Below are 142,367 nucleotides of genomic sequence, written 5' to 3' on the forward strand. Positions count from 1 at the left end.
TGAAAATCTGCAAGTTTGTGGGCTCCACCCTCTGTCAGTTGTGGGAATAGCACGCTTGGTAATTGAGCACACCTGAGATGAATCAGGCATTTAGTACTGCTACATAAAGGGCCTGCTTGCGTGCACCAGTGTGGAATGGTTTTACTGGAATGCTGTTTTGTGTATGTCTTAATTTTGCGTTGCACAAAATATGCAAAATCCTGATCCAACAATATTATGCTAAAATTCCAATATTTTCCAATATCACTCACAAACCTCACATGGACAACTATGGTTTTAACTACAACTGGAATATATTTATGAAAGTATTTGAAATGATCTCATAAAATCAAATAACAAATATTTATAATATCTTAAAATGTATGAAACCTGCTCTGTGACTTGTTTTCTCCTTTTGCTGGTCAGGACTCTGTGAAGTTTATCTTTGTTTCTGCTGGATAAACACCTGTGACAATCTCACATACTAAGCATTACAATGAATGGCTAAACAGATACCTGAATTAGCTGTTAATTAAATTCCTGTGGGATTAATTAAGGGTCAACAGGCTTCCCAGCTGAGAACCAAGACAGATGAGGTAAACTTTACAAGGGAAAGATTCTGTAAATAAGCCACCTGTTTAATTGAATTAAAATCCACACAGAATTGCACAATGCCACAGAGACCAACCAGTGTCATCCTTCCTATAAAAACAAACTTGTACAGTATATGCGTAATGTATGGATACAGTGGATTGATACGGATTTTAAAAAGACAGCCTAGCAAACATATTAAAGTATAGAAGTATATACAGTGTAAAAGATGTGCATTTAGTAAATGTTCTGGTTTATTAAATAGATATTGCTCATTTCAGTACATGCTATATCCTCTTGTGACATTATGTCCTCCTCTGGTGATTGCTTTTTGTGATTCAGCTTTTTATTGACAAATCTGTCCAACTCAACCCGAGAATGGCAGTTCCCAAACTTGGTCCTGGGGGGACCCCTGTGTATAATTTCAATTATTCAAATTATTAGCTGTTAAATATTTTAATTAGGTACATCTCATGTTTAAGGAAGGATGATTTACCCACATTATGCCACATCATGTCAGAAACAGATATTCATGTTTTAAAGAATGAATATTCCACATTCATTTAAGGACTTTTAATAATCCAGATGAGCTCACAGACAAGTAATGATTTCTTGATTTATTTTTTTGGCAATGCTTTCTGGAAAATTATTCCCTTCGAAAGTGGTTACATTTTAAAATGTTTTATTGATTGACCTGCCCTTTAAATACAACATTATGGAACTTAAGCATTTTCAGTAACTTGACTTAAGCAAGAGAAACAGAACAGAATGCGTGGGAATTGCTCAGGGCCTGGTTTGTGAACCCTTGCCCAACAACAGATAAAAGGTAACCTACTTTGAGATGATTACATATTTTCTGCAAAGTCAGAAAAAGGGTTTTAATAAAACAGGGAACTTATTTGAAACAGGATACAGTGAGTCACTTGTTCCGTGGTACACTCTAAATTATTTGTGTGTCTGAAGGGCTGGATTATGTACTATTAAAGAGTTAAGATCAACAATTCACTTGAGTTTGGTTCTTTTTCTGAACTTACTCTAAATTAAGATTTAGAGGTGATTTAGAATATGCAGTCACTCGCTGGATGGGGCTGGCACTGAGGTCTGAAGGGACATGAGTGACAGTCACACACAGTCACTTTACACAGAGCCATAAGGCCACGGAGTCCACTACTCAGACCATCATCTACCTCTGAGGCTCCGAGGACAACGACATGCCTCAATTATGGTGAACCTCGGTCATTTTAGTCAGTTATACCACACATGTGTAACACTGCAGTTAGATATGACAAAAGACAATTCAAAGAAAATGTATTAACAACATTCAATGTAAAAAAAAAAAAACATTCTTTATTCATATTCATATTTATGTACAAGTGATTTTGAAAATCCTGTGGTGGGAATATATGCAGTGTCTGGATTTCACAATCTTCCTGAAAGCAAAACCGTATTCAATCAGAAGAGAGCAGGAGAAGCTGTCATGGAGTTGCACAAAAATGCCACCAGTAACAAATTTTGCTTCCACACCCATTTACAGTTCATCTTACTAGATGAGCATTTGAGCACAGCCCTGAAACTTAAAAAAGCCATCTGACTTCAGTGCCAGTAACCCCTTACAAACAGTATAAATTGGTGCCAACTGAGCACGATGCATAAATATTTTCACAAAACAAACATTGTTTCACAAACTTCCACACATACTGAAATTTATGATGACAAAAAATATACCAATGAGGTTTTCTTTGGTTGTTAAATCGCCTTGGTTTTCTTCACTGAATTCAATGGGCAACAAGTTCTTTTGCCCTCAGAATGCGCAGGAGAGGCTTCACCGCCCGGCCTCTCCTGCCCTCTCCAGTTCCTATGTACCCTCTGTGAGTTGTACAGGGCTTGCTTGGTATTGAAAGTGTGTAACCAATTTCAATATGTGTACAGTAATTTATCTATACATATTATGTTTGGTACAATGAACAATAACTAACAAGGCCTACAAGAATATACTGTGAGAATCTGTTTGTAGCATTAATTTCTAAGTAATCAATTTTGTTGTTTGAATGCACTGTCCCTATATATAATGAACACACATCCAGATGAATTTTGAGGAACAACTTCAGTGAAAAAAATTAGTGTATAGAATTTTTTTATTTTATTTATTTTAAAGATTGGCTGAGAGAAATCTTGGTAAACGGATTTGTTTACTGTCCGGTATATCCAACATTTATGTACATTTACTCTCTTCACGTGCAACAAACTGGAAACCACACTTTGTTGAATTATGACGGACGAGCAAAACAAGTTAGGGTTTCCTTACTGCCATTCAGGAGGACTGCAGACTTGAATAAATCAACCGTTATTTGACAAGCACAGTCACTACCTAAAATCCGGAGATATCAATCTCTGCTGATCAGCCTCGATTAGTAGTATGTTGTCTGCATCAATCGAACAACTTCCTCAATGTAAACGAAGACATTCAAATGTCCAAGTGTATCTCATTATTGTAATTTTTGTTCTGCTTTTGTTGTTTGCAAGAAGGAAATGCAAAAGTTAAGATTGCACACATTTTCCTTTTGTTGCGTTGTAGTTTCAAAAGGTGTCCACTAGGTGGTAGATTTGTTGGTGAGAGAGCATAGCAATGTTTAACAGCTCACATCTGAGGACAGATGTGGAAATAACCTTTGCAATTTTTTCACGCAGACACTTGCAGACAAATGTAGCATAGATTATGAGAGATATTCATAAAAACTATAATCCATAAAATCAGGTAGGAAATCTAACTATTACAGACTGTTCACCTCATACATAGTTGCATATAAAATTACAAATGCATGAATTACTAATAACTGGGTTTGTCTTCTTTGTCCAATCATTACAAAACGATCAATCAATGACAACACACAACAATGTGTCCAATAGGTTTATAAATATTGCCATGGACAGAGAGACAGAGAGAGAAGATCCACAGCACTTGGGAGAAACAATTCAGATCCACAAGCAGACTGGAGACCATCCTCACCCCTGGGTCCTCAGGCCATATGTAGCTCAGATTCTGCCCTGAGGCTCAGAGAGGTTGGAACGGGGCACAAAAACGAAAGAGACACACCATCCAGCGTGACCTGGCAACCTGAAAGCCCCAACAGGAGTAGCAACAAAACGGAATCCTCATTCAAGTCCGTTCCTTTCTATCATGTAAAAACATGATGCTTCTTTGGTGCACATTTGCATGCTGTCGCATTTTTCTCATCCCAGTTTTTGCAGTTTACCATTTGTATCTGCTCTCCTAGTGGAGAGCAATGTCAAAACTTTGAAGGCTGTTGTGGAGACTGAGCTCCAGTTCCTTGACTATGAGTGGGCCTTGCCAGATTGCAGTCCTGCAGCCTTTGTAGTTAGTGATCACAGACCGGTGGGGATTTAACCGGTTATCAGGAACACAATGCAGCATTCCATTTTCCCATATTTTTCCACTTTGTTTGGTATGGCAAAAAAAGATTGGCACCTCCCCATATGGATGCCGCCCTATATGACCGCCCATATCGTCTATACCTAGATCCAGCCATAATGGAGGGCTTGTGTATTTTGAAATGAGTTCTACTCTACTTGGTAAAATTTTAAATTATGTCAGTTGCATTGGATAAGGTCTGCCCAATGTATGAGACAATCTGTGTTCTAACCTATTGCAATAATTGAGAGTGTTCTTGTAGGTTGGAATGAGAATCTACGCCACAGTAGATCTCCAGGAACAGGGATGGAAGGCCCTGCCTTAGACAGTGGAGTCTACTATGGAAAGGAAAAATGTTTTACTTTGCGGAAGATGAAACGTGCATAAAGCCAGGAATGTAAATTAAAGTCAAAATATTAATTTACCAAATACAATCTGTGGAAAAGACACATCTTATTCAAGTTTTTTTTTTTTTTTGTTTCAAACTGATGGAAGAGAATCATCTATTCTGTAAGTCTGCTGTGTAGCACCTTGAGGGTTCATATGTAAGAACTTACACCAGGTTACATAGTCTGTCTCACTAGTGCTCCAGTACTGCATTGCGTCACTTGTTTGTCTGAGATTCAGTTCTTGGATTGCATCACTTACAAAAAAATATATTGTATGAACAGGGATGGGGGGTACCTGTCTGTCCCCTCCTTTTGGCCCCACCTCTGTTTTAGAGCATATCTAATTTTTACAAGACACAAACACACCCCTCAGGCCCAACCTCCTTTATAATGTTCCTCATCCACACCCACTCAACCGCAAATATCAACCAATGGTGACATGGTATTGTACAGTTTCCACAAGTGGCATGATGTGGGCAACAATTCATTGCCCCCTCAATGGACCTCCTGATTGGCTACAGCCCAAAAACATAAATTTAATTCACACTTCAGTACATTTATATATATTTACATGCACAAGAACTATAGAGAAAAACAGTAGCCTACTGGGCTGTCTGAACTTGAAGAAACTGTGTGGAGCCATTGCAGATTCTCAGGTGAGTTGCACTTCTTCAATCTGATTTTTCATGCTTTATGCCATATGAGGTCTGGATAGATTGTATCATATTATTAGTGAAAGACTACTGGTACTATAATGTGGTGGCCCTAATGGGCTACCTTTATCTTCTGGGAACATTGCCTCTGGTCTGGGAAAACTGCCTCTGCTTTGGGAAACCTGCCTCTGCCTTGTGAACATGAGCTTCTCGTTCAGAGAGTTGCCTCCATGCTGTGAAAACTCTGTTCACTGTGAGAGTTTCATCTGCCCTGGGAAACTGCCCCCAATTTAGGGAAAACTACTCCCACCCTGGGAAATGTCTTAGGAAAAGCTAGTTTTCTGTGGTTGCATGACGGAGGCAGTTTTTCTCCAACTGGAGGCAGTGTTCCCAGAAAACAAAGATTACCCTTTAGGGGCACCATGCTATAATATTGTGCCAGGCTCCATAGAAAAGAATAATTTCTTTAACTTGATTGTTTGAATTTGGACACATTATACTGAAATTCATTTCCATAATGCACCAAATTAGAAATGTTTAGTAATGAATAGGGGGGAAATGATAAACTATTGTAATCAGTAGAAATATAAGTATTATATCATTTAGCCATGAAGACATTTTAAGTGCTGAGGACACCTGTTAAGGTTGACAATGTCTCTAATTTTCCCTCTCCTCTGTAAGATCACATAAAGGGGGAACCATTAAGACTCAGTTCTGCTGGGTTAATTCAACCCAGAACCGTCATGAACACCTCTGTAATGAACTCCAGTCTACCACCCAACCTCCCGTCTTCTGGCTCCGGTCTCCCGCCCTGGTACCAGTATGACGAGTGCAAAGACGAGCCCGGTGGGTTTGCGTTCTACTACCTCGTCAAAGTCGTTAACCTGGTGGTGGGCTTTCCTGCCAACATCATGGTGATGTGGCAGGTGGCCAGGAAGAAGAGCGACTCCTCTACCTCTGATATCTTCATCTTCAACCTGGCCATCTCCGATGCCTACTTCTGCCTGATGACTATCATCTTTCTGGTGAACCGACTATTACTCAATGACAAGATGATGTGGTACTTCCAGCTCTTTGCCTACGGAATCAAGGACAGTACCCCGCTCTTCCTCACCTGCATTTGCCTGGACCGCTACATGGCTGTCGTCCACCCCATCGTGTTCACCGGCATCAGGGACAACAAGATCAGAGTGGCTTTATCCATACTAGTGTGGGGGCTAATGCTGGCCTACGCCCTCAGCAAGTCAGTTGTGGGGGAGGACAGCACGATCAACGCCTTCACCGGGCTGATCCTGTCCGCCTTCATCATCATGATCTTCTGCAACATCTCTGTCATCTGGAATCTGAGGAAGTCGGTCATGGGCAAAGAGAAAATGCACCCTATGAAGAAGAAAGCCTTCAGAACAGTGGTCATCACCCTGGCCATCATAGTTTTTAACTACCTGCCCCCAGTGGCTCTTTTTCCCTTTGCAGCATACTACAGCTTTGTGGAATTCAAGTGTTACATCAGCATGATTTCCTACTCCATCATGGACCTGAGCTCCAGCATCGAACCCCTGCTGTACATGTCCAAGATGGAACGGCTCACCAAACTCCCCTGCAGCTGCTGCCAAAGGTCTTCTGAAGAGTCACACAACGTAACCACATGAGCTGCATCTATTTGGTTTGTATGTATGCATCTGAATGGAGCCTTCCAATTATTAACAGTGAGTTCATTAACCAAAAAATAACATTCGAATGATGGGCACATTTTTTGGAAAAAACCTTTGAAAGAAAATATCAAAAATTTAGATTGTTTGAAAATTAATATGCGTTATTTATTTATTCAAAATTAACAAATCGAAAACACTTTGAATGTGAATGGTAGACAAAAATCGGCGTTTAATTTCACCATGCTGCCACGGTAGTTTTGCTAAATGAAATAGCCTACAGCAGCTTGTCAGGAGGTTCGCTTTTCACCAAAACAATCTGTGTTTAACGATTGTTAACTGCCGTGCGCGATGCTAAAATATCGCAAGCAAACTGCGTAATTAAATTCTTTTAGTAGATAAAAATGATAATGCACATCCAAACACAGTGGCAGACATATAAATTAACTTAAGTGAAACTCTTCGCAACGTACTGTATTTAAATCTGAAATTGATAAAACGTATTGGAATGCATTAAAGAGCTGCACGTCGACCTATATTATAGGACTGTATTTTTGTTTAGATTGCTGTCTGATTCATATTATTATTTTGCACCTATTAAGATAAAGTAAAATATTTACCAATTTTCAGTTGCTAATCACTCTGGGCCCTTTTAGATAAGCTACCTCTTTCCCAACTGTTTTGTAAGTGGTTATCTAAATATTCTGCATTAGAATATTTTACATTAGGCTACTTGGTTAAAAGCTGGTCAAAATGTATATGTTTATTTATGTGTAAACTGCGCGTTATTTTGTTGGAAAAAAAGATTAATCAGATTGTTGGATTGTTGTGAATTCCGTTAGGCCATTGTTAGGCCATTTTGTTAAAATTACTTATTACCATGCCCAAAATATTCACATTTTCATATATGTTTAAAATAAAAGACGTTTTAGAAATACATGTTTACTGACTGGTTTTTAAGTCATTGAAATATGTTTAAGGCTTCCAAGCTATTTCAATAATTATCGAGATAATGTCGTAGGCTATATCAAAATACTGGCCATGTTAATGGTACTGTGAAATTTCTCGGCACATGACGTGCCGAACCGAACTGTAACATCTATGTAACGTAGCGATCACTACAGAGTTGGGGAATAGTGTGTAAGTGAATAGGAAAAATGTAATTAATGGCACAAGCTTTATACCCGTGTTTTATAGACCAGTGTCAAATACACTAATCAAATAATTCTGCTTTAAAATATTTGTTTTGTATTTCAGTTATTTGAAAATAAACAGGGGAAGACTAATTGCTTTTATTTCAGGCATTTGTAAATTGTAGCTACTTGATAAATACAGCAAATACTTTCATATGAAATAACTGAAATAATGAAAATAATTGATTGAAATACTATTTTAAAGAATTTAACACAAAATGAAAATGTCAATTTCTTGTGCATTACTTCAGTTACTTTATAAATAATATTTCAAATGAAATGTGAAATGTATATAATGAAATAAGACAGTGTTTCCAAACAATCCATTAACTCCCAGTTTTTCTATATTTGTTGATCATCTGACTCCAAAACAACTCTTGAAAATCTGCAAGTTTGTGGGCTCCATCCTCTCTCAGTAGTGGGAATAGCACGCTTGGTAATTGAGCACACCTGAGATTAATCAGGCATTTAGTACTGCTACATAAAGGGCCTGCTTGCGTGCACCAGTGTGGAGTGGTCTTACTGGAATGCTGTCTTGTGTATTTGCCTTAATTTTGTCATGGCAAAAAATGTGAAAATTCATAATACAGCAATAAAATGCAGAAAACCTGAAAAAACTTCAATGACCCTGTGGATATTCCTAAAATGGTTGACATGACTGTTCAGTGACCCTGTGGATATGCCTAAAATGGTTGACATGACTGTTCAATGACCCTGTGGATATGCCTAAAATGGTTGACATGACTGCTCAATGACCAGAGGTGGGTAACCCGGCTTCAAAGAGTAAAAAGACTGACCATGCATTTGTTCCACCAACATGCACTAAACCAGCTGATCACAATAATTAGTTCTCCCATCATGCTGCAGAGTTATGTTAATTAGAATCAGCTGGTTTAGTGCATGGTGCTGGAGCAAATTCATGGTCAGTCTTCTTACTCTTTGAATCCGGGTTACCCACCTCTGTCAATGACCCTGTGGATATGCCTAAACTGGTTGTAACAGATACACAAGGATGTACCAGACACACCAGGAATTCAGAAAAACACAACAGTTTTTTTGTACACACGTTCAAGGTCAGTCAAGCACAGTAATGAGCCACACATCACATCACCTCGATCTCTGAATACAGAAGAGGTGAGTTCAGACAAGATTGCGGTGCTGTATTTAATATTTTCATAGTTTGAATCCAACCTTATTGTGGTTCATGCTTCATCTTTGTAGTCAGATGTAAATTGATACTTAAACCCCAGTAAATTGATACTTACATTACATTACATTTATTTGGCAGACACTTTTATCCAGTGACGTACAAAAAGTGCATTTCATGGTCATAGACAACTACAAAACACAGGTTCAAGAACACAGTTTAGTTCACACAGTGAACACTATTCTGACCTAAATACCACTACTTAAATACCAGTCCCAATCCCCCAACCAAAGACCCCAAGGTTGGGGATGAAAGTATCTGACATAACATCATAGTGAAATTCATACTTTTTCCAGTATCGTTTACAAGCCTCATATGGACAACGTGTCAAACTACAACTGGAATTTAACTGAAAATATTTGGAATGACATAAATAGATATCTTGCTTAAAATATTTGATATTTGGATGTTTTAAAATAAATAATCTGCAATAGAATTTTTTTAATGAGCAAAATAAATAATTTTATTTGTACATGTATTTTCCACATAAATAATGAAATAAATGTATTTCAATGCCTATGAAATATGTGAAATGATTATTTGACCCAGGTCTGGTGCTTTGATCACTGCTCTGTGACTTGTTTTCTCCTCTTGCTGGTCAGGTCAGGACAGTTTACCTTTGCTTCTCCTGGATAATCACCTGTGACAGTCTCACATACTGAGCATTACAATTAATGGCTAAACAGATACCTGAATTAGCTGTTAATTAAATTCATGTGGGATTAATTAAGGGTCAACAGGCTTCACAGCTGAGAACTGATACAGATGAGGTAAACTTTACAGTGGAAAAATTCTATTAATAAGCCACCTGTCTAATTGAATTAAGATCCATCCACAGATTGCACAATGCCACAGAGACCGACCAGCGTCATCTTTCCTATAAAAACAAACTTGTATATGCACAATGTATGGATACAGTGGACCGATTCTGATTAACAAATGAATTAAGGGTCAACAGGCTTCACAGCTGAGAACTGAAGAGGAAAGATGAGGTTCATTTTACAGCAGAAAAATTCTGTATATGTGTAATGCATGGATACAATGGACCGATTCTGATTAATAAAGGCACAGCTGAGCAAAAATATTAAAACAGTACAAAAGTATATAAAGTATATATGATGTGTATTTTGTCAATGTTCTGGTCTTATAAATAGATAATGCTAATTTCAGTACATTCTATAGCCTCTTGTGCGGTTATGTCCTCCTCTGGTGATTGCTTTTCATGATACAGCTTTTTCTTAACAAATCTGTACAACTCAAACCAAGAAACTTGGTCCGAGGAGACCTCTGTCTATAATTGCAATTCCTGAATTATAATGGGCTGTTAAATATTTTTCATTAGATACTTCTAAGGATTTACCAATTTTATGCCACATTTTGTCAGAAACAGATATTTGTGTTTTAAAGAATGAATGTTCTACATTCAGTTAAGGACTTTTAATCATCCTGATCCGTTCTCAGGCAAGTTATGTTTACATTTTTGATCATGTGGTCTACAAAATTATTCCTTTTCAAAGTGATTACATTTCAAAACGATTTATAGATCGACCTGCCATTTAAATACAAAATTGTGGAACTTAAACATTTTAAGTAACAATCAGAAACGTTACTCCATGAACCTCTGTAACTGTAACAAACATAGAAGGGAATCTACTTCAGATGATACATTGAATAGTTGTATATTCCTAACAAGTCGAGGTCGAATCCCGTGAACTGCCGTTACTTGCAGTACTAACCTGCTTGCTCTATATATCACGTTAAATGGATACAATGTAGTAAGTAAGTTGTAAGTCTCGATAAGCGTCTGCTAATGCTGTAATGAATTATGTAATATTTCCTGCAATGTCACAAAGGGTTTTAATAAAATAGGTAACTTATTTTAAGCATGATAGTGTGCCACATATTCTGTGGTACACCCTGAATTATTTGTTTGTCCGAAGGGCCGGACTGTGTACCAATAAGGAGTTAAGATCAACATTTCACTTGAGTTTGTTTATTATTCTGAACTTACTCTAAATTAACATTTAAAGGTGATTTAGAATAAGCTATCACTCACTTGATTAACAAACAGATTTTTTGTGAGCACTGTAGATCCAGGCTACAGTGCTCACAAATTCCTCAGTGTTTTCAATGATCCAATCATTTTTCTCCATAATTTTTTCATCAAAACGCAATTAAATGAGTTAAATCAACTTTTACAGAGTGCATACAGTCCCAACTGGACTTATGTACGCTGTTTGAGTTGAATTAACACAGGACATTCTACTATGTACAGGGCACATTCTAATCTTAACATGTGGTCTCATTTTTATCATAAAACATCCATATACTAATGAAAATGTCTAATGTCATTCATACACATTTATCTACAATAAATAAGGATGTGCAGTGCAAGAAGCATCACATTAAAGCGTTTAAACGAAAGAATGAAACAAGCCAAAAGTGTGCTGTTAATAAAAAAATGAGTCTACATACAGCCTGGATTCAGTGTTTTCCCACCATATAATAGGAGGTAACATGACCTTCACAGAAACAATAACTAGTTTAAATAAATGAGAAATCTACACAACCCCATGTTCATCGTCATTTGGCCCCTTTTATTGAAAATGAGGAATGCTGTTATTGCTTTTCCTTCAGATTAACATGAACATGTACACTCTGATTAACTTATATACCACGTACATAAATACGGAAATGCAAGACCGTTTGTATTAGTGGTTGGTAAAAATGTAAACAGGGAAACTAGTAGTAGCAGTAGTTAACAGCAGAACTTGTTCGTTTCAGTTGCTCCAGATCTAAGACTGCGTAATTCTGGTGTGAATTTCTGCAAGGCTCTCTGGGCTGGCAGCAGGCCCGTCAGCAGAAGTCACGTATCCAGGGTAGACGGTACTGAACTGGGGAGAATGACAGGTGGGGGGCTGCTCACCAGGCGGAGGGAGCAAGGGAATAAGCTTGGCGTGGGCGTAGTCAATCTCATAGCCTTCAAAGATGAGCGCCACGGCCCAGGCCCCCAGGCCTTTCTGCAGCAGCTGAGCCACTTGGCGACTGGCCAGGGCCAGGGCCCGGTAATCCTCCTCCTCCAGGCTGAAGATATCGCTGGACAGCGGCCGGCGCGGCACCACCACGGTCAAACCGGGCGAGTTGGGGAAGGGCGTGAGGAAGGCCACGTGGGCGTGGTCATCCCACAGCCGCCACTGCTCCTCCTCCCCCCGTACGATGCGCGAGAACAGGCCGTCGTGGGAGGGCTCCCCCAGGAAGACGTAGCTCGGGGGTGCGCTGGGGTCGGGGAGCTGGGCCCGGACCCTGGACCGGACCCCCTCCAGCTCCTCGCTCTGCCAGCGCGGCCCACTTTTGGAGCTGCAGTAGCCTGGGTCGTGAGGTTGGAAGTCCTCCTCCGGGGCCAGGTGGGGCCTCCAATTGGGCTCAAGCCCGTGCAGAGGCAGCACCCGTATGTGAGCTGGCTGGTCGCGGTGCGGCCTGTGCACTAGGGCGCAGCGGTGCACCCCCAGCCGCTCGCGCAGGAGGGCTGCCACCACCCGCGCCCCCAGCAGCAGGCCCAGGAAGTCCCGCTCGGCCAGCTGGAAGATGCTGTGGGCCCCACAAGAGGCCTTTGGAGTCACGATGGTGGCTCCAGGTGTCCAGGGGGAGGGATGCAGGTAGGCCACCAGCTCTTTAGTTTCCCAGATGACATGCTGTTGGTGGACAGCAGAATTCAGGGAAGCCATCCTGGAAGAGAAGCCTGTGTGATGCCTTTTGTAAGAACAATTATCATGGTTTTGTTCCATTATGTGAGCTAAACTTAATGTGGTGTGGGAGAAAAATAGTTTTGAATTAGGCTATGGGTTGATTTGAGTGGTAATACGAGTTCATGAGCAAGACCATGAAGGTTCGAGACCGGGATCAGAGAAACTTGATTACAGCTTGAGACAGAGACCATAGCATTGTAGTTTTCAAAGGATTACACCATATTCACCATATGAAATGTAAATGACAGCATTTATATAGGTGTGAAACTGTCATTTCTTAAACTGAACCAGATCCATCCCAATTTTGGGTAATTTGGGTTTTGTTTTAGCTATATTTTTACTATCTCCTTCTACTTCCCATTGCACTATTAAGTTGAAAAATGTTGGGTAACCATTAAATTAATATTTAGATGTAAACCCAAATAGCATGCATCCAGATATTGCAGGTCTGTAATATCTTTGTATGTTTTGAGGGTAAAATGAATAAATCTTATCAATCTTACCAATAACATAACATTGTAAATTGCTGAATAAGCATTTTGTTGCTAGTGGTGGATCTCATCCGGACACTAAGCCAAGCCAGGTTGTTAATTGCTGTTCCCCCCCCCCATCTCACTTTTTTGTTTATATCAAAATAGAACCTACCCAGTCATTGGCTGACACCTCGTGTACATAAGTTCTGCCAACCAACTCTTTGTTTTCACACAGATTCTTTATTAATTTGTGTTTATTGATACAGTGTAGATTACAGCCTACATGAAGTTGTTGCTCTAATGGTAACTTTAGGTAGGCAGACTAAACTAGCTTTTCAAAAAATAATAAAAATTAAGCATAATTACTTTTTAAGCGAAGTCTTTGTATTCTTGATAACACATAATATATAACATATACATTTATATGTATTATAATATAATATATAGATGAAATAATAAATAGATACAGGTTTTAAAATAGAAAAGATGGTGGCCACGTGTAAATTCTTTGAATACATAGTCGCCATGTTTGTAGTTCTTTCCTAAACGGATTTCTTTTATCCACCGATTTCCCGGTCTGCAAGAAACTACAAACATGACGGTAAATGTTTCGATGAGCTCTCAACATTTGATATACATGTACGCTACACGGTGTTTTTTTCCCAGTTAGATACCTTGTAAATATTTTCTTACATATATATTTTACGTGATCTCCATCGGAATTAATGCGAGTTTCACACTCCGAGACCGATTCCAAGACCACGGAAAATGACTCCGAATTCCAAGCGAACCCGAGATTTTCAGACATCATCCATACACCATCTTTGGTCTTGGTCATACTGAGACAAGAGAAAATACGAGAAAAATGGGGCGGATAGGCTGCCAAGCGATAGCATTGCTCGCGTATTAACTTACCGTCTTACAATTCTGGAAAACAACATGCACCAAGTTGCTTCCCTTTAAACGGAGGTACGGCCTCACAAACAGCCTTGAAATGAGAAGTCTAAACTGAAAGTACTTCGGCACTAAAGTTTCAGTCGCGTCACCTGCATTCAGACTAGATTGCACACAACCTATCTGTTTCTATCTGCGCAGACCTGGGACAGGCGTCCTGCAACGGCCAATTCTGTACGTCGTTTTTGCTAAATAAATTTCATATAATGTTTTTTTGTGAAAAATGTATTCGCGAATGAGAGGATATGTTAAGCCCGTGCAAAAAAATCTCTTAAATATCCTGTCCCGCGCGCAGAAATTTGTCACAAAAATGACTTTCAAAATTCCGGATAATCACAATCTGCGAGTCGTCAGACCGGAAGTCATGCGGAACTACTTACTGTCAATATACCTCCGTTTTTTGCATGCTACTTATATAGTTCTGAGAATGCTTTTGTTTCCATTAAATGCATTCTACGATTCAATAATGAGAAATGGAAAAAAAAATCGACAATTAAAAGATCATGATTTTACAATAGACATTGTACAGTGTAAAATTGTGTGTTTTATTTGGACAATATGTAAAATATTGTCTAAATAAAACAAGGACGTTAAACATAAATGTTCCTATCAATCTCATTATTTCATAAAAAAAAATTTATCTTCTAACTTTTTTTGTTTGTTAGTTTGTTTTTTTGCAACACAGACCTTCAGTTTTCAGTTCTTAGACATGGCCCCTTAAGTGACAACATGTTAAATTTATTTTTTAACTTTATCTTGTCATTAAGGGAATAAAATTCAGATCCACCCTTTCTTCTTGAAGTCCCAACAACTTATTTTTTGTTCCCTGTAGGAGACAGGAGTCCATTTATTCTACAATGCTAAAACATACTCTACAAAGCTCCTTCAACAAAATAAATAATATTTTTGAAAGTATTTTTGCTAAAACGTGTTTTTGTTACCCAGGGTTCTTGCATTATGTCAAACAAAAATATGTGGTCCAGTTCCAATTGCAGTTTGAATAATCTGTCTGAATTATTATGAGACAACAATCTTTTCCACATGTATCAATACTTTCTTTGAGTATATTCTAATCTTGAATTATTTCAATTTTTGTTATCTGTTTCTGCCACTAAATTGCCAGTTTTCTGTACTGAATACTAAAATATTCCCAATGACTACCGTAAGTCTGACTACCGTTGACTACCGTTGTCTACGATCATGAAAATGCACTTTTTTGTACGTCGCTTTGGATAAAAGCGTCTGCCAAATGAATGTAATGTAAATGTAATGTAATGTAAGAATTATATTCCTTGGCCTACAGCAACTCTCAGCTGAAATCATGTTGGTGGCCTCTTTTATTTTAAAGAAGTCATCTCACAATAATGGGTTGTTCAGCTTTTTTTCCTTTCTCTTGGGTTAACAAGATTGATTGATATGTAAATAATTTTATGTTCCATGAGTAGGCCTACCAAAGGCCCAATGTTACTTTCCAAAATAACAGTGTCGAATTGAACTGCGTTACGAGTACATGCCAGGGGTAATTCTAGTTTGGTGGTTCTACCACAAATATAGTGATGCAGGGTTAAAAAATAGGATCTATTTACATATGCAAACATTTTAAAGCTGTTATAACATTTTCTCCATGGAATACGAAATAAAAACACTCATTTTAAGCCATACAATCAGACTAGTAGATTAGAATTCATATTTAAATTTGGACATACCCTTATGTAATTAATCAATTAATAGAAATCAGCACTTAGTAGTGTGATTATGCATGGACTGAGTCTCTGCCTAATACTAATTCTTCTGTTCTGCAGCCTTATGGACACCCTACACCGCTGGTGCAGGTACACACTCACTCTAGAAATGCAAAAGGGTGTGCCGTTGGAATGTCACTGAACGCGGAAGTTGGCTCGCAAGTCATAATGCCGTTGGTAACGCAAACATGCATTTCCAGCTCAGACCAGTCTGAACTTGTTGGTTTCCTTGTTCATCCAGTTTTTAAAAAAAACAACAAAAAAAAAACACCAATCTTATCTTAAACGAGTGACCATTTGCCTTGCAATGCTCTCTTTAATCTTTGGTGCTAACCTAACCAGTGTATTGACTGAAGCACCCACCCTGAATATTATTTTTCTGGTTATACTTGGTGGGATTGAAAGGTGGTGCAGATCAAAAACAGTAAGAGTAACCAAAATGCTGCATGTTCACTCATGTTGCATGACAAAATACAGACAGGCCATACATGTTTCATGCAGGAGTCATTTGTTTCCACTTTGAAATGCAAAGGCTATGGAAAATTCAGCTGGGACAAAAGCCCAGTCGTTTACAGTCAAATGGCTTGTCAGAGATGTGCCTGACATAGAAAAAAAGAATTTTCTTATTGTATGTTTTATCGCATTACTATTTGGCATCCTCACACTACTTGTTACGGGGGATAATGTAGGGATGTAGCCATGTTCATTTCAAACTATTCTCACCCAGTGTGATTCAAAAATATTTGAAATAAAAGATGCAAGTGAATGTGAAGTTTAAAATTTAAAATACCAGTAGCACATACATTAATTCCTGGTGACACCCACATGACCTGAGCTAGTTAATTGCCTGACTTACTGTCTTTAGCAGTGGTGAGCTGATTACTGTAATTACAAGAGTATATTGCATGGCTTAAATTTTTTACTTGTTCCATCAGTACCAGAGACCCTCAATCCCAGGAATGTATGGTGGCCATCAAGAATCAGAGCTGAATTGCCCTCCAGTAGAGCAAGCAGACCTCGTTCCCATTGCACAGTACCAGCAAGGGCTCCCCTCAATCACTGACAGCCTGATATGTGGGGTTTACAGAATTAAAGGTATTACACACAGCCAGCCAACTGCACCTTCAGTCAGATTAACCGACAAATGTACTTATGAAGACAACAGACAAAAAAAAAGCCTGAAGATGCGTCCATAGGCCTGTTCTATTTAATGATCTGAATTCATGGAACACATTTTTTTTCCTCCCAGACCTGCCATGCCAGTCTTTTCTTCCACATGGGTGTGATAACCTGAACATGAGGTGTGGCCACTTTCATTTAATAATGTTCAGTAACTGTCTGAACAGGATAGTCAGGTTAGAATCATCAGTATGTAAAATGTAGCAGTTAAAAAGGCAAACTACTCCCATTTGAGGGCGGACATTTTATTGCACCGAAAAAGGTCACTTTACTTGGCTGCAACCCTCAACCAACCACATTATTTCTTCATTCCAGTCATTGCCAACTTCCCACACAGAAAAAAACCCCTGCTACCATTATTAGCAGGTCTGAATTTCTGCTTCTAGCTAGTTTCATTTCCCTTTCCTGCTTCTTTAGAATTTCTCCAGCAGATTCCACGTTAGACTGCAGCTGTTCAACCACTCTGGTGACGCAAATACTCCAACTTGTTTTAGATTTAAAGTGAGCAGCATTTGTTCCAAATGGTTCGACTTCATGCCTTTCAAGAACAATTCTCTTAACTTCAGACAGCACACGAACAGGTCACACTGCCAAGCTTAAGATATACAAAATGGACCACTGTAGGCATTTCCACTGATAAATGCACAAGCACATGTTTACCTAGTAAGCCAATGATTACTGTGCATTAGCCAAATTAGGCAAGGCAGCCTAGATACCAAATGATCTTGCCAGGGCCTCCCAGGTGAAAGCATTTTAACAAATAGTTCTGATGGGGATAATTCACGCATTTATAAATATGAATAGAGGAGTACTTATTCATAAAATTTGAAAAGGAACCTAACATACATTCAATCAACTAGTATCCAGGCGATATGGGAATTAAAACCGTAATGTAGTTTACCTTTCTGAAGCAAGCAATGCTAGCAATTGCAAAATATAGCCTAAACTAATACAAGGCCTGACATAATCTAGGTACTTTCTTGGATAATATTTCAAGAATAGCAAGGCACATCCATAAAAACTGAAGGAAGACACCAAACTACAAACATTAGTTTCACTACAGCTTTATTTGAAAACATAGAAAGCTTTTTTAGCAAGCCAATCTTACCAGTGGCACCTGACAGACTATATACAAAGATCAGAGGTTTTTGTAATAAATAAAATCCACATTGAGCACAAATGAGGCCGTTTTACAAAAACCACTTAAGTTGGGGGTAAAGAAAGTTGGATAAATTAATGTGACCCCTTAACTGGACTGAAGATGATAAAAGGGAATTTTAATACAAGCAGAGTAGACAAATGAAAGTGGGAGTAACAGACAAAGATGTGATTGTCGAGGAGCTGTGGGGTGGGGTGGAGTGGGGGAAGGGGGGGGGGATTAATTCCTTTTCCAAACTCAGACATGATCACAGATATCACCTAAAACACTGCATCTGTGGACGTGGTTAAAACATACTGAGCGGGATCTCTGGGGGGGGAACGCACAGCTTTTTGTTCACATTTTTTTCCCCGTCCCAGAGCGCCACTACAGTTGCTCTGGGCGGCTCTTCCTCTTGTTCTTGGCATTGCGCACCTCCTCGATGAGGTCCTTGAGGTACTGGATCTCCTTGCTGATGGAGTCGGCCTTCTCGGTCAGCTCCCGGTTCCTCTGCTCCAGCCTGCTGCACTCGTCGCTCAAGCTCTCCTGCTCCACCCTCTTCTTCTGCCGGTAGCGGGTGGCAGCGGTCTTGTTCTGCTCCATCTTCTTCAGCTTCTTCTCCACCACTACAGGAGCGCCCGAAGCAGACTTCACCTTCCCGGGTTTGGCCGCCGGTTCAGACTTGCTGACGATCGAGTACGGTTTGGACCTGGAGGCGGCTCGCGGGGTTGGGGGCAGGGCCGGGCCTGAGGGAGGCGGGGTGGAGCAGGAGCTGTGGCGGGGGGAACCGGAGTCCGACCCGATTCCGCTGTCGGTGTCAGACTGGTCGTCGGGGGAGACCACGGCCGCCTCTTCTTTTGGGGCCAGGAGGACGACGATGTGGGAAGCGGAGAGAGAGAGGACGATCCCGGGAGCTACGCCCTCGTTCTCCGCCACGTCCACTTCACTGCCCAGCTCCAGGGCGAAGGTGGGCAGGAGGGCCGGGAGGGGAGAAGGCGAAGGGGCCGGGGAGGCAGGCTCGGACTTGATCGCCACTTCCTGCTGGGGCTCTGGGGAATGCAGAGGGGAGGGGGGAGGAAGGTCAGGCTGTGGGACGGCCAGCTCCTCTAGTGGGGGGGCTATGGAGGTGGCGGGGGCGGTGAACTGCAGGGGATCCAGATCCAGATCCAGATCCATGTGAGACTCCAGGGAAGCTATGAGCTCCTCTGGGGAGCTGGGGGGCTCGTCTGATTCATAGGAGCCCATGAGGGAGTCCAGGTCAAACTCGCTCAGGTCTATGTCCTCTGCCATCCAGTCCATGCCCGAGAAGCCATCCTCTGAAGAGAGAGAAAAATGTTAGAGAAAACCCCCACACATTCCTGCTTACAGGTCAACTGCATTAGAAGACCCATGCAAGGCTTTATAATGGGCCGCAGGGGCTAATAGGCTATAATTATCAGTTGGGCCTGGTGGTAAATTTCAACATTTGATGATAATGTGAATTTTACTAAATGGATGTAACAAGCAGGCCTGGTGACAGAGCTGGCAAAGGCAGGGCTAAATGTGTGGTAGAGAGTCTGCAGGCCTCACCCTTGCCATCGGCTGGATTAATGGAGACGTCCAGCGCTGCGCTGTCACACAGCCAAGGGAGGGGCAGCAGCTCATCCCCAAGCTTGCATCCCAGGGCAGGAGGAGGGGAGGGAGGGGGGGAGAGGGAAAGGAGAGAAGTGGGAGAATCAGCAGAAGAGAAAGAGAGGGGAGAAGTGGTCCCCACTAAATATTCTTCATCTTCGTCCAGAAGGGGCCCCGGAGGGTCAGCCGTCAGAAACGAGGGGCCCAAGAGCAGGGCCCCCACGTCGCCCATGGCCGGGAGCGAGCTCAGAGACATGGCCGCTTGTCAGGTGGGTCTGCAGAACAGCTGCGTGCGGGAGGAGGAGGAGGGTCAAGTCTGCTGACGATGAGGAGTCGAGCGGTGCTTTTGTGCTGTCGACTGCAGCAGTGCTGAGAGTTGCCTTAGGAGACCTGAAGGGACAAGAGGAGGACAGCGGGGCTGAGTATTGTGACCAACAACTCAAAACACACCAGTGCCACCAATTCTTCCGGGTGTGGCCGATTTGATCGGTGAATTGTAAATCTTTTCAGTACAGAAGAGGAAGGTAAAGGCCTTTTTGCAGTAAGATTTTTTTTAGATATCTGTTGATATCTCTGTACATTGGATTCAGTTAGATACCATTCAAGGTACTAAAAAATCATACCTACAAAAGCAACACATAACTTGGATCCACGTCTCAATTTAATGGATTGAGTGAAATCTACAAACACACTGTTGTTATGAACACACAATAAGAAGTGAAACTTATAAATTAATAGTTATTCGTTAGTCACAGGGCCGTAGTTCTTTTCCTCTAGTATTTCTGTCTAGTATTGCCGTGAAATACCCGCCCCTCCGCTAGTAATAACATAGCCTGATATGGTTATGCTTTACCGGTAACTCCGCCCTGTCACACTGTTTCCATAACAATAGTCATGACGTTTAAGGAGGCAGAAGGGTGAAACTCCGATCCCCACTCCCTCAACAAAATAAAAGCCTCCCTTCACGACAGGGGGGAGGAACCGACACCCTCGGGGAGGTGGAGGAAGTCAACTGCCGCCATTTTAACACACTCAATTCCCATGCAGGAGGACAAACGCCATTTTATAAGCGCCACGTTGCCACACATATATATATTCTAGTTAGGAGACTCGGTACATTATCAACCACGTTTTGAACGTGCCTGTAAGAGAGGTGATACAGGCGTCCTGCTGGTTTACTCATATCAGACGTATATAGGTCCTTTGACAACGTTAGCTATATTAACGTTATCAAACCGAATACGTATACAACAGACGTTTAATAGCAGCTGGCTAGACGGAGTTACCGCCTGCTGACTGGTTAGAGAACAAGATATTGACTGCCACCGAGGTTAAGGTTAGTTATCGATGGATAACTTGGCCGCTTGCCTGCCTGCATATTAAGAATCGCATTCATACAACACCAAGCTTAAAACAGATATGTATACTTACGCCATTTTTGCAAAATATAAAGCCAGTGCACTTCGCTGAGGCACTGTTGGGATTGCCGCTGCTTTTGTGGCCGCTGCAGCCGTTATTCCGCCATGGTGGTGGAGAGCGCAATCGCTCGGAATGTTGAATATGACATTAACTACAGTACACCTTGGAAAGACCCGAAGGCTTGGTCACGCGGATATTTATGTGTATAACACACCACCACCAAATGTAACCATCCGCTCTTGTAAATGTTGTATCACTCCGCAAAACAGTCAGATTGGCTATAGTTTCCAAACATGACGTAGTCTAGCCAATCAGAGTCCGAAGGCATGGGACAATATTTATGGTCAGAAAACTTTCCGGTATGTAGGTCAAATAGATACGTAGGTTTCCACGATGGTACTAAATAATAATATTGACCAGGAAGTCATGCTTCCATCTAACACCCTATATTCTTTAAAAGTTAGTCTACTAGAGTCCAGAAAGTTGTGCATTTGGGAAAACAGTGTGACATGTTCAGTGGAAACAGGTCTAGATGTGATCCATATTTTACAAGCTAACTTCCTAGCTAGGTATATATATATATATATTCTTTACGAGTACTCGTCTGCGTACTTTCACGCGTAGATAATGGAACTGTTATCATTAAATGTATTTGTAAAGTGAAGCTCATTATTGGGTCTAAAAATCCATCAAGCTGACTGTAGTTTTTGGAATAGTTGCATATTCAGAAATTACAATAAGTTCTCGCAGTTACGGACCGACGATATTAAAAACCGACGATAAGTGATACAGTATTGTCAGTCTTGCTGTTACATTATACTTTCTCATGGCAGCAGATCTTATGCACGGAGACCTAAGCAAGTATACATTTTACCGTGTATTCATGCTGTTGAATAGATTGACTAAATAAAAGGAATTGCATTTGTTCAAGGGCATAGTTGCGATGGCCAGCCCAGGACAATCCCCATTTGAAATTCACTTCCACGACTACAAGGCGATATATTGACGCTATTACTCTCACTTAAAATAAAACAATAAAAATAATTTGTTGGTATATCGCTGATATAAACTTAGCTAATTATCTTTGATCGTTATTGATGTTAGTCTTTTGCTAAGTTATCTCAGAGTCTCGTAGAGTAATTTTTGTAACTTTTACATCCTGAACCTGCATTTCCAACCTCCGAAGTCAACGAAACACATCTTCACATTTGAAGCCATTGCAACAGCTTATGGACCTCGTTGACTATATTTTTTTCAGGTAATTACTATTGTGCTCAGCAGGCTAATTTATTTAACAGATGGAAACAGAGCGGGAATTTTATTTCCTGAGTTAATCGATGTTATGGGCATTTTAACTACTCACACAGAAACCTGTAAGCATGCAAAACCTTGCTCTCTGGTGGCCAGAAATTGTGTTGCATGTGAGATGGACGTGGGATGAAGGTGTGGCGAAGGTCTGGCTTCGCGTTGCCCAATAAAAATGCTTTCCACATTCCCAATGGCTTGAATCAGCTCGGCAGTTTTCCTGCGTTGTTGGCGCTGAGCCGTCGTTTGGGGCAGGGAAAATCTACTTGTGAATCCCGAGGGCTCTGCAGTTAAGTGTGAAGCAGCCCAGACAAGCAGAATACATTTACTCATTCCTGATAGCAAACAGCTGAAATTTTGCTGCCTTGGCTATCAATCGTAATTATTTGAAAACTAAGAAAACCAATGCTTAGTAAGCTATAATCAGTAATGTTATTAGCTGATTGCACCCAGTGCATATTCCAAATTAGGTTTGTGCATAATAAAAATCTTCAAATAAAAAACACAAACAGGAAAAAAAATCACTTATTTTACTTAATTACTGTAAATTAGTGAAACCTTTGCTAAGGCAATAGAATTATTTGCTTTTGCTTCACATTTCGAAAACACGATTTTCACTTCAACAGGATGGTACTCTCTAGAATGTATTCTATATTGCTTATGAATACCTGTGAAAACCGTGAATGTGTGAATAGTGGTTATGGATCTTGGCTTGTACCCGTGCCACCCTTTCACACGCATCACTCCTCTCAATTAATCTTTTCAGTCCAGAACTCCCATCTAATCAACTCTTTTCACCTCCAGCGTAACGCTGCGAAGAGCCTTTGATTGTTAATATTCTGAAAAGCAGTCTGAAGTGATGACTGCACACTGGCTAGACGTGCATGGTAATCAGTTAAATGTGGCTCACTGAACAGCTGACCTGCGTGCCATCAGTGACGTCAAAGCAGGCATTTTTTCCATTGACAGTCGAGGAAAAATACCTGTAGAGGCATCACTGATCGGGCGTGGCCCAGCAAGCTATCAGGTTAAAAATTTTGACTCGTAGAGAGAGTGTTGCAACAGCAGTTTCCTGCCCTGTGTTGACTTACTCTTAATAAGCACATGCAGTACTAAATGCTGTGGGTGCCACATCTGTTGATGGAGAATAATGAATGTAAGGACACAGTCTGGCTATAATGCACAGCAGCACCTTTAGTAAAGAGAATCTCCCTATGCAACATGTCTGCTAAACCAGATGGTTAAGAATTCAACAATGGAAACCAATGGAAGAACTAATCCCATTACACTAGCATGTCATTCCCAACCCCACAAGATCCCTAGTAACACAGAAAGTCACCTGTAAGGAGGTATTCTTTATTTGAACAAGGGTATGCCTGGTGTGTGTGGCTGTATATCAAACATAAATATTCTCTGATACTTCTTTGAGTTATATGGTACAAAAATATTTAGTGTTTACACACAAATATGCAGATCTTCGGCATTGCCCAAAACCTTGCTCCACCCACCGGTGAAGCATAGGCCCATATGTGAAGAACTCTCTTCCCCAGAATTAGAACATTACAGCATTTACGAGAAACTTTGGATGTTCCCTTTTTGAAAAAATGACTGAACCCTACCTTCTGTACGAGTCAGAAGGGTGTTGCCCAGTTACCACTTCATAATGCAACTAACTCTTACAAACGCTTCAAGTTAACAAGCAGAGCAATCATTCTTCCTTACAGTGCACAACTTAAAAGGTAGACTTGGCAAGGAGAGTAGGGCCAAGTGTGTGTAACTCAAAATTAAAAACATATGGCATGAATTAGCGACAAAAGACCAGCTCATACAGCACAACAGATGTGACCCCATAGCTATTCCTTAGCTCATCACACACCAGTGTTGGGTGCCGATACAGAACTCCACATGAGCACTGCACTGGAACCATTACATACACCCATCTGCTCTAGTGCCTAAGAGACCGTGACAGTCAGAGGACATGCCCGAGGTGGGGTTTTTCGGAATGTGGCTGCCCATAACATAAGAGAAAATGCACGCCAGAGTACCAAGAACCGAGTGAAAATCCGTTTTCACTTTGCCACGAAAAGCTAAACACTCAGTACGACATAGCCAAGTACACGTGGATTAGTCTACACGACCGCCACTGCTGTCTAAATTTTGGAACCAAGTGAGATACAAAGCTCTGTGGACATGACTCAGTTCTTTACGTAACATGGGAAAGGCCTATATTTATTCACAGATATTTTTGTTTTACGCCAAGTTTCGTCTCTGCTGTAAATCAGAATTTCCTTTCAGCAGAAACCAGCAGCGATACGCAATCCAACTGTACAAACAGTACTATCACAATTTAACACACTCAGAGCACGTACATACAACATATCCAGTAGGATTCTTTTTTACACATTTTCTAAAGCACTACCAAACAGTCAAATCATTCATTACGACTGGACATAAGCATGAACCATTCTTTCTCATGCCCGACTGTTACACAGCTTGCTGTTCTCTCTGCTTTATCAATACTTTTAAACACATATTTTTATTCTTCTCAATGCCAACAATTTTATTTTGTCCCTAATAACAGAATTCAATAAGAGAATTTATTTTGGTATGCAGTATCAGAGCACACACAGAAGTTAATGAATAAGCTCTTCAAACTTAGCTATGCATACACATGTGTATGGGGTGGAAGAGAAGAACCACCAAGATATTTCTTGCCCCTTGGCAGATAGCAGAATCGTGTGATTATGTGATACCAAAAGCCAATACTTTTAACAAGTTTCTTTTAGTGTGCACAGTTTAAAATGCTTCAGGGTTACCCGATTTTGGATGCAGCTGATTTTTAGGTGGGATATGGCGTGGAAATTCAGCAATATCCTTACTACACTTGTCCTGCATTACAGAAAAACCACAGGGGAATGGAGTTCAAAAATTGAGAAGGCACTGAGCTGAGCACAATGGCATGAGATGACATTCATATCACTGAAGTGGGAGGAGCTAGCCTGTCTGAGAGGGTCATGACTCACAGAAATGGGAGGAGCTAGCCTGTCAACATCTCTTCCTATTGGTCCCTGAGCACGCCGAGATGAGGAACTGGATCAGGCAATCCTCAGGAGGCCCTCGGGATTAGACAGAGCGCAGTAGAGGGTGTATCCCAGCTCGTCTACCTCCTCAGGGGTGAGCTCACAGAACAGGTCGATTTTGGGGTAGAGGGCGCAGGGTAGCCTCCCGGCCTCTAGGTGTCCCACCAAGGCGCGCAGCAGCTGCAGGAAGCGGTCGGCCAGCGCCTCCTGGGCCCAGTCCCCCTGGCTCTCGCTGAGCAGCAGCAGGGCGCTGGTCAGCTGGCCGGAGGACAGGCGCGCGAGGGCGGGGTCCAGCTTGCACACGGCCTTGGCCACCCTCAGGCACAGGCAGCGGCAGCCGCCGTCGCCCTGGTCCAGCGCCCGCAGCCGCGCCGTCTGCTCCGCGCGCACGCTCTGCCGCCACAGGCTCTCGTGGCGCTCGGCCCAGCGGTGGGGCTTGGCCACCAGCGAGACGCCGTCCTCCAGGGCGAGCAGCGGGAGGAAGTCCACGTACAGCCGGCGGTCGGCCTCGTACTGCACCTCCAGGGTGAGCGACTGCGAGGGCACCACCGGCCGGATCACGTAGTCCAGCACGCTCCCGATGGCCGGCCAGTTCATGGAGCCGGCCACCAGCTTCTCAAACAGCTCCAGCACGGCCTTCGCGGACAGGTACCCCCCCACCACGCAGCGGTCCCAGTAGCTGCTCCCCCGGGGGAAGTACTCCAGGTTCTCCCGGCGCACCAGCCAGAACCCCGGGGCCTTCATGATGGTGTCCTCCCCGGGCACCGGAGACCACAGGTTCTTCTCCAGGACCAGCGGCACCATCAGCTGGGCGTGGTCAGCCGTCACCACCTGACATACAGAGTGGGAGGGGAAGGAGAGAGATGGAGAGAGAGAGGGAAGGAGAGACAGAGCGAGACAAGGGCAAAGGTTGAAGTCAAATATCGCTCACTCACTCACTCACGCACGCACACTCGCTCGCTCGCTCACACACTCACTATCATTCGCTCTCTCGCTCGCTCGCTCACCTGCAGGTCGTCGTAGAGACTCCCGCTCAGGTACATCTCCCTCAGGGGCATGTCGGGCAGCTTGGCGTGCAGGAAGACCCGGAGCTCGGCGCAGATGTCCAGGGCGGCCCGGCGGGCGCTGGCCTGCTCCTCCCCCGGGATGCACACTCGCTGGCGGAAAAACGCCCACAGCTGCTCCTGCAGGGAGAGGCGCTTCCGCGCGCGACGCAGCTCCTCCTGCGCAACCACGCCACGCCCCTTTGCTCGCCGCATGCAGCCTGGGGAAAGGGGCGGGGCATGAACAAGGACCGCACCATACGACAACTGCTACTCTATTCTTTGCATTGAGGCATGCTGGGAAATAAGGAACAGTGCTTAAAGACATTACCAATATTACTGCTGTCATTTGTTCAAGGCCCTACCACCTTAGTGGCCTCTCAGGTGCAATTAATATTACATTATTACAATTTCTATTTCAAAATTGTTTTTGGTAGGAACATTTGGTAGGATTATTCATTGGTTAGACAATGCTCAGCAGACCAGGTTCCCTACAAATAATTCTAATAGTCCATATTCCACCCAAAAAATAAGCAAAAAATGGCACAAAATACACTAAAACAACTTTCCTAAAGTGCCAGCCCAAAATTTTATGTGAGGTCCAAGATGCAAATGTATTGTTTGGGGTCTGGGAGTCCTACTTATGCCGCCCTACTCCAGTCATGTGGTCAGGAGCCCAACTGTTGCCGAGGCAACGGAAGGACACCTCAGTCCGATCCACTTTTCTATGTAGGCTACTTCATTCTGCAGAGGCTCAGAGCAGGCAGGGCTGTATAAGAGGCTGGGGGAGTTTGAGGCCCTTCATCTGACCGTGCAGAGTTTTCCTCAGTTAAGACGAGCCACTAAAATGGCTTCCTTCCTTCCTTCTTTTAAACAGCACTGAATCACAGTACAAAGACATTCCAACAGCCAAATATTTGCACATCCAAAACAGATAAATCTGTGGACAGCCAGTGCAAGCTTATCAGTAACTTCCATCCCAGTTAATAAGCAGAGGGCATTGTTTTGAAGGCGAAAAAGAATAATTATGTTTTTTTAATTTTTTACAAATGGCTCACCATGACTGCAAGCTGGGTGCTATAATTTTGACTTGATATATTTCAGCTTTGTCTATGTCACTAGACAACGATGACTGCGAGTCTGCAGTCATGTGGCCTGTGATTAGCCTTGTTAAGCCAGGGGAAGTGCAGGCTAAAGTCGGTTCCTTGAACTACCAGGCCATTACTTCCTCCCTAAAATGGAACTGGCAGCCGCGGTGTCTCGTGGCGTAGCCTGTAGAGCACTGTCCACATGCTCATTACGAGCCGCGACGTCGGCGGTTCGAGTCCGACTGCGCGACCTTTGTCGCACGTCTCTCCCTCTCTCTTCCCCTGTTCTTCCTGTTTCTCTACACTGTCCTGTCCAATAAAGCTGAAAAGCCCAAAAAATATTTTAAAAAATTATAATAATGAAAATGACTCACCGTGGAAAAATTAAACAAGGAAAACTATGCAACAGCAAGGCAAAGGGAAGCTAATCAAACATGTTACGATGAGGACCGGCTCCCTCACAGAGGACTCTGGGATAGCTCACCTGGTTCTGAGGCGCCGGAGGAAGTGGGCAGGGACTGCAGAGACTGGCTCACTGTGGCCTTCATGTCAGCGCTCAGTAAGCGGGGAGAGGACCCCAGCCAGCTCGGCTCCTCCCAGCTCCTCTGCCCAGGCTGCTCCACTTTGGTTGGGCTGGTGGGGGCACTTAAGGCACGGTCGTACATCTAAAAATGGGATTGGACACCACAGAGCGCACCTCTCATTGACTGCGCTACCACAGCACCAACCACACGCAATACCCCCTCTCATTCAGAATGTCCACTCTCTTGACTGTGATTTCATATGGCTCAGAAATTCAGGAAATCAACACTCAGATCAATAGCCCACTAACACTAGAAATGTACCACAAGCACAAACACTACATACATACACACCTACACACAAACAGTGCACACATACATAAATATATGTATAAGGTCTGAATGTACAAATGTCTCGGTACATAATACAGAGACATGGCATTCCACCAAGTACCGGTATGAAATAACACTGAACACAAGCCTACTTCACAGCAATGCCTACTCACTCTTTTAACTGCCAGTGTGGCGATGCCTAGCATGGCTGCTCCTCCGACCCCCAGCACCACCTTGGCATTAGAAAGCACAAAGTCGATGGCGGTGCCGATCCCGCTTTCATCCCTCTTTCCCTTCCCGCCGCCGCCAACACCCGCCATTCTCTCAGTTCTGCATAGGAAATGAGACCAGAAATTACTAAAATGAGAATACCCACCACTGCACACTAAGAACAGAGCAATGACTGCCAACACAAACGTTAAGCACAACACTGAAACTTTTTGGGTAACTGGGTGCAAATGAAGTCAGTCTGTCTCACATCAGAACTAATGAAGAATGGTGGTGTTAGTGGCAGAAGCAGCACATACTGCATTGGGTTCTGTTCAGTTTCTGACCATGTGGCTCTCACACACTTCTCACCTTGCAAAAGACACGGCCCGTGAGGTTCATTCCGCAAAATGTAAGATTTAAATACCAGGAGAAAAGTTTTTTTTTTTTTTTTTTTTTTTTAAATCAAAAATCAAAAATATAATACTGAGGTTTTCCAAAAACTGGATTCAGATGGCTCAAAGGATAAGTTTAAACTACGGCATCAAGAAAAACAAAAACAAAAAAATAAATAAATACGCCCGGAGGTTAAATCTGTGAGGTATAACGAAGACTCCAGAATGTTCCCTGACGGCGGTCCTAGACCAGCCCCCCCAGGCGGCTGTTGAGGAAGTACTGGCCCCTCTTTAACGCGTCCTCCTTCGCCCGCGGCGCGTCCAGGGCCTGGCAGCGGCGGAACTCCTTGGTCACTGCGCGTCGGTAGTAGTTGCGGTCGGTGTACTGCAGGTGGCGCCCCGCCCGGAGCAGGGCTCGGTACAGCTGCAGTACTGCACCCTTTGACCAGCCGCCCATGAGGGACTGTGACCTGGGAGTGGACCGTGGGCAGGGGGGAGAGAAGGCAGTCCCCTGTAACACAAACAGACCCATACGGACATAGAGTCAGCCATAAAGAACATGCATAATAATAAGAATGATGGGCCATCTTGGCTCACCATTTACCTACAAATCAGACGGTATCCAGAACTGTGTCAAGACTGAACCTGAACACCCACAGGGTTTCTGCCTCGACTAATGAAGTGACCGACAACAAAAAAAAAGCTTAAAAATCGACTCATTTTCATCAGAATATGCCTTTATTTCAACTGATGTCACAACTGATGTCCATGGCTGGTATGACAAAAGTAAAATGCTAAAGGAAACCACAGCAGTGGCAAAATCAAAATCACTGCCAGAACAGGGACCTAGTCCAAAGTACTACATGCCCTCTTGAGTCCTAATGCAGAATTCAGGTAAACAGAAAAGCAGAAAAGAACATACTGTCACTTCACAGGCAAAAATACATATGCTTTTCCATTTTTGCAATCCAACACTGTCACTGTACAATGCACCTCACAAATTAATTAACAATACCCACCATACACTGATAAGCTTTGGTAGTTTCGGGCTTTGATCAAAATCCATCAACACCACAGTGATTATCAAACTCGGAGTGCCATTACAACCGTCTGAGAACGCGCCATCTTATAAAAACAAACAACTTAAAGATGTTCATGACAGCAATATTCTAATTATTTACAGCGGAACAATTAAATGAATACACGCTAAATTCCACACATAATTCAAGGTTTGGTCATCCTGACCACCTTCAGTGAATCTGACACTATCTATCTATACTGTAGACTACATCACGCGAATATCAGCTAACTATTATCTCTGGGAACCAAGTCATAAATGACAGTTTTGTATATAAAAATAGTAAAAACTTAATTAACAACATAATGCTTTGTTTTAACTTAGGGGTTTAGATTTCTGCTGTTGAAGAATCTAAGATAGCCAGTTCCAGCTTTCCAGAAAGCCCGAGTTTAAAGCCAGAATGTAGGACATTCCAGAGATATGTACCCATAGTCGAGCTAGATTACCAAAATGGCTCACACGAGTGAACGACCTAGATTATTAGACATTAACGTAAACCAGCTAGTTAACTAAATCATAGACAAACTGAGTCAACTAATTAGCTAGCTATACATAGCAGGGCTTAACTTCATGACTAGCCCTAACTCTCATAACTAAAATCAAAGTAGATAACTGTTAGCTAGCTAAGAGTTCTACCACTAAATTAGCTAGCCACCTTGAAAAGATTAGGCATCTGATAACACTAAACTAACCAGCAAGTGCTACCATATTAAACGTTAGTTGGCTAGGTTAGCTGGCAAGATGGTAGAAACGACCTTAGTCACACATTGAAGAAACTCGTGCCAATTTGAGGATAAGTATTCAAATTCATACAGTTAGCTATCTAGCTACTCTGAAAGAAAACTTACTCACGTCAGTGAGGCAACTGGTCAGTCCGCTATCCGTCAGCATGTACGCCTCGTAGCCTCGCTCGGGTCAAGCAGTTATAAACCGGAAAGCCATGGCTGCCAACCGTTATTCTGGAATACTACATCCGGTTTTTTCTTTTACCGTAATACTCCAATTTCTTCGATGAAGAAATTATATTGCCTTTTAAAAAGTGTTCTCGTAATGTTTGTACCCTATGCACTGAAACATCTATAGCAGCTGTCACTAGGGTCCTAAGTACTGAAAGTGTGGATAGGTGGTCACTGAGTTCAAAGACAAGGTAAATGATAACAGCGCTAACCTGAATTTAAAAGGCTGTTCCTCTCATGCCTGATCCTCCTTTTCAGCAGATCATAAGCCAAAGGCTGAAGGGTCCCTTTGTGCCAAAATGCTCCCCAGTGCCAAAAGATGTTATTGATACCAAAAAATGGTACATTTTGAGCCTAGTGCCTCTTCAACTTTGTCAGAAGTCTGGTGAAAAGCCACCAGGCTCCAAACGTTAGTGATTTTACCATGTTAATAAACGTATGGCACTGGGGACCATTCAGTGTGCGGACTCCTCCTTTTTATTTAGTCAACTGTCATGTTTGGCACCTTCCTGAGTTTTTGGGTGTATGTGCTTTTTCTGTTATCTAGTCAATGTACAATTTCCACAAATTACACATTTTCTCTGCTGGTAGCGTTATACATGATAGCGTTATACGTTATACATAAGAGGTGCAAAAAAGTATGGGGCACAGCAGGGATATCTTCAATATCAACCAGTCATATTTTATAATGAAACACACAACATCAAAGCATATTTTCCTATAGGAATTGAAAAATCAGAATACTCAGATTCACATTCAGAAAGACAGAACAATGTTTTTTTCTCTGTGCATTTTATCATAACATCCAGAGGGTCCCTCAGTAGAAAAATAAAACAGAAGATGAAAATTGAAGTCTAATACAGTATATGTCAAAACATAGCAAATACTATACTACTACAAATTCAAGGAAAATACAGAAAACCAGAGCAAGAAAACAACATATCGTTTCCCTCCTGTCGTCATAACTACCTTCAATTTTAGTCTTGAATGAACTTAACTGAAATGGAATTTTCACTTCAAAGTTAGTGATTTTAAAAATCCTTGTGGTGCCCATATTACTGTGCCCTGAAATTTAAAAATAATTTGCACCAAGAGACTTAGCATTTAGCCGTTTTATTTAATCAAAATGGCAAACTACACAACACCTCTAAAACATAAATGAATACTCCAAAATATATTTTAGATGTTTTACACTCATTGGCAAAAATAAACACTGAACTAGATCTTCGGAAATATCTTGACTTTGTCCTCAACAGCATTCGACAGTAACATCCAAGATCACAAAATGGCTCCCAGGCACTGATCAACTGCAGAATTTAGTGAAAGCCCACATGCTGCACTGAAACTCTGCATTTCCTTCTCCGATCATAAAAATTTCTTCAAGATAACCCACTTGAAGCACTGATCTTAGTACAACTTAAACTCAGCTCCACAGTCAAATCTTTAATTTGCAGTCCCCCGTTAACTCATTTTTAATTAAAATTAAAATGGAAAAAGGAACCGATGGGGGGTGATTTTAATCCAAAACCAGAGATGGTGCTTAATCCCAGCTCTTCTCACACCGGCTTCCTGACGGTCCGTGGGCCGTCATTTACTCCCACCTTCCACAGTTCTACCAAAATACTCCTTCTGGAACTGCTGGAACTCCTCCTCAGTGAACAGAGACCTCTGCTCCTTCTGCTTCTTAACGGGAGGGTCAGGGCGATTCCGCGACTGCCGGCCTTTATTCTGAAGCAGGATCTAGCATGAGGCACAGCAAAACCGTTTTCAATCATGGAGCGTGGGAGAGGATCAGATTTTTTTTCTTCTGCATTCCAAACACATCCTACACAGTTACCATTAATTTTTTTTTTTTTAAATGTACAATTACGCACAACAACACATTAAACTGAAAAACCTAGTACCACATTTTGGCAAGCATTCAGCCTAAACATAATATGGTCGTAGAAAAAACACACAAGCACATATTTATTTTGGGCAACTCACCTTTTGTGTGTCTGACTGCTCTGCTTTGTATCCCAGTCCCATGAAATAGCTCAGGTTTTTACTCAGCTGGCTTGATTTCTGTTTTTTCCTAAACTCGTCTGAAATAAAATAATGTGACAATATTTTTTGTAACACCAAGCCCAGGGGGTTACACTTTGGTAAAAAGCATACTATTAAAACAACAAATTTAATAACCATCCATATAGAAGATTATCAACTGATATGAAGGCATTCCCAGACATTTATTCGTGTGTAATTCCGATGCTAAGCCAAAACACTACATCCACATTACTGTCAGGTGGGGAAGCCAATGCCAGCAGTAAGGAACATGCGTGTGTTTTCAAAGCAGCCACATTAACATAAATGAAAACCTAAGCGTTACAGTGACGCCTCCAGGCTCGGCGCGGTTTGACATACCCACTGCACTCCTGATGCGCTTGTCTTTGACGGTAGCCTTGCTCTTGCCTGACCCTAGCCGCCCCTGCAGCCTGCGAACCTGCTTGGTGACGCCCTGCCTGTTGGAGCTGATCTGATCCATTACTCCTCCCCCTCCTCGTCCTCCAGCCTGGTTCACTGGCTGCTTCTTCCTGGCCTTCTGTTTTTTGTTCCCAGGTACGGCTACCACGCAAGAGGAAAACAGAAAAAATGATGTATAGAGGTGGTCAAGGGTTGACCGTGAGAAGCTGAAGGTGGTAAATGTAAAATGTCATTACAGGAGCAAAGGCATGGGAGGGATACGTTAGGTTAGACAGTTAAATCAGGGGTCTGTAACCCTGGTCCTAGAGACCAGGAGACAGTTCTCCAGGACCACGGTTTTAGACCTCCGAGATAGTTCACCAAGCAAAATCGGTCAATGGCATTAAATGTCTTTTTTAAAACAATAGCATCCAACTAGAGCAGCCTGTCCTTCCTTTGACACCCAAGGTAATTCAATTCTTAAATTAGCTCAGATATGCAAGTTCATCTGTATTTATGACATTAAGACTCTTGTCCTACGAGAGTCAAAGTGTGATGACAAACTAGATAACTATGTAAACTGCTTCAAGTAAGTGCCACTACAACCAAATCATGCTCTCCCTACAGCTTTCCAAGGGTAGGGGAGAGAACCAGGTTAGAAAATAGGTCAAGTGAGAGGGCTGCTATTTTGAATAAATCCAAGTAATAAGAAAAACCTAAACATCATGTGGTTATTCAAGGAAAACATGAAATACCACCGATCGATATATTACCTGGCAAACTATTAATATCATTTACACACAAGTAGAGAGCGATCAAGACGTACTTCTGTGTAATCCGAATTATATGACAACCTCAACGATTGAGGTAAACTGCCTAGCACGTTGGTGCAGCAGTGATAACATACACCAGTTTGAAAAAATATCATTAACATTCTACAATAACTACTCGCGAGATACGGCGTTCGTGCGTTTCACTTTTACCTTTTATATCATCACTTAACAGCTCCAGTCCCCTCCTTATCATTGAAGCCGACATATCTGAATTAATTTAGCTATGCTTGCATATCCAGTTGAAGTAAATCTTCTAAAATCACCACGCTAACTCACACTAGTTAGCCTGTACTGGAGCTATCTGCAATACACATGGACCGCACTTCCGTTTCGGTCGTAAATTTTTGTACATCGGTGCCTCCCTGTGTGACATTCACTACTATATATATTGTAAAGATAGTCGAGTCTTTAACTATATTGTGATGCTTGAGACATCCAGGTTATATACGCATCTACAAATCCCCTTAGACTGTTGCACCGGATTAGCCCATGGCATTTCGTATAACTATTGGTCCGTTTTTAACTTCCGGCCGTTCTGTATCTAATAGCTGTAGCCTACGTACTGATCTCACATCACATTCACACTCGCACACGAAGATATATATAAATATACCTGTGTGTGTTAACGTATGTTAACGGTACATGAAAGTGAAATTTGTTATTTTTGCTTTTTACTTGAGACATTTGAATTTGAGATCAAAAGACGAATATGAGACAAAAGTACAGACAGCAACCAGCTTTTATTTTATGGCTTTTACATGCTTATGTTTTACCATTTTACAGAAACAGCTATTTTTGTGTTGAGTCCCTCCACTTTCAGTTAAAAGTAGGTTAACAATGACAAACAGGGGTTAACTGTTGCTAAGGTGTTTCATTTTGCATGGATTGTTCACACATAAAAGGGCAGTGAGGGTCTAGTCTTGATTTTAGCCTTTGTTTTCATCGGTGGATATTGCATTTGGCATCAGAGGCACACATCATCATAAAGACCAGAGGACTAACTATGGATGAAAAACAACTAATCCATAAAATAAATAATTATTAATTAGGAATAAGAAGCATCATTTATAAAGGATAGCACATAAACTGGGTATATAACGTACAGAAGTTTGGAAAGTCTTGAAAAGGCAAGAACAGGCCAAACAGGCTGCCCATTGAAGCCAACTGCAGTTGATGATAGACAAATCCTAAGAGCTCTGAAGAAAAACCCTAAAACAACAGTCAAAAACATCACCAGTAGTTTCCAGAGGGCAGAAGTGAAAATATCACAAGTCCCTGTACGCAGAAGATTTTGAGAGTGGAATTATAGAGGCTATATTTCAAGATTCAAATACCTCTCATCAGCAGCAAGAATAGAAAGGTCATGTTAAAATTAATAAAAATAAAAATTCAGAAATGAGCCAGAGTTCTGGAACAAACTTTTATGGACAGATGACACCAAAATAAACGTTTACCAAAGTGATGGAAAGCTGAAAGTGTGGAGAAAAAAGAAACAGCCCATGATTCACTGTATCATGGCTTTAGCATATATAGCCTAGCTGCTTCTGAAACAGACTCACTCATCTTTATTGATAGCCTAATGTAATTGAGGATGGCAACATTCTGAATTTGGAGGTGTACATGAAGATTTTGTCTGGTTGTGTACAAAGAAATTTGTCCAGGCTCAAAGGCTTATCCTTCAGCAAGACAATGACCCAAAACACACTGCCTACACAACCATTCATCAATGGGACAAAGCGGAACATTTTGGACTGACCAAGTCAGTCATCTGATTTAAATCCAATTGAGCATAGATTTCACTTTCTTGAAGAGGAGACTAAAGACCGGAACCCCCCGAAACAATGCGTATGTGCATGAAAACCAACACACTAAAATTACGCATTTATCGTGTACGTTCCTGATGTTATTAAGATCCTGGGCGAATTTGCGCAGAACATACAGCGATGGCGTTTCACTTCAGCAACTTTGCTTTCTAGTGAACTTTCACAGGTTGAACGTGAGAAGCGTGAGAGTGAAGTTCAGTGGGAGTGTGCTTATTTTTGCCACATTACTGGCTCCGCTCCAGCTACCTGCTGTGCCCAGTCGGGAAGTCTGACATGGCGCTTCATACTCGGGCTCTCGTTGCAGCGAAGTGGCTGGCCGATGCCGTCAAATGTAATCGGGTAGGACCCAGCCTTCGTGTTCTAGATACGTCTTGGTACCTGCCGAAATTAAAGCGCAATGCCAAAAAAGAATTCAAGCAGAAACATATACCAGGTGCAGTATTTTTCGACATTGACCAGTGCTGTGATAAAACTTCGCCGCTTGATCACATGCTCCCTACAGAACGCGCGTTTGCGGATTATGTTGGCAATTTAGGGATTAGCAATGACACACACGTCGTGGTTTACGATGCCAGCGACTTCGGATCATTCTCATCTCCGCGAGTGTGGTGGATGTTCAGAGTGTTTGGCCACAGTTCTGTTTCTGTGCTAAATGGCGGGTTGAAGAATTGGGTTCACGAAGGCCACGAAGTCACTAACAAATACTCCAAACCCGACTCCGCTGATTTTCGAGCAAAACTCAACGACGCATGGGTGAAGACATACGAGGATATTCTGGACAATCTTGAATCGAAACAGTTCCAAGTTGTGGATGCTAGACCTGCCGGTAGATTCCAGGGAATACAACCTGAACCAAGAGACAGTACGTTGCTCAGCAGTGCATACACATTATGATTACTTTTCTATCAATTCTAATACAGTTTCCTTGATAAAAATTTCAGGTCGATTATATTGCTACATCAAAAAAAATTAAAATAAGATTAGCTTGACTAGGAAGCATAATAACGATATAAATATTGTTTGTTTTATGGGTGTTGTGTAAAGGGGGTGTGACGTGCTTGTATAATAATGGTAGGTGTGGAATTACATACAAAACTGTAAGTACAATACTATTGGGCTACACGGTACATGTAACGACTACTGCAATTTAGACAATTTTTTTCCTAAAGGAAATGGAACGTTCTTATCCTACAGCAAGGCAGTTCTCTCAGACAGCAATAACAGGAGCTGAGCGACTACTTTTATTGGCGTGGACTTCGCCTAGGGTACAAAATAGCTGAGTTTGATAGTGTTGGGGAGTCAAACAGAGACAGAGGTTCTAGGATTACACTTGATATTGCATGCAATAGAACAGGCTTCAAATTATAAAATATCATGAAATGCCTCTATTGCATGTACATTTTGTTTTCTTATTGATGTGCGTATGAAAGTGTCTGCATTCTCACCTCAGGCTGTGGCACTGCAGGTTTCAGGTAACTGTGAAAGCCTCTGATTCTTCCTTGTCCGTCCCTGATTTTGACATGACTTCCTCACTTTTTGCCCCTCCCTCTCCGACAGACACGGAGCCTGGACACATCCCAGGCTCCATCAACATGCCCTTCACGTCCTTCCTGGCCCCCTCGGGCCTGACGCTGCCTCGGGAAGAGCTGACGGGGCTGTTCCAGAGGGCCGGGGTGGACCTGGGGCGCCCGGTTTGCGCGTCCTGCGGCTCGGGGGTGACCGCCTGCCACGTTGCCCTGGCAGCTCACCTTTGCGGCCACCCAGGGGTGTCTGTTTATGACGGAGCCTGGTCGGAGTGGTACACCAGGGCCGTCCCTGAAAATGTCATCTCAGATGGGAGAGGGAAACATGTGTGACTAAGCTGTGATTGGTGATTGGTGATTGATTAACCTGCTTGCTAATGAACTGGGGAGCGTATGCTGATTGCTTGTAGAGAGCACAAGGGTCTGTCCTGATGTCTGCAGGGCAAGGTGGGAGTGGTAGGTAGCAGTGCTGTCACTGAGGTAGGAGACAGCCATTTACAAGGAATACACTGTGACAGAACGAAGGCTGGGGAAATATTTTAAAAAGGTTCCTGGATTTTGATATCAAATTAATTGGGTGACAGCTGAAAGATTTTTTATATATGTTGAGATAGGCATTTATTTGCATTAATGATGAAGAGATAAGGGAATTATTAGAATGTAACATGGATTTCCTGAAGGTACTGACTTTGATTTTGCTAGATGTAAGCGTTGGTATATCAGTGCTCTGTTTCAAATCTTGACTGTCAGTCAGCCAGATGTTCACCATCAGTGTATCCCTGAATGGTGATCAAGGATCTGAAGCCCTCCCCATTTACCACATTTTTCTATAATTGTGGGTAAATCTTACTACATTACATCCCTTTACATTACACATTTTGCAGGCACTCTTATCCAGGGGAACTTACAATATCGGAGAAACAGAAGTGCATTCAGCTGATTAAAATGAAAAATAGTGCCAGACTAGCAATCAACGATACAACATCCCTAAAGCCCTAATGCAAAATTGGCAATACTAAATAAGTATTAAACTACAGATTCTGAATGTATACAGAGTATACACTCAGATCTCCATCCCATCATGAAAGTGTGAGATGGCATATTTGGTAACCCAAGGATGAGGTCACATGATGCACTAATAATTTTAGTGTGTGTGTGTGTGTGAGTGTGCACGCGCTTGTGTGTAAATTCCAATGAAATTCCAATACAACGATCTGAGCAGCATGACTATTGGAAGTCCTTTAACTTGTTGCCCGTTTTTCCTTTTGAAGTAAGAGCCTTGGCTTTGTGCTGTTGTGGAAATGAAACGAACTTGCTATCTTTATTTGTAAGAGAAGCACACCCATGTTATGGTTTCAGAAGATAATATTGAGAGTCCCACCCCCCCAAACCCAGATGCGCACAGAAATGTCTTTAAATTCACAAGAACAATTATGGCTGACGGGTTGTGAAATATTTGGGAGTATGTGTGCATGTTTATGTACATGAGAGAAGACTATATCTAGTACAGTTGTATTACTGTTAGTTTTGTTTTGGTACAGCATGCTTGGTCTGTGCCCGTTAAGAATTATTTTATTTCCCACCCACAACTGCCCGTAATCAAATCTCCAAACTGCGCTGTTTTCTTCAAGTTCTTTATTAGTTTAACAACTTGCATGTATCTGAAGAATCTTGCATATGCATATTTTGGGCATTTCTGATTTTCGGACTTCATAGGGATCCTATAAAATTGCATTGTTCTAATGTGTCTAATGGTCTTATGCGTTCCTTTTGTATAAATCTGTCTTTGCTGGCTTGAAATTAGTTTTGTTTTTCCTAAATCAATGTCTAATATGACCGAATTAAATTATTTTGATACTCATAATCCTGTCTGATTTTTATTTATTTATTTTTGGTGTAAACTCTCTTCATAATACCATATGCATTTGGAGAACAGATCTGTCAAATAGAATGGAATAAAAAAATATGCATTGCCCACCAGATATATTGGAACTCTTGATACGTGCAAAAATATGTGGCATTCACTTTATTGTTTATTAAATGTTTTTTTTATCCTCAGCAATATGAGAAAATTATGAAGTTTTATTGTGATACGCTTGCTCAGAGGGGAAAATATTTTTATTCTTTAAAATATGTGCATTGCAAGTATTGGCAACTCTGCGTTTAGTTCTTTGTGCACCCTACCGTTGCGAAAATTACAGCACTGAGTGTTCTCTTATAATGCTCGATGAGATGGGAGACCACATTAAAAGGGATCTGAGACCATTCCTCCGTACAAAATCTCACCAGAGTCCTCGGTCCTCATGCTTGGCTTCTACTTGTCAACTCACCCCAAAGGATTTTGATCTCCTTTCTGCAAGACCATGCCTCTTTTTTACAGAAAATCCTCTGGTGTTTACTGCCAAAAATATATTTTTGTCTCGTCTGACCATAGAACCCAGTTACAGTCAATTTTCCAGTGATGTTTAGCAAACACCAGGTGCCTAGGTTAGTGCTTTGGTGACAGCAAAGGCTTTCTTCTGACAAGCCTATGAAATAGTTTGTTGGCATGGTTGGCTAATTGCAGTTTTGGTGACCCCAGGATACAACTAATTTCTGCAATTGTCCAATTTCAAAACCCTTGGGGGAAATATTGACTCTCAAACCGTCCCCCTCTCTGTGTGTGAGGGAAAAACAAACTTGTGCCCTCTTCCAGGAAGATTCATTACATCTCAAGGTGTTATAATTATTAGTTATTGCCGTAATGGTCGAGGTTGGTATTTTCAGACATTTAGCTTTTTTTATGTCACTGCCTGATTTATGAAGACCAACAACCTTTTGTTTCATTAAATTTCTTTATGCTCTTCCCTATGTTGATGGGTGACTTAAGGAGTTTGGCCTGCATGTGAGCTCATATTTATACCCCAGTGTAACAGGAAGTCATCGATGGCTCCTAAAGATTCACGTGTGCTTAAAAAAGCAAAGTATGAATGGGAATATGCGTTAGTTAGATGTTGTTCATGAGAATTTTTAGAGGCACCAGTATCTGTAGCAGAAGAAGCCTCTTAATTAGGTTGCTTAAACATGTGGAAATGTGTAGGTCACTTTGGATAAACATGTCTGCAATGTAATGTAAATATGCGGAGACTTGAAGGTGTGGGCTCTTGGTTTTCTCTTACCAGGAATGGGTGTGTGTGTCCATGCGTGCGTGCACCAGGTGTGCGGCTGGGCCTGCAGGTGCGTGCACACCTATGGTGCGTGGGGTGGGTTATGGGTGGGCGTCCTTTCAGTGCACCTATTCATGCATTCGGTGAGAATTACCCTCATGGTACAACTTCGTCTTCTATATTACTGTTGTCATCTGTAATTTTACGTGCGCTTTTTAGATTGTGTATACCTTTCATTTACTTAAAAAAATGTGTCTTTTCATCCTGTTGTATGAATTACTTTCTCTCCATGGACTTATAGTTTGGGGTTATACAAGGATGATATTCCGTGCAATTTTGAAAAATGTGTTCTGTGTTTACTCAGTTTTTCTTTGTCTAATAATACATTTTGTCTGAAGATCTGAAACCATTAAGTGTAACAAATATGCAATAATAGAGGAAATAAGGAAGGGGACAAATACTTTTTCACGGCACTGTGTGTGGAAAGAAAAAGCACAAAGATAATTACAGGTATAATGAATGCAACAGCTCTGCAACAGATCTCTTTGGTGTGGGGTGAATAATGATTGATTCCCTACTGAACCTACTTTTTAGCTTCAGGTGCTGAAATGTTCCAACATAATATTATTTGACAGTTCCAGCAATGATCAAATTCATGAAGTGTATGTGTAGAAAAAAAGTTCTGTGTATGCCATGTGGCCCTGATGGGGCACAGTGGCAAAGCTGACCTTCATTATTTACAATAGTCATGTGTACAGAGACCCCTATCTCAATCCCTCTGGGATCATACCCTCATTATTAGAAGTCAGTAACATGGGATTTGTGTGCAGCTAATACATAGCATAGCATAAGTATTTACACATACAATACTTGAATGGAACTGGATCCCCTCCTCCCAATGAGCAGCCACACACAGGCTCCATGACAAGCTAGAGATTTACTATCAAAGCAGGAATGATTCTCATGCTCAGTGAGTTTCCACAGGCACCAGAGCAATGCTACAGAGATGCACAATATTAAAGGCACATGGAGACATGCATCTCCCTGCAGGAGGGGGAAATCAGACCAAAGGATGTCAATTTCTTTATTTGCTATTCAGTGGAATGACTCTCGCATGAAGATTTAGGCACCAGAGCAATGCTACAGAGATGCACAATATTAAAGGCACTGATGTTTGGGAGGGGCAGACAAAGTGCAATCTTAGCACAGCTGCAGGAAGGAAGCAGGGAGCAGAGCAGCCAATTAGGAGCCAGAAAGGAATGTCTAGCCCCTCCTAGTTGGTCTTTATTTTGCTATTATGCTGTGGACCATGACATCTCCGACCAATGAAAGGTACTTGTAGTGGTCATCATGCAGTCGGTTGGGGAAATGTATCATTTTGCCATCATGGAGTTTAATGGAGAATTTGTCACTGGTGAAGGAGATGGTCATCTGGGGAAAAGAATGAGAGATCATAAGAATAATTTATGAAGGGAAAGATAAGTTATCAATGAAGAAAAATAACACACTATGGCTGCACTAAGAGTGAATGAAATAACAGACTCACAAGAGATCTGAGAATAGATTCATGCTAACATCAACATGATACAAGTCTTGCTCTACATTTCTGTTATCTACTGGTGCATCTCGTTACGCTTTTGTACATAATATACGAAAGAAATGTACAAAAGCGCGGTTATTCATTACTATGGAGTACATGCAATGGCGCCATTTCACCACTGGAGGTTCTCATAACCAAACACCACCCTGAATGATTCAGCTGGAGTATTTCCCATTAATCTCCACCGAGAGGGTACAGCATGTCTGCCCTCCTCCTTAAAAGGTCAATATATCTTACGTGCGTGTTTGGGAAGGGCAATTACCTATAGAATGCTGGCTAACAGTTCTTAGGTGAAGTGTCTCATCTTATAGAAGGGCTTTGTATTTAGCAGTTTCAGGCTGATCCATTTAACACAGGTGCAGAGGAGTGGATGAAGGCTCCGGTGAGGGCCTACAACTCAGTGTGTCCCTGTCCCAGGCCTCACCTCAAACTCCTGCCCTGCCTCAAAGGGGAAGTGTTTTTCTCTCTGCTCTTCTTTCCAGATGCCGCCCTCCAGGGAGTTTAAGACAATGGTGCGTTCTTCCCCTAAGTATTTGAAGCGGAAGTCAAAGTGCAGCCCTATCTCTTCCTCGGTGTGGCCCACGTCGATCGTGAAACTGGGAGAGAGACAGAGGTGAACCAGGGAGGGCAACCAATCAGAATGCAGGAAGAGAGTATGAAGACTGGAACAAGGTGATGACTGGAACTGGAGACAGAGCATAAACAGGCTTTACGGAGACAGAGGCACCAATGACTCACCGAATCGGATTGCATTTGGGGACCCCTTTGATATTCAGGTGCATTCCTGACTTGAAAGACATGTTTGCACCTTCACAGGCTGTTTAAAACAGAGGGGGGGGGGGAAACCCAGAAACGGTTATGGTCAAAGCATCATAAGGGCCGTCTATAGACGGCCCTTATGCACATTGCACATTGATGCATCTTTTGATTGCTTGAGATTATGCATAGCTCAAGAGGTAAGAGCGGTTGTCTGGCAGATAGTCAGAGGGTTGCCAGTTCAATCCCCTGCCCTGGGCGTGTTGAAGTGTCCCTGAGCAAGACACCTAACCCCTAATTGCTCCCAATGAGTTGATTGGTACCTTGTATGGCAGCCTTTCACCATTGGAGTGTGAATGGGTGAATGAGAGGCATCAATTGTAAAGCACTTTGGATAAAAGCGCTATATAAATGCTGTCTATTTACCATGCATAGCATGAAGATGAGCAGAATTTATCTGCACACACATTTATCATACACTGGCTCCTTCACTTCTCCTAGGTAGTAGACATTAGAAAGTCAACACTCTCATTAGTTAAATGTAAAGTAAAGCAGTTTTCTCAGCTGAGAAACAGAGCTGTGCAAACGCACTTCATCTACAAACACACAGGCAGAGCTGGGGTTAGTGAAACACAGCTTGGGGCTCTTTTGTGATTGATGAACTATCAAACAATTAGCCGAATAATCTACATTAGTCACCCTTCATTATAATGTATCTGTTCTGGAAGTCCCCTCCACATGTCATTTTAAGAGTATTTCAATGATAAAATGAAGATAATTTCCCCCCATTATCTGCCACTTATAGACCGGTGACTGGTTGTGACCAATCAAAATGTGTAGCACTCATGACAATTACAATTGGATGAAATCATGCTGTAAATGGTCCTGTGGTGGAGTTTATAGGTCTTGGATACTATTTTAAACTGTCAATCATGTAGTAATGTACAAAAAGTACACATCACCTGTGTGCTAATACATATATTATTTTTAAGGCAAAATTGTGAGTTCACTGCAATATGGAAAATAAATGTGAAATGGTCCATCTCATCATTTCTTTCTTGCAGCATCACTGACAAAAGCCCAAGTAAAGCACAGCAATATTCTACGTGCCTTTGATTGTGAGCTATTTATCTGAGCATTCATAATTGTCTATTAAATGTGACAAATTATTTTGAAAACGTCCCTGCATGCCTTCACTTATTTATCTTTCTTTTTTCCAACAATAAAAGAAAATCCTCTATGCTGACACTTACCTTGATGCTCCAGTTGCTGAATCCTCTCACCTGTACAGCTCTGGTTGCCACGCAAGTGAAATGTAAGACGTGATTCACGTATTTATGCAGTCGGACAAGTCACAAACCTTAGTTGAGGTCTAACCAATCAAATTCCTGGAAAAATCAAGAAATTACCCATGTAGCCTATTACCCTTGATATAACCAGAGGTAACATTAGATATTTATAGCTTGCCCCTCAATAGTGGGTGTGTTCCTGACTTGGGTTCAGCCAGGTTGGAAAGCTGTAGGGCATACTTATGCTTGTGTCATACCGCAAAGTACACCGTGTTCAATTCACATTTGAATGACAGCTTTGACAACAAAAGACAAATTTCCGTGATAGAATCTGATTTATGCCCAAGCTTGATTTATTTCAGAAGGCTGTTCAGTTAGCAATGAAGCAAAAAAAAAAAAAAAACAGATGTTGAGAAAGAGCAACACTCTGTGTCTACATTAAGTATATGTTCATACATAGGCCTACAGTGCCCTACAAAATAATGGTAGAATGAAATTAATTATTTTTGTTATATACTTTAGGTATTTGGATTTGCGATCCAAAAGTATTTGTAGCTTTTATTTTTATTAGATGCATGTACATGCATCTGTATTACCACTTTACAAAAAGAGCAGTTTTTATGTTTAGTCCCTCCAGTGTAAACTGAAAATACAAATACATACTTTTTTCATTTCAAATGTGCAGGACCCTTCTATGAATGATTAGTGTAGAACATATAAAGTTTAAAAACCTGTCGAACGAACTTTCCCCCTTAAAGAATATGAGGGTATTATCTTCTCAAAAATAAATAAATGCATTTATTGTAACTGATCCACAAATAAATGCAATTCATCCAAAAATAAATGCAGTTGATCCACAAATAAACATAACAGATCCTCAAATAAATGTAGCTGATCCACAAATAAATTCAGCTGGTACACATTTGTGCATCGCCTGTCGCTTGCATTCGTTTGTAGCTTCTTGAGACTATCCTCTCAGCATGATTTGAAAAAATGTGGTTTTTTTTCCCCACTGAAAATATCTTATTGCTAAAGGCCACATTACTCCGACCAATCGCAGCACCAACCACAGCACATATTCACTTCAGGATTTTATTGTGTAGTGCCAAAACAACCGCTCTATTGGGAAGATTGCTGTAATAGCTATCTCTTCGATCAAAGGATGGGGCCATCAAACCTTGAACAAAAGTGAAACCACATCATATTTTATTTGTACTCTCCCATTAGATTTGGAGAGGGACTGATGGAAAAAGCTTTAACTTATGATCAACATAGCCGCCAGTAAAGACTTTCAATACGACATGCATTGCATGCACTTCCAGTATATCCAATACTTGATGGTTCTGTTGCATGTATATATGTGATTGTAATCTAAAATGACTTTGTATTCAGGCTGTATTTGTTTTCTTCACCTAACACCATTTTGTGTCAGTTCAATACGTCTCCACTAAGAACATAATGAGTAATGGGATCAATCTGAGAGGAAAATGTTCAGTGGATCCACTTTAATTTAGTTGTCAGAGCAGTGAGTGGTCTCCTTTCAAGTCAATCAAAGTAGTGTGACAAATTAGACAGCACTGTAAGGTTTTAAAATGAGCCCTGGTCAGTGTTGATATGTTTAGTGCTTTGTATCTGATCAGCCAGCACATATGAGGGCCCAGCTGGCAGACATTTGGTTATTTAAATGTCTGGATTTAAAAGCTCCTGCAGTCCTTCTGAAAACAGCTTATTGTTGTCTTACAAAATAAAGTCTCTAAACTGATAATGGCGATTATGAAAATGTTTTTCACTGTGGCCAAGTTATTGAAAAGCAGAGCTGGACTGTACTTCAGGCCATAGACACAAGTGCCTAGGTTAGTGTTATTTATATTTATCATTTTTATTATTTATTATAGGGCGGCACGGTGGTGCAGTGGGCAGCACTGTTGGCTCACAGCAAGAAGGTCGTGGGATGGAATCAGGACTTGGGGCCTTTCTGTGTGGAGTTTGCATGTTCTCCCCATATCTGCGTGTTTCCTCCGGGTACTCCGGTTTCCTTCCACAGTCCAAAGACATGCAGGTAGGCTAATTTGAGACTCTAAATTGCCCATAGGTATGAGTGAATGGTGTGTGTGCCCTGCGATAGATTAGCGGCCTGTCCACGGTGTATTCCTGCCTCTCGCCCAATGCACGCTGGGATAGGCTCCAGCACGCCCCGCGACCCTGCCCAGGACAAGTGTGCATAGATAATTGTGTTAATTTTACTTCTTTTAAAAATATGCAAATTTCCATTAAATCGCCAAACATGTTGGAGATTGAATGTGTACAATAATTTTGCGGCTAACTGATGTGCATTTTCTGAAATAAATAGAAGAACAAGCAACTTATAAGACATTTTTTTCTCATTTCAATTTTTCATTTTTATGTATATTATGTGTAACATGAATACCTCCTCATATACTGTATAGGTAATGCACATGTGCCCTTCAAATACTGCCATCAACCATATCTCTCCTGTGTGTTGCCACAAATTTGTTGGCTTTATTTAATCGTTACACAAACCAGAATGAAATTGGTTTTTGAAGTGCTTGGAGGGATAGGGTTAACATTTCTGCTTCAGTTGCCGAAATGTCATAACACAAAATTATATGGCCGAGAAAAATCAACCCTCGAGGTAAGTCATCAAAGTGCAAAGCAAGTTGAATCGCATCACATATTTACATATTGCTGACTGATCTTTTTTTCATTCACTAAGACCAGGAAATGACAGATTAATTGCAAGCATGGCATTTAAATGCTGAATGATAACACCACAGCCAGTAACAGGGGTTCATTACCAAACATGGAGGAAAGCATGCATGAAAGAAATTGTTTTCTTTCATTCCAGAAAACAACTAAAGAATGTTTGTGGTTAGCTAGCTAACACAAGTTGTGTCATGTCTGTGCTTACATATTGCTTGCTGATGCACCTTTTCTCACTTTCCAGCCTGCTATAAATCTGGGATACAATAATATAATAATAATAAATATTGTAATGGAAACCAGACAACACAAACAACAATAAAACTGTTGTTGTTTGTGCCAAAAATGATCTATTAGATCACAATTACTGTAAGGTCATTAAAAATGACCCATTTAATTGCAGCTTAGAGACGTCATTCATATCAACACACAACAGACAGACACTGACTGAACATTCAAGTACAGATTCAAATATTTAAATGTCATCTCAATTTGGATAGCACTGATAAGAAGTTTGAATAATGGTCTCTTAACAGACTGAAAAAGCCTGAGCCACATTCAGAGGTTCACGGTTCAATTTTACTCTGCAGCAGTTGCCCTGTAATAAGTATCAGTGCCCTCTGGAATGATTGTGTTCACTTACAGACAGAAGCAACACAACAGTTTTTTTCTAAAACTAAATAACGTGCAAGAGTCAATACTCAGTCTCAGTATGCACAGAGCTAAATGAGTATGATCACTCTGATTCAGTCAGTCACAACTCCAGTCTAATTCCACACCTATCTTGAATCTGCCCATTCAACGGTTTGATTCAGTGAACTCTACAGGAAGATGCTACAGGAAGTCACTCTGCACAGCACACCGCTGTAGTAGCTAAATGAGTATAAAATAGACTTTAAATTCATGCATTTTTCACCCACAATTGGACCACATTTCTTTATAAATCTAGCTGTATTTTAAGCAGTACATACAAGCACCTGTTTGTCTTTCTGATCTGCTCCACTATTTATTATTATTATTATTATTATTATTATTATTATTATTATTATTTATTAATTTTTTTGTTTGTTTAATAGAACTATAAAACGGATTCATTTTGAGATGGAATATTTTCCAGTAAATATATTTGGTTATGTACCTTGCGCCTTTAAATAGGAACAGGAAATGTACTATCATTCTTACTTTGACAGAGTACCAAAAACAGTAAGCCTCCCGAAAGCCCCACATCAATCATGATCATTCATCATTTATCAGTCGTTCATGCTTTTGGATTAAAGCATCTGCTTTGTAATGCAATGTAAATGGCCTGTCCTATTCTATACCAGTCTAGTCGCCATTTTAAACCCTAAGCTGTTTCTGTCTGTTTCCTCGTGTCTTCTCTTCAGGCTTGCTAATGTTGTGCTTTGAGTTTTTCTTTGTTTCATTGTTGTGTGCATCATACCATTTGTGACCTTTAAATAAGTGCATACACACAATTTGTAGAAGGAACTGGAACCCCCTCCCCCAAATGAACAGCCACACACAGGTTCCATGACAAGCTAGCGATTTATTGTCAAAGCTGGAATGATTCTCATACTCAGTGAGTTTGTACAGACACCAGAGCAATGTTGCAGAGAAGCACAAGATTAAAGGCACTGAAGTTTGGGAGGGGCAGACCAAGTGCAAAGTGCAATCTTAGCATGGCTGCATCGCCAGTTTGCAGTTTGAAGGAAACAGAAAGCAGAGCGGCCAATCAGCTGCCAGAAAGTGGATATCTGGCCCCTCCTGGTTGGTCATTATTTTACTTGTATGCTGTTGACCATGACATCTCCATGCATTGACAGGTATTTGTAGTTGTTGTCACCCAGACGGTTGGGGAAAATGATCATTTTTCCATTATGTAGGTGAATGTAAAAATAGTCGTTGGTGAAGGAAATGTTCATCTGGGAGAAAGATGGAAAGATGGAAAATTAAAAAGGGGAGAGATAAGTTATCAGTGTAGAACCCAGATCAATTTGAATAGAATACACTATGCACTGAAAGTCAATTAAATAAAGGAATCAGAATAAATAAATACTAAAATCAACATGATCCAGGTCTTGCTCTACATTTCTGTTATCAACATGTTCATCTTTTGTTGTTAATACTTATCTACATTAATTTGTTATTGAATAAAGAACATAAGAAAAATGTACAAAAGTTTGATAATAATTATTGTGGAAAACATTCAATGATGCCATTTTACTATTGGAGGTTCTTCTAACTAAACACCAAGCTGAATGCTTCAAGTGGAATATTTCCCATGAAGCTTTACTGTGAGGGTACAGAATTTCTGCACTCCTCCTCAAAGGGTCAGTATCTCTTACATTTAAGATTGTGAATGTCAGTTACCCATAGAATGGTGACTAAAGATTTCTGGGTGAAGTGTCTCATCTTAACGTATTATGCAAGTGCTTTTCATTTACCAGTTGCAAACTGATCCATTTACCACAGGCAGAGAAGACAGGATGAAGGCTCCTGTTAGAACCTGCAACTCATTATCTCCCGGGTCCCAGGTGTGTTGGTAAAATTCAAAGTAAAGATATGCGTGTCATATGTCTACATTTTGGCTAGTGTATGTGTGCAAAAGAGGCCTGCAGCAGAGATGTGCTACAGGATGTGTCGACAATTCTAAGAAAAGGAAGCTCAAGAGACAGACAAGCTTCCGCACACATCTACCAAAATGTAAATTCTATGTATTGCTGGAAAATTAAAATGACTGAGTATGTGCATGTATCCTGTTTATCAGTTTTTAATGATAGCCTGTCGCTGGTTATGCTATAAAAAAAGGAAGTCTCTGGGCATTGCATCTCAGAGCACCAGGTAAGAGTGTTCTCAAGATAAATTGTTGTTTGACAACATTAAAGCTTGAATTGAATATTGTGCGTAAGTCTCTTGACTCTTTTCACCGCCAGTGGATGTAGATAGAATTTCCACCACACAGGCCTCACCTCAAACTCCTGCCCTGCCACAAAGGGGAAGTTTCTTTCTCTCTGCTCTTCTTTCCAGCAGCCATACTCGAAGGAGTTTAAGACAATGGTACGTTCCTCCCCAAAATAGTTGAAGCGGAAGTCAAAGTGCAGCGCAATCACGTCCTCGGAGTGGCCCAGGTCGATCGTGAAACTGGGAGAGAGACAGAGGTTAACCAGGGTGGGCAGCCAATCAGAATTGCAGGAAGTGAGTATGAAGACTGGAGCAAAATGATGACTGGAACTGGAGCAAGAGCATAAACAGGCCTTATGGAGACAGAGGCACCAATGACTCACCGAATCGGATTGGATTTGGGGACCCCTTTGACTTTCATTTCCATTCCTGACTCGAACGGCATATTTTCACCTTCACAACCAGTTTAAAACAGAGGGGAGAAACCAAGAAATCACTCAAAGCATCATTACAAGCTTATTTACAAACCACTTTCACATTGACATATACATTTCTCTTGTGATTATGGGTGGCAAACCCATAAAAAAAAATTGTATCTTTTATTTAACCTTTATTTTACCAGGTTAGTACCATTAAAATTAAAATCTCTTTTACAACAGAGACCTGGCCAGGAATAGCAACACATTTAGTTTTAGATATTGCACCATAAAATCATACAAAAAGAACATGGATAAGCAAAGTGTGCAAAAATACAATTTTTTTGCGCACAAGTGCAGAAGCAATCGAATTACAGCTAAAAACATTTGCAATTCCCAATAGAATCTGTTTCTAACGTCTTAACAAGAGCTTTAAATTTAGTACAAGTGAGCAAGCCCTGAAGTTGCAGCTCTTTCTGGGGGCTATTTTGGGCAGTTTGCAGAATACATAAAGGCCTTCTTCCCAAACTTAGTGTGAACTGCTATAACTAATTCAGACCTGCCAACCTGCACGCATTTTGTGTACCAACCACGCGATTCTTGGTCAAAATACGCAGGTACGAAATGCCAGCTGAAACTACGCAAAAATATATATTATTGTAATTTAATTACGGAAAACAATCAATTAATACAAAACAATACCGTACATGTATTCGTTATTTAAACTACATCCCTCGGATTGAACCAGACGCTACGACCTTGTGCTTGTGGTTCTGTAACCCCTCCCCGACCCACTCAACATCCACTGATACGCAGCGGTACTTTATTATCCACCGAAGCGTAACGCTGCATTGCTGAGGTAAAATGGGAAGTGGGATGTAATAATCAAGCACAAAAATGTGACCGTAATGTTAACATATAAAACGTGTTCGGTAACTTTACGAGATGATGCATTTCAAGGGGTATATCCTAATGAGATAAATGTGTGTATATATTTAGCCGTAGTAGTGGCCGCATACGATTTAGCCTCGTTAGGAGACGTGCGAATAACTGATAGATAACTGGAGTAATTTAGCTGCAGTAACTAAAACGCTACAGAGACTCCCTGTTCAAACTTTGAATCGCGCACGCTCTGTTGGAGCAAAGTGACCATTGCAAAGGTGTTTGACTATAGACTGCTAACGTAGCAAATAATTCCCATTATTGCAGCCAGTCACCCGACCAGCCTTGCAGTTAGAAAATAATCATGACGTCAGACGACGAGGATACTAACAAGAAGAGAGGGAGAGCAGCAGACCTATTAAAAAGAAGCGAGTCCATGCCCCCCAGAAGTTCCTCGCAAAATATCAGGAGCAATGGCCGTGCCTCCGCCCCTCAAAACATCCGTTTCGCACATTGTGCAATTATGATTTTGACAATAGCCACCAAGGAGCTTCAGGTAATAATTTAGCTAAACCTCTAGTTACAAAGGACGACATTCCTAGATAACATTTCAATTGAATACTTTTTTTCCATTAGGCCTATATGATGTGTGCCTATATAAGCTGATTCACTTATTTAATTATTAAATAAAAATGGAAATCATGAACAGAAACTTGGTTTTATTCATAATTGACAGTGTTTTACATCGCAACATATATATTTAAAAAAAAACATAAAACATAATTACAAAAGTTTCTGTAAATACTTGAAAATGAAAACATGTTACAATATACAAAATAAATTATTTCCATTTTTATTAAATAATTGAATGAAATTCACTTAACTGATGGTTTTAACTGATCATGATTTTAACTGTTTGTATAAGCACACATATCATATAATGAAATATTAATCATGAAAAAATTGTTTTAAGCAGGCGTACTCAAACTTTTGACTTGCAAGTGTATCATAATATAGCCCAGTGCAGTGCAAGTGATATTTTAGAATCAGGTGAAATTATACAATTTTTTTAATAGTATCTGGTGCTTACCCTTTAAATAAATGATTGCAAAGACTAGTTTAAAAAAGCTTGAGCCCATTGATGAATTAATTTAGACAGTGCCCTGCTGTTCCAACTGGGGCAGGCAATGTCATAATCACAGTAGCTTACGCACCTCTCCGAAGGTTACTGAATGATGTTCCACAGTAAGCCTTTTCGCAAGTTAGGTGTGTTGACAGTCTCAGTTTTAAGACATGTCCTGAACAACATCAGTTGAGCAGGGAGGGGTTTTAATACATCCGTGATCAGACAGAATAAATAGATCAGATAGATAAAAATTACAAATATTAAATCTCACAAACCTATCCAGACATATATGTTTGTTCCATTAATGTAGTGTACGTTTGTGGGTCACATAAAGTGTAGTCAAATAGGTGCAATAGTATAATTAATTTTACAATGTAAAATAATAACATTGTATTTGTGAACACAATTTTCTAAATAATAATAATAATTATAATATTATAATAATAATAATGCATTTCATTAATGCTGTGCTTTTCATACAACACCCAAAGCCCTGAATGTAGACAACTGTTCAAACATGTAGCGTACTCATTTTTACAATTTTTGGGTGTTACAGCTGAATTGCACATTATTTCCACTATAAATGATTGGCATTTCACTTTAATAAACTTTGACCACATTCATTTAATCTGGTAAAATGAAAAGAAACACAGGGCCAAGTTACATGAAATAATTTAGGCAACATTGGGTAGCATTGCTTTGGAATAGAGCTTAATTTATGATAGCCAATATTGTTTAGTAACTTCATTTTGACATCAATATTTCTAACGACAGACGTAGATTCTGCGAGTTTAAATTAATGGCTTATGGACAGCGCTTTGTATGCGTGAGTAACGTTTTTGTACGGTGAAACGTTTTTTTAATTATTATTGTTTTTATTTTTATTATTATTATTATTATTATTATTATTATTATTATTATTTGATAAAGTTACCTTCTAGGTAACCTAGTTACCTTCTTCAACGCACTGAGCGCAGTTACCCTGTGTCGGCTCAGTCAACGGTGACTCCGCACGCACCAATCAGAAGTCAACTACCCAAAATCGTTAGTTTCTATCCCATATTATATAATGTAATATCAGCCTAACATAATTTACAGCATTCCGTTATTTCGGGGTTTTTCCCCCAGCAAAATCGAAAGTCCTCGTTATTGACACTCACCTTAACACTTCAGTTGCTGGATTCTCAGTTGTACGGCTCTGGTCACTATGCGAAGCAAAATCTAAGGCGTCACGTATTTATGTGGCTGTCAGACAAGTCAGAAACATGGGTGTGGGTTACCCCTTGTTATTCTCGGACTGAAGATAACTGCGTTTGTGATCAATCCCTCTGAAATTCTCTAATAATCTAATATCTATATTTTTTAGAAAAGACATTGGCTTATATCTACAGTGCCGTGAAAAAGTATTTGCTCGCTTCCTGATTTCCTCTATTATTGCATTTTTGTCATGCTGAATGGTTTCAGATCTTTAGACTAAATGTAATATAATATTACATAAAGGGAATCTGAGTAAAGACAAAACACATTGTTAAAAATATAATTTCGTGTATTTAATGAAACAGTTTTATCAAACACTCATATCACCCATGTGAAAAAAGTAATTGTCCCCTTAAACTTAATAACTGGTTGCACCAACTGTAGCTGCAATAACCGAACGCTTCCTAAAATTTGTTATCAGTCTTTCTCATCGCTGTGGAGGACTTTTTGCGTTGTCTTCTTTGCAGTACTGCTTAAATTCAGACAAATTGGTAGGCTTTTGAGCATGAACAGCTTGTTTCAGATCTTGCAGCAGCATCTCTGCTGGGTTCAGGACGTGGACGCGGTCACTCCAAAACTTTAATTGCAGAGCAGAATTCATGGTGAATGAATAATGTCAAGCCATCCAGGCCCCAAAACAGCAAAGCATCCCCACACCATCACACTACCACCACCATATTTGACAGTTGGTACAGCATGATTAATGTGAAATACTGCATTTGCTTTATGGCAGACATAATGGGACCTGTCATCTAAGAAGTTTCACTTTTGACTTGTCTGTCCATAGAACACTATCATTATATTAGGTGTTGCCTAGTCTTTGCATGAAGGGAATAAGTCTTTGCCCAAAACTATAAATCCATCCTGCCCCACCAAAATGAAGCCAGCTGTATCCTGCTGCTGGGGGCTATCTGTCATGCTTGGCTGATGACACAACCCAAGATGTCTGAGCTACAGGGCCCAGCCTGTGCGTGTGGCAAGTGCTTTTACCAACAGCTAATTACAGGCAGGATGAATGATGAATGAGCCCCTCTGTGACAGATCACATTAGCGGGGCAGAATAATGATGACTTCCCCGCTGACCAATAATATTTCAGCTTTATTTACTGACATGTTCCAACACACATTATCTGTCAGAAAAAAACAACCCATGAGATAAGGCATCAATCATCATAAATGCATCTTCGAGCACACCTGTACCCGATAGTGATTGCTGGTGCACCTTTTTTCATTGATTATGGAAATCACAGATTAACTGTAATCACAACAATTAAATAATGACACCACAGCAGGTTTATTACAAATATTTATTCATGAAAGAAAGCAGCTGAACAATGTTTTTTTTTTTTTTTTTTTTTTGTTAAGGGCTGCATTAAATAAAAAATATGGATATGCACTATTTTAGTTAAAGAAAAAGCAACAACACAATGGAGACATAAACCCTGTCTAACATGTGAGACACGGGAAGAGCACTTTGGTCAAACTACCCTGTCTGTTAAGGCAATGCATCTGTACCCTGACCTGCCACAGTGGGGATAACAGTCTATTGAACGCTACATGCCACGCCTTAACCTTGGCACATGAAAGTTAATTATTATTATTATTATTATTTCTTAAGTGGTAGAGGAGAACAACAGCACGTGTTTTCCTAAAGCGTCAACTTGTTCACATGTCAAAAAAGTGCACTCCCAGAACCTGGAACACATTCTTGACACACAGAGTGCTAAAACTGAACGACATTTCCGTACTAGGAGCGACACACTGTACAACAGGAGACCTGGTGCTGACAGGACAACCACGTTTCTGGTCACCCATATGCAGGTGACCAGCTTCTGCTAATGCTAAGGAAGCAGTGGCCCAGGTGACCCTGGGTCCTCCTGAGAGGCAACACTCGTTTTTTGGACATGCGCTGAACAACGCTGAAACGTCAAGTTCCTGGCAAGCTGCAAGACTGAGACAACAAAAGAAGAAGTTGCTTTATGACCCGTCATAGCCAAGGATCCTGTTCATCTAGCTGGAAACGTGACATGTAGCCAGTGCAGAAAGAAGAAGCTTGGGTGCTTCTCATTTCAGTGCAGCTTTTGAACATCCCTGTGAGAGCGTGCTGTACTCTTTCTGCAAAAGTATCCAGCGTATCGCACAGTGTCTGCCCAGTCTTTGCATAAAGGGAATAATTCTCTGCCCAAAACTATAAATCCATCCTGTCCACACCAAAGTGAAGCCAGTTTTATCCTGCTGCGGGGGTGTATCTGTCACGGTTGGCTAATGACACAACCCAAGATGTCTGAGCTACAGCGTCCAGCCTGTGCTTGTGGCAAGTGCTTTTACCAACAGGAACACTTGGGAGCAACCCTGCGTCTTCATATTTGTGTGTTTCATAAAGGGGTGAACAAACCAAATCACACCTGTCTGTCAAAATCAGCAGTAAATCTATTGCGTCACGGTCACCTACATTCTTGATGCTTTAAAAACATTTTACTTCAAAAAAAAAAAAAAGTCACTGAAGTGCATATGGAAATAAATTGTCATGAGCAACACACTATGTTTGGACTGAACAGCAGGCTTCAGCCACTACAATAATGTTAACATGGACTACAACAATGCAATGGAAAAAACCCCGAACCAAAACAATATACGCATATCAGAAACCCCAAAAAAAGGAATGTAACACTTTCCTAGCAACTGAGATCAATTGAGTCAACACAAAATTTTGGTTTAAGCCAACAAGGAAATGAAATGTTAATATTTTTTAACAATGTATTGCTTTGAAATATGTTAATGAAAAACAGACAATACAAACCAAAAAGAAAATTAAGAGGCAAAAATGATCCGGCGATTAGTTGCAGCTTAGAAATATCATTCATATCAACACACAACACTGACTGAACATTCAAGTACAGATTCAAGTATTTAAAAGTCATCTCAATTTGGACAGCACTGATAAGAAGTTTGAATAATGACTACAAAAGCCTGAGCCACATTCAGAGGTTCACGGTTCAATTTTACTGTGTGCAGCAGTTGCCCTGCAATAAGTATCAGTGCCCTCTGGAATGATGGGGTGCCCTTACAGACAGAAACAACACTGAACAGTTTTTTTCTAAAACTAAATACTGTACAAGAATTTGCAAGACCAGGTACTCAGCCTCAACCCGCACAGAGCGTGATGTGAATGATCAGCGTTCCACTGCAGTAGCTAAATGGGTACAAAAATTCACACACAATTGGCCAGTCTTTTATAAATCTAGTTGCATTTTCAGCAGAACATACAAATACCTGTCAGTCTGTATGATCAACTCCACTGCTATTTTTTTATACCTTTTGTTCACCACTTTAATGTAATGAGTACTTTTCAAGACATTTTTTTTAAGGACAGGTCTTGCATTTCTAAAGGATGTTAATGTTGAAATATACCAACATGGTTATGTACCGTGCCTTCAGATATGAATAAAAATGTACAACTCTTCTTGCGTTGACAGAGTACCAAAAAATAGTAAGCCACAACGAAAGCCCCATATCATTCATAAATACAAAGCCAAATGCAAGTTCAAGTGCAAAGCCAAATATAAATTAACAAAAAGAAATAAACTCAAACAGCAATAATGGTACAATGATACATTGCCAATAGTGCAAAATGTCAAAATATACATCCAAATCCTTACTCTTTTTGCTCCAATACAGGAGGACATCAAATGTTCTAGCAATACGTGTACATTGTTGCATTTGTGTGAATGTGCATGTTTGTGTGTGTGTGTGTGTGTGGGTGTGCATGCGCATGTATGTGTGCATGCGGTGGGTGTGCACATGTGTGTTTGTGTGTGTGTGTGTGCTTCTGTTCAGTATGTGCCTGTCTGCACACAAGTGCATGAATGTGTGTCTTTCTCACTGCATAATCACATACACCAGGGCACAAAGGCATATGGAAGCTTTTGGTAGCTTTTGCAAAGTGTGCTCGAGGCAATTGGCACCGTGCTACAGCCAGTACAGAGCACAGCCCAGGAGAGACAGACAAACAGTGAGCGAAGAGAACCCTTTGCATCTGGTACAACGCAGTTTATACAATGTGCATGTTACCTTGTATTTGCACACCTTTACTAAACTAGGTTATAATTGACCTTATTTCTTTATTTTTATTTATTATTTTTGCATAGGAACAATAGCCGGCAGGCAAGCTGAGGCTCTCTCTAGAGCCTGTGTCACTCCTCTGTGGTCCAGGGCTGGCCGTGCACTCTAAAGCGATACACACAGGTGTACTCCAGGTGACCCCAGTTACTGAGAATTCTCAGCTCCACCATTCTATACACCCCCTCCAGGGAATCCTGAGAGAGAGAGATATTATACATTATTATTATTATAATAATAATACATTTTATTTATATAGCACCTTTCCAGAGCCCAAGGTTGCTTAAGAAAGTTAAAAGGATAAAAAGAAAGTACAGTAAATAAAGAAGGAAATACACATACATAGGACAGTTATACAGAACAGAAGGGAGTACAAGACAACGTATAGACACAAACAACAAACGTACGAAGCGAGTCAACAGAGAAGCTAAGGGAAACTTATGCTGAAGAGGTGGATCTTGAGTAAGAATTAAAAAAATTTCAACACTCCCTGCTTCCCTGATGTTCATTGGAAGAGCATTCCACAGAGAGGGAGCAGCCACAGAGAAAGCCCTGTTACCAAACGTACATAGATACTTTCAAATGCGTTGTTACAATGCTTCCTCTTGGTGAGATCATTTGAAAGTATGGTCTTGGATTTCCCTGTTTCTCAGACGATACCCGCATTTATGTTAGCACTTCTTCGAATCTCCCTCCTCCATTTCTGCTCATTTGGCTCAGAGACTTAAAGCCCCGGATGACTGCCAACTTCCTTCAGTTAAATAGCTACAAATCAGGAATTCTGCTCATTACAAATATCCAAAACCAACTCCACTTTGAACATTGACAGTTTCCCTGTTCAAGCCTCAAAGGCAGTTTGTAACCTACGTGTCTTTTTTTCTACATGTCATGTACATCCAAAAAAGCAGGGAGCCTAGTACTGAGCCCTGGGGTACTCCCTGGGTGACAGGGGCCAGGGGTGATGTGAAGGCACCTAGATTAACAAAGTCCTGTCAGTCAAGTAAGACTTGAACCAGTCCAGGGCGGTGCCAGAAATAGAGAGGCAATGCTGCATACGGTCCAGTAACCAGTGAATGGCTGACTGTGTAAAATGCTGTAATGTATGTAGATCTAAAAGAACCAATAGGCTGGCAGCACCTGCATCCACATGCAGAAGTTATTTGGGCTTATTGGGCTTATGATTATTCGGAATTCAAACCAACTCACTAAAGTTTATTTACTTTCGGGGAAATGAAAATACTGTAACGGACCACAAATTGCAAATCTTCATGAGTTGACCCAATGTCCGGCTCTCTAAACTAAAACCCAACCATTTAAAAATGATTTTAAAAATGATTTCCCTACATAATACAGCCAACTACCACGGTGGTGAGGACCAGAACCGCAGTGTTCTGGCAGGACAGCATCCCTTAAGACTCATAAAGTCAATGAGGGGCCCAGGACGAGTGTTCCCTACGTTAATCGAGCGCCCTCATTCTCATAGGAGTGGATGCTAGGCGGGTGCCACGGACTCACCGGCAGTTTGAAGGTCTGAATGGGTTCTCCATCCTGGTCGTACGTGAAGGAGCCCAAAAATATCCCTTCGTCCTTTTCATTGGACATTCCCTGGTGGAAGCAAAGACATTTGGACGTTCGGCTCACGCACAGAAACGCAGGAGAAATGAGTAAAACACGCACAAGCGCTACAGGGCCGAGGCAGGCGGGTTATATTGGGGACACTCACGTAGACGGAGAAGTCTTTGGGGGCGCTGTCGATGCGGCCGGTGGGGGACAGCGTTTTGGGCAGGTGCTCGAGGGTCACGTGGGTGATGTTGACCGGGTAGGACAGGGCGATCACAACGAAGCCCTGACCGCCACGGAACGCCCAGCACTTCCCTGGGTATACCTCCGGCTACAAGACAGGGCGCAACAGGGTGTTAACAGGGTCCTCAATTTACCTTTGTTCAAGTACCCCAGTTCATCGCACCGTGTTCACCAGTAGAAACATACTGCAGCGACTGTCATCAGTCAGGTAAAACCTAAAACTTAAAAATAATCTGCCCTGCATCATCCATCTCACACAAATGTCCCATTCCCCCACCCATTCCCCATCCCATTCCCCACCCATTCACTGAAACTGGCCATGCCATTAAGCAATTTCTAATATGCACGTTCAACCTTGCAGCCAAAGGTTCCCATAAGATTGCTATAAAAAGACTATTTTTATCATTTAAAAACACCTTTATTTCAACAAGAGAGAAAACTCAAGTCATGATTACTCAGTCAGTGAAGATAAGATCATCTTCAGTTATCTTATACACACAGCAATGCTAGACCACAGTAAAAAATGAAAGATAAAAAATTACGCCAAGGCCTTCCTTTCCTGTTAATATGACACAGCACCCCGCTGCCCCCCCCCTCCATAAGTACTCAAGGTTGTTTTAGCACAAAGCCTTGTAATCAGAGAGCTGCACCTGAAGCTACGCTGCTTTAAATCAACACATAGTCCCTCCTGCCTCCACAGATCCTGCCCCCCAGCCTTTTCTTTTTTATACACTTCCAAGACGGCAATTTATCCAGGCTAAAAATAAACCTCAACACACACTGTCTTTTTTCTAATAGTGCATACCTTGCACCCCCCCCCCCCCCCATGTACAGCTCCGAGGAAACAACCGTACCTAGCCCTGAACACCAGAACATCACTATGCCCTAACATGCCCTCTACCCTCTAGCCTAACACAACTTCTCAGAAGAGCTGCTCAACTATTTTCTACCTCCCTACTACCGCACAGGCAACCCTCCCCCGTGGTTGGAGGAAGGTGTAGCGATTGCCTCGTGGACGAGCCCCCGGTGCAGATCTGCAGTGCGCTCACACAGGGAGCGCCAACACCCGCTCAGACACTGCAGGCCCCGAAACCCGCGGCCACCCAGACCGCTTCACCCTCCGCAGAGCAGCGATGCCACAAAATACAGAGCTTTACCGCTAGACTGGTGAAAGGGAGAGATGCAGACAGACTGAGAAAGAGAGAGAAAAAGAGAGAGGGAATGGGAGAGCTCAGGAGGGTGACCTGTATGACCGTGTGGACAGGCAGAGAGACATAGAAAGAGTAGGAGGAACTAGAGGTGATTTCCCTGTATGACTGTGTTCACACAGAGAGAGACAGAGAGGATGAGAGAGGGAGAGAGTTGCCTGTATGACTGTGTTAAAACACAGACAGTGAGAGAGAGAGAGTGAGAGAGTTACCTGTATGACTGTGTTAATGCACAGACAGTGAGAGAGAGAGAGAGAGAGAGAGTGAGAGAGTTACCTGTATGACTGTGTTAATACACAGACAGACAGTGAGAGAGAGAGAGAGTGAGAGAGTTACCTGTATGACTGTGTTAATACACAGACAGACAGTGAGAGAGAGAGAGAGAGTTACCTGTATGACTGTGCGGGGACTCTCAGAGTGGTACCACAGAGGGATTCCAAACAGACTGAGACAAGCTGACCGGGTCCGATAAGTCTCTGAACATCGTGTGTTGACCACACTGGCACCTGAGCTCGAACACAAACACAAGCCAACCGGTCAATGCAGCGGCACAACTAGTGTTGTGACTCTAAACATCGTCACAAACTGTCCGTTAGCAACAGGCGCCATGTCACAGAGAAGCACAAGGAGTGTTTCCCATGTTCCTGAGTAGAAAAATGCACAGTCCAAATTTTGTAACGCCACAATAGCGCATGGTGCAATTCCATGCGTTTCCGGTAGGAGCCATTAAATGTAAAAGCTTTTCAACAAACAATTACAAATGAAGAAGTAATCAGTTACAGTGTGGCAGCCATTATTAAAATGTATATTTTTATTTTTGTTTAACCTTTAATTAACCAGAAAAACCCCCACTGAAATCAAAATATCTTTCGCAAGTGGGACCTGACATAAGAAAGTTACCCAAAAAGACAAACAAGCTACAAACATCAAATGGGCGAATGAGACAGTAGTATGACAGTTATTTAAGCAGAGGTCAGTCACACAGTCATGAATTACACATTTAAAGTCAACAACTGAAATTTATTTGTCAAGTTTAACACTTGTTTGCAGATATTTTGCAACTACAAAGTGTAAAATATCTGAAACCCAGCATTCAAAATTCAGTAGAGGAATAAGGGACTAAAGAGTGTCACATCCCTAGAGTGAAGAATTTCTAATTAGCAGACAGCTGAGGCAGGAAGTAGGAAGTAGAGAATTTTTTATAGATGAATATACACTCACCGGCCACTTCATTAGGTACACCTGTTCAACTGCTCATTAACGGAAATATTAAGCCAATCACGTGGCAGCAACTCAATGCATTTAGGCATGCAGACATGGTCAAGACGATTTGCTGAAGTTCAAACCAAGCATTAGAATGGGGAAGAAAGGTGATTTAAGTGACTCAGAACGTTTCATGGTTGTTGGGCTGGTTTGAGTATTTCAGAAACTGCTGGGATTTTCATGCACAGCCATCTCTAGGGTTTACCAAGAATGGTCCGGAAAAGAGAAAATATCCAGTGAGCGGCAGTTCTCTGGGAGAAAATGCTTTGTTGATGGCAGAGGTCAGAGGAGAATGTCCAGACTGGTTAGAGCTGATAGAAAGGCAACAGTAACTCAAAAAACCACTCGTTACAATTGAGGTATGCAGAAGAGCATCTCTGCATGTACAACACGTCGAACCTTGAAGCAGATGGGCTACAGCAGCAGAAGACCACACTCAGTACTAGCAAGTACCTAATGAAGTGGCCGGTGAGTGTATACCAACGGATCAAACTGAGCAGATGCAGTGATGCCACCCCAAACCAATCATATGAAAATCAATGATAGATTAAGGATTTAGCACCTGTAATGAAGTGCAAAGTACCATGGTAAACCGTTTCCAAGCCATGTAAAGTAGAGGAGGAAGCATGCATATACAGTAAAGTGTCTGTCTTCCCACTGTTGAAAACCGAGGGAAGAGTAGCTTAGTCTCTTCTTGATTTTAAAACAAAAACAAGATTTAATCCTGTAATATAAGCCCAACTTTGTTCTCAGTTCCTTAATGAACTGAACTATATGCAATTTAAAAATAAGCTCATCATCAAGCCAGGTCCCAAGGTATTTATAGCAAGACACTCTACCCTGCTCCAAGCTAACGCACTCCTACCAAATGTTCCTTGGCTGCCACCTAGTGGACAAGCAGTTTATATCCTCAGACAGGGCTAAAATTCCCCGGCAAAGGCATGTATGTCATGTAAACAAAGAGCTTGCCTACATCCTGAATCTGCATTCACATTCCTTGTGAAGTATGTAAAAGGTAGAGTAAAAGGTCTAAGGTTGAGATAGCAAAAGGTCTACGGTTTCAAGGTTTTATTCCCAATTGGGGCACTGCTGTTGTACCCTTGAGCAAGGTACACAGTCTAAACTGGCTTCAGTAAATATCCAGCTGCATAAATGGAATTCAGCAGATGCTCCTAAGCAGATCCATTTACACAGCTTGCATCCATTACATTACAACCTTAAAAGTAAATAAATAAATACATAAGAACAGAAACTGAATGCATCAGGTCTGAGCCCACATCACCCACAGAAGTCCTGACATTCTGCAGCCAGGCAAAGGTGCAGCATAGAAACAAGGGCACAGACCAATCAATTCCCTTTCAATTTAGACAACTGAGGAGGCTGCCTGAAATTCAGTTCGTCATTTGAAAAAATCCTCATCGAACATTAAGGGCCGTTTTCAGTTAACTGAACTGAATTTAAATAAAGTTTTAAAACTGAAACACAGCCCTGATGCAAACGCACGCTGGCACGGCTCAGCGCGGTGACGTACCTGAAGACTCCAGGGCGTAGTCCACCATGCCGATGCCGTCCGCCCTGTACAGGCTCAGCGCTCTGCCCACGATCTGGTGGACGTCCTGCTCAAAACACACACACAGGCACCTGGGTGAGCCCCCTTCCATCCCTCTCCAAAACAGCAACAATAAAAACTGGACACAAGCATGTAGGGGGGGGCCCTGCATCAGTGGCAGTACAATGTAATGGGATTATTACTAATGGGTTGCAGGTTCAAATCTCAAGTGGGACACTGCCATTGTAACTACAAGTGCATAAACGGAAGCTGTGTGAGTGGTTCTGGATAAAGATCCCTGCTTACGCAATCGTAACGACTGTTAATTGTAACAACAGGGAGGCCTCTGCTTACAGCAGAGCGCCATGTAACACTGGCCTTGCCATAAACATGCCTCTACTGCGGCTAAACGTGAGTGGAGGAATTTACAGAGTGAAGCAAAACGTCTTCGCATTTACCACCTCAAAAATAATTATACTGCATATTTGACTTTTTTTAACCTTCATCCTGTGCCTGACCTCTTTTCTGATACTTGCTATGGTGCCAGAAATGACTAGCTGTGAATAACGGAACCCCATTTAGTAAAAAAAAGGAAAAAAAAGAATATTTTTATTCACCGTACTCTGGGCATGTGATCTAGAAATCACAAGGTGTGTTAAATTGAATTTGCACGCAGCTGAAAGAGGCAGGCTCAATGTTACGCTTGATCATGAAAATCGCTTTACAACGTGACCTCCTGCAAGGCAACGGTCAAAATGAGTGAAAATGAAAACTCATGTGAATGACATCATTACTGAACTAAGGCCTAAAAAAATAGACTCCAATCATTATAAGAACTCAGAACTCAGCCTCCTCAGCTAACATAATTCTGTGCGGGACTGTTAAATCTGATCTCAGATTCCAGACGGATGTTTGAAATCACCACATCTATGAAGGGAGTTATGTAAATCTTTGCTTAACTCCAACCTGCATTTGTGGCCTTTTCTCTGGCAGAGTCCTTGCTGCGATTGAATTATTCATGGTGAGTAATATCCTGAGAATGAGCTTTCAGAAAGAGTGCGACGGGTGTAAATGAGCCCATGAACAGAGTCCCCATCGCTTACTTCTTCCTGCTTACTGCACAGACATCAGTCAGGGCAGCCCTCATAAGCCCATTATTACTTAACCCTGTGAACAGCAGGTTTTCTGAAATTTTGATGTTCAGTGTTCTAGAACGTAGGAGCCCAGCGCTGCAGTCCACCCCACTCACCTGTACGGTCACGGCCCCCGCCCCCTCCCCCCGCAGGGTCTCTCCCACGCTCCTCCACGCGTCTCCCTTGTTCTTCACCCTGTCCTCCGCCAGCCGGTCCAGCAGCTTCTTCTCCAGGTCCTCTAGCGCCCCCTGCAGCTCGGGCCGCAGCACCAGGCCCGCGCTCGGCGCTCCAGAGGCGAGGTTCTCCAGCAGCCACGCGGACAGCTCCGCCTTCAGCTGAGGGACAGGCCGAATTAGCTCACAGAGCTGTTTCTAAATGATTACAGCTACGCCTTCAGCTGAGGGACAGGCTGAATTAGCTCACAGAGCTGTTTTTAAATGATTACAGCTACGCCTTCAGCTGAGGGACAGGCCGAATTAGCTCACAGAGCTGTTTCTAAATGATTACAGCTACGCCTTCAGCTGAGGGACAGGCTGAATTAGCTCACAGAGCTGTTTCTAAATGATTACAGCTACGCCTTCAGCTGAGGGACAGGCTGAATTAGCTCACAGAGCTGTTTCTAAATGATTACAGCTACGCCTTCAGCTGAGGGACAGGCTGAATTAGCTCACAGAGCTGTTTCTAAATGATTACAGCTCCGCCTTCAGCTGAGGGACAGGCCGAATTAGCTCACAGAGCTGTTTCTAAATGATTACAGCTACGCCTTCAGCTGAGGGACAGGCTGAATTAGCTCACAGAGCTGTTTCTAAATGATTACAGCTACGCCTTCAGCTGAGGGACAGGCTGAATTAGCTCACAGAGCTGTTTTTAAATGATTACAGCTACGCCTTCAGCTGAGGGACAGGCTGAATTAGCTCACAGAGCTGTTTTTAAATGATTACAGCTACGCCTTCAGCTGAGGGACAGGCTGAATTAGCTCACAGAGCTGTTTCTAAATGATTACAGCTACGCCTTCAGCTGAGGGACAGGCCGAATTAGCTCACAGAGCTGTTTCTAAATGATTACAGCTACGCCTTCAGCTGAGGGACAGGCTGAATTAGCTCACAGAGCTGTTTTTAAATGATTACAGCTACGCCTTCAGCTGAGGGACAGGCTGAATTAGCTCACAGAGCTGTTTCTAAATGATTACAGCTACGCCTTCAGCTGAGGGACAGGCCGAATTAGCTCACAGAGCTGTTTTTAAATGATTACAGCTACGCCTTCAGCTGAGGGACAGGCTGAATTAGCTCACAGAGCTGTTTTTAAATGATTACAGCTACGCCTTCAGCTGAGGACAGGCTGAATTAGCTCACAGAGCTGTTTTAAATGATTACAGCTACGCCTTCAGCTGAGGGACAGGCTGAATTAGCTCACAGAGCTGTTTTAAATGATTACAGCTACGCCTTCAGCTGAGGGACAGGCGAATTAGCTCACAGAGCTGTTTCTAAATGATTACAGCTACGCCTTCAGCTGAGGGACAGGCGAATTAGCTCACAGAGCTGTTTTTAAATGATTACAGCTACGCCTTCAGCTGAGGGACAGGCTGAATTAGCTCACAGAGCTGTTTTAAATGATTACAGCTACGCCTTCAGCTGAGGGACAGGCTGAATTAGCTCACAGAGCTGTTTTTAAATGATTACAGCTACGCCTTCAGCTGAGGGACAGGCTGAATTAGCTCACAGAGCTGTTTTTAAATGATTACAGCTACGCCTTCAGCTGAGGGACAGGCTGAATTAGCTCACAGAGCTGTTTTTAAATGATTACAGCTACGCCTTCAGCTGAGGGACAGGCTGAATTAGCTCACAGAGCTGTTTTTAAATTATTACAGCTAGCGCCTGCTAGCGGTGTATAATACTGACACACTCAGGAACATGAAGAGCAAAAGGTAAATTCCGTACAGACAATAAGTTGAGTTCTATTAGTAGAAGGAGGGTAGACATAAATGTAAATTAGCAAAAGGTAAATTCCGTACATATATTAGGAAGACGTTTTCCACGCAGGGAGTAGTCAATGTGGAAACTCTGGGGATTTTCAAGACCAGGCCTGATACAGTGTTGGACACTATCTAGGCTTTAGGTAATCAGAGCACTAATTCAGCCAGGGAAATGGGGAGCATTGTCGGGATGAATGGCCTGTTCTCATCATTATGTTACGTTAAACAAAAAAGAGTTTAAAAATGTGAAAAGTGAGTGAAAAGTATATAGCTATCAGAAAGGTGTTTGTTTGATGGACACATCGTTCATAATGTACAGAGAATTCTATTCTAAATGCTACCGTGCTCTGAGCTGCCGTAGGCTAAGGCTCTGAGGTGTGCATTATCTAATGTGTTCAGACACGATAACGTCTCTATGTTAGTGCTAGAACACAGTACCTTAGCATTGTTTGCTTCCTGGGAGTCCACTCGCTGTTGCAGTAAATCTGTTGCACTGTGAAGGGAGGTCATTTCAGCCCTCAGGTCAGATATCTGTCTGTCCAGTCCTGCCGTCTCCTGCCCAAGTCTGCTGCGATGCTCAGCGTCGCCACTAGGGGGAGGCAGAGACCAGGGTCAGGTAACAGGATCATTTTATTATTTTTCATACAGGAACAGTCCACATTCAGTAGACACACTTCGATTACGTACACTGAGGTAGAGTTGGGCACAAGCACTGACCAAACCAATATACTGCCTGAGCAATAAGACGGAACAGACGCAGTGGGACACGTACTGACAGATTAACTCACCTCCTGACTGTTTGCTGTAGGTTTCTCATTTCAGTCTTCAGCATCTTGGGGAAAAGATACAAGAACAATGTGTTTCTGACGCAGTCTTTGCCATTTCTCCAATAAGAAGTAGCATGTTACTGCGTAAGCAAAGCCTTCTCTGTGCGAGCACTTCCATGCTAACGCCGGACAGGTGTACGCATAGCACAGGTGAGTGCGGTGCACAGCTCTCCAATGGAGTGAGACAGAGTAACATGTGGAAATAATGTCTTTTTTGTTTTTACCTCAGACAACAGCTTCAGTTTCTCTCCGTCCTGCTTCAGCAGTGCGAGCTCCCTCTGGAAGAGACAGGCAGAGAAACAGACAAGCTGAAGCACCACTTAACACTTTTAAAATTAAGAGTCAAGTAAAATACCAAGAAATTAAGCTGTTAAAGACCAACAGCTTGCAAACTGCATACTGGCGATACAAGAAAACCACTCTGTCTCCGGAGGTTTCCAAGACCAGGTTTGAAACGGTGCTACTTACTATCTAGTTGTAGGTAAACGAAACATAGGTACACTTCACTGGTTGGAAAATGGCGAGCATTGTTGAGCTGAATGGCCTGTCCTTGTCATCATGTTATGTTCTGTTATGTCGCTATGTTATGTTACGTCATCTCTCTCTTCCCTGCGTGCTTACCAGCATGTTCTCCTGTTCTCTCCCTCTCTCCTCCCTCCATCTCTCCTCCGCACGCATCGCCCTCTCCCTCTCCTCCGTCCACCGGGCCTCTCTCTCCACGAAGCGGCCGTTGATCTCGTCCCGGAGTGCGGACAGGTCCGGAGCCACGGCAACGTCCTGCGCAAGAGCGAGAGAGGGACGGCCGAGGTAAGACAAGCAGGGGAGAGGGAGAGGGAGAGGGAGAAGAGAGGAGGGGGGGAAAGGCAGAACTCAGAGGGCTCGGGGAGCGTGACGCGGGGAGAACAGACACCGAGAGGGGATCAAAGATGGCGGAGACAAGTCACTCATGAAAGCCGCGGTTTCTGAACCTGGTGCGTTCGCCGCACGGCGTGTGGGCGGAGCTACGGGCCAGACAATGGGGATATGTGCGGACGCGCAGTCACATGTGGACCGTGGGAGGCGAGGCTGAGGACACCAGCGGGCTGCAGTCGTGTGTGAAGGCAGTGACACTCAGAGCCAGTGGGTGTGGCAGGAGGGGGAAGGAACGACAGTGAAAAGCCAACAGTGCAGCCCACGGGAATTACAGGGGTACAGGTGTGCGCTGTGAGTGGACGGACGGACGGACAGACGGACGGGTGGACGGACGCACCTGTGGGACAGTTCTGACTGGTGCAGAGACACCCGGTTTAGATTTCACTGCCCTCAGGGCGAAGAAGCTGGAGAGGTGGGGCAACCAGTACCATACAGCTGTGTACAGAGAAAGAGAGAGAGAGAGAGAGAGAGAGAGAGAGAGAGAAAGAAAGAGAGAGAAAGAGAGAGAGAGAGAGAGAGAGGTTAGGGGAGGGGAAGGAGAGAGAGAGTGGAGTTAATGACATGCACACACACACAAAAAGACTAAAATGCACTCTGCAGTGCATTAAGAGATAATGTAGCTTCACACCTGTGGCTTTACACTTGCGCGTGTGCTGCCATTCACAATTACTGCACTTTAAAATGTCTACTAGACAGCAGTAATCACCAGTTACTGCAAATACACTGATATTATGCCCGGCTACACTGAGAGACAGCCAGAGAAGTAGATGCAGGTTTGTATACACAGTACAGCAGCCTACAATACACTGCAGTGTGTGTGTGTGTGTGTGTGGGGGGGGGTGTCTTAACATAACAAGCTTACTAAATGCGTGCAGAGAGCAACAGTACAGCAGGTGTGCCGAGAACTCACCGAACGCCAGGAAGAGGAGGAGGAGGAAGAGAAGGATGGCCTTCCTCGCGGCTGCAGTCCGCCTGTGTAGAGACAGGGTAGAGTCAAACACACAAGCAGCCACGCGCTACGGAAAGCCGAGCTTCAGCTTCACGTTTCCTCCTCAGTGAGTTAACTAATGCAGTCACAGGACTCTGCTGCACCAAACCACACTGTCCTCTGAGCACAGTTTCCCCTTACACAACACTAGGAGTTCAGCAGCCAATGAGATGAGATGAGAACACAGAGATGGCGCTCAGCAAAAGAAGAAACTTCAGCGCTTTCATGGTATAATTACTACCAGAGTAGCAAAACGGGAAACCGTCACCATGTCAACATTTCCAGAAGGAGAAGACCGCAGCCTTTTCGCTGACTGACCTCCAGGGGGGGACAGGGCGGAGTAAGACGGGACAGGGGCGGAGAGAACGGTACCTGCTGAGCAGGAAGACGTCCAGCAGGGAGAGTCCGGAGGTCAGGGCGTACCAGGCTGACCCCAGCCTCCAAAACAGCATGGCCATGACGCGAGCTGCACGGTGAATAAGCACAGGGGGCGGGGTTAGCGGAGCGCGGATACGCTACAGCCAGTAGCTTAGCCACGGCAGTGTAGGGTAAGGAGTTGGTCGTGTAACCTGAAGGTCACAGGTTCGATTCCCCGGTACACTGCCGTTATACACTTGAGCAAGGTATTTAACCTGCGTTGCTTCAGCATATATCCAGCTGTATAACTGGATGCAATTTAAATGCTATGTAAAAAAGTTCTGTGAGTCGCCTTGAATAAGAAGGTCTGCTAAATGCCTGTAATGTAGTGCAATTATCACCGTATCGCGGGGTGCGTATCAGCGGGGTGTGCATCGCACAGAAACAGAATGGAGGCGTTAGCATGCGTGTATGTGTCCTGCTCTGTGGGCTGGGAGGATGAAAGAGCACTTCCTGCTGCCCAAAGCGGTGTCCCAGGGTGCACCTGTCTTCACCCAGGGACTCCGGAGCAGGGAAGCCTGGGAACTGGCGTCAGCATCTAGACCCATTTCTAATGCACTGCTCTGGGTTTGGCTACACACAGCCCAGAATGAAGTGTTTCTACCGCAAAACCAGAGGTGGCTACACACAGCCCAGAACGAGGTGTTTCTACAGCAGAGTGAGAGGTCGGTACACACAGCCCAGAAGGAGGTGTTTCTACAGCAGCCCCAAACTTGTGAGTATCATTCTGGCGGCCGGCGACCACAGAACAGTCTGAGGGCGTAACCGTTAGCACGAACGTTAGCACTCCAACCGCCGCGTCGCTACGGACAGCACGCCAGTCACATGTGTCTCGTTAATGAGGTCATTTTCACACACTGTCCGGGGTGAATTCAAAGTCATTTCAGCATTTACTGATTTACAGCCACCGGAACCAAACACACTAATGTGGGGGAGTGGGGGGTGGGGGTGGGGGGGGGTGATGACTGAGGTGGGGCTCTGTCTACAGCCGTGACGAATAACGGCGTGCGAAAGTCACTAAGGAGCCCGATGACGGCCAGTACGTGGGCGGGGCAAGAGCACAGCAGAGTCACAGAAAGGTTACCTGGGGAACGGATGACATCCTTAACCCCAAACTCGGGTTCTGTGGGAGACTGGGCCGATTCTACAAGACAAAAGCAGCAGCAGCCAGTCATGTGACAGAAAGGCAACATGTATTAAATCATTTCAGTACAGCATCTCAGTTTAATTTAATGAAGTGCTTAGAAGCACAATCCGTAACAGGCAAAAACAAACAGAAACAAACAAAAATGACCACAAAAAAAAAAAAAAGGTCAAGATGACTACCCGACACACACACACACACACACACACACCACACATACACATGTGCAAACACGCACCACACACACACACACACACACACACGCACACACACACACACACGCACACACAGACACACACACACACACACACACAGGCACACACACACACACACACACACACACAGACACACAGACACACACACACACACACAGACACACACACACGCACGCACACACACACACACACACACACACACAGACTCACTGAGGTCGGGGCGGTAGTATCCCTCCTCAGAGGAGGAGTAGCCGGAGGAGTGTCCCTGCACCTCCTGCAGGCTGCTGACCAGAGCGGGGCTTCCTCTGGCTGAGAGCAGGGGCTCCGCGCCGAAGGTCCGAAACGAGGAGGCAGTCTTCCTCGGGGGCGTCGCCTTTCGCTCCACTGAGCCTGACACACAGACACACAAGGAGTCATTCCCGCACCCTCTCCATGCTACACCACGAGCGACAGCCAGAAGCTGCAGCCCAGTACCCACCCCAGAGTACCCTCCCCAGTCATCCCCAGAGTACTCCCCCAGTCCCCCAGTCCAACAGTACCCACCCTAGCCATTCTCCACAGTACCCACCCCGGAGTACTCACCCCAGTCATCCTCCAGAGTACCCACCCCAGAGTACTCACCCCAGCCATCCTCCACAGTACTCACCCCAGCCATCCTCCACAGTACCCACCCCAGTCATCCTCCAGAGTACCCACCCCAGAGTACTCAGCCAGTCTTCTCCCAGAATACCCACCCCAGAGTACTCACCCCAGCCACCCTCCACAGTACCCACCCCAGCCACCCTCCACAGTACCCACCCCAGAGTACTCACCCCAGCCACCCTCCACAGTACCCACCCCAGCCATCCTCCACAGTACCCACCCCAGTCTCCTCCACAGTACCCACCCCAGAGTACTCACCCCAGCCACCCTCCACAGTACCCACCACAGTACCCACCCCAGTCATGCTCCAGAATACCCACGCCAGTACCCACCCCAGTCTTCCTCCAGAGTACCCACCCCAGTCTTCCTCCAGAGTACCCACCCCAGTCTTCCTCCGCGGCGGGTTCATCATAATCTGTGTACCGGCTGAGCGAATCGCGGGCGGTGACCTCAGAGGAGCGGGACCCCGACCTGCGCCCCCCCGTCTTCTTCTTAAAGATCCTACGAGAGAGACAGGAAGGGGGGGTTATTACATTTTAACATGGCAGCGGTTATCCAGACAAACTGACAAAGGCCGGCGCAGACAGACAGTTACAGAAACACAGAGGAATTAGATCTACACACAAGTGCATGTGGTCCACACAAACACACACACACCTGACAAGGCTCTCTCTGTAGGAGATCTGGCTGGTGGAGCCAGTGGCACACACACACACACACAAACACACACACACACCTGACAGGGTTCTCTCTGTAGGAGATCTGGCTGGTGGAGCCGGTGGAGCTGGTACTAGCCGCGTCGTCGTCAGGCTGCGAATACTGCCCCAGCCTTGTGCTTCGCCTCGACATCTCTGCGGGAGACAAAGAGGGTCAATACTGCACCCCACCGCCGCGCTGCGAACGCTGCGGGTAGGGAGAACATCAGCGCTCGTCTGCCACAGCAGCCTCGCGCTGCGCCTCGACATCTCTGCGGGAGACTAAGAGAAGCAGCACAGAGAGTCAATACGGCACAAAGAGTCGATACGGCACAGAGAGTCGATACGGCACAAAGAGTCGATACGGCACAGAGAGTCGATACGGCACAAAGAGTCGATACGGCACAGAGAGTCAATACAGCACAAAGAGTCGATACGGCACAGAGAGTCGATACAGCACAGAGAGTCAATACTGCACAGAGAGTCAATACGGCACAAAGAGTCGATACTGCACAAAGAGTCGATACGGCACAAAGAGTCGATACGGCACAGAGAGTCAATACAGTACAAAGAGTCGATACGGCACAGAGAGTCGATACGGCACAGAGAGTCAATACTGCACAGAGAGTCAATACGGCACAAAGAGTCAATACTGCACAGAGAGTCAATACAGCACAAAGAGTCGATACGGCACAGAGAGTCAATACGGCACAGAGAGTCGATACGGCACAGAGAGTCGATACGGCACAGAGAGTCGATACGGCACAGAGAGTCGATACTGCACAGAGAGTCAATACTGCACAGAGAGTCAATACGGCACAAAGAGTCGATACGGCACAGAGAGTCGATACAACACAGAGAGTCAATACTGCACAGAGAGTCAATACGGCACAAAGAGTCAATACAGCACAAAGAGTCGATACGGCACAGAGAGTCGATACAGCACAGAGAGTCAATACTGCACAGAGAGTCAATACGGCACAAAGAGTCGATACAGCACAAAGAGTCAATACGGCACAGAGAGTCAATAAGGCACAGAGAGTCAATACTGCACAGAGAGTCAATACGGCACAAAGAGTCGATACTGCACAAAGAGTCAATACGGCACAGAGAGTCAATACGGCACAAAGAGTCGATACTGCACAAAGAGTCAATACGGCACAGAGAGTCAATAAGGCACAGAGAGTCAATACGGCACAGAGAGTCAATACGGCACAGAGAGTCGATACGGCACAGAGAGTCAATACTGCACCGAGAGTCAATACGGCACAGAGAGTCAATACGGCGCAGAGAGTCAATACGGCACAGAGAGTCAATACAGCACCGAGAGTCAATACAGCACAAAGAGTCAATACGGCACAGAGAGTCAATACAGCACAGAGAGTCAATACGGCACAAAGATTCAATACTGCACAGAGAGTCAATACGGCACAAAGAGTCAATATGGCACAGAGAGTCAATACGGCACAGAGAGTCAATACTGAACAAAGAGTCAATACTGCACAGAGAGTCAATACGGCACAGAGAGTCAATACGTTTCGGGGAGGGGGAACATGAGCGCTCGTCTACCACCGCAGGCTAGCGCTCTGACCGAAAAAGCAGGGGACTAACACAGTGCATTTACATACGCTGAGGGAGACAGGCTAGTACAGCACATCAGCACCGAACATAGAGCTGCACTCTGTGCACTAGGGTAAGAGATAACACACAAAGGGGTGTTTGTTATTCAATTCTTAATATTATTAAAAATCTTTTACAATCTTTGTCTTATGTATATGTTAGTTATAGGCTACTGTATGACCACTGTACAGATTCCCTCAGTGAAGGAAAAACAGGATTGCTATTCCTCCGTTTTAATACATTTTGAAACGGCCAGATTTAATATTGGCTGTAACTGCCAGGAGAGAAAAGGAGCTGAACTGGGGCAGTCCAGTGTAACGAACAGCTTGATGCAGGGTACTGTAACAGTAGCTCTGGGCCTGTGAATGCTGATGGACAGAGAGAGACAAAGTCAGAGTCTTCAGAAGCTAAATGTTGAATGGAAGGAGAGAGTGAGAAAGAAAGAGAGAGAGGGAGAGACAAACGGCCTTCAGAGTCTAAATGTTGAACGAAAGACCGAAAGAGAGAGAAAGAGCCCGAGAAAAGAGAACAAGAGAAAGCGAGTGTGTGTGAGAGGGAGAGAGAGAGGGAGAGAGAGACAAAGGAAACAAAGAAAGAGAAGGGAGAGGCAGGCAAACACAGAGGAGATAAGGTTTAACAAAAAACCCTGTTCTGCCCAGGTTTAACAGTACTCAACCGCGCTAATCGCACTCAAGGCGCATTTCGCACAGGAAACAGTCATTATTAGAAGGAACAAGAGAAGCTGAGCCAGACTCAGCGCTACAGGCAGGAATGTCTCAGTTACTTGGTAAAATCTGTGCGGGCGTGGGCAGATGCCTGTGTAATCTCTAATCTGTAATGCTGGCTAATCTCGCGCACGCCTGCATTTTAAAGACCCCCGTCGCCCCAGCCCCGTGCGTTCGGGCGCAGGGGGCCGACCCTTATTAAGGCGTGGGGGCCCCGCACGTGGAAAACGGCTCTCTCCCAATCCCACCGGCCCCGCCCCCGCCCCCCTCCGCACAGAGAACAGGGTGGGGGGGACGGGCGCTTGACAGGCTACAACAGAGTCGGGCCTCTGCTGTGATTCCGGCATCTCGGTAAAAGTGCCTGCCCTTGCAGAATGAAGGTATTCGAAGCACGGGCGGCGATTCGGACATGCAGAATAACTGCTTGCGATTTAAATATATTTTTTGAATAAAAAATATTTTGAATAGATGGGAAATGTCTACAACAAGAAAGATAGCAAGCTATTGTATTGGCAAAAGTTGACAGTATACTCTCTCAATGCATGTATGTATATCAGTGAACTCACAAATGCAGTGGAAATGTAGGGCCTAATTCATTTATGTGTGTCTGTGGACATAGCTCAGCTGTAATAGCGTTATGATTTTGAAGAAAAGGAAAGTTGTGACACCAAATTCAAAAACCATTAAAATTAGATTTACAATACGATACAATATCTTACAATATGAATGATCATAAATAATTTGGCATGCAGATTTAAAGTGACTGCAAAGTTAAATCCCAGAATGCCTTCAGACTACATTGTATTGGGTTTACTATGGTACTGTATGTATTAAGCATCAGCAACAGTACAAGAAATTGATTGCATTGCAATATTGAATTACAACAGTAAACATTTCCATCAGTTCCTACGTATGTGCAGATTGAATCAGTGGAGATTCAATGTATTATCGGGCTCTGGGCTGTTGGGTCCAGGTCCTTCATGACATCATTAAGGACTTGACATAATGACCAATAAATGTTTTAGTCTCATTGCATATCTCCTCCCATAGTTTGATGCAAACAACTTGGAAAATGAAGTTCAGGTACTTCAGTAGTAAGACCATTTCTTGTAAAACTGCACAAAAATAACAAAGTTGGTTCCAGACTTGCATTGTTTGTTTCTTATTCTTCGTATATCCACACACACAATATATCGGAATTAGCATATTTTTACTAGCATTCAGAATGACTGACAGCGGTCAAGAGATTGTAAGAATGATACATCTTCACATAAATCACAGAAATCACAGACAAAATCACATCATCTGGGTTAAAAGGAATTTACACAAACCCAAATGCGACAGAATTCTGAGATCTTTGTTTACATTTTACAAATAGCATTTGGTACAGTTGAGCATCCGGGATATTGTTTGCAAATGCCTGATGTGTGTTTGTTTAGCCACGTGTGTTTGTTTACTTGTGGGTGGGACTGTTTGGGAGGAGTTCAGTGGGGAGGTGGGGTGGCCGGCCGCTCCCAACCACACCCATACAACCCTGAGGTTCTTTCAATGTGGATTTTATGCCTGATTTTAAACTAGTGTTATTACAGTCATTGACATTATTGACATAATAGATATTTGGTGGATGTGTATTGAATACATCCCCTCTGTGATCATGTATGGCTATCTCAACTATTTTCAGCCACTTTACAAACACTTTAACATATTTTGGCTTTGCTAAGTCAAATTCTGTCCGTGTGTTTAACAGATATTCTACTGCACTGCGAGAAAGTCGTATTTACTACACTGTACACCTCCTCCATAAAAAAAACCAGCCAGATATTCACTGTTCACACTAACTGTGACACCTGTGCACACAAAACCACACCACTGCCTTTCGCCACCGTTGCACCACACGAGGCAAACGCACACTTTACACCGTCACATGACAGATCCGTTCCCGCACCCCAAATCCAAATCTCCAAACTGATCCAGCTCACGCAGCTAAGCTGGACAAATCTGCGGCTAACCAGGCCCTGGGGCCGGCGACCGGCCCCATACTGAGGCACTCGCTGGCAGAGAGAGGTGGGCAGCCTGCGGGGGGGGGGGGGCAGGTGCAGGAACACGTGCCGTGGACACGCCTCGAGCAGGGTAGGAAGCGCGCCTGTACGAGGTGCTATTTCCAGAACAGATTAAATTTAAGTGTGAAGATGAGCACAGTCTCAGCACAGCTGTGCCAAAGCTGAAATTTAGGTGTGGAGCAGAGTGCGGTCAGCCCAGCCACATCTCCACTCAGTCACGCTCGTCACTTCCTGTCTCTGCCAAGATCAAAAGCTCTCGCACGGCTATGCACCAGCACCCTGTACCCCTCCCGCCAGGCTGGCTTCTGAGCATCAGGGTTTCACTCATAAGGCGCGAAAGTCACAAAATGGACGTCGGGAGTTTCCAAAGTACATTGGGACATGCCCTGGACTCCGCTGCCCATCAGCCCCTTGCAAAAAACTTTCTGTGACCCTGAGAATGAACGCACCCCACGCGACTAACCTCTGTCTAAGCCGTAAATGATGTTAGTCCCTCAGCTCTTCACACGCACTGAGATCCTCAGTTTACAATTACTTTACTAGAATAAAACCCTGAGTCACACTGAAACTGCTTTCTGCTCTCCTCTACTGGATTACTGAACACTCAGGAATCTTAAAGACATAAGCGACTTGGGCCTAATTGCAATATCCTTGAGAGCCTTTATTAAAACAAACACAAAACTAGCCTTTAAAAATCTAATTTAAAAAAATGTTTGTTTGATCCTTTATGCCTTGGCTTATGACACGTCTTATTTACACTGATCTAGCACGGGCCTGCATGTATGTACGGTGCACTCACCATTTACTGTGCAATGTTGCTATACATAGCCTACATTCCTGCATTCCTAGCATTGAAGCCTAGTGACTTTTCTCTTTCCTGCTTTGTTCTGCCTATCATATAGGTCTTTTATCGCTGAAGATCTTGGCCCAGGCTCCAAGGAAAAAAAGAGTCCTCTTTCTCAAATGAACTCACCGGGATAAATGTAGGATAAGCGAATATCAGTCATAAATATCTGTCTCTCAGTTGCGCAGTGTCAGGGATTTCCCTGATTCCGTCTCTCAGCCTCACTGTGGGAGGAGATCCCTTCCTGCTGTGTCATGCACACTCATCCTCGCCTCACTTTCCCCGATTCCGCCAGGTCCTTCCCTCTACCCCTCCCTCGCTCACACGCTCTCACTCTCCCTCTCTCTCACTGTTCCATCAAACATACGTAGCACTCAACTGAGCTCATCATTAAACTGATACCACACGAGTATGTACAAACATTATGACACATGCAGTGCATTCCACAAACAGCCTAAAATGAGTTGACAGATCAAGAGTGGACTGCTGAGTCAAGAGTTTTTTTGTCTTCTTTCTACTGTTTGCTCCCCAACAACAGAAGGCGCTGTCAGGACCTGGCATTGCCGAATACAACATCAAAGATTACGCAGAGAAGCTAAAAGGCTGTTACAGTGAGTGGCAGAACAAGGGTGAGAATGAGAGAGGGCAAGAGAGAGATAAAGAGGGGGCTGGACAGAAAAAAAGACTAACCATACAACCGATAGAAAGAAAAGGGTGGGGCACAATTGCAAGACGAGAAAGAAAAGAAAGGGGAGAGCACAGAGGACATATATACTGGCAGAACCATGTGACTTAACCAAGGGACTTATGGCGGTAGCAACTGAGTGGAAAACATAAACACTCAGTGAATGACTCAGATTCCCGCTGCACGAGAATCCGATGCTCCAGGCTGGCACTGCATAACGGCACGGGCTGAGTGTGGTACTTTCCAGGGGCACGCCTGCGAAAGCGATGCCAGCACCTCGGAATGTGCTCCAGTTAGCCAGTTCTACAACCACTAGCCTAAAACTCTCTGTGCAAGCACGCTAGTAACGGCCCAGGACAGGCAGACATCAGACAAGTCGTGTAGATTTTCAAATCGGCATGCTTAGTACGTATAGACAGACAAAGCTGGTAACAAGGTGACAAAAGTAACCAGCCATGATGTACGCTAGCGCAGTTAAAAGTTAGCAGACGAGACATAACTAATATTATTGCAAACTAACTTTAAATGGCTAATTTGCTTTAAAAAGACGGACATTAAAACTAACCTAAAGTATTAGTACGTTGAAATTTAGCCATTGTGGCTAAGGTTATAGGCTACTTACAGTTAACAGCGTGCTTACAGAAGCACGCGAGACAGCTATCCAGACATGGCTGTATTGTCAATAGCGCATCGCTTTAAAATTCAGAGCAGACTATGATAACGTAATATTCAATAAAGCGACCACAACTATAAAAACGTTAACTGTCCAGTTAACTAATTCTTTATTATGGTAATGTTATCTATAGCGCTACAAACTAGCACAGCTAACTGCATAATCTATGTTAGCCAGCTACTCCACTATCGCTTGGGCAAACAAGCTACGACAGCTAACGTTACACTAGTCAAGCTAATATTTTGCCAAGAAAATAGCTAGTGTGTTACTAGCTTAACCACTCTAAAGCGCTCTGACGTCTCAGACAAAGCATCTGAACAAAGTGAAAAGCCTTCACAATTCACTGTCTATAACTGCAAAGAAAAACGTAGCAGAACATTATCATACAAATTGTTCGATTCAAATAATAATAATACAAAAATAAGGCAACGTTAGCTTGGCAGGAAAACTTTAATGCTTTTAGATCGTCTTACCACCCACTTGGTCGTAGGGTCGTGGTATGCCAGTAGCGGAGCTGTCACTTCCACTTGTCAATAGGTTGCGCTAGCCCGCTACAGTTAGCTCGTCAGAAAAAGCTTCCAGATAAATAAACACACAGACAAATTGGTAACGTAATAAAACCGAACTCGCAGAAAAGGCAAATCTGGACAATGCACCTGTTTTTTGATTACAAATGTATTATAAAGTAAATCCGGATATTTTATTGCATAAAATAACACAGCCAGCGATACAAAGCAAGAGTCACAGGAAGACAGCTACTTCTCGCTTGCGGTTGCAAAACATCCTCCTTCCTTCGTGTTTCGTATAAGGCAGCGGACTGTTTCTTACCATGCAAGACAGCTAATCGAAAAACCGCCCCTTTTTATACCAGCCAATCAGCTACAAACCACTTCAAAACCAAATGTGGCTGCAAACTCCGCGTTATAGATTTGAATGCGGATTTCCTGGTATTTTTGTAATAGCCTACATATTACCCTATAGTTAAACCATGTCAAGCTGTCAACTCTTGGGAAAGAATCAGACTTCATAAAAGCTCGATCAGTTCCATTCATTCTGTCCCCTTTAAATGCTGTTTATGCGATATTTTATCCTTTATACAATTATCAAGGATGGTTTGCCAGTTCACTCTCAGGACGTGTTCTATCTAAAAAAAATTTTAAAAAATAAAAAAAGACAAATAATATCAGAAACAGGATACGGGTTGGGTATACTGAAGTATTTAGGAATGTTGGGATACAAAACATTAGCATTTTCTCTGAATATAGAACACTTCAGTTAACAAACCTCTACAACGTTTGGTCCAGTTAAACCTGCCTGTCGTGAGAAATTCAGGCAAATTTGCCGGTATGCCACCCCGCCTGCCCCATACCATACCCATACAGCACCGAGAGTTCTGCATTTTTCAAGGTGAAATTCTCCTGGATGTGCTATTTTCTTGTCATGCTTTTTGAATAGAACTGCTATTCTATTTCTCTTGCGTCATCTCGCGGAAGTGGGACGCTACTGCATTCTGGAGCCATTTCAATGTTTTTTGTATTTAACGGTTGTTATGCATATATTTAGATCAATTAAATAGTTTAGTATAAAATGTTCCACATCATAAAAAAAGATATATGACATTAATATGAAAAAAAAGTTTTATTATATTGTTCTGGATTACTAGTAACAGCAAAACAGCAAAATCACAGCTGCAATTTAAAAGGCATTTATAGGTCCCCCAGTTTGTTGGGGGAAATGATTTTTTTCTCATTTTCAAAAATGTACATGAAATAGTTAAATCTACGATATAGTAAGTCTTTTCAAAAATGTATTTATTTTGTACCAAGACCATAAAAGGACAGCAATACTGTGTTGCAATTCCTAAACATTGACACATGGGGGACATGTTGAGCTTTGTTTCACTTGGCTTTGCACTTAACTTGAAGATCAGGAACTTTCAAAATATCCCCTCTTTTCATGGGTGAGTTTGTATATTGAATAGAATGTAAATTATGGACATCACAGCGCGGTAAACATTATTTACAGTCATGTTCTTTGATTAGTGCGGCACAAAATTAGACTGACCACTAGAGATTTGGATGAAATTAAAACCTGGTCGTGCTGTGACTTTCCTGGGGAACCTTGAAGTTTCCATTAAGCTGGAGCATAGGAATGGGGGTGGGGTGGGGGCGCGGGAGGGGGGGGGGGGGTATTAGGGGGGACATGTTATTTTAAAAAATCACCCCATTCAAATTGTGCAGTAGGTAGTCCTACTATTAGCTTATTACTCACTAGGTGATATCTCACGGACATGCAGAACCATAAAGCCAGCTCTTGCAGGTGAGAATGGATGAGGCTAGAATGTGCCTGCATCTTTAATACCCATAGCCGGTTCTGGTGGAACAAATTAACTTTTCCAGTAACTAATATTTACTGTGAGGGCAGGTGCGGATAGAGACTGGGGAGCAAATGTCTCCCCCCAATGTCAGACTCACTCTTACACCCATGACATTATGTATAGCACTAATTAGTATGTATCCCCTGTTTTGTTTTTGGGATACAGGAGGAATAGCAGTGTGATTACAGTGTCACTGAGGTAAAAGGGATTTGAGTCATTTGGCAGCAAAGGGGTGAAGTTCACAAATTCCACGTTTGGCTTTTAAGTAGGCCACTGACACAGACATATTCTTGATTAATGACAGTACAGAGTGGTTAACGTAGCTCAATAACTGTGCACTTAACTTTTCAAAGTAAATTTTAATATCACAGTAGTGTTTTAGATATTGTTCTCTGCAATTCACTGCAGAAATATGGATGCCACATTTTTGAGTGTTTGAGCAAAGTATACATGCTACAGAGAATATCCAGTGAATGTACAATTGTAACTAAGCACATTCAAAGCTAAAGTATGTAAAGCATTCAGTCATTTCTGTCAGTCAGTATGCGAACGTGCACATGTGTATAATGTCAAATTTTTCATGTATGTTCCAACCCACCGTACCTGCTTTAAATTCCTCCACTGAGGTTTTCGCGGATATACGGCAAACCTGGAAGATTTGCCGTGACTCCACGTGAGCCAAAATGCTGAACAAACTAAAATATCCTTCTGAGTAAACTGTGCTAGCAACGATGTAGGATCCATCGCTCAGGCGTTGGATTGGAGTGTATAAATGGGAACTGGAGACCACAAAGCATTCCCTCTCATAAGGTCAGACCTGAAACCTTAAACACAGGGCTTTATAAAGATCTTGGCATAGAGTGGCATATACACTAGAGATTACAGTAATTAATTAGGGATAAAGCATAACTGACATCAGCTGTTTAAGAAGTAAGAAACAAAATACCAATCTAAGTTTTTTTGTAATGTATTTTTTGCTGGGGGTGAACCTTTGTTGATTGCACATAGATTCTATAATTCAAAGTAAAATAATGTTTTAGAAATGTAAACTACTTAATTTTTTTTGACATTTAATAAATGAAACAAGCGATATATACCTATCATATGAAAAATAAGGCATTATGATAATTACATAATTGTAATTATTATAATTACACTCAGCACCTCCGTACAGCCTTGCCAATCATGGCAGAGGACTAAGTTGTGCCGTCCATTTCCCATTCTTTAGATGCAAAATAACTAGAGTGCATTTGAGAAATCAGATATACATAAGGAGGGCTAGGGGGTGGATTCATTGAAAACTCCTAAATAACTCCTTTTGACTGGCACCTGTGTCCATCTGGGGTTGAGTTTCCTTGAAGAAGCTCAGAGAGGATCGTTGGTCAAAGGGAATATTTTATTTAGGAAAATAAAATTGATGCAGGAATGCATGGACAGACAAAAAAAGAAAAGAAAATCCATTTCCTCGGATTTAAAGCTGCAAATCAAGCAGTAGTGGTAAATCTTTGTTCCACCATCTTATATGAAGTGAAATTATTTCACAGCAGTATGGATTATGCAGTAGGATGTTTCACTGAAGAATTGCAGGTTAAAAACCTTGCTCAAGGCTGAACCTGCAGCCTTTATGTTACAAGCCCATTTCCTTAATCTTTACACCAGACTGCTGCCACCTGTTGTAACCTAATTGATTTTTATCTTACTGATAGTGCACATCCCCTAGCTCTCTCCCTGAGAAACAACCATTACCACCACCCCCTCCCCATGTCCTGTACGTGTAAACAATCATTACTACCACCCCTCTCCAGTCCCCTCCCCCCGCCCCACCTCAAGCTTTAAACCCGATACCTATCTCTAATCAAAACATCTGCCCCGTACACCTAGCGCTGTGATCCCAGAGCATTACTCAGCCCTTATCTTTTCCCTCTCGAATCCTGCCTAAACCCTTTACATGAAAGACCCAATCCGTCCATGCCAATGAGAAGAGGAGCCCTCCTGAATGGCCTGGGAGAGCAAGAGGCCACCATGTTTGGCTCAGACCTCCATGATCTCACACCACCCCTCCAACTAGGCATTGGGTTGTGGCCCGTCGCGTCCTTTCCTACACTGATCAGACGTGGTATAATCGTATGATTCCACTTGTGCAGACATTTATGCCGATAATGTACAGTATATACACACATGCACATAGATGGTTGGAAAACTGTGGGCTTTTAGGCTTTTGAGAGATTGCTATGTAGGAGTACAGTGAGAGACCTTCTGTGTTTCTGTGTAAGGGATGGGATTGTGTGTGCTGCGTGCCATTTTTACAGATTTGAAGCTTCGAAGGAAAAGGGACAGAGTGGGTTGAACGCCAAGGAAGGCTGAGGGAGTGAAAACTTATGACATATTAATGTTTGTCTGAGAGACAGACAGACAACAGGAAATTAAAAACGGTCAGAAGGAGAGTATACAAAGGCTGTGACTAACACAGACACAACACAGACAAAGAAACAATTAGATACTATCAGACAGAAACAATGGGGGCTCAAATTCACACAAAATAGATGTACACAAACACACTGACTCAAGAGGGAGACAGAAGCGGATGCAGGAGAGAGTAGGACAGAGAAAGGTACGACTGGACTGAGGCAGATACAATCACATATTGTACATACATATATATATACGCATATTGATCCCCCATATCCACACCCCCTAAAAACAAACAATTTTCCCTGCTCAGCCATGTCCTGAAATCCCAGTGGTCCAGCTTGGTATGGGTGTGTCCCCTTCTTTCTTTTTTGACATCACAGAATAGACTATTGTTAGCCACAGAAGACGACAGAGAGGGAGGGGTGTTCCTCTTAAACAATTCAACCGATCACACACACACACACACAGATACACACACACACAGATGAACCTCACAGCCTTAGAGGGAAAACCGGAAAAGGTGTGTGCGGGGGGTGGGTATGTTCAGTTTTTTTTCGCATTAGTCAGTATGTGAGTGCTGTGTGTATAGTTCAGACAATAGTGGTGTGTGGATTTATGCAGTATTTCTACCCACTGCCTCAGTCTTGGGTTTCCCCAAGGTTTGAACAATTCTACAAGCAAACCTGAGAATCTTTCTCTGAGACCGCAATGCCTACTAGCAACTGTGAGAGGACAACACGTCATGTGCCACACACATACAGTGTGTGCACGCTCAACCCATGAAAATATGCGCACACATTCACACTAACTCACACCAGTATGCAAACACACACTCGAGTAAATACACACAGTAAATTTATCCACTTATGCACTAGTTTAAATACATACACAGTATATTTACCCACATATATGCTCTGGTAAAGACACACACAGTATATTTACCTACATATATGCTCTGGTAAAGACACACACAGTATATTTACCCACATTTGCTTGAGTAAATACACACACAGTATATTTACCCACATATATGCTCGAGTAAATACACACGCAGTATATTTACCCACATATATGCTCAGATAAATACACACACAGTATATTTACCCACATATATACTCTGGTAAAGACACACACAGTATATTTACCCACATATATGCCCTGGTAAAGACACACACAGTATATTTACCCACATATATGCCCTGGTAAAGACACACACAGTATATTTACCTACATATATGTTTGAGTAAATACACACACAGTATATTTACCCACATATATGCTCAGATAAATACACACACAGTATATTTACCCACATATAGGCCTGGGTAAATACAATCACAGTATATTTACCCACATATATGCTCGGATAAATACATACACAGTATATTTACCCACATATAGCCTGGTAAACTACACTCCAGTATTTACCCACCATATGCTCGATAATACACACACAGACTTACCATCCAGCTCATGCCTGCGCCTGCTCCTGTACACCTGGTTGAGGACATCTAAGAGCGGTAGCCGAGTCGTGTGTTAAGCGCTGTGTTTGATCTAGCATGAGACAGAACGGGAGATCTGAGAGAGGGGGGGGCTCGTATCATAAACCTGCCTTTTATCTGCAACTCTCAGCTTTGGGGTTCCCCCCCCCCCCCCCCGCCCCCCTTTTGACGTGTAAACAGTAATTACGGCTTTCCAAATCCAAACTTCTATTTTTAAAGCCGTGTCTTTGGTTTGAACTTCAAAATAGATTTCTCCGAATGTCGCAGGAATACTCATTAGCTCAAATTCATCAAAGGGGTTTTTAATTCCATTAAATTAATCTTTTTTTCAGATGTTTTCTGCTATACAGCTGCAGTAAAATGTATGTACCCTTTCATGTTAATGTACTGCTGTAAGTGGTCCTGTGTCTATTGCACACACACACACACACACACACAGCATATAAAGCAGTGTAGTACCATATATTCAAATATATAAATGCTGTGCTGGAAAATGGAATAGTATTTATTGCTTTCAATTGCCTAATATTTATAAATAAACAAATTAAAGATTATTTCACTCAGACTGGGAAGACAATATGGAGATGAGTACATTTTAGGAAAAAAAACAATAACTTAGTGGACTGCACTGGCATAACATCTTTTAGTGCATGTTTATAAAAATATGCTGAATTTTCTACTACAGGATAAGCATATTCCCATATCCTCTACCAGTAGAGAGTCATAGAATATTTTTGGACAGTCACAATATTATTGTACTGTAAACAAAGGGCCCACCATACAGTATGCCATTCATACAGAACAGGTGTTTTCATCTTGTTTGTCTTATTTAAATTAATCAAGTCCTTGGTATAAAACTAATACCATATTCAAATTTTCTATTAAGCTCATACCAGTAATGCAGAACTGTTACAGTTCAGAGGAACCACAAATAGGTTAAAACATAATACAGTGACGACAGTACGTCTGCCAAATCAGAAAAAAAAAATCCAGAATTTACAACTATCATATCTTTAAAGGATACCATGTGCTTTTACACTTATCGGTTATTGCATTGCACAAGGCTGAAGAAAAATGCAGTATTATATGTAACAGTTTGTTTTTGGAGAATATGCTTTTATTTCGTTTGTTTCAAGGTTGAAAGTTTTTCATTTTGTAATCACGAATTCACAAAACCATTTCACTCCCGTAAAGTAAATTGACATGAACACGTCTGCTGTCAGACAATGCAAATATTACTAACAGAAGTTACTTAATTAGAGTGGCTTTGAATATTTCTGGTTAATATTTAGCTAGCTAGTAAGTTACAGCTGGTTCTGTTCATAATCCATTTATACTTTGCAGTTTGCTTTTAGAGGACAGTTATATTGTGCTTTATCTAATGACTAGCTAGATAGCAAAAATTATAATTGGATATAAGTCAACGTCCTTACCTTAGCTATCTATCGATACTTGATATACTACTAAGCTAGCTAGCTTGTGAAAATTCAGTCTCCCAAAAATAGCGCTTATCATGGGGCTAGCTATGGTAACGGGGCACGGTCTGTCAATCATAGCTAACTGACAGTTCTCATTACCACGCCCAGACGGTTCGGGTGAATTTTTATCGTGGGAAATTTAGGCTTAGAAAAATATGTTTTAAAGTACATTGAAATGACTGAAGAATAAAAAAATTATGCACATTTGTTTTGTTGTTGCCTGAAGACAACTGGGAAGTGTCACATTCAACCACCATGGTACTCCTTTAAAAATTGCTTTTAACATGCTCATATAATACACTGACACACTGAAGAAAATGTCAGTATTTATGTAACAGGAATTTGTTTTTACTATCATTTTTTTTTTGTTCGTTTAGTGTTATCATTTCTTTTATCATTTTTAATATAATTTCACAAAAGATTTAATCCAAAAGTTATTGGATGCAGGTGAGAACAAAATTACACAAAACATGACTTTGGTGAAAATGTTAATATTTAGCCTTATATGACCTTTCTGTCTATATATCCATTTTATCCTTTACAATTATATTTAGAGAATACAGTTAATTATGTTCAAGACTTTTGTTTAATTATGCGAAGTGGAACACATGTCCCCTTGTCATGGTTTAAAGTAAAAGGATTGTACAACAACCCCCCCCCCCCACCCCACACATGCACACACACACACAAAAGTGTAACTGACATTAACTTCAAGGGACAGTAAGTAAGTAATGTCCATGCAATATGGAATTGTGCTGGAATGAATACACTGCGACCACTTAGCTGTCCGAACATGAAAAAGCCCAGAAGAAAGTCTGTGTCCTTTTTTGATCTTGACATTTGCGCTGCGTCAAAAGCCCAGCTGAGACCTTCTCCTGAATGCTGCGGTGACCTTTCGGTGCACTTGGAGAAGGACTTCAGTTGTGTGACGGGTCTGATATTTGGAGGGGCTGTTCCACTGTTCCTGCACAGAGATGCTCATTCAGATATCACAACAACAAAAAAAACACCCGACAGTAAATCCTGTCCAGCGCTGCTGAGGACAGTTCAAAACAGACAAAAAAGTATCACACTCTGAATTAGCACCAAGGTACGCTGCCCACTCCACATTAATCAAACATTGCAAACTCATTATATCCATCGCTAAAAGCACAGTAACATGTCTACAGTGTGAAGGCATGACGCACTGCATACGTGTACACACAGATAAATGTTTATATTTACCTGTTTGTTACCTTATCCAGTTGGATCTTAAAGATAATGTCTTACAGACAGTCCACCATAATACTCCCAGTCCTGCCAAGTGGGCTTGCTCTTCCATAGCAAAAGACTGATAGGTATTATCATAATATAGCAGAAATCACCCAGGCCCGAGGAATCTGACGTCAGAGACATTTTGGGACCATTCTTTCTTGGGGCCAGCTTTTTAAAATTTGTGCTGGAATGTCGGGACTCTCCCGCGTTTGAAATATAAAAGCTATCAGGGTAATGATTATTACACTAACAATAATAACGTCTGGCATGAAGTGAGAGCCAGCAGGGCCAAGCTGACCTTTGTGGGCTAAACTGGTCTTGGCTTGGTGTGTCTGTGGCTGGAGCTATTGTGTTTGAGGCCGTTATCACTGTATTCCAGCTTCCTTTCACCGCTGTGAGACGAGGCCTGGGGGGGGGGGGGGGGGGGGGGGGGGGGGGGTTGGGATGGGGAGAGAGAGAGAGAGAGAGAGACAGAGAGGGAGAGAGAAAGAGACCTTAAAGACAAACACAGGGATTAAAACTGCACACATGAGAACAGAAGTGGATGTCCAAACATCAAAAATTCATCTACAATTCAGGAATAAATTTAAATTCCCTCAAGAGCATTCAAAGACATGCACATATTGCATTTAAGAACTGATAAGATACGCAAACACAGACAGACAGTATACAAATACAGTGCCCAGATAAGGATAAACCCAGCCAAACGCTCTGGGCTTCACAAACAGCGGGAGGCACAACAGTGAGAGATAGGGAAAGCACACAGAAACGCACACGTGTGACGTGACAGGTGCCTGTGACCTCATCGCTAAAGAATGTGAGAGAGGAGGAGAGAGGAGAGAGAGAGAGCGGGAGGTTGCGTGATTTGTTTTTCGTTTAATAGGGACAAAGTTTGTAAAAAAGAGGACTACCGCACCTATAGAAGCTGCCGCTGGCGCGTTACAGACTGTGACTCACTCACAGGCAGACTCGCTGAGCATAAAACCATTACACACACAAGGGGAATGACACAGACAGACGCAGGACAATGTGCAGACAGGGTGACACAGACAGGCACACAGACACACATACGCTCATAATAAACACACATTCATATTTGTGTTGAGAGGGAAATCATTTGAGTTGCTGGGCAATTTTAAATAAAATGTTTAAAATGGACTCCTCTTGGTCTTCATAAGTTGTCGACGCGCATTTGAGTCTTTGCTGACACGCTACAGCTTGGCAGTGGTTGAGAAAATGCTTAAAGACACAACACCATTGGGACATGGCGCGGATAATGTTGCACGCGTCAACGTCAACACTGTATGTATTCATCTATTTTCAGTAACTAGACAGCTTTTTTTTTTTTAAGTCTGGGAACTGCCCTGGCTGAGTCATATCAGGCCTATAGGCCCAGGGCACCAGAACACTGAGTGAGGGAATGAGTGGGCGAGAGAGGGAGTGAGTGAATGAGTGAATGAGTGGGTGAGGGAGGGAGTGAGAGAGTGAATGATGTCACTGCATTCCTGTGCAGGTCACCCAGCTCACCCGGGGAGTTTGCTCTCGTTACACATTAACCCTGCAGCACTGGGGAGGGAAATGGCTTGTTACTACAGGGAAGGCTCACGGTATAATAATATTTTTGGCTTTGCATCCCCTGCAGCTCGTGGTTACCAGCTGTACGACAGCCTCCTTTATTATTCATAAGAAAGTGTGTTTCAGGTGCCAGACTCTGTTCCCTGCTGAGTGTGTAGGCTGTTTTTTTTTTTTGTTATTATTCCAAGCACTTTTGTTTCTGGTTTTCGGTGTTTAATTTAAAAGCCTTATGCCATTACACTTGGTCCTGTGCACAAATACCCTAGAAGGTACTTGAATACCCTGCAAAACGCTTTGCCATTTATCATTTATAGACATGTGGCAAAAGTTTAAACTCAGTAAATGATTGTGCTAATTAAGTAGTGAGGGGGGCTGGGGATCCGGGGTGGGGAGATTTGAGAAAGAAAAACACCCGTGCATACACCTGACCTTCCAGGAATTCAGCTTTTTACTCCAGACATGTTTGTGCCAAACTCAGAATATCACACACACACACAAACCTTGGAGGGATCATTTTTATTGTTCATTTAATTACTATGTTGGTGAATGTGCAGCAATATCAGGGTTCCTGGTGCAGCTAGCTATGGACTGGTTACATGTGCTGGTCATGTTCTGCGACTCAGGTTTTCTGTCATGTCCTCTGTGGCTTCTGTGTGGGTGGTTCTATGTTGCAAATCATGTGAAATAAAATTGTTTGTGTGGTACACAACCGGACTTTAAAAATACTTTCAATGTATCTTTCACTGTTTAATGTATGGACAGTTTGTCCATTGCATCTGTGTGAACCATGTATAATTTGTATATGTATTTTTTTTTTCTGATGAAGAACGATGTGGTCGATAGGTTAACCATCCTCATGGCCAAATAAATGCTATTACTTGTTTTCCTAGCATTAAGCGAGTGTGTGTGCCTTTTCGTTTCCGATCCTGATATGTACCTGTGACCCAGCACCTTGCAAGTTTTTGGCTGGTCCGCAACAGCGGGGCCAGCTCTACAAACACGAATGTCTGTGACTGAGTGACTGAGTGATGAAGTTACACGATTGGTCGGCCGAGTTACGAAGTTACACCATTGGTCGGCTGGATCACATGTGTTAGGTCCAGCCATATACTAGGTTTTAACCTGGTCTTGTTTGGAGTGTGTTTGTTTTTTCTAACACTATATATTTTGTATTGTCTGCCATGTATTTCCATATGTTCTCTTTACCATGCTATATGAACTTTTTAAATACTTGGTCCACTCATTATCAAAAACAAAAGTAGTTCTTAACTGTTTACTTCTTTACTAGAATACCAGTGAAATACAATAATCAAATGGCAACCGAATATAACTACTATATCTATTTGAAACAGATATACATAATTTCCCATTTGAAAACAACATTAATAATAGAATGGCACCAACTCCAAGTAAAACTACAACAGTGCAGCGTAATTAACAACGCCCATGCGTCTCTGTTTACACAGTGATGAAAATGTTCCACTGAGTGATGTTGATAATTAGCGAGACAAGAAAAAATGGAAAACAATGATAAACTGTGCTACACAAAGCCAGTGTGGTAAGTGATAATATATATTCCACACCTGAGAGCCAGATGCGGCTCCTCCTCAGACCACAGTTTAGAATGGGAGTTACTCCAGTGAGGTCATGTCTATCTTTAGACAATACACCTACACTTTCACATTGCCCAGCTCTACCAACAGGGGGTGCTGTTGTAACCACGGTTGGTGAATGACTCATCTGTATCTCCCTTTCTCTTCATCTCTTCAACTGCCTACAACCACCACCACCCCCCCCCCCCCCCCCCCCCACCCCTGTCTGCCGTACAGACATAAAGGGGCAGGGGCTGTGGGTGGGGAGAGAGAATGAGCGTTGCTAGGGGAAACACAAATCCCAACACAAGGATGACCTCGGAGACACTCACACCGTCGAATCAATGGAGGCATTGACAGATAAGAGAGGCTGACTGCAGTGGGCGTGAGGGAAGGAAGTTTACGACCACACATCACACACACTGTATGAACTCCACTGTCCATAAAAGTCGCTGCATGACATCGACCCTCTGTGTCTTGTTTGTGTGAGGCTTCAGGATTTCCAAAGCTCTGGCTACAGTATTGGGCAGAGGGAAACCTGTTCTCTGTCTCTGTCTCTCTCTCTCTCTCTCTGTCTCTCTCTGTCTCTCTCTCTCTCTCTCTCTCTGTCTCTCTCTCGCTCCACGGCGCTGTGTGGGTCTAATTGCCTTTCTCTGTGTGTTCTCCTGCAGGTCGTAACCCCGGCTCACAGCAGTATGTTATATATGCATCTTTTTGCAGAAGCCCTTTCCTCTTAACGGCGAAATCCCCTCGGTACACAAACACACCCATGAATCACGGCTGGCAGGTTTCTCGGACGTCATGTTTTCCTTTTTATTGCTTGTGTAGCGCAATTCCACAGGCCGCAGTTAGCAGTGCCCTGCCCAGGCAGTTACTGCATAATACATTCTTTCCATTTATAATTAAAGAAATAAAAAACAATTGTTGGAAAAAAAACAGTTTAGACAAATTACCATTTGAATGTACGCTTTTCCCCGCAGGTCATGTATTATGAATAAGCGTGCACCAGCACACCATCTTGCTGCTGCTCGTGAGCCAGAGGAAACAGAGTCTGTTGGCCTGCCTTGGTTGAGGTTAAGAAGGTGGGGAATGTGGACGTGGGGGGGGGTTGGGGGGGATTGCGTGGGTGTATTGTAGTAGCGGGGAGCCCACAGATACCTGAGTCATTCCGGAAGAGGGGCTTAGCAAACCTGGTTTCCAAAACGGAACTTGAGAACGGGACAGGAAAACACCTGGGACTGGAGAACAAACAAACAGGATCCAGGAAGCGGAGGAGCAGAGAGCGAAGAGCTGAGGCAGAAGACGTGTACCGGTGTGCAGCAGGCCTGTTCCCTACTAACAGCCCCCCTCCTCCCCCCACCCCTCCCTCATGTCTGGGGTGATTAATGTGGGTGGATAACTGCAGTATCCGAAAATTCCAGGTGATGTCAGAAAGTGGAGAACTTTCTCTCTCTCCCCATTTCACCTTGCCCTGGTCAATTTTTTTTGTTGCTCAACTATTTTCCAAAGTTAACTACTACTTATTTAGTTACACAGCTTTTGTTTTGGAGGACCACATGAATTGTCTCTGAAAGACCTGAACACCACATGGCTGGCATTCATTCATAATAATATTGAAGACTCATTGAACTCACGCTCCTGGGCTTGAAACACATGCTTGTAAGAGAAATATGCAGCTGTTTGGTAATATGCACATCACAGTATGTTTTAAAGGTGCCATTAGAAGTGCTGGATGCTAGAGTTAATATCGTGCCAGAGGACAACATAACAATGCACAAAATGAACCATTTACTTTAATATACATCAATAAAATACTTCTGTGATCAGCCTTCCCCCCTGCTCTTGCTCAATGTTATGACTGTGATCAGACAGACAGCTCACTCAGTCAGTCAGTCATTACCACTGGCAGCGCAGACATTGTTGCACAAGCCTGCCCTACTGAACGCACACCTGGATCCACCCGAGGTCAACGCCATTCAAAGCTCTGCAAGGTAAACAAGTCAATATGGTTGGGGCTATTCGCCGAGAAAACAAATATTAATATTAATTAATAGCAGTACTTTTCATGCTACCATTACTACTACAAGCACTAGTCCTACTACTGCTACTATTATTTCTAGTTCTATTAGTAAAATATAAAATCAAACCTAACCAGTACAATTTATCATCACAAATTACCCATGGCATAATTTTGAAATGATCCTCAAAGAAATGATAAAGAACTTATTTTCCATATCACTAAACACAGTAAAATACTACTCTTAGAATTTATTTACTAATTTTAAGCATAAATCTACAGGCACATTTCATTATCTTTTTGCACAACATTCTTAGACATACATATTTTAATTCAAAACATCTGGGAAAATTAGCGTACGGTTCACAACATTCACCTTGATGCACTGCTATCACGCTAACTGTATAATGACATTGCTATTCTTGCTATGAAAGCAGGGTCATACATATACTGTGTGTGTTTGACTGAGCTCGCATCCAGATGGGCATCAGTTCTTGGCGGGGGGGGATCGGGGGGGGGGGGGGTCATAATGTCCTACTGTGCTGCCACAGCCACCCACTTGTGGTTTTTTCCAGTCCTGGGGACATTAGGCAGTTGTGTTGGGCATTCAGATATGAGACATAGCACAGTTATTAGCGCAGTGTGTGAGAGGACTCAGTGATAAGGGCAAACCCCACCCAGTAGCCCCCGGCTGTCCTCCCTGAAATGCGGCTTTGAGTAGGAAGCGCGGACTTTCCCTCTCTGCCTCATTCCTTCTCTCTCTCTTTCCATCAGACCACATACCGTCTTTCCTCATCCCTCTCCTTCTGTCTACCCAGCTGTTCTCTGAACAGCTATTTTCTTCTTCCTTTACACAGAGTTTATGTCAAAGTTTTATGACGGAAGCCTCTCTGTTTTCAAGGTAGCCATTAACACGCACTCCCTGCCTCTTCAACTGTAAAATAATCCCAACTGACAGGATAATATGGTCAATCATGGGGGTCAAAGGGAAACTTGGGGAGTATAATTCCATTTCACTGTATCTCCTGCCTTTTGTGCTTTTTTAACTACATTTATTTTTATTAAGGGAAAGCAGCATTACTCACACAGTACTTTTCACGATGTGTTAATGTTCTGACATTCTGACAGATGGAGTAATATGGGTGGAGTGATCAGTCGCTGTCCGCAGTGATAGATGCCCGAGAGGCACAGACTGCAGTCGTCTCAGTTACGTCTGCGCTTGCCCGTCTCATAGACCTCTTTACAATGCTAGGCTTCTCCTCTGGCAATACAAAAAATTAATTCATACAAGTCTGTGTGAGTGCATGTGTATATGAGTGAATTTCCACACACGTGTGTTGCTCACACACTGTATTCGTAGCACACTGAAAGTCCCCACACTGATGCTTTGCAGTCTACGTGGGGACCAGCACACTAAGTCCATTAAGCGCCACAGCTGCGTGGCGAACTGGCAATACTTTTAAGAAAAGGTTGAGAAGCTGACAGAGCACAGAGAGGGTGGTTTCTCTGAGACCCATATGCACTGACCCTGTCGGACAATGCTATACAGTACAGCAGGATGTGGAAGTGGGGGGGGGAACACAAATATGGTATTTTGTTCTTGTGTGGGATTATTTCCTGGCTGACGTCATGTGATTTGTGTGAGTTTTGCTCAAGGGCAGTGGATGTCCGTATTATTTAATCAGATGTGAGGAAATTCCAGGTGCAATGTTTATTGGTCAAGCGTCCATAGGACCGGAAGGGGGCTGCATTTTGGATTTTGTTTCACGCCGCTACACAACACGGAGTGAACCATATGATACGTGTGACTATTTTGTCCAGTAATTCTTCTTTCATACAAACTTAAACTAATTCAGAAGGAAATGGATTTAGCCTGTAGTATGCCCTGCGATGGATTGGCGACTTGTCCAGGACAGAGCATGCTGGGATAGTCTCCAGCCCCCCTGACCAGGAATGAATAGATTAGATAATGGATGGATGGATGGATGGACAAATGGATGGACGGATGGATAGATGGATTTTCTCTGTAGTATCGTCACTGTGCACACCAGCAGAGTAGAATGGAGAAACTGCAGTGTGGTACCCTGCAGACACAGCGCAGCAGAATAAACAGCCCAGCCCACAGCATCAGGGCCTGGAATGCAGTGTACGTGGTGTACAGTCACACACACCTTCTGCAGGAAGCCGCCCTGTAAACAGGAAAGAGAGAAGACTATATTAAATGTACAGTGCAGTGCACACCTGCATCTCTATTTATCTCTTTATGTCTGAATTACTGTTCCTGTCTGTCTACCCCCCGTGCAGTTTACACACATCATTTAGAATCACCGTTCTACTGGTCCCCTGTCTGTCTGTCCACCTGCGTCTGTCTCTCTCTCTCTCTCTCTCTCACTGTCCTCAAGTCCCTAAGATACTCTCTCTCTCTCTCTCTCTCTCACTGTCCTCAAGTCCCTAAGATGCTCGCTTTCTTACGCTCGCTCTCTCTCTCACTGTCCCTAAGATGCTCTCTCTCTCTTACGCTCTCTCTCTCTTTCTCTATCTCTCCCTCCCACACTCGTTGAGATCATTGGAGGTGCCATGAGGTAATGCATTTCCCAGTGACGGAGGAAATGCAAGCAGCCACTCGCAGGGTATTAATATCACGCGCAAAGTGGAAGTCCCCCTCAGCCAGGCAGTTACAGGGCGGAAGGAGGAGAGGCAAGAGACTTTCTGCATGGCCTCTCTGCTCACTATGTAATAAACTACAAACACAGTAGTACAGTACAGACACACCCGCAGTTCCAGTATTTAAATCACTCCTACAAATCTTTTTTTTTTTCCAAAGGTGCACATTGTGTATGAAACAAAGTATAAAAATGACCCAATTCTCCCTAAAGGCGGACGGCTGCAAAGACTAAGCCAACGACCTGTACAATGCCTTGTGTGACAAAACAAAACCTTCCCTGGGACTTGGTCTCCTCACAAATCTGCCCCGGGTGCTGTATAAGTCACCTTCCTTCAGCCCCTAATATTTGCACCTTATTCGCCACGGCCCATGTCTTGTGGCGTGTCTTTGTGTTTATCGGCCCTTCCTTCTCTCTGTCGCGGCTCCCTGGGTCTACACTACTGAGTGCACGGCACATTCCAGAAATACCTCTCCCTCTCAGTCACTCGCTCCCTCTTTCTCCCTCTCCCTCCCTCTCTTTCCCTCTCTCTCTCTCCTGTCGAGATTCACGGTGGATTCTGGATTTTCGGAACGCCCCGCGCACGGGAGAGCGCGCGCTCCCTCCACGCGCCCCAGCGCCACGGAGGCGTCGAAGACGCGCCGCCACGCCGAACGCACACCCGGCCCCTCGCTCTCCTCCCCGACCGGGAACGGGGCGAGCGAACACTGCGGTCGGGACGCGTGGCGCAGCGCTGAATTATTCCGGTCCTGCCAGGCGGTCATTAAAGTGCGCTGCTGCCCTCGAAACCGAGCGGCGATATTCGGCTGCGCGTATATTACAGTTAATTTGGCAATCTGCACGCCTCGGCCACAAAGCTGTTGTAAGTGAATGCTCACAGTGGTTAGTGCGGAGTGCACTGTACTGAAACCGCCCACACCAGCACACGTAGAGAGAGAAATGAGAAATGTGATGAAACGGAACAGAAGCATTATTCAAGGGCGTGGTTCATATGCACACACACATACTCACACACCACACACACACACACACGCACAGCCCTGTACATGCCTGCATTCGCACTGTTCGCACATTTATCATAAGGAAACTAGTGGTCATTAACCGCGAACGCTTTTCTTAGAATCACTGAAAATATCCGCATTTCTCCAAATTTAACCATTACCACAATTCCTGGAAGAGCGTTTAAGGAAACGAGAGCATCACCAAAGAGGAGGAGCTGAGGCCTGGTGATACTAGTTGTGAAAGGCTTTTCAACTTAATTTCAACTCTGTGTTCAACTGTTTTCATCAAAGGAGATTAAACAATATGCAGCAACATGAAAGGTTTACTGGTTTTCATTCTCTAATCTCTCTTTTTATACCTCTCTGAAAGAACAGACAGCCTAGTGTTCCTGTCCACCCATGGGAGACACCTGCTGTCCCACAAAAGGAGGAGTTCTGGGTTCCTCATTTTCTGTATTTAGGGAATACTCTTTAATGTTTTTGGAACCCAATTTCCAAGCCAATTATATTTCAGTCAGAGGGGACCTCAAGCGCCTCTCTCTGAGGCGGCGGCCGTGCTCAGTAAAACTTTACTGGAGTTCCACTGCCTGTGCTGGAAAAGGTGGAAAAGGCCAGAGGGGCCTGGCTGCTGGGCTGGTGGGCTGGTGCGCTGGTGGGCGGGGTTTGGGGGAGTTCCAACACTCGCACTGCAAGTAATAATTTGTGCTAACGACGGAAAGTGGCATAAAAAAAGAGAGAGAGAGAGAGAAGAAAAAAAAAAACGCACTAATTTGTGAGGGGGGAGGGGGACACCCCCTCTCTCGCCACAGCTTTCCCTCTCTCCCGTCCTCTCATTCCCACATTAAACAACGGGGTGAAAGATGGAGGGGTGGGGAGGAGAGGCGAGCGAAGACAAGGAGCACCCGAGGGGAACCGAGCTGAATCCACAGAATGTTCCGGAGTCGCTCTGGAAGCGGACGAGCACGGTCACACGCCCGAGAAAGGCACCTGTGAGGCGCGCTGTAAGCAAAGGGGGCGTTTCGGGGGTATCAGGAGACAGAGACCCGCGGGGATGTCTACGCGGTGTCACGGGCAAGCCAACGCAGGGGACGCCGACCCACAGCATTTTTTACGAACCGCGCTAAGAGGAGGACTTTTAAAAGCACCGGCATGCTCAGAAAACACAATCAGATACGTTTTTTTTTTATTTACATTGGTGCAAGACCACAGTTTGCTGCGGGACAGGCAACACGTGAAAGCCTCGAGGCGGACCTTCCCAAGGTTTGGGGGGGGGGAAAAAACGGATGCTTTTTATTTTTCTATTTTTATTTCAGAGAGAGCATAAGAGAGGAACACCGCCATGGTATTCCGAGGGGAAATTCCCACAGAGCAGAGCGGCGAGATCAAAAAGGCGACTGAGGGCTCGCCTCCGTTCGCCGCGCACCTGAAAATCCAACAGCCCGTATCAAACCCCAATTAAACCGCGAAACCGTTAATCATTCCTCCAATACTTCTGACAGACTAATGCTGCATTTCTCCATGCGTACACACTACAGCTTTCTTCAAACAGCGTGGTTCTTAAGACAAAGTTGAGAAATTCTCAAATAAATCTCTGGAGAATCTTCGAGGGTTGAAAGGCAGCCAAAGCCGTTCTTCAACAGGCTTATGTCCCGTCATTGGAGTTTGATTTTGACTCTGATGAGGCCAAAAACTTTCCCAGTAATCTTAGACCCTGTGTCGATTGTTCTGGATTTTTTTACAAACACCAACAAAGATAAGCTCTCTGCACCTTACGCCCTTGGTAGCATAAAATGACATGAAAAAAGACTAGATCTGTCTTAATATCATATCTTAATCTTGTCACAATATCACTCTTTTTATCATAATTAAACTCTCCCTAAAATACCACTGTATTAAAGGATACGAAGTTAAAACAAATTAAACAGCTAGTGGGTTTTAAACCTTATAAAGGCACAATTGTTTACCGGCCAAAGCAGTCAAAGGTTCAGATCAAGTTTTAGCATAATATAAAAATATGAATGCCTCGTCTACCCAGTTTGAAGATCACAGGGCTTTCAGGTGAGTCAACATTGAGATCCAATCACTTGTGTACTTTTTAAACAGCTAGAGAAAATGGTGTTACGATTAAATTTTATCTAAGCGGCCTACACTGAAAACCATGACTAAGCAGTTAATTGTAAAATCCCACTTTGACATGTATATGATCATATTACATTACATTACATTGCATTTATTTGGCAGACGCTTTTATCCAAAGCGACGTACAAAAAGTGCATTTCATGGTCATAGACAACTGCTAAACACAGGTTCAGTAAGGTACAATACTTATTTTGTACAGCTATTTCTAGCCAAGAACACAGTTCACACAGTGAACACTATTCAGACCTAACCTCTGCAAAGCCAACTAGGCAGAAGAATAAGCTACAGTATTAGGACAAATACAAATTACCAAAAAGTGCTGGGATGGGGCAACATGTAACAAGTGTCATGAAAAGGGGGGGGGGAGATTTAGAGTGAAATATACAGCGTGGTGGTGGTTAGTCTATGTATAGTCTGAAGAGATGAGTCTTCAGGCCACGGCGGAAGATGGGTAGTGAGGGGGAGGTTCGGAGGTTCATATCTCTAGGTAAAGATTATATTACCCTTTAGTTAAATATATGTTGGTTACGTGCAAGTATTGCAGGTTTGTAGGCTGCCTGTGATTCTCCGAAGTGGGCTGTGTTCACACCTTAAAAATAACATTTAACTGACAGTTTATTTCAAGAGTTCCTTTTGAAGAGTGTGAGAAATGTTGAAAAGCAATGGCAATGAAATGAAAATGACCATAATTGGCTACGTTCACATCACGGGGTAGACTGATTGTGAAGTGCATTCACTTGAGTTCAAACTGAAGTTTGTTCGAGGTGTTTGCATCACAGGTGCGTAAGACGCACATGCACCGCTTCAAACGAATGTACGCAACTTTATTTTTTATAAAATAAAGCATAAGCACAATTTGGGAAATGATCTAAAGATTACATTTCAGTTTAAATTCAAGAACTTTTTTTTATAAAAGAGGCCCAAATACTTAACACGGAACCTGAACCCACATGCCTTTGGAATCAAAATTCCTGAGCCACTGAGGCACAATTACCTCCCAGCTACTCTAGCTTCATTCTCAGTTTTTACTCCACAACCATTTTCTCAATGGCCCCAGTGCAGGTCTGGGCGCAGCTTCAGTCTGTCAGATTACATTACGTTACAGGCATTTAGAGAGACTCACACAACTTCTCCGCATAGCATCCATTTATACAGCTGGATATATACTGAAGCAATGCAGGTTAAGTTACCTTGCTCAAGGGTACAACGGCAGTGTCCTATCTGGGAATCGAATCTGTGACCTTTAGGTTACAAGACCAGCTCCTTACCCATTATACTACACTGCCGCAGACCCGGCTGCACATTTGGCACAGACTCATGACACAAGGCAGGCCTATTGTGAGCAGGCGAGGCTGCACCTGATGTACCTGCAGGCAGGGGTGCCACCAGGGATTCTGGGCCCCATGAACAGAGCGCACATTGGACGCCATCACCCCAGAAAATCCTATGTTCTCATATTTTTTGAGGGCCCCTGTCAGTCAGGGCCCTTGGAATCATCCTAACCACCCCCCTTCCCGCCCCCCCCCCCGCATTACAGCGCCCCTGCCTGCAGGACTGGGCTAAAACCCACAGGAAGTGTGGAAGGCCCACAAACAGCAAGGTGGGTTTAGGTCGCCATTGCATTTCTAGGTGAGGGTATAAACATTTTTAGCTGGAAATTTTGTGTGACTGGGCTAGGAGGGCCCCATCTAGCATAATGGTCATTCAGTACTCAGTTAAAATTAGACTAATTCAGAGTAATCACGTGAGTCATAATTTATGTCCATGACCCTCCTAATGATATTTTTGCTAGTGGGTGTGAGGGGAAGAGTGGGAAGTGTTGCCGATTGCGTTTGTTTGAACTGAGATTAGACAGAATGGGAGGGGGCTCGTTAACCGACGATCGGTCTGGACAAAAACGAAAACGTGCGCCCACCTCAGTTACAGCTCGGGGGCGGACGGATGTTTGTTAGTGGAAAAAAGGAGGGTCTCTGATAAAAACAGCCCAATATCTGATGGGCAGGGAGGAGGCTGCAGTGACACCATACTTCCCACATCGGAGAGTATTACTGCGAGTCTGCGGGGTACTTTTGAGCTAACGTGCTAACGTGCGACAGAGGAGGCGGCTCCAATGAGGCCATATAAAGTCATGATGACTGCATCCGCTGCCGCGGCAAGGAAAATCTCCGCCACAACTTCCTGTTTTTACCATCGAAGCAAGTATTCCCCTGTGACTCCTCTGTTTCTCTGTTCAAACTGAAACAAACACACACACACACACACACACTTACGCACACCTACAGAGACTCACACACATATGCACACACACACCTCTGCACACACACAAACTCACACCTACACACAAAGACACGCACACACATTACATTACATTACATTATAGGCATTTAGCTGACGCTCTTATCCAGAGCGACTTACAACAGTGTAACCAAACTCAGGATCAAGTCCACTTAAGTCCATTGAACAAAATGCAGATAAAAAGCCTTTACTATGATAGCATACATTAAGGAGAAACAAGATAGTCTGAACCAAAAATTTATTTATTTTTTTATTTTTTTATTTTTTTTTAATAGTTATGGGAGGGGGTTTAGGGAAGAGGAGAGAGGTACACAGAGAAGAGGTGCGTCTTGAGTTTCCGTTTGAAGGTGCTCAGACACTCTGCTGTTCTGACCTCCACTGGAAGATCGTTCCACCATCGTGGGGCCAGAACTGCAAAGAGTCGAGACCTTGTTGCTGCTCGTGTTGGGGGAGGAATCAGCCGCCCTGTAGTAGCCGATCGGAGCGATCTGGCCGGCTTGTAGGGTCTGATCATCTTCTGCAGATAACCAGGAGCTGACCCCTTGACTGCTTGGAAAGCAAGCACCAGTGTCTTAAACCGGATGCGAGCTTGCACTGGTAGCCAGTGGAGGGAGATGAGGAGGGGAGTGACGTGGGAGTCACGAGGGAGGTTGTAAACCAGACGTGCTGCTGCATTCTGGATGAGCTGAAGGGGTCTGGTGGCTGATGCTGGGAGGCCAGCCAGGAGGGAGTTGCAGTAGTCCAGACGTGACAGTATCATGGCCTGGACCAGGAGCTGTGTGGAATAATTGGTGAGGAGTGGTCTATTCTGCGGATATTGTACAGGATGAACCTGCACGACCGGGTGGTTGCCGCGATATTCTCAGAGAGTGACAGCCTGTTGTCCAGCACAACTCCAAGATTTCGGGCACTCTGCGAAGGGTGTAGGGGAGTGTCTCCTAAAGAAATGGGCAGATGAGAAGTGGGAGAGGTAAGAGAAGGAATATGGAGAAGTTCGTTTTGCTTGTGTTGAGCTTGAGCTGGTGTTTGGTCATCCAGCTCTGGATGTCACTCAGGCAGGCGGATATGCGATCGGAGACCTGAGTGTCTGTGGGAGAGAAAGAGTAGAAAAGTTGAATATCATCTGCATAGAGATGATATGACATGCCATGGGCGGCAATAACAGGGCCAAGGGACCTAGTATACAGAGAAAAGAGGAGGGGACCAAGGACAGAGCCCTGAGGGACCCCAGTTGTGAGGGGACGAGGAGCTGATACTGCACCGGCCCAGGCAACCTGGAAGGAGCGGCCGGAGAGATAGGACGCAATCCAGTTGAGGGCTGGTCCGCAAATTCCCAATTCTGTCAGGGAAGACAGAAGTGTAGGATGGTCAACGGTGTCGAAGGCAGCTGAGAGGTCAAGAAGAATTAGGACAGATGAACGGGATGCTGCGTGTGCTGCGTGGAGAGACTCAGTGACGGAGAGCAGGGCAGTCTCCGTCGAGTGACTGCCGACGGAGACTGCTGCCTCAGCCTCAGACCCTCAGCAGTCTGAAACCAGACTGCTGAGGGTCTTGGAGGTTATGCTATGTTATACACACAAACATACACAAACATACACAATGCACAGACACACATACACACTGTCAAAGTTAGTTCCTGTTGTTGAGATTCCAGTCCTTACTTTGGTCATCGGCTCTGAAGAGCGGATTTCACAAGGCCGGAATAAAATTCATATCATTCCTCTCCATTCCCACCTCCTTACCTGACCCGTTCACCATTTTATTTCCTCCTCTACAGTTCCTTTCCCCTTCCTCGGGACCCCCCCCCCCCACGCCCCCCTGCCCCCCCCCCCCCCCCCCCCCCACATACAGTACTCGTGCATCAGTATCCGTCATAGCCATACCACATTGTATCAGTACTCCGCACCCCCATCTGCTCCCTGGTCATCCATTGTACTGCATATATTTAGCGCAATGTCTTCATTTCCTCTGGTATTGGCTTAGGAACACAAAAACAATGCAGTTTTTGTTATTCTCCCCATTCGCTGGCTTTGACCCACCGGCTGTGATACAGACCCCCCCATTCTTCTGTGAGCGGGGTCGGCGGAGAGAGACACGTCCAGTGATTCACGGGGCGATGATGCGGTCAAACCCATTCCTCTTGACATTCGTCGACCCTGACGCGACCGAAAACCTGTGATTCAGCGTGGATTCCCCTTCCTGTGATCCCAGTAACAGAGCCGATGGGGTTTCCATTCCCCGTTTGGCCTTTGCCATAGCAACAACTCCTTATCCTTAACTGTGAAGGGCCAGCACGGTATCCCATTCACACATTTTCAACTTTTCTCTCATTCCCCCGGCGTTCACGTTCCCACTCTGCTCTACTTCACTTCCTCTCCCTCCATTCTTTCCTCTCCCCCTGTCCGACACAGTGCATGGCTTCAAGGGAAACACGGCCTCCCCAAAAATCAAGCACCAAACACCGGCTTTCATGTCCAGCAGTCTGAAAATGGCTTCCATTTTCCTTTTTTTTTGTTTTTTTTGTTTGGGCTTTGTATCCGGTTAAGCATATGGTCAAGCGATTATTTCGAGGGTGTGACTGAGCTGAGAATCAGTGATAAAATCTCCCGGTCCAAACGAGGGGGGAGGGGGGGGGGGCAACTGTAGCAGAACTGGCCAGGTTTTTTGTTGCTAAAGACAGGCTGTGAAAGCTATGAAGGAACTGAGCTGGAGTCCATTAATTAAAGTGCTTCATTTTGACCCCATGGCTTTCAGTGACCACATTTAGTGCCCATTTTTTTTCTTTCAAGGCCCACTGGCAGGAAAAACTGATTAAACGCACAGTAGGTGGGCGTGCACTGAGGTGTGCGTCCACCCGCTAGGAACTAACGCTGCCAATCGCCTGAATAAAGGCCTGGGAGAACCGTTTGTGGTCGTGCTAACACTGTAGGACACTGCCACAATTTCCATTCAAAGGGAGGAGAGAGGGTGACAGAGACGAATGGCGGAAGGAAGAGAAACGGAATGAAAGAGAAACGGGGGGGTGGGGGGAGGGAATGGGGGGGGTTAAGCTTCAACCAGACTTGACCCCTTCTCAACTCCCCAGACAGCATACCTCATCTCTTCCTTGCTGTTGTGCAGATTTAATTGTCACAAATTCAAAGCCACTGATTGGCTGCTCCTGCAAACCAGTCCCACATCTGAGACGGGAAGCAGAGTAAACGCATTAAAGGGCTCGCGGACCGGATCACATCTTTGACAACACCACCCCAATTACAAACCCTTAAGAGTCCAGACAGATCATCCAGGCACCTCACAGCAGCACAGCACAGTACAGCACAGCGGCAAAACACAATACAGCACAGCACAGTACAGCACAGCGGCACAACACAATACAGCACAGCACAGCAGCACAACATGATACAGCACAGCACAGCACAGCGGCACAATACAGCACAGCACAGAACAGCACAGTGGCACAACACAATACAGCACAGCACAGTACAGCACAGCGGCACACCACAATACAGCACAGCACAGTACAGCACAACATGATACAGCACAGCACAGCGGCACAATACAGCACAGCACAGAACAGCACAGTGGCACAACACAATACAGCACAGCACAGTACAGCACAGCGGCACACCACAATACAGCACAGCACAGTACAGCACAACATGATACAGCACAGCACAGTGGCACATTACAGCACAGCATGGTAGCACAATACAGTACAGCACAGTACAGCACAGCAGCACAACATGATACAACACAGCACAGCACAGTGGCACAATACAGCACAGCATAGTAGCACAATACAGTACAGCACAGTACAGCACAGCAGCACATGATACAGCACAGCACAGTAGCACAATACAGCACAGCATAGTAGCACAATACAGTACAGCACAGTACAGCACAGCAGCACAACACAATACAGTATAGTACAGCAGCACAACATGATACAGCACAGCACAGCAGCATAACACAGCGCTTTTTATGTTCTTTTTTATAACCCAGATTTCAATATTAAATTAATCTGATTCATACCACAATCTACTTATTGTGCCCAGTTTTGACTGCATGTGAGTCATGACATTACTGTGAATGTATTCTGCAGTAAGCAATAACAAATTTCCCTGCTGCTGGTGAATATACACACATATATGTATATATATATATATATATATATATATATATATATATATATATACTAAAGTTACAATGAAGGTACGCTCAGCCAGCCAGAGCTGGTCATAACAGCTACAAACTGTTCATGTTTGCAGTTATATTGTGTAATATTCCACACTGCATCACAGTGATATTCCACTAAATAATGTTAGATTATGTAGATACATCTCCACGGGACATAAAGAACAAGGCCACTGGCCACATCTGCACTTCAAGGGCAAACCGCATTTCCCAGCAAGCCATGTTTGAAAACAACAGGTTGCGAGCTGACTGAAATGCCGCCTCTCAATAGTCGAAACTGTAGCAAGTCACACAACAGCACGTGGAGCAGCGCAGAGAAAGGCAGTCAAGTGTGGCGATTTCTTACAGAACTACTCACGCTAGGCCTATGCATTCCCTAAGACTGTGTTTTGCCCCCAGACACATTTTACGCTGTTTAGTGGTTAGTCCAGATTCCGTTCATTTTTTTTCCTAATTCAATTTCCACTGTCAATGTCTCACTGTCAGCACTTCAGGTTCGCACGAGATTTCCTCCGCCACAATTACGAGGGAATCATTAATCTTGTAGGCCTAATACTTATTTTACGCTATTAACTTGCTACCACTTATTTTAAACAGCATCGATGTCCTCGCCAAATTCCGTAAAAGGGCCTCGGTGCGGCGATTTAATCTAGACAGCTGCATTAGTCAACTGCACAGTAAAAGTAATTATGCTGTAAAATGACAGCTACGCATCAACCTCTCACAAAGTTGCGCTGCAGGCTAGAAGTCGCTGTAGCAGTTCATGTTAGCGCTTTACGTAGGCTACACGTGTCCAAAAGTCCAACTCAACTGAAAACAACACTGAAGCGTAGTTTCGTATTTTTTTTCAATGGTTATAATTGGGAGATCATAGTAAATACCTCTCCTCGGAGGCTGTCCTGTTGCCTTGCAACCGCCCCCGAAGAGAATCCAAATATGGATACTGTCGTCCTGCCTCGAAGGGGCGTGGTGAAAGGCCGAATACTAACTCCCAGGCTGACTGGGAGCTGCTTCTATATGGAAACCTGAACACGGTTCAGCGTAGCCAGACTGCAACGAGAACCTGGGTGTTGATCAGCTCAGCTTGAACGAAAGCAACTGCCGCTCAGAGAATCGCTGTATTGTACTGTGATCCATTAGATTTAGTCGGAGAACCCAAAGAGACAAGCGTGAATAAGAACAGATAGCAAAAGCAGAAAAAAATGCGCTGATTGACGACCACTGATCTCAACTGGACGCAAAAAAGGAAAAAGGAATTTGGCAGTTTACATACATTCGTTTTACGATATAATTGGGGAAAATGTTATCCTTACACTGAATTCTGCAATCCGGACTACTACTATTCGTCACGATCGACATAATAACAGAAAATCAAGTTCATTTTTCGATTTTTTTTTTCTTTTCATAAAATGAAGTCATTGTGAAGAGCACTCTTGCATTTTAAGACATATTGCACACATTCTGAAGAAACGTAACGACACCCTCAAAAAGTGGAACATTTGGCACTTTTTATCGACAATACAGTTAGTTCATTAGTTGAACATAAAATAGCTTTTTTATGTTAAACCTGGTTATACAGTGTGAATTTTTGTTTTTCCTCCGCTTTTAAGTTTTTGCAACACCGGTAGTCTACTTGGCCATTTATTTACGGAGGCTCAAAGAAAAAAAGGAGGTCAACAGGTTTCCCACGAATACTGACTCAAAATACTTTTTTTAACTACAGACGTGGATTTCCTGGAATTCTTCACTGATTCGTTCTTTGGAAATAAAAGACGATTTTGCTAACAAGAAAAAAAGACAAATAAAAAACAAACTCTTGTAAAATTAAGAAGATTTGGATGTTTGCTGGGGACTAACGCGCGCGTGCCTTTGCGTGAGAGTTCCACAGAGCGCCGCTGTCCTCGTGCTGAAGTGCTGAGCAGCGCCTGCCTCGTGCCTCCATAAATGCACAGTCCATTGCGGAGTCTCGAGGCTGGGCGGCAAGATGAGCTCATGGGTTCTGTTGCTCGCGGCGCTTGCGGCATTTGTGCGGTGTGCTTGCACCGAGGTAAGACTATGCCAGTGCTTATTTTACGGGCATTTCCACAATGTTCCAAATGACTTAAGACTGTTTTAGAACACTTTGATTTGGTGCGTGCTTCGACATGTCTAAGTGATTTTCACCTGTTTGATTCGTTCTTTCTCGGCTGAAGCTAAGATTGGACTTCAAGTCTAATATAATTTTTGAATGTGTGTGCTTTGTAGATAGTATTGTAAGCAAAGGCATGTGTGATACTCTGAATGAGTTGACTTTGTGTTAATTGATAGCAATTGGTCTTATTAGCAAGAGTTTAGAAATATGAATCATCTGTCACAAGTGTGTCAGTACCGTGTTTTGTCTGATTACATTGCACAGCACGGTTTCTGACTGCTGTGCAATTGCCTCTGACTCCCCTCTCCCATATTCGTTGATTACTATTGTTGAGTCCTATAATTATGCATAATGGAGAAGAATATAATGGTGGTTTTTCAGGGTAAGCTAAAGTCTGCTGTGGAAAACTACAAACATTCCACTTGTGCCGTAATGGCTTGAATGAGATCTTATGCTTTACCCTAACTGTTTCACACCCGTTGAGCTGACAGGTTGACTGAAGGGGATATACTTTGTGTATCCAGTTATACCAACGGTGACCCAATTTCACTTTGACAATTATACTGTTGAAAGTATCCACATTGGGGGGGGGGAGGGGGGGTTGTCTGTTGGTGTTTAAGAATGTGACGTTATCCTCAATCAGATTAATAAGCAATGTCCATCTATGATGGTAAGAGAATGTAAGCCCAAAGAAAAGAGGCTGGAGAGGTTACCAGGAAATATAATGTTAACCTCCATGTTAGACTAAGGAAACAAAAGAAGCGGTGTCCTGAACCACGGAATAAAAGCTCATTTTCCCACGGCCTCCCGGCTCTGCAGTGCGAGCGTTAGCACGCAGCGCTGCTAATGAAAAGAGAGTCTGGAGACCCGGTCTTCAGCAGAGCGCAGCTGAATGAATGAATGAATCATTGCATTTACATAGCACTTTTCCCAACGCTCCGAAGTGCTTTACAGTGATGAGTGGGAGCTCACCTCACCCACCACCAATGGGTGAGGCACCCACCTGGGTGATGCACGGCAGCCATTTCGCGCCAGAACGCACACCACACATTAGTGAAGGTGGAGAGGGAGAGAACATTTTTTAGCCAATTAAATGAGGGGATGTTTAGGTGGCAGTTGGAGAGAGCCAGATTGGGAATTGGGAAATGGCCTTGCACACATAGCCTGTCTGTACCCAGGGGGACAGTGCCCACCAGAGACTCTCTTTAAGTCCTGCGTCTAAAGAACGGATTGGTTAATAACCTCATTTTGAACTTGATATAATAATGATACTGATAAGCCAGGCACATTGCATCATTCACTGTGCCTCCTAATTAGTGGGCCTCAAAATAGGCCCCGTCAAAGAGTGTGTCTCAGTCAGAAAGTATGTAAAATAGCATCCTGGGGCAGTGCATTTTGTAATGATATAACTACAGTGTCTCCCCATTTACTCACACATTTTTGAGCTAGGGGGTTGTTGTAATCTGTCTCTTTGTGTCATATAATTTTTCCATGGTTGCAAGAAGAATCAAAGCAGTACATGAGAGTACTCAGCCTAACAGGTCTGAACTTTATTATGTTTCATGTGGAGCAAAAGGACAGAATTAGCACCATTTACAAACGGCTGCTCATGATGTCACAGCAGTTTAAGGGTTTGGATGGTGAGAACTGGCTCTTGATGTGATCGTGGTCATGGTCATGCGCACATAACCAAGGCTAACCAGTGAGAAAGCAGCTGTCCAACGCGTGAAAAACTCCTTCGTTATTCCTCGAAAGAGTGACATCGAACCGGAGTGAAATCTTTGTGTTTGTTCTCCGCCCCCTGTCTTCTCCTCCTTCCTGCATGCGGGGAAAACATACAGGGCGAAGTCAGAACAAGCCGTGACAGATAGCTCCGAGCGATGTTTTAAATCAAAAACTGTTCGGTCCTCTCTTTCATTTAGCTATCTATCCATCATCCGCATATCTCTCCATGTGGCGTTTGGAATCTGTGCTTATAGTGCATAGGTCTGTTTGTTTTCCTGTGTGTGTGTGTGTGTGTGTGGGTGTGTGTGTCGGCAGTGGGCCAGTCCTGTAATCATGTGTCATTACAGCTCACATTTCTGCCCTTAATACCTGTTCCTGACATTCCACAGCCGCTTCATCTGCCAATAAGGCTCTAACCCCTCCCACAAGGCTGGGAGGAGGAAGTGATGTCAGCGCAGTGGAAGTCCAGTTTGCGGAATGAGTGCACAACGCCTGACATCAACTGACCCAGTCCGACTGGTGACGCACTAATTGTCCGGGAACGCTGATGAATTTGCTGGCTGGCCTCCTGTCTCAGAGTGACCCGGCGGGTGTTCTGACACACTGACTGACTGATTGTTCTGATGCTTCTGAGAAAAAGCGTGAGGAATTCTGGAAGTCATTTAAGTAGAGGCAGATGAAAGGATGGGAGAAGGAACCATACATTCAGAACAAATTATTGTTTTTTATTTTTTAATAAGTCCAGTGAAGTTTGAGTTAAAAAGAAAAGAAAAGAAAATGCATTTATGCATTTATTCTTACCTTCACTGTGAGGAGAAGGGAACCAGTGTTTAACTGGCTGTGCAGTGATCATTTTCCTCTGTAGTCAGACCAATGCAGACTGAGCGGTGTAAAATACAAACACAGGTGTCCAACGTGACTGACCACCTACTGTACTGCAGACCAGAGCTTATCTGGGAGACGGAAGTTGAGCATGTGCTGACAGATACTGAAAAGAGAGGCAAAACAGCACATTGTGTTCCCTTACATATCTACCCACACACACACACACACACACGCAGACACACATGCACACACACACAATAATACCCAAATCTTTGTACTCACTCACACTGACACACATGCACACACTCATTCAAATCCAGAAATGTATGGAAACACACACACACACACACACATACACATGCATGCATGCACATACACATACACATGCACATACACATACACAATAAAACATGTTTGTACTCTCTCACACACACACACGCATGCACACACACAAACATAGTCAAAACCACTTGTTTGTACACACACACATACATTCTCAACACACACACACAGACACACAGAAGTGGCACAAACAGTTTACTTTAAAAACAGAAGAAAGCACAGGTATTATGCACAGGTAGCACAGGGTCTTTATGTGACTCCAGTGGACAGACTGACTGATACCTTTGTAGTTGAAGTCCGGATTTATTACTGTGCACTGAGGGAAGCTGATCATAATGACCGACTGATAACAATAACCTATCAGACAAATCAGACCCGACATTCTCACTCAGTAATTTCACCTCCAAGTGTACGTGTCTGAGTGCATATGCATGCGTGCATGCATGTGTGTGTCTGAGTGCGTGCGCATGCGTGGGGTGTGTGCGGGTGTCGGTGTGTGTGCTTGTTTGTTTGTGCGTTTTTTTTAGCCGTTGCTGGGTGGTGATGTCGCATTTTTCCTGTTCAGACACACAGACACGTGATACTGAACGCGCGCTGCGAGGGAACGTCCGAACATTGAACAAACGTTAAAAACAGTTTCTCTGTAAACGCCGGGAGGGGGGTGATCATGACTAACCCCGGACATCACAGACACACGCCCATTCACGGCGCTTCCTCTTTTCCCCCGTTTTCTTTCTACTTTTCTATCCCCTCTGATCTCATCCTTCTTTCTCAGCTCGCCTGTTTTAGTCCCGTCTCCCCGGCTCAGTCCGCCGTTGTATGACTGCATCCTGCGCTTCGTGATAGCACTTCCTGTTCGCTCTGTGCCTCTCTGTGCCGCCCGTTGTCTTCCTCGCTTTGCTGCGGGGCGGCATCCGTCGTAATTCTCCACATGCCGCACCTTCCTCTCCACCTTCGTTCGCTCCGACGCAGAAATGTCTGTCGTTCGTCTGCTCGGTCAAAGCTGCCCAAGCAGCGATGGTGAGCCCTGGCCAGTGTGGGAGCTGCAATAAGAGTCTGTCTGAACAAGTGTTTTAGTCTCGTGGTGAGACTAAAAATCATATTTTTTTGTCCCTGAAGTAGAAAATATTAGTTCTTTCTATGTTACTGTTCGTTTTACAAGAGATATTTTCTTACCCCATTGGAAAATCTTGAAATGAGTCCACCTGTCTGACCTCATTGGCAATATTTTTGTCTTATTTAGCAAAAAAAGCAGCAATAGAAATAAGCTTTGAAGTGTAAATATAAAGCTAAAATACTTGTTGAGATTGGCTGTTTTTTTTTGTTTTTTTGTTTGCAGTGAGTAATTATGGGAAGAGAGTAGTGTGGTGTAGAGTGGCATAGTGCGAGTGATGAAGTGTGCTGCGCTGGGTGTACTGCAATAGGTAGTGACGAGCAGAGTCAGTTAAAATCCGGGGCTCTCTCTCCCACAGGGGGACCCTCTGCCTCCTGCCCTGGTGGAGCTGGTGAGGAGCAGTCCCATCTCCTCCATTCAGGACCTGCAGCTCCTGCTGGAGCCTGACTCCGTAGGTAAATCTGCATCCCGACACTGCGCTGAGACGCGCGCCGCGCCGCTGCCACGGCAACACCTCCGCTCACTGAAACGCACTTAAGACGCCCCGCGAAGCGCTAACCTGCGACGCTGGGCTGCCGTTACACGCCATGCGCGCAGCGTGACGGCCTGCTGTGCCGCGCCCCTGAATTTAACCGCCTGTGAGAAAGCGTCCGTGCGCCGGGCCCGCGCGGCAGGAAGAGGCTTTGATCGGACGTCTCTGAGAGGAAGCCGGGACCGGGAGCCGTTCCCGTGGTTACGTGGGAGAGAGTGGCACGAGGAAGCCTTGGCACAATGCGGGGCGGCCTTGAGGGCTCTCGTGTCGGGGGGTTTTACGGAGAGGCGCGCGGCAAGGCCACGCCATTGTTCTCCCCCAGGCTTCCACACCCCACCCGCATAAAATGGCCGCCACAGCCACAGCCTTGTCTTCACTGTCCCAGAATGTACAGTACCGACATGGACAGAGCGAGGGACTAATAGAGGCTGACTAACAGACAGGGAGTTGTGCGCTACGGAAACTGCGAACACGCGCACGTTCAAACACATACTACAAGCACCCCATTCATTTATTAACGCTCAGACACCTGCTGGGGCTATACTGTACATACAAACACGCTTGCATGCATACAAGCACACGTGAGCTTGAAATCTGGAGATTTAACGATTGTCTGTTGTGCAGAGTTTCCTATGTTTTCTGGTGTTAACTAGTTAGCAAAAGATTGTATAGCATAGGCGGCGAAGGCTGCCCATTATGTTAGGATTGTCCTGAACCTGCTTGTTCTGCTCAATTAAGCAGAACATCCGTTTAACTGCAGACCCCCCAGTTAGCAGACAAACTTGTTTTATACCATATCATCACGTGGTGAAGTTTACTTTGTTTATGATGGAAAAAACGCCACGGTTAAATCCCTTCAGTCCCTTCCTGGTTGTATTTAAAATAATCAAATGCAGTCAGGGCCCGTACTTTTAATGAAAAGTTTTAACGAGAAGTGCACAATATTAATTTGGCCACGTTAGACTCCATTAAGGAAAAAAATGAATCAGCTGCTAATGGGGCAGTCGCTGGAAAACAATTAAAACAGCTTCCCTCCCCCAGTTTCACTCCCCCTTTCTCGCAGACAGCCACCGCTACAATTACACTCCCATATATCTTCAGTCAGCCATGATTCTGATGGCTCGCAGACAGAAGGCTAAAAATAGCGTCAATTGTTCAAACAAGTTCCCTTTGTGTTCGGAGCGGTGTTTCAATGTCAAGTCTCACACTCACTGACCAAAAATGCAGGTTTTTATGGTGCCCATTATTGCTATGTTGATAGCCTCATTTGAAATGAAGTTATCAGATAATAAATTAGCGGTATCTAAATGACCCAACCGCTCCCTTACTTTCCTGTCTTTCTCTCCTCCAGACGAGGACCCAGACAGTCAGACTTCTACGCGTCACCACGCCAACGGCACTTCCAAGCGCCTTCCCAGAAGCCTCGGTGAGCCCTTCTTTTCCCTGCTCACTCACTCTTTCCTTTTATCTTTCTCCCTTTGTTTCTGTTTCTTCTTCCCTCTCTGTCTCGGTAATGCCTGCTGCAATGTAATATTGATCAGTGTGAAAAGGACCTCTCACAATGCAGTAGTGTATCAGTAATTATATACTGTAATATATCATGGTTAAATACAGTATAAATATTACATATACAGTGCATATATTTATGTGTGTTTGTACAGTGAGTGATGTGTGTATGTGCAATGTGTGATGTGTATGTGCAGTGTGTGATGTGTGTATTTACAGTGTGTGATGTGTGTGTGTACAGTGTGTGATGTGTGTGTATACAGTGTGTGATGTGTGTGTGTACAGTGTGTGATGTGTGTATGTATAGTGAGTGATGTGTGTATGTGCAGTGTGTGGTGTGTATATACAGTGTGTGACAGTGTGTGTGTACAGTGTGTAAAGTGTGTGTGTACAGTGTGTAATGTGTGTGTACAGTGTCTGACAGTGTGTAATGTGTGTGTGTACAGTGTGTGATGTGTGTAATGTGTATATACAGTGTGTGTACAGTTTGTACAGTGTGTGACAGTGTGTAATGTGTGTGTGTGTGTACAGTGAGTGATGTGTGTGCATACAGTGTGTGATGTGTGTGTACAGTGTGTGATGTGTATGTGCAGTGTGTGATGTGTGTATTTACAGTGTGTGATGTGTGTGTGTGTACAGTGTGTGATGTGTGTATATACAGTGTGTGATGTGTGTATGTACAGTGTGTGTGTACAGTGTGTAAAGTGTGTGTGTACAGTGTGTAATGTGTGTGTGTGCAGTGTGTAATGTGTGTGTGTGTGTGCAGTGTGTAATGTGTGTGTGTGTGCAGTGTGTAGTGTGTGTGTGTGTGTGTACAGCGTGTAATGTGTGTGTGACAGTGTGTGATGTGTGTGTACAGTGTGTGGTGTGTACATACAGTGTTTGTGTACAGTGTGTAATGTGTGTGTGTGTACAGTGTGTAACGTGTGTGTGTGTGCAGTGTGTAATGTGTGTGTGTGTACAGTGTGTACAGTGTGTAACGTGTGTGTGACAGTGTGTAGCGTGTGTGTGTGTGCAGTGTGTAATGTGTGTGTGTGTACAGTGTGTACAGTGTGTAATGTGTGTGTGACAGTGTGTAGCGTGTGCGTGTGTGCAGTGTGTAATGTGTGTGTGTGTACAGTGTGTAACGTGTGTGTGACAGTGTGTAGCGTGTGTGTGTGTGCGGTGTGTAATGTGTGTGTGTGTACAGTGTGTACAGTGTGTAACGTGTGTGTGACAGTGTGTAGCGTGTGTGTGTGTGACAGTGTGTAATGTGTGTGTGCGTACAGTGTGTGCAGTGTGTAACGTGTGTGTGACAGTGTGGCGTCTCTCCCCGGTCTCAGCGCTCGAGCAGGCGCAGCTGGCCCTCTGTAAGGTGCGGACGGAGGTGCAGGAGGTCACCCGCGACATGCTGGACCGCCGCAACGCCAACTTCATGCTGTGGCCCCCCTGCGTGGAGGTGCAGCGCTGCTCCGGCTGCTGCAACTCCAGGACCGTGCAGTGCGTCCCCATCGTCACTCGCACCCGCAACCTACAGGTACATACACCTCACCCTGTCTATAGGCCCTGTACTTATACCACCACTCACACACCAGCACTGTGTATGGCTACTGTACATATACCACCACTCACACACCAGCACTGTGTATGGGTACTATACATATACCACCACTCACACACCAGCACTGTCTATGGGTACTGTACATATACCACCACTCACACACCAGCACTGTCTATGGGTACTGTACATATACCACCACTCACACACCAGCACTGTCTATGGGTACTGTACATATACCACCACTCACACACCAGCACTGTGTATGGGTACTGTACATATACCACCACTCACACACCAGCACTGTCTATCAGTACTGTACATATACCACCACTCACACACCAGCACTGTCTATCGGTACTGTACGTATGCCACCACTCACACACCAACACTCCCTATGGGTACTGTACATATACCGCCTCTCAACCACCAACACTCCCTATGGGTACTGTATATATACCACCACTCACCCACTAGCACTTCCTATGGGTACTGTACATATACCGCCACTCACTCACCACACTCCCTATGGGTACTGTACATATAACACCAATCACCCACCAACACTCCCTATGGGTACTGTACATATACCATTACTCACACACCTGCACTTCCTATGGGTACTGTACATATACCACCACTGGGGGTACTGCACTTACACCTCCAGCACTCCCTATGGGTACTATACATATACCACCACTAACACACCAGCACTCCCTATGGTGACTGTACAGTACATACTGTATACCACCACTGTGTGTACTGTACTTACACCACCAGCAATCCCTATGCGCCCTGTGTACATAGCACCACTGTGGGTGCTCAGTGTGTACCTTTACTCACACCGGATACCTGCAAGTACTAACAGCACAGCTCAGTGGGCCCGCGCCCGCGGGCATGTGATCTGTATAACATGCCTTACGCTTCCAGTTTGCTCGTCATTCCCATAATTCATTTTTCTTGGGCTGACGCCCTCATTCCGGAACGCTCCCAGCGCATAGCAAGGATATTACATATCACCTATTTTTACCGGCGGATATTTGACACTCAAAATTTTATATTACGTTGACAGTACCAATCAGTCACTTTGCCCGAGGGTATGGCAGCGAGGTCCCTGCTGAATCGAACCTGCAGCTCCTTATGCTGGGCTGCCTAACCCTGTCCAACCCTGGAGAACTACTGTCCTGCCAGTTCTCATTCCAACCCAAACAAAGCACACCTCGTACAACAGCTAGAGATCTCATCGAGCTGCTGATTAGTAGAGTCTAGTGTGACAAAATTAGAGTTGAAACGACAATCTATGGGACAGTAGATCTGCAGGAACAGGGTTGGACCGCCCTGTACTTATGTAAGAAGCTGAGCGGTAGTAATAGCAGCTCTCCTTCCTCTCACAGGTGATGAAGATCCAGTACATCAATATGCAGCCTTCCTACGATAAGGCCGTCATATCCGTCCAGGACCACGTGGAGTGTCGCTGCCAGAGCTCCGCCCCCCCTCCGGCCCCAAGAGCCACGCCCAAAAAACCCCAGCATGCACTGCAGCCCCAGCGGCCGGCCCCCAAAACCCCGCCTCTCAAAACGCCGTCCAAGGAGGAGCTGCACCGCCAGGACGAGCTCAAACAGAACCAGAACCGGAACCTCCGGCCGGACGACAGGGACTCACAGCGCCCCCTGTGGCCGGCCAAGCGCGTGACCGCGCCGCCGCCCACCGCACAGACGAGCCGCTCGCCCGCCGCCGCCGCCACCGAGGGGAGGACCCAGGCCGAGCGGGCGCGCAGCGAGCCCCGCCCGAGCGCCGCGGAGGAGAAGGAGCCGACGCCGACGCAGGAAACGCTCGGAGCTCGCCGAGACCCGGGGGAGGGGAAACCGCCCCATCGCAGCGGCGACGGCGGCACGGTGCGGCCCCACCCGCACCCCCACGGGCAGAGCCCCAACGCCACGGCCCATCACACGGGCCCACAGAGACCCACCGAGGGGGAGAGGGAGGACAGGGCACACGCCCACCACACACAAGCTGGTTCTCCCCCCCAGCTGGGCAGTGAGTCACACAACCATGGCCACAGCCATAGCCATGACCACAATCACAAGGATGACCACAAACACATCCACAATCACAGCCATAGCCATGACCACAATCACAAGGATGACCACAACCACGACCAGAAACACAACCATGACCACAGCCATAGCCATGACCACAATCACAAGGATGACCACAAACACATCCACAATCACAGCCATAGCCATGACTACAATCACAAGGATGACCACAACCACGACCAGAACGGCAACCATGACCACAGCCATAGCCATGACCACAATCACAAGGATAACCACAACCACGACCAGAAACACAACCACAAACACACCCACAATCACAGCCATAGCCATGACCACAATCACAGTCCCAACCACAGTGACAGCCAACACCACAGCCACAACCACAATCACACTCGCAATCACAGCCATGACCACAGCCACAACCACAATCACACTCGCAATCACAGCCATGACCACAGTCACAACCACAATCACACTCGCAATCACAGCCATGACCACAGTCACAACCACAATCACACTCGCAATCACAGCCATGACCACAGCCACAACCACAATCACACTCGCAATCACAGCCATGACCACAGCCACAACCACAATCACACTCGCAATCACAGCCATGACCACAGCCACAACCACAATCACACTCGCAATCACAGCCATGACCACAGCCACAACCACAATCACACTCGCAATCACAGCCATGACCACAGCCACAATCACACTCGCAATCACAGCCATGACCACAGCCACAACCACAATCACACTCGCAATCACAGCCATGACCACAGCCACAACCACAATCACACTCGCAATCACAGCCATGACCACAGCCACAACCAAACAGAGACAACAGAGCAAAGGCAACATGTTGTCAAGCCGCACAAAGATAGAGAGCTTCCTGAAATGGAGGAAGGACGATTGCTACAGCCAAGCCTACAGGAGAAACAAGAACTTTTACTGCTTCAAAGAAAAGACCAGTTAAAAGAACAATTAAAACAACAAGAACAATTACAGCGACATCATCATCAACAAGAACATCATTTACATCATCAAGTGCAGGTGCACACAACCACAAAAAAACCAGGTGATTTGAAAATTCAGTATGTCTGTGTGTGTGTGTATGTCTATGTGTGTTTCCGTGTGTCTGTGTGTGTATGTGCGCATGCACACGTGTGTGTGTGTGTGTGTGTGTGTGTGTGTTTGTCTTCCCTGCAGTTTCCTCTCGGTTGATCATATAAACGTATGCGTCCTGTGATTCTTCTTCAGTTCCCCGGACATTGGAAACGCAGAGAGGAAATGGAATGCATTGTCAGAGCCGGCCAATGGGAAGCGGGCGAGCTCTGGCGGTGGCGGTTCGACACAGCGCCTCTCACCCATGTGCTTTTCTCATTTTCCCAGTGACGCCAGCGCCGACGCCAGCGCTGACCACGGAGCGCCCGCCCCCGCCCCCGCCCCCGCCCCCGACACAGCGCCCCCCAAAACGACGGACCCCGTTCCGCAAGAGACAGCGAAAGAACCGGCCAAGGATCAGCAAGGCAACCATGAGGGCCAGGCTGATGTAGAGAGAGCAGGCCACAGGTGAGAGGGGGAGAAGGGGGAGGAGTACAGGGAGCCTCTGACACTCACACACGTAACAGCTTTGGTATGAATGACAAGGCTTTCGTGGACAGAATGATGGGCGGAGACACCGCAGGCTGTCAGTCATTCTCAACAAAGTGCCGATTGGTTGGAATCGCTCTTAACATAGTGGAAGATACTGTAGCCATACTCTCTCCTGTGAATTATTAACCATCATATATAAATGAAGCAGCACACTTACGTGAACTAGCAGTTCATTTGTGTACGTTAATTAACCGGATGCATTCCTCTATGTTTTATCCTCTCTCCCACAGGGTGATAGTATGGACCTTTCACCTCGGTGCACATCCAAAAGTGACCCTGAAGTATTAGGACACACAAGAAATTGTCTTCTGGGTGGACAATAGCCTCTCCATTTCTCTGTAATTGTTGTTGTTGATATTTTCAAAATATAAATTATTTTCAATGGTTTACATCTTCAGACTGTAGACAGTATGCTCTGTGACAACAGCAATAACAGCCCCGATAACTGTCTGATCAAGAAACAAGCTCGACTGGGAGGAAAAAAAGTCATTTTAAACTGCTCTTGAAATACTGTCAATCAATGTAAGGTGAATACGTTTGACAGTACTACAGCCCCCATCAGCCACTGTGCTTCTGATCTGCTGGACCCTCAGAAGCTGATTGGACAGAGGGCTTTTGAATGTCCCGTGGGCCTGGGCAGCCTGTGCTGTCCGGCCTTCACTGGAGGGAGAAAAGAGGAGAGGCCGATGAACTCGCCGAGTTTGAGCCACCCAGCTGCCGTCCTGATCCGACCGCCGTGGAGGCCCTGGGCCTTCCGTGGCGCCTGGATATGAAGCTCGCCGTTGTGCCGCAAACAAAGGAGGTCTCTTAACTCCTACACCTCACGAGAACGCTGGCCTTTGACTGGGCTTTCGGGAAAAAAAAAAAAAAAAAAAAAAAAAGACGCGGTTTCCTCAGCCCTCTATGCCCCAACACTGAAACAATCCGTTACTGGACAATATCAGTTCGATGTGGAACATCGAGAGTCATGTGATGTCATGCAGGTCATTTGACCATCCGCACTGATGCTCCTCGTGCGGCTTGTGTCAATGACGAGTGGCAGGACTGAAGTGGGCGGGCCTAGAATGTCTTGGGCTGGATTGGGCGGGAATGGGCGGAACTGGCCTATTCACGGGTCAGACACCCTTGTAGGCCGCCAGAGAGTCGAACCTGCTGAAGGGCTAGGGGAGAAGAGTAACCCTGGCCAAAAGCACTGAAAACCAAAGCTCAGGAGTACCAGAGAGTTAGAACCCACACGTGTACATAACCACATGCATAATTTGCTCAATAATGTATAGTGATATATATATATATATTTTTTTTTTGGTTAATATATTTTCTATTTAATTTAAGCTTGACACTGGAACTTTCAAGGATTGCATTCTAACAGTTGGGGGGGGGGGGGGGAATAAAATATGAGGGTGATTGCACTGGTCTAATTAGTTGAACACTTGTGCCAAACTTCTGAAGTCGACGCAGTATTAATGCGGCACTGAATGCCACAGTGTACAGTGTGATTGAGGGCAAATTACAGATGTGTATTCACTAGCGGGAAAACATCAGTGTCTGCCTTTGTCAGGGTCATTGACTTCAGCACCTTCCCATTATGTCTTTGGTGAAGAAATCTCACTGAGCTGAATTAAGCTTGAATATGCATTTTAGAAGATTTAACTGCACCTTTTTTTGCTGCTGACTATGCAGTCTTACATGCGTGTCTTACATGAACTTCAATAAAAAAAAAAAAAAAGGAAGTTAGGAAGTTACCAGGCTAAGCAGTCACGATAGCAGGCACTTCTGTAGAATTATTGATATTTCCTGGTTACCACAGAAGTAGGACAGAGCTCAGTGTTTTCCAGATTTACCCATTTTCAAAGGGATCAGAAGTGCCCTCCAAATTCTACACCCTGGATCCAACAGCAAAAGGCAGACTACTAATGTGCAACACTGTCAGTGATGGGTGTCAACAAGTGACACACTCTACAGCAGAGAGACTAAAGTCTGACCCTCGAGGTCATCAGTGCAGCTGGTTTGTACGTCTCTTTGGATAAAAAGCATCTGCCAAATAAATGTAATGTAATGTAATGTAATGGTTTCTTCTTCGGCCTGATAGTCCATAGTCCAATGATGTCACTGATTGGCTGGAGATTACACTCACCTGCTGCATCATGTTTAAACCAGTCGCTGATTAGAGGGGAGGAAACACAAACCAGCAGTACTACTGACTCTGAGGTCCAGATTTGAGTGTCCCAGCTCTACAGCATCCAGGACGCTGTGATGATGTATAAGATGACTGTTGGGTGGGGGGGGGTGGATGTGGGGGTGGGGGGGAACCAACAGTTGGAAGCCGTATAATATTCCCGTTGCTGTACAGTTTGCAATTGGGCGGGGACTGGAGCCCTGTCAGTGGGTCATACTGTGGGTCCAGTGCGGAAGCTGTCTCCAACCGAGGCTGCGATATTCTGCGGTGCGCTGCTGTAGCCGCGGTGAGGGCACTGGGAACGAGCCGATTTATATTTTTAAACTCAGCGAAAGGTCACATACTACTGAAGCACCGCTGCGGTGCCGCGGCGGTCGCGTGCAGAGAGTTCTCGTGCTCCCTTTTCCCGTCCTTCTTCGGCTTTCTGGTCGGGAATAACGGAGGCGCCGCGGCAGCCAGTTGGAACTAAACCCCACACAGTGTCGATTGTCTGGAATCGCCGCGGCGGTTTGTGTCTTACTGCCGGTTTGGGAGCCCTCTCTAAGCCGCTCAGAAGAGCCCGTTTGGCCTGAGCGCATCCATGAGGTCAAAACCGTTAGCTAGCCTAGCAATGTATGTAAATGTTACAGAATATTTTCTCACCGTATTTTTTAAGTTATTTAAAAGGTGGTCATTGTATCTCATTATGTCGACTGTAATTAATTGACGTTTTTTAATGTTATCGTTTTTATTATAATGAATGCTATTTTTAATGTTATCATAAAGCCAGAATAATATTAATATAAATATGTTGTGTAACATGTCTTTATTAAAATTTACAGTCTCGGTTTTGTAACACTGAAGTCTATTATCCCATTCCCTAAACACACACACACACTACATTATTTACTCTACACTTACACCAAACACGTGGACCAATAAATACACACAAAAAACTATTTTTATATAAAGTTCTTATTCATGAGGCTGACTCTTTCTATTTGTATTTGTGAGAGATGATAGCAGCACCTACTTCTACAGTGTGCTCCCTTCCCTTACCCCAAAGTTCCAATTCTTTAATAGAGTTAATGTACAAAGTCCCAGGGATTTCATTAATATTTAAAAACATAATTAAGCCATTTTTAAAAATGTAGTTAGCCATGTGCAAAATGAGACAGTGGTAAAAATAGCAGCCTAAAAGACGACATGCCTGAGGTCTTTATCAGGGGATATTAATTATTAATGGAATCGTGTTTTGTAGACCCTCTTCCTTCCTTTTCATGAAGTATTTCCTGTTTTGAATCTGTGGATGGAGACTGCTGATAGGATGTTTTTAGTCCAAATTATGACCATAGCTAATGTCATGACCTGTTGTTAGGTTTAACATAGGACATTCTGGCATACACACCAAGGCATTAGCTTATAAAATGTCCGCACGTTGATATGGAGTATGAAAATAAACAACTATGTGCCTGCTGATTTATGTGGATGGGAATGTTTGTGTTTGTGTGCATGGACGTGTGTGTGTGTGTGTGTGTGTGTGTCTGCGCGCACGTGTGCGAGTGTGTGTTCTGCTCTAGTTACAGTCCCTGAGCATGGCTATTGTTGCTACTTCACTGTAGGTTCTTGTGTAGCCCATCACGTACGGCTGTGAGGTCATGGTCGGCTGCAGCAGGACAGGCTGTGCCTTCAACACACAGCGCGCTCGGGTGGCGAAACGGAAAGAGAGATGGAGAGAGAGATAGAGGGAGGAATAGAAGTGAGGGGCCGAAAACCAACTGATGGAGGGAGGGGTGTGAAGATATTATCATGGAATGATAGAAGTACAGATAGAGAGAGAGAGAAAGAGAGAGAGAGAGAGGAAGATAAAGAGCAGAGGGTGATACAGGATAAGAATCAACAGAACTGTTTTACCCATGGTGTTTACTGTACTGTATAAATTGCACTCAGATTGCTGGCAGGGTGGCACAGAGGGTTCAGTGCTCATTCAGGCTTGAAAATGGAGCGTCGGTTCCAAGTGAGAGAATGAGGCCTGGGTGAAGTGGGCGTGGGATTCTGCCACAGCTGGGGAGCGGGCTGCTTCTGCCCAGCAAGCTGAAACCCTTCCCCAAAAGAAATGGTCTTTAACTAGACCGCGTGTCACTTTTCCTTTCTGGTTCTGGGTTTTAGTTTTTGTCTTACGGGAAGCAACATTTTCAAAGCCATTTTCTCTGATGAAAAAGCAGTATTTCTGCCTGTTATTATCATGTTGTCTCAATGGCACTTACATCAACCCGGAGCTTTCTTAATGAAATCGTTTAACTTTAATTTTTCATACTTTCATCTTGCTTGACTCTCATTTGAAAACTAACCCTTAATTAACACTTAAAAGGAACTCTGTGTTTGAAAAGGAACTTTTATTAACTGCAAAAGAACCTTATGAACCAAAGAGACTGTGTTTTTATAGGACCTATAAACCGAAAACTCATACATTGGACTTTACAAAGGCTGACACTGAAACATTAGATAGATCCACGCTGCGTTCCACCAAGCTTCATTTTTGAACGGGACCACCCTATTTCCACTGCAAGGATGTTATGTGACGTATCTTACGTCACGCTTTTTGGATCAGACAGTGGCTGTTGATCAGACCCACAGTCTAGGGAGGCACAGAATAATGCTGCAAGACTGAACAGGTTGTGAAGTTTTCTCTCGAGGATTTGTAATCATGCAGAAGTGCTGACAGGAACAGCGAGCGCAGGGAGCGTTCACCATCGACCTCACACACCAGTGTGAGATCTGAGCAACACGCTCCCTCCGAATTCAGCACGGGGCTGGCGTTCTCTCGGACAGGAGGCTGTTCTGTCGACCCTCCAAAATAAAATGTTAAAATTCAAACAAAAAATTTAGTAGATGCTCTTACCAAACTATTGTGTGTCTTTACTTACAATCCACTGAAACAGCTGTAAATGAGGAGCTTCGGGTTATGAACCCCGCTCAAGGGTACAAGGACAGTGCCACACCTGGGAACTGACCCGACAACCCCTGAGACACAAGCTGAGATCCCTCCCCATCTTAGAATGTTGCCAACCCAGCCTAACCTTAACCCTAACACTCTGAGACAGAGGTGAATCTATGTCTATGGTCAGGTAGAGCTGCTACGGACCCCACGCATTCCTCAGTGGGGGGTTAGGTTAGGGTTAGGGTTGGGGGTTAAAGTAACTAGGGCTTACGTTATCAGTGACTAATTAATTCGGGATGACCCTAGACGCTCCAGTCTACCCAGGACTGACTGAAAGTGATTCAATGCCAGGTCAGCGCGCCTGCATCTGTCCGATACAACAGCACGCACCTTGCTGCACATCACCTTGATCACCGTTGTTCATGCAAACAGCTTTCTCTTTTCTAGTGAATGCACCTTCATCTCTCACTCTCTCTCTCTCTCATCTCTCTCATCTCTCTCATATCTTGCTCTCTCTCATCTCTCTCTCTCTCTCTCTCTCTCTCTCTCTCTCTCTCTCTCTCTCTCTCTCTCTCTCTCTCTCTCTCTCTCTCTCTCACTTGGGTAAATCCTTAAGCTGGGCTGACCGTGGACAGAGATAATCAAAGCTGCAAAGCTTTCGGGGTTTTTTTTCTCAGAGTCTTCAGCACTGCCTTTGTCTCCGAGCATGTTTGTTGGGTCAATATTGTCTGTCTCTGTTTGTTCTCTGACCCTGTAGAAGTTTCTGTCTCTGTCTTGGAGCAAAATTTGAGGTTCACCGTATTGTGAAAAAAAAACAAACAAACATTTATTTTTCGGGGGGGGGGGATTCTACATTCATAATAACAACAACAATGATAACAGAAATAACAAAAACAATAAATATGAGGATAAAAATATAACAGTCACAAATGTATATTAGTATATTATAATAAACAATAAGTATAATACTGTAACTAAAAGATACAAATATAAACTATATAATTAAAAACAGATGCACGTGTATATTGGTTGGTGGGGCTTAGGGGTCACTGCTATCCCTCTGTCTGTGGCAAGATTCAACATATTTTGATTCCAAATTTGTACAGCACCTTTCGTCTCCAAAGAGAATTTGTATTAATCTTAAGTCAAGTCAAGTCAAGTAGAACTTTATTTGTCCCCAGAGAGGACAAATCTCTCTCTTTCTCATACTTTCTGCTGGGTGCTTGTATCAGAAATACCCTCTCTATCATCAACAGGGACATTTTCATCAGTGAGACAGTGTAGCCGGGTCAGTATGTCACAAACAATCTGGTATCATTCTTTCTCTCACTCACACTCCCATTCTCTCTCTCTCTCTCTCTCTCACACACACACACAGACATACACACACACACACACACGTACACACATACCAACATTCTAATCTCTATCTCTCCTAGCAGCACACAGAATGCCTTCCTGTAATGTTATTTCTGATTTGATTCATCTCTCACTGTGTGTGTATTATGTAGAAGAGAGAAAGACAGAGAGATGCTCACAATTTAAAAGGGCAGACACAAAAATGCATGGTCATCAAAAGAAGAGTGAAATGTGGTCACTGTGAGACAGGAGAAGTGGAAACCGAGATTCACTTCCTCCTTACTTATACAAAATATTTACAAACTATACAATATATATTTCAATATACAATATATATATAATTTGCCCATCTAAACACAGTTTGTTTCAGCCCGTCATAACCTGAGGGACAGTTAGTGGCCACCCATCCCATACATATGAACATGTACATATTTATTAATTTACTATTGTTGCTGTTATTGTTATTCCAGTCACATATTGTTACATTTATCATTGTTATTTCAAATTATTATTATTATCATATCATTAATCGGTGCTTCATTTTTCACCAAACACACAGACGCCTACTAAAATAACCGAAGAGTGGCACAGAACTGAGGCCATAACATGGAGTATATTGATCAGGGGAAAGCCCAGTGTGTCTTGGAGGACAGACACTCTCGCATTTTCCTCCGAGGTCTGCTGACCTCGCAGGATGGAGGCTGACGCAAGGCCGGAAACAGAACGTTTTTAAAGTTTGTCCCCTCTGGCGTCTCCCGCGTGGCCCCCACCCCCTCCCAAATAAAAGCCCTTAGTCAATATAAATGTGTTTGCTGCACAGCACTGTTAAGCAAGCACACCATTCGAGAAATGAAAGCTGAAACCAGTGACACTCGTTTCCTCAATGTTTTGGTTTGGAGAAATGAGAAGTTTCGAGCGCTCCTCCCTTTTCTTCTGGTTTCCGAGAAGACTGGAGTGACAATTGCTTATCTGCAAAGTTCTCTTTCACAAAAAAAAAAAAAATCGAGGCAGGCCGACCACAAACACCGCGAGCACGAGGGGATTGTTCCCCTTTACTGTATCTAATTTTAGTTCGGCCGCCATTTTGAAAAGGGACAGCGAAATTGCGAAAGGTTTCCGCTCTTGTCCCTCATGTGTCTCCCCACATCCGCTCTCCTCTCCCACAAACCAAGTTCTTCTTCTCATCCCTCAATAACATAGAATGGCGTCTCGGTCACTGTTCTGCCGAGTGGCAGCACCTGTGTACGCCGTTCTTATCTTAAAACAGAGGCGGGCATCGAGGACTGTATCTGTCAGCCGTTTCTGTCTGGTTTCCATGCCAACCACTGCCTTTTAATGACTTAATTTAACTCCAATATCTAAGCCATCTGACATTTCAGCTACATTTCTTGATGAGCGCATGAATGGCAGCCAAAAACCTGTCTCTTGTGTCCCTATGTGAAATGTTTAACTGGGGTTGAGTCTATGAGTCAACCATTGTTGGTGTTTATAGCCAATTAGCTCATTTTAGCCAGGGCAACTGATGGACACAAAACCCTGCACACACACTGGCCCTTTCTGACGGAATTTCCCGTCTCTGCCTTGAAGGAATCGAAAGGTGTCACTTCCAGCATTGGCAACACATCGCCTTGGGCTGGATGACAGAATGCCAGGAGGCCAGTTTGATTTAATAAATGTAGAGGATGTGCTGCATTTTAAAAGTTACATTTAACATTTAAACAGAGGACTGCTGACCAGTAAGGAGATTCACTCGTTCAAAATGGACGCACGTGTGATTTATTCTTCGCCGGCCCCCTTGTGAGTTATCTGGGAAATGGACGTTTGAGGGAAGGAAGACAGACACATATCATGCGCTCCGCTTCCCCTCGTCGACGTTTCGACCCCCTGGATAAGCAGACTCCCCCGGGGGGGCAACAGAATAACTTTAATAACCTACGGCTTTAAATGTGATTATTCAATCTTCTCACAAGGCTCAGAAGATGTACAGAAGATATAAATATCAGTTTGATTTTCCTACAGGCAATGAACCTTTTATTCAAGGATTGCTGCTTGCACTAAATCGGGTCAAAGCCGTGCTATTCTTAACCAGAACCTATTGTAAATGGGGGGGAACTGTATGTGTTGTGTCCGTATTTTAAATTTTTAAATCTCTTTCAATGTGACAATGTCTCCACAAATAGCACCAGGGCTATGTTCAGCAATTAGTGGGTGGTTTTATTTTTAAGTCCATTTCAGCCTTGACCAAAATAACGTTGACTGAGGTCACTGAACAGAAACAATATATGAGTTACAGTCTGTCAGGCTGAAGTCGCCGCTGTACCAGTGCAGACGGCCAGCTGCAGTTTTTTCCTCCCAAAACATGGCTCAGTCTGCTCAGGGATAAGGAACAAAAGGACCATCTCTCCTTCTTTCTCTTCATCACTGGTGATGTTTGTACCTCCACTCTGTGTCTTTTATTATGGACTGGCTGGACTGCCCTCCTGCATCTCTCTCTCAAATTCAAATTCAAATTCAAATAAGCTTTATTGGCATGACGTATATATACATCTCTCTCTCTTTCTCACTCTCTCTCTCTCTCTCTCTCACTCTTTACCCACATCTCATCACTTTCTGGTCCTCCAGTATCCCATCTGCCTCCCCTCACATCATCACAACCCCCTCTCCCTCTATCCTGCTCTCTTCTGCCTGGTTTTCCCCCTCACCTGCTCTGTTAATTCTCTCCATACCTTCATTCCCCATTTCAACCTCCGCACCAAATTTCACCAAATTTCACTCAACAGTTCAGTTCAGTCCACCAGATCATTCTCTGCTTTCCTCTCGCCTCTTTCTCTCTCTTTTTCCTTTCTGCGCCACCCTCTCTACTTCATCTTTAATGCCCCTCCATCTCTCTCCCCCTCTTAATCTTTAATGTTTTTCTCCCTCCCACTTTATTTCTCTTTCTCCCTCTCGCTTTATTTCTCCTTTTCCCCCTCTCCTTCTTGTACGTCTCCTCCTATCTCTTTACCTCTGTCTGTGATTCTCCCTCCCCATTTGTACCATATGACCGATTCAGGCAGTTCCTCGGGCCAGTTGAAATATCTGTCTAATTCTGTCTTCTCTCATTTCTATCTGCGATGGCCCCACTTGCCCAGATTAGTTTAGCCCTCCGTTTACATCATCATGTGTGAGTACAATCCCATCCATCTACATTGACTTCAAATGCACCTCCATTCATTCATTACATTTATCCACCTCATTTGTCAATCACGTATGGGTGATTTAATGTTGGGACAGGTAGAGATACAACACAGTGTAATGGCACTGTGCTACAAATTTATCCTTGTGTACGAATAAAGAAACCTTGAACCTCGAAGGTTCAAGATTCAAGATGTTTTTTTATTGTCACATGTACAATACTTCAGTACAATACATCGGGAGCATTTTTTCATCAGGACAGCATCTTGCCAAACTGGCTGAGTTCTGTGGCACAGCCTTATGGTAGCGGGGCGTGCAGACATGTCTACAAAAATGACAATTTAATAAATTTAATTAGTATAATTCTAAAGGAATCATTTATGAATATGAAACCCGTCTCATTGTTGTGGCACAAACACATCAGCAGTTGATCGCGCTCATAGTAGCGAAGACCAAGAGAAGGCCCTCGGTCTCGGAAAATGTTACGTAAGCTCCAGGTGTTGCTGTTTTTCCCCTCACCGTCTCATTTTTCAGGCTTATTTACCGCAAACCGCGGGGACAACCAGTACACAATTAGCCCCGACGTGCCCCCCTGTCCCACCGCTAACAATGGAATTTCTGCAAGTGAGTCAGAGGTCAGGAATGCAAGTGTTATTGGGCAGTGTGTCAGTCACCAAGGACTGTAGATCAAGGGCAGGGGAGAAAAAAGACGTTTTTTTTCTTTAATTTGTTTTTTTTTTTTTAACACCATGTCTGTTGAGCTCATGTTGTTAGTCATGTAAAATGCAGAACTGAGCGTGTTTTTGCGAGCATTTCGCCATGCCGTCTGTCTCGGCGTGCTGTGGACCCCCATGTCTGCGCAGAAAGGTGATGTCTGTGGCAGCGCTGTGTGTTTTCGAACCCAACGGACAGGAAGTGGTACCTAGCGACGGGATGAAAACACAGGAAGTCCTAGCTGCGTGCTTGAAATTCCAGCATTGTCTGATACACACACTATGGCAGACAATGACCGCTGCACATTTCGACACAGACATGGCTGCGTGCACACACACACGCACACACACAGCACACGCACACACGCACACACTGTGCACACACGCGTGCTAACACATGCACACACACACGCACACACACGCATGCTAACACATGCACACACACGCACACACACAGCACACACACACATACACACACGCATGCTAACACACACACACGCGTGCTAACACATGCACACACACACACACGCACACACACAGCACACACACGTGTGCTAACACATGCACACACACACACGCACACACACGCATGCTAACACATGCACACACGCAGAGCGCACACACACGCGTGCTAACACATGCACACACACACACGCACACATACACACATACATGCACTCACATGCACACAGGGGTGTGAGTGACACAATGTGAGCTATGAACCCTAATACTGGACCATTTCTGAACCCCAACATAACCTGTAAGGATGTGTGACACTGAGCCACTTCTCAGTTCATAAAGAAATTTGAGTTCATTTACACAGGGTCAGAATTACAGCCACCGTAAATCATACTCACAAACCTGTTCAACTTGACAAAAGCAATTGGTCCTGTACTTAAATTACAAATAATAATCATAAGGGTTTTGTGATAACTGATAACCTAGAGTGTTATAATGTGCACTCCATTTTAACATCTCATTGATTTAGGCACGTCTTGGGCAAGTTTTACAAACACACTATCTATGGAGCATACATTCAGTTACTTTTTGGCTGGGGGCGACATAGCTCAGGAGGTAAGAGCAGTTGTCTGGCAGTCGGAGGGTTGCCGGTTCGATCCCCGCCCTGGGCGTGTCGAAGTGTCCCTGAGCAAGACACCTAACACCTAATTGCCCCCCGGCTATGACTCATGCCTCACGTTGTGTGGAATGGTGAATGAGAGGCATCAATTGTAAAGCGCTATATAAACGCAGTCCGTTTACCGTTTGCGGGCCAGTTCACAGAAATGTGCCTCTTATCAGACCCCCCCCCAAAGTAAAACAGACTGTTTACTGTGAGGACAGGGAGTCAGCAGGTGTGATAGAGAGACAGCGCTCAGTTGCAAAACGTCCTACTGGATCAGTATTATGTGAACCTTAGGTTCTCCGTAATACAATGTCATCACTTTCTGTATTGTTGGAAAGCCGATGTCGTGGAGAACAAGTTGGTGTCTTTGGTGGTGGGGTGCAGATTAAAGATCGTGATACCTGTGGGTCAGTGCCCAGCCAGACGCAAAGGTTAACCGAGTATGATAGATAGTGAAAGCAGGGTCATTACCCGTTCTAGTGTCCGACACACCAAACATACTTCCGCTGCTTGGTGTGTCGGATGGGTTTCTTACAGTTGGTGACCTCGGCATGATAAGTTCAGGTTTCTTACGGTTGGTGACCTCACTGCGGTTTGGTGCATCTGAGGGGTTTCTTACAGCTTCGTAAACACAAACTTCTTGTTTCACTCCAACAGGATGATGTCAGAAAAATAAGGTACCTGCATTAACATAATGATTAATACTGAAAACAGTGCTATTACTCAAGATGTGTTTCTGACTCTTGCTTGAACTGTAGAACAGGTAGCTATTTCCATTCTTTTATTCCTGGACCTATTCGTTTATTACTGTGTCACATCATGACTTATCCCGCGCCCCCCACCCCCAGCATCAGACTGAACCATTGTCTCACCCTACATAGATCATCATTCTTTCTTGCAAAATGTCATAATACCATATGCTCTTCCCTCCTCTGAACAAAACTTCTCTTCTCACTGGCTATTAATCTCCATCACCTTACAAAACCCCCATTCCCCCCCCCCCACACTTTCCCTATTTAACTCAAACGCGGTTCGCCTGTTCGTTCGTTCGTTCGTTAGTCTCCTGGACCACGTGGCTCTCCCCGTCTCGCCATCCTGTCGGTTTTCACTTTGTCTCCATGACACCAGCCTGAGCACCAGATAGATTAATACGCCGTTACCAGAGACCCGACCCCGTGACCACACCCCGGCCAGTGTCACTTCCATGATCGATCATCCCACCAGGAGCACCAAGGACTCTCTCTGCTCATCTAACGACCAAATTTAGACCAGCGGGGACACCGAAATAATATGTGTTCCTGTCTTTGCTGTTCCTGTACCGCTCATATTATGGGCCACTGTGATGATTTGACTCAGAAATCCATGGAATATTGAGTACCAAATCTCGCCCCCAGCAACACCCCCCCCCCCCGCCCCCCCCCCACGCACACACGCACACACACACACACACACACACTCACACTTCTGTCTGAAGAAACGTGCAAGCCCTCAGGCTCAAAGCTCTGGGGACACTGTTCAATGTGCAGTGTTGACATAAGGAGAGATTTTGGGTATTTCTTCCTTCGCAAGCTGAATGTTTGCATGTTTCCCCCTACACTGTGAAAATAAGAAAGATAACTGAGAGACTGATGGGTTTCTGCGTTGGGAATATTACTAATATTACTAATATTACTAATATTACTAATATTAATCCACAGCAAGCACAGCCACAAGGCCCCGTTATCACAGATACCCTCTACACCTCAAAAAAGGCCTAAATGACCCCCCAGTACTCACTGTAACATCTCTATTAGAGTTTGATTCCCAAGCTTTACCTGGTGAAAACAGTGAGGAGTTTGCAGCACTCAGCTCCGACTTCAACCCGTTGCCAGGGTGGGGGTTTGGAGGGGTGGGGGTGGGGGCTGCCTGTGCGCCTCAGTCTTGGCTCTGAATGCTGCTCCGCGCTCCCACCGGGGATCGCAAATTGGACGCGAAATCTCCCCCCCGCGCCAGCAAGGGTCTGCCTTAGGGGACGTAGCAGCGAGGGGGGGTGGGGGAGGGGGGAGGCGCAGGGAGAGGTGATAAATCCCAAGGCGCTCCAGCAGCTGTTTTTCTCCCGCGCCAGATGTTGGCGTGCGGAGGGCGCTGCGGCGCACGCAGGCGTGCACCGACACACAGCCAGCGCAGCCACACAGAACGCCGCATTCAGAGCAGAACGCGGGGAGAGGCGTGGAGAGATACGCGCAGGGCTGCGGGCCAGACACGGAACACACAGACACAGAGGCGGCCTTTTCCCAAAGAGCAAAACGGCCGTAAAGATGTCAAAAATTCTTTTTGAGCACAAGTCATGAATGCATGACGCATTACGCAGTTAACGGAAAAAGACCAAGACACAATGAGATCACATTCACTGGGAAATGCACGGACACAAAGAAACACAAGGGGCCGAAACTCTGAAGAATATCTTCTCTGTCTGGTCCTTTCCCTGGTATTCCCTTTTTCCCACTCTTCCATCGGTCTGTTGGTGCAGGAAAAGCAACCACAATACACACACACGCACGTGCATACACACATGCATATACACATGCGCACGCACACGTGCATATACAAACAAACACATACACACGTGCATATACACATGGCGCGCACACACACACACGCACGCACGCACGCACGCACACACACACACTTCTGTCTGAAGAAAGGCGCAAGCCCTCAGGCTCAAAGCTCTGGGGACACACACGCACATACACACATGGCATTTACAAACACACACACACATATACGCATATGTGCATACGCGCACACACACACGCACTGAAATACACATTCATATGAATCTGCACACAGCACAGACTGAAATGTGTGAATTCAGAGTTTTAGTGTAGCAGGGCCTCCAGCGCTATTGAGCTCTACCAATTCACAGACCCCAGACGAGTAATGGAAATCAACACCAGCAGCTCCTCGAGAAGGGACAGTGAGTCCTCTTGGTCACATGACATTGTCCTAGCAATACCGAGACTTGAAAAGTGTAAGCCACTTATTTGACGCACACTACTCCCATCTACAGGCAATGGTTTACTTTCAAATGCACATTTGCTGAGGAACACTGCCACCTGTGGACGCAGCTTTGTAATTACCCAAACGTTTAGAACACCACATTCTAACGGTTCTCCTGAGACTTCCAAGTGACATAGCTGCTGTCAATTAAGGTTCAGTCTTACACAGTGTTTTTACAATTTAAAATGTACATGCTGTGCTAAGCGTTTTGTGAGGTAGAAAACAAAACTATGGCATTCATACTTATCATTTTAAGTTTTATTTATTTTTTTATAAAAGTATATTATTAAAAAGTATGATTAAGCATATAATGTTATTGTTATTGTTAATGTTATTCTGTGCTTTTTTTATGTCTGTTATCATCAAGCAATTAGAAAACTTCAAAAAACGAACAACAAAAAAACACGATCGCAGAGTAAATCCCAGCTATAAAGGCAACATTCTGTACCAGAGACCACAGTTCTGAAATTGTATACATGAGCAATTATGTGGCAATGTCTGAAAAACACTTCTGCTACGTTCAGCATGAATATTTACATTTTCTAAAACCACAAGCACAGAAGCTCAAGAAAACTCACCCCCTGAATATGTGTTTCCCAGTGTTTTGCAAAGATTTTGAGAGTGTTAATGTCAATGACATCAGTGATATATCACTGACATATGTTTCGGCCAATCAGCTGCTGACATTCTCCCCTTTAGGAAAGGACACTGAGCCTATAGGAGTTTTTCAAGTGCCTTTTTTTCTACTGGCCACATCTTTCCATGGAATTTTCTGCAGCAGTATGTTCTCACAGAATTAAAAAAAAAATTCAGTTTAAGATTTACAAAACTGACTATCTCGTTCTTCTTTTACTACATTGTATTGAGTTGGGGATGGACCGTGTTCTTAAAATGGGCTGTGTCCAAATAAGCGCACTTGCCGACTATTGAGTATAGTTGTTCAGTACACTGGATATGATAGATGTTAAGTAGGAAAAATTTTCCCTTCATGAGGTGTACTTAGAATCCCAGTATGATATATTTATCAGCGTAGCAGAGTATATTCGGAATCATACTTTTCAGGTAGTAAACAACCATTCTGGTCCTGCGATTCTGCCACACAGCGTTGCTTTAAAAAAAAAAAGAGACACAGCTTCTCTGATGTTCTCCTGCAACAAAAACAATGAAATGAGACTGGCCACACAAGCGTGGAACATCTGAACACACTCCCACAGTACGGCTGGAAAACAGTCTGGAGGATACTTTTCACATGCTGCCCACTGCGTACTAAAAATACGGACCGAGCAGTATGCAGTGTCCTAAGTTGAGAGTACATACTTTGAGGACACAGTAGTTAGCAGGCTGATCCGGACACGGCTTCGGACCTCGGCAGATCTGCCCAGACGGTGCCCCCATGCTGCTCTGTGCTGCCCTCTACAGGGGAGGAGGCGATTGACAGCTGCGTGTCTTTCTGTGTCTCGCAGTCGGGGCAGAATTCTGTGTGAGTCATACCCAAGGACAGTTTCACATAGGCGTAATCCTCTTTGATGTCCTCCAGCCAGCCCACTCTGTCCCCAGCCAGATCCCCAGATCCGGATCCAGCAGGGGGTACAGAGGGGGGTGCGGCACTCTTTTTGACCGTCCCGAGATCCGGTAGTAGGGAACAGTCTTGATTTTGCCGGATTATAACTTCTTGAGTCTTACAGGGGATGGGCATATAGGCACCTGGGTCCAAACCCAGTTGTTTGGGGGCTAAAGGCAGCTCTGTCTCTGACTCAGCAGGTCCCAACAGGGGACAGCCAATGTGAATGCACACATCCCGTGGCTCCGTTTCCTCCACGGACCACGCAGGGGACACGTTCTGAGGTACCTCCACGTACTCGCTCCCACACTGGAGGGGTGTTTTCGGGGCGGTGGGCAGAGGTGAGAGGGAGACGCCGTCCTCCACACTGGGCCCACTCACAGCCCCCTCACTCTGGGGCTCGGGACCAGGGGAGGGTGAAACGCCAGGGCCACTCAAACTAGCATTAGCGGGTACACCTGCCCCCTGCCCGGAGACCTGTTGGTACGGTCCATCTTCCTCAGCAGTAGTCAGCCACAGCCGCTGGACGGGATCCTCCGATGCACTAACCCAGAAAATGAATGTCTTAATACACCGAGTTAAAAACACCAAGCCGTTAAACAGGTAATATTAATTTGTCTGGAACAAAAGAATTGTTTCCTTTTAATTTTTAATTTTTTAATTTCAGTTTTTGACTTGATTATTAGAAGTCCTGCATGGTGATCTGTCTCTGACTCTCATTCCTTCACAGAAGTGAGTTTTACTAGGGTTACCAGTAAAATCCATCCATACTGAAATGCTCCTCCTAACTTTCTTCCTTCCTTCTAGTCACTAAGAACCGTTATCAAGACCAAGTCAATCAACTTCTCACTTCTTAAACCTCCTACAATACCCAGAATGCACAGCTCCTTTTCTCCTTCTCACTGAAAATCAGACTTGTGATTGCTCATTCTTTTAAACAAATCTTGATCAGTTAAATGTCCACAGATGAACAGGTTTTTTGACACCAGAGGGCTTTTTTGAGTTTTTAGATTAAGCCTGGACTCTGGACTCACAAACTCTGGATTGTGTTTTGACTGTGAACGGTGACCTTGCACTGAACATCTTGGGCGAATGTGCCGAAAGATCACAGTGTCTGAAAACCACGGTCATGGCCCACTGCATATCCTTTAGTGGCTTGTTAGGGTACAGAGTGCACAACTCGTTTCTTTGAGCTTTAATTCCCAACAGTCCCTTAGAGAATTAAAATAGCACACACTGAGATTAGAGTGTGACATTCAACAAGACAGAAATGTAGACTTCTCCAGAATTCACAATTTTATTTTCCAACGTCTATTTTCAGGATATATACTTGCAAAGCTGAATAAAAAGGAGTACCAAATACAGCATCTTGAACGTTACACTTTCAGCCAAGCTTGAGCCACACAAGCCTACGGTATGAAGAGTATATGTAAACTGAAAAACTTACTGTGGACTGCACTCAATTTCCTGGACCTTCAACACTTCAATCTTGCTGATATGAGCTCCCTCAAACACTTTCTGATAGGCCAAGCTGTTATTTGTAGACTTCTAAACGAAGAAGACACACAAAGAAGACTCACACACATAAAAAACATGCCCACGAACACTATACAGAATTTTCATAATTATTCAAATTGTTAAGATTTTTTTGCAGTCCATTTTCAATGGGGATTTCCAGTGGAGATACCCTAACTGACGTATATCCTGTCATTGGCGGTCTCATAACTTGGTCAGGAAAGAGAGGTAGTAGGACAGGGTGAGGACAGAAGAAGAAGCGAAAACAAGGGAAGGGGGAAGAGATGAGCTGAAAAAGATTTAGACAACGAGGAAGAGGAGGAGGAGCAGCAGACGGGTGAAACTCACCTTCCCCATCTCTTTCAGCACTTTACTCTTGAAGGGAGAAGGAACAGACACCACCCACACCTTCACCCTCCTGAAAGGTGAGACAAAGGTCACTGTGAGGTCACCCCGCTGTCGGTGCGTGAGCACTAAGGTGTCAGGAACACGTGTCGGCAGCGGTGCGACGGGTACCTTCGACAGGGGGGAATGGCGAGCAAGGTGAGCAACAGGCAGAGGACCACCGCCATCAGGAACAGGATGCAGTAGTAGTAGGGCCAGGGAGCTGTCAGCATAAAAAGATATACACACACACACACACACACACGCATGAACACACACACGCACGCGCGCACACGCACACACACACACACATTAGTATATGCAACACTCCACTTACTATTACCCTCCCAGCCCCCCCCCCACCCCCCAACACCTTATGTGCAGCTGAGCGTGTGACAGGCTGCTTCCCGTTAGTGGTGGTGGGGGTGGGAGGGGGGATGATGAGTCACCATGGATACGGCAGCTTCCTTATTAGGGCTAATGATGATGAGAGCACCTTGTCAGCAGTGTCTAATTGGAGGGGAGTAAGATGGACGACGCGTTCGCTGCACACGGCCAAGTTACATAGCCACACTGCTCTCTCTCACTCCCGGGGGGGGGGGGGTGTGGCCACGTGCGAGGGTGCACGGGCATCTCCCTGTCACACACCCGGCCTCTCGTTTCGCCCAATCACCCCGCTGAAGCCCGCAACCACGCCCTTAGCAACAACCGGTGATGTATCCGAGGGAGGAGGGGGCCAGGTTCGGCTTCCTAATGCCCAGTAAAGGCAGAAATTGATTGTGATCAGAAGTGAAGGGAAGAGGGCACTCTGGAATAATGGAGGACTGGCCCAATGGATGGGGTGGGGGGGGGGTACTAAGGTTACAGCGAAAGAGGTTCTGGACAGATAGGCTTGGATTTGTGGGGGTAGGTAACAGTTTCATTTTCTTTCTGTGATGGTTCTAGCGCTCTAGTAAACTATATTTTAAAAACAATTTAATTTAACATAACATTGTGACAGACGGGAGTCTTGCCCCAGGGGCATAGACTGCGCTCAGCTGCCGATGCCGTTAACTCTCCTCATTTGGCATCTTTGGGCTGAATCACTTTTAAAGTGAAAAATAAAACTCTCCAGCTTTCCGGGACTGGAGCTACAGAGCCCTGCTTTACACAGTTAGGGCTGTGCAGATTTGAATCTCGTGAGTCTCCAAACTGACAAAACAGACTGGGTCGGTGGGTGAGGCGGTAAATGGTAAATAGACTGCATTTATATAGCGCTTTTATCCAAAGCGCTTTACAATTGATGCCTCTCATTCACCAGAGCAATTAGGGGTCAGGTGTCTTGCCCAGGGTGGGGCTTGAACCGGCAACCCTCTGACTGCCAGACAACCGCTCTAACCTCCTGAGCTGTGTCGGCCCGGTGGTGGGACGTCACCTGGGTGTGTGTTCCAGTGCACGTGCTCTGACCAGTCGGAGGGGAGTCCCTCGTACACGCCCGTACCGGGGGTGACCAGGGCGCGCACCGCTGCACTGTATCCCGTGGAGGGCAGCAGAGAAGACTCAGGGAACTGGTGCGACGAAACCCCCTTAGGAACAGTGAAGTTGTTCGCCTCCTCCTGTATGGGGAGGGGAGGGGGGGGGGGGGGGGGGGGGGAGGCAGGGATTATAAGCAATGTGGACATGAAAGGTGTTTCTCACTCTCACCTCTCTCTCTCTCTCTCTCTCTCTCTCGCTCGCTCGCTCGCTCTATCAGGGCTGCCCAACCCTGTTCCTGGCAATCTGCCGTCCTGTCTCCAACCCTAGCAAAGCGCTCCTCATTCAAGGAGCTAGAGAACTCATTCAGCTGCTGATTAGCAGAGTCAGGTGTGTCAAATTTGGGCTGAAATGAGAACCTACATGATGGTAGATCTCCATGAGCAGGGTTGGGAAACCATAGAAATACATAAAGTAATAATCAAAATGTGCATATTTGCAAAACATAACAACAACAACAACAATAACAATAGTATTATTGTTTCTGTTAATATGGGGGAGGGGCTCGCGAGGCAGAGTAAATCTGAGGGAAGTGGTCATGGGTTGTGACAGGTGACCTGTCAGACTGAGGCATCTAGCACAACAGGCTGGAGGGACGGACGGACGGACGGACGGACAGACAGACACTCACTCACCGGTGTGTCAGATGTCCAGTAGCGCACCTCGAAGTAGATTGGGACTTTGGAGTCGCGTGGGGGGGGGGTCCAGCTCAGCTTCCAATCTTCCTTTACTTTCTCGAGCATCACATTGTCCGGGGGGTTTGGGCGGACTGGTTGAAGTGGAGGAAAAGGGTGAAACTCCAGTCAGTCCTCTCCCTGACAGCACAGTTTTTTTTCTGCTAGCCTTTTAGCTACACTACCCTGCAGAGCCACAACCGGCCACTAGGTGGGAGCACTGATACGCAGCTAAATCTCCTGATGCCATTTGCAGGACTAACAGGTGAATTTCACCAATGCACTGTGGATATTGCATTTCTTTACAATGCAGAGAATGTCTTCTTCTCACTATGTTATTTTTTGCCTTCAGGGAATAAAAGTAATATCCTCACAGCTTCTACCACAAATGAGCCATTGAAGAGCCATAACCATCTCACTACAGGACAACAGGTGTGTAACTGACAAGTGGACACAGCCCAAGACGAAGGTAGGGATGGAGGTATTGAACGAAGGATGAGGAAAGAGAAACACCCACTGTTTGTGCAACCCTCGATCATCTTGGTGTTGTACGAGGGAGTGAGCTCCACCAGCAGCTGCTCCGGCTGTGAGACTGAGAAACTGCAGCTGAGCCTCAGCGCGGACAGACCGGTGTCTACACTGAGACCGTCAGAACAGCACCACTTGACCCTGAGAGAGAGAGAGAAGGAGAGAGAGAGAGAGAAAGAGAGAGAGAGAGGGAGAAAGAGAGACAGGGAGAGAGAGACAGGAAAAGAGAGAGAAAGAGAGAGAGGGGGAAACCATCGTTATTATAATATACTGGGTGGCATGGTGGTGGTGGGCAGCACTGTTGCCTCGCAGCAAGAAAACCCTGGGCCGAGGCCTTTCTGCGTGGAGTCTGCACGTCCTCCCTGTGTCTGCGTTTCCTCCCACAGTCCAAAGACGTGCAGGTAGGCTAATTAGACGCTAAACTGCCCATAGGTATGAGTGCAGGAGTGAGTAGCATGTGTGCCCTGCAACGGATTGCCAACCAGTCCAGGGTGCAGTCCACCCTCTTCGGAAATATTAATGTAGAGTAGTTATGTGGATTACAGTAAATGGCATAGCTGACTGTCTGCTCACGATACCGGTTGCTAAATGCACCATACCCCCAGTTAATGGGTACTTTGTTTTTCATCGCTGAATGTCTTTTTCTTTTCTTACATATATATATACACATGCACACCCACAAACACACTCACACACACACACGCCAAACACACAGACACACACACACACACATGCACAAACAGACACACAAACACACACGCGCACACAGTTAGACTCACGGTGCAGTGGGATCGGTGCGGTAGGAGAGGTGGTAGGTGACAAGCTGGGCGAGGTCCGCCTGCAATTCCCAACTGCAGCTCATCGTTGTCTCTCCATCAAACTCACACTGCAGGTTATAGGGGCCTGGCACAGGGGCTGATGAAACACACACTGCAGGTTATAGTGGCCCAGGTACAGGGGCAAATCACACACTGCAGGTTATAGGGGCCCAGGCACAGGGGCCAATCACACACTGCAGGTTATAGGGGCCCAGGCGCAGGGGCCAATCACACACTGCAGGTTATAGGGGGAGGCGTAGGGGCCAATCACACACTGCAGGTTATAGGGGGAGGCGTAGGGGCCAATCACACACTGCAGGTTATAGGGGCCCAGGCGTAGGGGCCAAACACACACTGCAGGTTATAGGGGCCCAGGCGTAGGGGCCAAACAGACACTGCAGGTTAAAGGGGTCCAGGTGCAGGGGCCAAACACACACAGCAGGGGCCCAGGGCCGCTGGGTGAAATTCCCGGGCCCCAGGACACCCCCTTCCCCCCCAGGGCCCGTGGAAAACATTGACAGTGGCCCTGCTGGGGCCAAACACACACTGCTGGTGACAGGGACAGCAGCTGACACACCCACACAGGCTGGAGGAGCTCTCAGGCTCGGGGACCAGAGACCAGCGCCTCACTGATGTGCAAGCCCGTTCAGCCAGGTCCATGCCATGAGCTGAGGAAGCGGATGCGCCTAATGATGGAAATCAATCAGAATGTGCAGGGGGAGGCAATGCAACAAGAGAACCTGCATGGTGGTGTGGGGGTGGGGGGTGGGGGGGAAGAAATCTATGCACAGCAGCACAGCAGGGACGAGAACACTGCTGTGGGAAAAAAAAGCCTGCACCAAAAAGCCCCGTCTACCACAAAAAGCACCTCAAAATCAGAGCGAATTCAAAAAATAAGGAAATGTGAATGCACTGGACATGTGATTTCTTCTATAAATGCACTGTGACACAGGGAAAGGAAGAAGGAAATGCTTTCACAGCACATAGTTGCAACTGTCAACTTCCCCATCACTAACCACAGCTAGCGTACATTGACTGCTCATTATGAACCCCACTTGAATGGAGACGTAATGTAATATTTCTCTTCTGCCTTTTCTGTTAATGCCGCGGTAAGTTTTTCCTCTTTACACGAGTGCGGACACTCTGTCCAAGAGCTGGTGTGGATTTTTAAGACGGCATTTTTAACCCTCCCATCGAATTGTTTTTTACTTTATTTTTTTTAATTTTTTTTTAATGGTGATGCCACACGAACTTCCTCATTCCACTCGATGTTTCCGGCCGCTATTCTCTCATTTCCCCAAAACGGTAGTGAACAATGGACTCCAGGGTCCGTATTTACTAGCCACGCGGGAAATCCCCGTCAGGGCTGC

The 142,367-nt window shown here is 44.1% G+C and overlaps 12 protein-coding genes across 19 annotated transcripts in view; 3 read left to right on the forward strand and 9 right to left on the reverse strand.

Annotated features, from left to right (window-relative positions):
• Nucleotides 1-5,681: 5,681 nt before the first annotated feature.
• Nucleotides 5,682-7,814, forward strand: LOC135249528 (proteinase-activated receptor 3-like). The gene has a single exon (XM_064325143.1). It carries the CDS (start codon nt 5,786-5,788, stop codon nt 6,689-6,691), a length of 906 nt encoding a protein of 301 aa, XP_064181213.1. The 5' UTR covers nt 5,682-5,785; the 3' UTR covers nt 6,692-7,814.
• Nucleotides 7,815-11,667: 3,853 nt separating this feature from the next.
• On the reverse strand, nt 11,668-14,636 carry LOC135248803 (uncharacterized). 3 transcript variants are annotated; one of them, XM_064323745.1, is made up of 3 exons: nt 14,226-14,636; nt 14,004-14,149; nt 11,668-12,817 (listed from the first exon to the last, which is right to left on the reverse strand). In XM_064323745.1, coding segments are annotated over exons 2-3 (933 nt in total). In that variant the 5' UTR covers nt 14,006-14,149; nt 14,226-14,636; the 3' UTR covers nt 11,668-11,886. The 3 variants fall into 3 exon arrangements, with proteins under 3 accessions (XP_064179815.1, XP_064179814.1, XP_064179816.1); XM_064323744.1 differs by lacking the exon at nt 14,004-14,149; XM_064323746.1 differs by lacking the exon at nt 14,004-14,149 and having other exon boundaries at nt 11,668-12,830.
• A 3,597-nt stretch (nt 14,637-18,233) lies between these two features.
• On the reverse strand, nt 18,234-21,596 carry atf4a (activating transcription factor 4a). Its single transcript, XM_064323749.1, has 3 exons — nt 21,366-21,596; nt 19,893-20,324; nt 18,234-19,639 (listed from the first exon to the last, which is right to left on the reverse strand). The coding sequence occupies exons 2-3, from the start codon at nt 20,188-20,190 to the stop codon at nt 18,711-18,713; spliced, it is 1,227 nt and encodes a 408-aa protein (XP_064179819.1). The 5' UTR covers nt 20,191-20,324; nt 21,366-21,596; the 3' UTR covers nt 18,234-18,710.
• Nucleotides 21,597-24,000: 2,404 nt separating this feature from the next.
• Nucleotides 24,001-29,444, reverse strand: LOC135248804 (mitochondrial dynamics protein MID51-like). The gene is made up of 5 exons (XM_064323748.1): nt 29,303-29,444; nt 28,897-29,053; nt 28,354-28,534; nt 26,746-27,002; nt 24,001-26,569 (listed from the first exon to the last, which is right to left on the reverse strand). The coding sequence occupies exons 2-5, from the start codon at nt 29,041-29,043 to the stop codon at nt 25,754-25,756; spliced, it is 1,401 nt and encodes a 466-aa protein (XP_064179818.1). The 5' UTR covers nt 29,044-29,053; nt 29,303-29,444; the 3' UTR covers nt 24,001-25,753.
• LOC135248807 (mitochondrial ribosome and complex I assembly factor AltMIEF1-like) lies at nt 29,396-31,406 on the reverse strand. Its single transcript, XM_064323751.1, has 2 exons — nt 31,256-31,406; nt 29,396-29,836 (listed from the first exon to the last, which is right to left on the reverse strand). The coding sequence occupies exons 1-2, from the start codon at nt 31,292-31,294 to the stop codon at nt 29,570-29,572; spliced, it is 306 nt and encodes a 101-aa protein (XP_064179821.1). The 5' UTR covers nt 31,295-31,406; the 3' UTR covers nt 29,396-29,569.
• Nucleotides 31,407-32,456: 1,050 nt separating this feature from the next.
• On the reverse strand, nt 32,457-34,992 carry rps19bp1 (ribosomal protein S19 binding protein 1). The gene is made up of 4 exons (XM_064323750.1): nt 34,785-34,992; nt 33,763-33,963; nt 33,346-33,443; nt 32,457-33,099 (listed from the first exon to the last, which is right to left on the reverse strand). Exons 1-4 carry the CDS (start codon nt 34,837-34,839, stop codon nt 32,947-32,949), a joined length of 507 nt encoding a protein of 168 aa, XP_064179820.1. The 5' UTR covers nt 34,840-34,992; the 3' UTR covers nt 32,457-32,946.
• Nucleotides 34,993-36,682: 1,690 nt separating this feature from the next.
• LOC135248808 (3-mercaptopyruvate sulfurtransferase-like) lies at nt 36,683-39,844 on the forward strand. Its single transcript, XM_064323752.1, has 2 exons — nt 36,683-37,319; nt 38,015-39,844. The coding sequence occupies exons 1-2, from the start codon at nt 36,731-36,733 to the stop codon at nt 38,311-38,313; spliced, it is 888 nt and encodes a 295-aa protein (XP_064179822.1). The 5' UTR covers nt 36,683-36,730; the 3' UTR covers nt 38,314-39,844.
• A 2,544-nt stretch (nt 39,845-42,388) lies between these two features.
• Nucleotides 42,389-44,893, reverse strand: LOC135248812 (galactose-binding lectin l-1-like). Its single transcript, XM_064323758.1, has 4 exons — nt 44,736-44,893; nt 43,465-43,543; nt 43,151-43,322; nt 42,389-42,557 (listed from the first exon to the last, which is right to left on the reverse strand). Exons 2-4 carry the CDS (start codon nt 43,524-43,526, stop codon nt 42,411-42,413), a joined length of 381 nt encoding a protein of 126 aa, XP_064179828.1. The 5' UTR covers nt 43,527-43,543; nt 44,736-44,893; the 3' UTR covers nt 42,389-42,410.
• Nucleotides 44,894-49,018: 4,125 nt separating this feature from the next.
• Nucleotides 49,019-54,114, reverse strand: LOC135248811 (galactose-binding lectin l-1-like). 2 transcript variants are annotated; one of them, XM_064323756.1, is made up of 4 exons: nt 53,978-54,114; nt 50,777-50,846; nt 50,462-50,633; nt 49,019-49,414 (listed from the first exon to the last, which is right to left on the reverse strand). In XM_064323756.1, exons 2-4 carry the CDS (start codon nt 50,836-50,838, stop codon nt 49,268-49,270), a joined length of 381 nt encoding a protein of 126 aa, XP_064179826.1. In that variant the 5' UTR covers nt 50,839-50,846; nt 53,978-54,114; the 3' UTR covers nt 49,019-49,267. The 2 variants fall into 2 exon arrangements, with proteins under 2 accessions (XP_064179826.1, XP_064179827.1); XM_064323757.1 differs by having other exon boundaries at nt 50,777-50,853; nt 53,976-54,069.
• Nucleotides 54,115-56,195: 2,081 nt separating this feature from the next.
• On the reverse strand, nt 56,196-80,388 carry sun2 (Sad1 and UNC84 domain containing 2). 3 transcript variants are annotated; one of them, XM_064323754.1, is made up of 18 exons: nt 80,049-80,388; nt 73,003-73,117; nt 72,649-72,767; nt 71,835-72,014; nt 71,350-71,409; nt 70,221-70,314; nt 69,771-69,832; nt 69,198-69,295; nt 68,570-68,725; nt 68,173-68,226; nt 67,910-67,953; nt 67,560-67,710; nt 65,266-65,484; nt 63,999-64,083; nt 61,595-61,710; nt 59,917-60,084; nt 59,709-59,798; nt 56,196-58,390 (listed from the first exon to the last, which is right to left on the reverse strand). In XM_064323754.1, the coding sequence occupies exons 2-18, from the start codon at nt 73,113-73,115 to the stop codon at nt 58,268-58,270; spliced, it is 1,932 nt and encodes a 643-aa protein (XP_064179824.1). In that variant the 5' UTR covers nt 73,116-73,117; nt 80,049-80,388; the 3' UTR covers nt 56,196-58,267. The 3 variants fall into 3 exon arrangements, with proteins under 3 accessions (XP_064179824.1, XP_064179823.1, XP_064179825.1); XM_064323753.1 differs by having other exon boundaries at nt 80,042-80,388; XM_064323755.1 differs by lacking the exon at nt 80,049-80,388 and having other exon boundaries at nt 73,003-73,136.
• A 26,708-nt stretch (nt 80,389-107,096) lies between these two features.
• Nucleotides 107,097-122,519, forward strand: pdgfba (platelet-derived growth factor beta polypeptide a). 2 transcript variants are annotated; one of them, XM_064323760.1, is made up of 7 exons: nt 107,097-108,114; nt 112,563-112,659; nt 114,088-114,162; nt 115,565-115,758; nt 117,174-118,923; nt 119,238-119,417; nt 119,732-122,519. In XM_064323760.1, exons 1-6 carry the CDS (start codon nt 108,052-108,054, stop codon nt 119,399-119,401), a joined length of 2,343 nt encoding a protein of 780 aa, XP_064179830.1. In that variant the 5' UTR covers nt 107,097-108,051; the 3' UTR covers nt 119,402-119,417; nt 119,732-122,519. The 2 variants fall into 2 exon arrangements, with proteins under 2 accessions (XP_064179830.1, XP_064179831.1); XM_064323761.1 differs by having other exon boundaries at nt 108,092-108,114; nt 112,563-112,655.
• Nucleotides 122,520-134,843: 12,324 nt separating this feature from the next.
• Nucleotides 134,844-142,367, reverse strand: part of LOC135248814 (cytokine receptor common subunit beta-like) — a 15,554-nt gene continuing 8,030 nt past the window's right edge. The window contains exons 7-14 of one of the 2 annotated variants that reach the window (XM_064323762.1): nt 140,959-141,094; nt 140,169-140,320; nt 139,613-139,746; nt 138,844-139,060; nt 137,598-137,688; nt 137,430-137,499; nt 137,014-137,114; nt 134,844-136,110 (exon numbers count right to left, since the gene is read on the reverse strand). In XM_064323762.1, coding sequence (XP_064179832.1) covers nt 135,339-136,110; nt 137,014-137,114; nt 137,430-137,499; nt 137,598-137,688; nt 138,844-139,060; nt 139,613-139,746; nt 140,169-140,320; nt 140,959-141,094 — 1,673 coding nt within the window. In that variant the 3' untranslated portion in view covers nt 134,844-135,338. The remainder of the gene's footprint in view (nt 136,111-137,013; nt 137,115-137,429; nt 137,500-137,597; nt 137,689-138,843; nt 139,061-139,612; nt 139,747-140,168; nt 140,321-140,958; nt 141,095-142,367) is intronic. The other variant, XM_064323763.1, reaches the window with a different exon arrangement.

The sequence above is a fragment of the Anguilla rostrata genome, chromosome 2 (assembly GCF_018555375.3).
Source record: "Anguilla rostrata isolate EN2019 chromosome 2, ASM1855537v3, whole genome shotgun sequence".
Lineage (NCBI taxonomy): Eukaryota > Metazoa > Chordata > Actinopteri > Anguilliformes > Anguillidae > Anguilla > Anguilla rostrata.

Coding starts and splice junctions, on each gene's coding strand:
- LOC135248807 (XM_064323751.1), bottom strand. CDS start 31,294: ATGCTGACGGATAGCGGACTGACCAGTTGCCTCACTGAC. Junction 29,837..31,255: donor TGACCAGTTGCCTCACTGAC/GTGAGTAAGTTT, acceptor TTTGTGTTACAG/GGGACTGCCTTCTCTCCCCC.
- LOC135248812 (XM_064323758.1), bottom strand. CDS start 43,526: ATGTCTTTCAAGTCAGGAATGCACCTGAATATCAAAGGGGTCCCCAAA. Junction 43,323..43,464: donor CCCAAATGCAATCCGATTCG/GTGAGTCATTGG, acceptor TCTCTCTCCCAG/TTTCACGATCGACGTGGGCC. Junction 42,558..43,150: donor AGGCAGGGCAGGAGTTTGAG/GTGAGGCCTGGG, acceptor TCTTTTCCCCAG/ATGACCATCTCCTTCACCAG.
- LOC135249528 (XM_064325143.1), top strand. CDS start 5,786: ATGAACACCTCTGTAATGAACTCCAGTCTACCACCCAACCTCCCGTCT.
- LOC135248808 (XM_064323752.1), top strand. CDS start 36,731: ATGGCGCTTCATACTCGGGCTCTCGTTGCAGCGAAGTGGCTGGCCGAT. Junction 37,320..38,014: donor ACAACCTGAACCAAGAGACA/GTACGTTGCTCA, acceptor CCTCTCCGACAG/ACACGGAGCCTGGACACATC.
- LOC135248804 (XM_064323748.1), bottom strand. CDS start 29,043: ATGGCGGGTGTTGGCGGCGGCGGGAAGGGAAAGAGGGATGAAAGCGGG. Junction 27,003..28,353: donor CTCCGGCGCCTCAGAACCAG/GTGAGCTATCCC, acceptor CCCTTTCCCCAG/GCTGCATGCGGCGAGCAAAG. Junction 26,570..26,745: donor GTCTCTACGACGACCTGCAG/GTGAGCGAGCGA, acceptor TCTGTATGTCAG/GTGGTGACGGCTGACCACGC.
- LOC135248803 (XM_064323744.1), bottom strand. CDS start 14,251: ATGTTGTTTTCCAGAATTGTAAGACG. Junction 12,818..14,225: donor TTTTCCAGAATTGTAAGACG/GTAAGTTAATAC, acceptor CTTCTCTTCCAG/GATGGCTTCCCTGAATTCTG.
- atf4a (XM_064323749.1), bottom strand. CDS start 20,190: ATGTCTCTGAGCTCGCTCCCGGCCATGGGCGACGTGGGGGCCCTGCTC. Junction 19,640..19,892: donor TAATCCAGCCGATGGCAAGG/GTGAGGCCTGCA, acceptor CTCTCTCTTCAG/AGGATGGCTTCTCGGGCATG.
- sun2 (XM_064323754.1), bottom strand. CDS start 73,115: ATGTCGAGGCGAAGCACAAGGCTGGGGCAGTATTCGCAGCCTGACGAC. Junction 69,833..70,220: donor GACGTCTTCCTGCTCAGCAG/GTACCGTTCTCT, acceptor GTCTCTACACAG/GCGGACTGCAGCCGCGAGGA. Junction 68,227..68,569: donor GAGAACAGGAGAACATGCTG/GTAAGCACGCAG, acceptor TGTCTCTTCCAG/AGGGAGCTCGCACTGCTGAA.
- LOC135248811 (XM_064323756.1), bottom strand. CDS start 50,838: ATGCCGTTCGAGTCAGGAATGGAAATGAAAGTCAAAGGGGTCCCCAAA. Junction 50,634..50,776: donor CCCAAATCCAATCCGATTCG/GTGAGTCATTGG, acceptor TCTCTCTCCCAG/TTTCACGATCGACCTGGGCC. Junction 49,415..50,461: donor TGGCAGGGCAGGAGTTTGAG/GTGAGGCCTGTG, acceptor TCTTTCTCCCAG/ATGAACATTTCCTTCACCAA.
- rps19bp1 (XM_064323750.1), bottom strand. CDS start 34,839: ATGTCGGCTTCAATGATAAGGAGGGGACTGGAGCTGTTAAGTGATGAT. Junction 33,964..34,784: donor GTTAAGTGATGATATAAAAG/GTAAAAGTGAAA, acceptor CTTGCGTGGTAG/CCGTACCTGGGAACAAAAAA. Junction 33,100..33,345: donor AGCAGTCAGACACACAAAAG/GTGAGTTGCCCA, acceptor GCCTCATGCTAG/ATCCTGCTTCAGAATAAAGG.
- pdgfba (XM_064323760.1), top strand. CDS start 108,052: ATGAGCTCATGGGTTCTGTTGCTCGCGGCGCTTGCGGCATTTGTGCGG. Junction 112,660..114,087: donor GCTGGAGCCTGACTCCGTAG/GTAAATCTGCAT, acceptor TCTCTCCTCCAG/ACGAGGACCCAGACAGTCAG. Junction 114,163..115,564: donor GCGCCTTCCCAGAAGCCTCG/GTGAGCCCTTCT, acceptor CCCCGGTCTCAG/CGCTCGAGCAGGCGCAGCTG.